At 37.3% G+C, this 144,179-nt stretch overlaps 2 pseudogenes; both read left to right on the forward strand.

Moving 5' to 3' along the window:
- The first annotated feature begins 27,909 nt into the window (after nucleotides 1-27,909).
- Nucleotides 27,910-29,060, forward strand: LOC132017425 (annexin A2-like; annotated as a pseudogene).
- A 15,660-nt stretch (nucleotides 29,061-44,720) lies between these two features.
- LOC132018684 (glyceraldehyde-3-phosphate dehydrogenase-like) lies at nucleotides 44,721-95,169 on the forward strand (annotated as a pseudogene).
- Nucleotides 95,170-144,179: the final 49,010 nt, after the last annotated feature.

Genomic DNA, 144,179 nt, shown 5'->3' on the forward strand with positions numbered 1-144,179 from the left:
CGTCAGTTCCTCACAGTGGCAAGATGGCTGCTGGGAGCTTCAGGTTTATACCCTCCAGGTCTAAGACAATAGGAAATATCCAGTACCTCTTCCCCAATATTTCTAGAAAAAAAAAAAAAAAAAGTCTTGCTGCATCTCACTGTTGCATTGTCTTTGATTTCATCACATGCTTATTCTTACTCAAATCATTATAGCGAAAGAATTAGATGGGCAAATTGGATAAACTTGAACTCTTGAATTGCTCAACGCCTTACCTGAAGCATAAAGATGGGGCGGAGAAAATCAGGGTACTCTCAGCAGAAGATGGGAGACTTGTAAGGAGTTGCTACGACAACAGTTCTATCAAACTATGATTTTGACATATTATCAAGTTTTGACTTTTTATAAACCCTCTTATTTCAAACTTAATATGATTTTCTGCACTGCACTTATAGGCAAGTAGCAAAAGTTGACTGCTATATACTGTGTACCAACCTGCACTGATACCACAAGAGCGTTGTTTACAGATGTCAGTGTGATGGATCCACACAGTGCTTTTAGCACTAGGTAATCTTGTTCAACTAAAATCTTAAGTGAAATGCAATCTGATAAAAACTGAGCTTTTAAGGATAAAGTCAGGGTAGGTGGGGATCCTTTATGACAGCCTCCTTGTCAAATGATCTTATAGCTAACTGTAGAATACTTCAAATAAACCTCTGAGTTCTACACAGCAGCATTAAGAGAGGTAAACAGGTGGTCTTATTTGAGTTCCAAGATGCTATTTTTCCTTCTCTCTAAAGGCTAGCTAACAAACATTACAGGAGAATTATGTGCTAAATCTGAAGGAAAATATGGGTGACGATAATTTTGCAAGTGCCCTTTATCTAGAGAGTCCTGCTTTGAGATTATGGGGCACTTGCAAAATTAATAATCTTAAAGCAGGATGCTGGATGAAAAGTGGATTGGAGAACATGAGAGAGCTGAGGACAAAGCATGGCTCTTTTCACTTGCAATGAAGAGAAGACAGAAAGGTAAAGGCAAGTCTAAACTGATTTCTTCTTTATTCATCACAAAAGACAGAGGGGCCAGTCAAACAGGATGTAGTGAATAAAGGGGAAGATGGGAAGGTTGGAGAAGAGATGCCTCGACCAGAGGAAAACTTCCCAGGCTCCCTATTGATCCACATCAAGGATAAGAGGAAGCTTGAAGTCTGATTTCTGCCCTTGACACAGTAAATCCGGCCTTCCCAAACCTGACCAAATGGTTGTTCTAGATTCAGACAAATCAGATTGGTGGGCTCTGCTTCTGTGAGGAAGAATGAGGAAGAACATATCCCAATGTGGCAAAGGAAAGAGAGGAATCCTGCTCCTATTTCCCCATGTGGGGAAGGACCAAGAGTCCTCTTCTAGTGGAAAGAAGACAAAAATGAAGAGGGAGAAAATTTCCTCCAAGAGTTTGGCTCCAAGTAGCCTTAGGAAAAAATGGGGATGTGTTGGAAAGTAGGGGTGGATTCTGATTTTGTTTAGTATAGTCGACAGAATTATGGCCCCACATATGCCCTACTCCCACAACCTGTGAATATGTTACATGACATGGCAAAAGGGAATCAAGGTTGTAAGGGAAATTAGGTTGCTAACCAATTTACTTTAAGACAGGGAGATTATTTCAGGTTACCCAAATGGGCCCAACCTAATTATATGACCTCTTAAAAGCAGAAGATGGAGGCTGAACAGGGAGATGGAGACATGCAACATGAGAAGGACTCAACTATGCTAGTTTTGAAAATGAAGGAAGAGGGCTATTATGGGTTAAAGTATTCTCCTCCAAATTCATATACTGAAGTCTTAACCCCAGTGCCTCAGAATATGTCTGAATGGGAGATAGGGCTTTTCAAGAGGGGATTAAGTTAAAATTTGGTCATGTAATTTGGTCTTAATCTAGTATGACTGGGGGCCTCATAAGAAGAGCAGATTAGAACACAGACCCACATAGAGGGGAAACCATGTGAAGATACAGAAAGAAGACAGCCATCTGCAAGCCATGGAGGAGGCCTCAGAAGAAGACAAGTCTGCCAATACTATGAACTCTAGCCTCCAGAATGGTAAAAATAATAATAATAATAATAAGTTTCTGTTATTATTTATATATTATATATAATATTATATTATAATATTATAATTTATATTTATATATAATTTATATTATAATAATCTAATATTATAATATATTATATAATAATAATAATAATAATAATAATAAGTTTCTGTTATTAAAATACTCTGTGGTATTTTGTTATGGTAGCCCTAGAACATGAAAACAGAAACAATTAGTTAAGGAGTATATCAAGTCCAGGAGCTGGGGATAGCCCTTAGTTTACAGACAGTAAGAAAATGGTGATCTCAGTCACCAAACTGCAAGGAACTGAAATCTGCCAACAACTTGTGTGACCAACAACACATATTCTTTCCTAAAAGCTCCGGAAAGGAATCTCGTGGACTCCTCGGTTTTAGGTTCAGTGAAACCTGTATCAGACTTCTGACCTACAGAACTACACGAGAAAATTGACTGTTTTAAGTCCCTACATTTGTAGTAATTTGTTGTGATAGCATTGGAACGGACAGTGCATTCACTCACACAAAAGGCCTCTTTTTTTAATTTTTAATTTTTTATTAACATATAATGTATTATTAGCCCCAGGGGTACAGGTGTGTGAATCACCAGGTTTACACACTTCACAGCACTCACATACCTTCCCCAATGTAAAAGTCTTTTTTTGTAGAGTTCAAGTTCTGACTCACAGATGGCCTCAAAATAAAGAACCCTTGGTTACTTTTAAGGGCATCCTTCCTCAGCCATTTCAGCAAAAGCCAAAATTAGAGATGGGATTGACTAGAAAAAGTCTGTGAAAAAAAATCTCATATCTAATGGCATGAATTCCACAGACAGACATGGGGAAACCAGGTGCTTGAGAATTTTAAGTCAGCAAAAATACTGCCGGTTTGGATCACCCAGGACAGAGTTAGCATTAAGTGAAAGGAGGCTAGTGGACACTCCAAATTCCACAGGCAGGAAGCAAGCTGATAAATTGACTCAGCTGCAAACACATGCTATCCTTTGTGAAAAGGAAAAACGGCCCAAGGGGCGAAGGCATGCGCCCAGAGGGTAAAGCCAGGAACCAGAGAGGATTCCTCCCAGCTCTTGAAACCTGAGGTTTGGCTGTGTTTAGAAGTTGCTTGGGACTGGTGACTCTTGTTTTGCTCTTCCATTTTCTCCCCTTACCAACCATAAAGTCTGTATTACTTTACGCCTGTCCCACCATTGTACTTTGGGAGCAGATAACTGGTTTTCCAGTTTCATAGGACTACAGATGGAGATAAATTCTGTCCCAGGGTGGATTATACCCAGAGCCTCACCCACAGCTGATTTAGATGATTTCGGTAGTAAGATAGAGGACTTCAAAGCGGATGAGATTTAGATGATATTCTGGATCTGAAGCTGGAGGTGTAATGGGAAGAGACCTCTTGGGAGCTTGGGATGGGGTGAATGTGTTTTGTACGAAGACAGATCTGGAGGGTAGACTGTGGGCAGAAGAATGACTCCATTGAAGTCTAACCTAACCTGCTACACTGGCAATAGAAAACCAATAGTCAGTGATCTACTTCTCTGCGAATCAGTGCTAGAATCCTAGGGCCTAAGGGCAGGAAGCACTTCAGCATCCAACTCATGTCCATTATTATCCAGATTCTGATCCTGTGGAAAAGGGCTGATGAGAGCTTACTCCATGTCACATGGCTCATTTCTGCCCCCAAAAATGAGAACATTTATTTCCCTACAGAGTAATTACTGTCTGATTATCCTGTTTTCAGAATCTTCTTGTATGTGTGTGGGTCTGTTCTCTTTGACGGAGCTCGACGCCGGCTGCCATCAGTCTAGTGCCTACGAAGACTCTGCACTGCCTCAGGGTCCCATTTCCAACATAAATACCTATTAGCAGGCTATGCATTTCTTTTGACAAAGGGATCCCTGTCAAGTCAGTAATGTGTTACTCCAGAGAATTATACTTCTCATTTTTTTAATTTGTTTTAAGATTTTATTTATTCATTTGAGAAAGCACACAAATAGGTGGAGGGACAGAGAGAGAGGGAGCAGCAGGCTTCCCACTAAGCAAGGAGCCAGACTCAGGACTCGATCCCAGGAACCTGGAATCATGACCTGAACTGAAAGCAGACGTTTAACCGACTGAGCCATTCAGGCAACCCTGAATTTTAGTTTTTAACCAGCACTTAACAACCCCCTCCAAAATGAGATTTTTCTGGGAGAATTTCAAAAACAGCAATAGTCTTTCATCTCATCCCCCAGAGAAAACTACAGTTAGGTCCTCCTGAAATTTTTTTTTAAACTAATTAGATAATTTGATGCCCTTGTTTTTGTATCCACTGTCATCACTTGGTTTTCTTAGACTCCTTCTTAAAATAGGGTTTGAGCCTTGCAATTATTTTAGCTACACTCCACTCTCCTAACATGGGAGCCCCACCGATGGGGTGGTGGCATGTGGAGGAAGGGAAAGTGTTCGATAACCTTAGGATTAGGTCTGAGTATTTCTGCTCCCCACCTGTCAACTTCGGAAATGCTCCTCAGTGTTCTTCCCTTCCTTCTGTGAGAGAAGGCTACAGGTGACTGAAACTGGGCATTTCTCTTCACCTCAAAGGCTATAGAGGGATGGTGATGGGTATCTCCCTTTTCCCAGATCATACAGCTGCTGCTAAAATAGTTTCCCTGGAGTCCAGGCCTAGTCACGGAGAATATAGCTCTTGGGGCCTATCTCAAAATAGTGGCTTTTCCACTCCCCCTGCTAGAAGCATGAAGGGAATTTTGTCTGATCTTCATTAGGAGAGCCTAGTAGGGCTGGGAGGTAAAATTCATGAAATCTGGAAAGGTCCCCAAGGACTGGGCCCCAGGGATTTTTGACTTTCAAGCTGTCCATACTGAACCTTGTTAATTTGTTTGTGTTCCCAATACTGGCTCCAAAGACTGGTTTCCTCCTAGTAAGCTGTGATTCTTGGTCTCTTTTCCTCTCTCCAGTATTTGGAGGAGCAGTTTCCTCTGTGACCTCAATCCTCTGGCAGATCTAAGAAAGGTTGTTGATTTTCGGCTTGCTAAGCATTTTTGTTGTTGTTGTTATGAACGGGGAAGTGATGACTTTAAAGCTCTTTGTGTGTCAGAATGGAAACTGGAACACTCTGTATTAAAATGGGGTCAACTTGAACATACTGTTTTTTGTAAATATTTTCACGTTGCCAAATATATTCACAACCTGTATGTTAATATTTGCATAATATCCTCTTCTATAGATACACCCTAATTTGCTAAGTCAACTCTCAATGTTAGACACATGGTTTGTTACCTATTTTGAACCATTTTATACGATCTGGAAGTGGAGCAAGCTTGTGATGCATCTCTGCGTCTACCTACAATGAGTTCCTTAGAATATTTTCAAATATTTCCATAAAGAAATCAGATTTAGTGCAGGAAGATTTGGTGAAAAAACAAGCAAAGCAGGTGGATCCCTATATCCACCTTTGGGTACTGCCCACCTCCTCCTAAGTTTCCTTTTGTTCATCCTGTTGTCTTTTCCCTCACTTCCTCATGTGCCCACTGCCTTCTGGTTACCTCATAGCCTGGGGTGGAGTTCAGAGGACTTGTGCCATTTAATGTGCCCTATATGGGATGAGAATTTCTGGGAATACTCTGGAGGATGGTTACTACTTCCCCATTCCTCATCTTTCAACTTGGCCTCAGTAGCAGAAGAAGGAATGTGTCCAGAAAGCACCTGAACACATTCTTTTTAAGGTTTTATTTTTTATTTAAATTGAATAAACCATGTCTACATGTTCTCAAAACTCTTTTTGCTAAGTTTTGGGAGGTAGGCACTTCCTCCTTAGCATTTCCCACTGACCCCTAAAGATAGGAGAGCTGCCCCCCACAACATACACCCAGTTCTGCTGCTGTCAGGCCCCAAGGAACCTGTTTGCCCAACTCCCTCAAGCACGCCCCCCACCTCACCCCAGATTTACTGTTAAAGGAAGGAAAAGAGGAAGAAAAGCCAACATGCCAAACTGTCTTTTTCCCTACTCCTTGTGGGGAACAGCTCACAGAGTATCAAAATTCGCACCAGAGCTCACATAAACACACGGAATCTTGAAATCAGCTTAGTTAGAAGTTATGGACGGGAGAGACAACTGACATTGTTTTTCTTCAATGCCTCAGTACACGATGTGTCTGGAATAAAACACTGGCATGTTCATCTTTTGATTAATATTAAGAAAAAGTTGAGCTATACATACCTCAAAAGGGGGGATAGTATCATGACAATTCTACTCTGAAATCGATTTCTTTTTTCCGTTTTTTAATGTACACTCAGAGTGCTTATATATTTAAATAACAACTATTTAAAATGACCCAAGCTGAATGTCATTTTCATATTTAAGTAAAAATAGGGAACTAAAAATACAACACTGACTCCAGTCACAAGGAAGATGCTTGAGGTTTTGTTATGTGTCAAGAATATAAAATACTTCTACCTGTATAATTAAATACACAACAGAGAGTAAAGCATTTTCTCTGGATATTAACAGCAGACAAATGACCTTGAATGCTTTCAGATGTTGTAAGTTAGAAGTCTGGCTATAAAAATAAATATAATTGGGTTATAAAATAATATTTAATAATTTTAAATTTTAGAGGAAAAGTTTGGTGAGAGAGACCTGCAAAGAAGACAATGTACTCCTGAGAAGCAGTAGAGCTGAGCTTCAAGGAGGAAAGTGGTCTTTCCCAGGCCTCTCTCTTTTTTTTTTTTTAATTGTGTAAGAACACTTAACATGAAATCTACCATCTTCACAAAATTTTAAGTGTACAGCTTTGCATACACGATTTGGGAAACCAGAGGTTTATGTGAGAAGCCACACTTCCTGGCTTCCCTGTTATTTCTTTGTGTGGAACTGAGGCTTCACCAGAACCAAGCAGTCGGATAAGTGACTCTATAAGTGAAAACTCCAAGTCTCACTGCATGTAGAAATGTACCTTTTCTTGCTTCTCGGTATATCATTGAGCATTACGGTGTCAGAGTTTGGAAAGTAAATGTGGAAGCATTCTGTCTCCACTGAGGTACCCCTTTTCCTTCCAGCAGAAACTACTTCATCCTCATAAACATGCATGAGAGCGATGTACAGAAATGTGCGTCTAGGAGTCAACATCATTCTGGGTATAATCTTCCCGTTCCATGTTAGAACACTTACATTAATATTTTGACCAGCTTACATATTTTATTTTAGTGACAAATCACCTTTATATGCCGCCCTTCAATGCCTAGATTTTTTTGATCCAGCAACCTTTTCATACTCACTCAGCTTTAAAACTAAGAACAAAAAAGTTAGTCATCAGTTCCTCCCCTCCCTACCAGCAAATGTTGAAAACCCTGTCTTTTAAGTGCTCTCTAGGAGAGACCAAGTCAGTCTTCTCTTTGATTCTTCTCAAAGAGCTTCAACAGGGAATCTTACCTAATTTCTGGTGTTATATAAGACGATAAAGTTTTTGTGTATGTTTTATAACCATCACAACCATCTTGGGTAGACGCTATTCTCATTCTAAACTTACAGGCTTGAGAGAGCTAAGTGTTAGTTATTTCTCTTTATTCAAACAAATGAATACTGTAAGATTTGGGACCTTCAGTGACAACGCTCAAACTCTTCCCCAAAAGAAAAGAGGTGACAGATGAATTCTCAAGGTGACAGATGAATTCAACTATCACAATCCAAATAGCACTTAGTGTATTTAATATGGCATTTTTACTTCTGTTCATTGACGTGTAGACTGCAGTTCAGCTTGGTCCAAGATAGCAGTTTGTACTTCTGGCCCCACAGACAGAAAGCCTCTCCCCCTTCCTCCCCCACCCATCTCATTTTCTCCTATATACCTGTGAATGGATTTCACCCTCCTGGTCTCAGTCTGGAGTGTGAGATGATTCTTTCCCATCTTACCTCTCTTGGGATGCTACGATTTTCTTCTCATGGGTAATTATAATGAAAATTAGCATTTCTGAATTCCTTCTTAGAAGCTGGTGCTGTTCTAAGTGCTCTACACATCTTAATACCGCTAAATCTTCACAATAAGTAATCCCCTAGCCCCGTTTTACAACACGAGGAAGCTTCAGGAGCCTGGAGTCAAACAGTTACCAGCAGAAGATTCAAAACTGGGCTGTGTAATTTCAGAGTTTCCGTTCTTAACTCTGTCACTGCTGATCTGTCATACCCTCCTCTCTACTCTGTCCCTAAGACCTCTGTTCTTTTCTACCTGAAGCGTCCATATTCTCTCTTTCTGAGGGGCTATCCCTCTTCTTCCCACTTGAGGAAGTGGCTTTAAACAGTAATTGAGATATCTCATTATCTGAAGCAGAATCTGACGTTGTTGAGGATGGGAGGTAGCAGTTTGGTCAAGAGCTAGCATCTCTATCCCTCATTCTCAACCTGGTGCTCTTGGTTGGGCAGGGTCTTTACAGCAGCGTGGTCCATTCCACCCCCCACCCCTCCATTCCAACATCTTGTAGTGTATGTGAGGTATCTGGATCCTGGAATCATTCTCCACCTTCCTTTCCAAGACCTCATTCTCCCAAGAAGTAGCTGGGCAAGAGAATAGCAGAAGCGAGCATCTGTAACCAGACACTTAGCAGTGGTAGACCGCATTCTCTGACCCCTCCTGGCTCGGCTGGTTCTCTCTGCTGCTGTGGTGGAGTTTTGCATAGACATTATTGTGCTTTAGCTTCATAATAACTTTCTGTCACTAATGACCCCTCTCAGACAGGGGCAGCATGAACTTCCTTTAGCCCTAATAAAACAAACTCTCAGCCCCCTATCTGGTGGCCTCATAGTGTTTGGCCCCTTGGAAAATCCTAACACAAAGTGAAAAATGCCTTCACTTTTTCACTGCACATGTGAATATTTAATAGTCGTTTTGCACAAAAGAGAATCTACCTGTTCTTTACTTGGGGCTATACTATGCTTTAGCACTAAATTCTATTTTGTCAATTCTTAAAACTATAGAAGCTGCTGGTATTCAATGAATGATAAACATAGCATAAAATCTATTATTCAGAGAGACACAGTGCTGCATTTAGGCTTGCTATAAGTCCAACCACTGTAGCATATGCAATGAAAAGCATCTGTAGTTTATGCTGGGGCACTGTTCTCTTGTAACTAAAGTTGAGATCTCATTATTTGCAGACTTACATTCAATTAACCTTTCATTTCAAGGGTGAGAGAAATAAGATATAAAGATGCTCTACCTGCGAGTGCATATCAACACGATCGCATATGGGTAAACATGCTTGAATAAGTATGAAGTCTCTAAAATGCCTTCTGTATCAAGTAAAGATTCCTAAGCTTGTTTCTAGAGAAAATTCTGCTCTGCTGAGCTCACTATGCCATCTGGAGTTGGCAATATGCCCTAGTGGGCCTTGGTTGCAGCTTCTCTCTCCCCCATGCCTGCTGCGGATTCAGCACACACTGGCGGGCTAGTCTAGTTCCTTGACCTGTCACTGATAAGCTTCCTTCCCTTCTCTCAGTCCTTCCCGTGCTTAATTGTGAGGCTGTGCTTCTCTTGTTTTCCTGTGTTCTTCGAACACAAATAAAACCTTGATTTAAGGCAATTAGGAATATGCAGCTTTTGTTAAGAACTCATGTCTTTGTTGGAAATGGCCTGAAGGAAATAATCAGCAATAGTATACGATGTTACTGAGTGAAATAAAGTCGAAATCGAAGCCAGAAACTCATCGACAAGACTCAAATGAAAAATTGATTTGCTCAGTGTGAAGAGATAGAATTCATCTGAATGTACACCATGCTCAGAGCTAACATACAAGGTACTGTGGATATTCCACACAAATCAATCTGGAAACAGAAACCATTTTGTTTTGTTTTGTACTCTGCCCAGGATTTTGCCAACAATTCCAAGTATCAGATTGAAGCTAGAATCGTGGCAGCGTTTAAAGCATGCTTGTCCATTATCTGGCCTTCTTCCCTGCTCTTACGGAAGGGGAGAATGAGGCAGAAATGCTGAAGGTTTTCTGGCCAAGTTCGTATTAGAAGTCTCAGAGCTGGGGCGCCTGGCTCAGTAGGTTAAAGCCTCTGCCTTCAGCTTGGGTCATGATCCCAGGGTCCTGGGATGGAGCCCCGCATTGAGATCTCTGCTTGGCAGAGAGCCTGCTTCCCGCCACCCCACATCCACCTCTGCCTGCCTCTCTGCCTGCTTGTGATCTTTGTCTGTCAAATAAATAAATAAATAAAAACTTAAAAAAAAAAAAAAAGGAAGAAGCAGCAGCAGCGGAAGAAGTCTCAGAGCTATCCCTACACTTCATCTCTCTTCTCAGACTGTGTTTTGTAATATCCCATACCGACGGGCAGTGCTCAGTTCTCCACCTTTTCTGAAGCCTTTCTTATTCTCTACCTTACCTTTTGAAAAATAGCAGGACGGGAGGCCATGATCCATAACTCCTATTAGATGTTTTTTCAAATGCCGCGGGGGTTCCTGATGGCAACTGGAAGCCTGCCAGTGCAGAAAACATACACTGTGTTGGCGAGGTATCCAGATTCCGTGTGAAATCTGCTACCATTTAAAAGACATTTCCTCAACTATGCATTCCTTTCCATCAATTCCCAGGTCTCTGACTTCAAAAATGTTCTCTCAAATGCCTGCCTTAGAAAACACTGTACTATTCACAACATTTCCATTGCAGCTTCTGAACTCTGCCTCTTCAGAGGTATGCTGCCCTAGGTATGACCTTGAAGTATAACTGCCTTGTTCAATCAATAATAAGTTTCTGACCACTTGCTGTGTGTACATCTTGGTGCCAAGCACGGCAGGAGGATCTGAAGAACAAGGAAAGCTTTCAGAGCTTTCTATTTATCTTGGGCAGATAAAATTAAAACTTACAAACTAGTCAGAGAACAATTAAGAATTGAACTGTGAGAATGAACACAGCAGAATATGACTGAGAAATGTAAAAAAGACCTAAGTTTGCTTGGGTTCCTTCGAGAATATTCACAGGAAGTAAGACATAGATTGAGGCCTGAAGGAAGAATAGAATTTGGTGAGAGAGAAAAGAAGCAGGGGCATTGCCAAGGGGAGGCAAGCGTGGGCAAAGGCTCAGAGGCGGGACTAGTCACTGAGTCTAATGAGAGCCTGTAGTTCACACTGGTGAACAGGAAGGTAAGCAGGTAAAGTACGCTTGGTCATGAGGGGTATATGGACTAGGTGGTGGCATTTAAATTTGGAATAAAAAATGACCCAATAGGGACGCCTGGGTGGCTCAGTCAGTTAAGCAAGGATCTGCCTTCAGCTACCCTATTATGGTTATCCCCACCCCCACACTCCCATACACGTGTCAAAATTCACAGAACTGTACATCAGAAAGTCCATTTTACTTGATATTAATTTGTAACAGTAAGTAAGGTCAAGATTGTCTTTACCTATAAAAAAAATGGCATATCTCTTGGCTCTACATCATACAGACTAAAATCCGAACCTTTGGCATTGACTCCAGACAACTACACTTCTAAAAACAGTGGTTGCAGTGATAGAAGGGGAGCTAGCCTGTATAACCCCCTCCATCTTCCCTGCCCTGCATTCTTTAAGTGTATGCTTTGAAAGTCTTCTTCCTCCAGGTGAGGCTGGGCTGGTGGATCTGTGGCTCTGCCAGGCTGTAGCTGAGCTGGAGTCCAGGGACAGCCTGTGTTTTCTGGGTTTGTGCCACTGTCCCGGAACTTCTATTTCTTGGTTTACTGTTCCTTTTTTCCTTGGGCTTTCTAAGAAAATGCACATGAGAATAGTTGTAAGAGCTCCTGTCAGTCTGAGAAGCTTTATGTGCCACCATATTTGATTGATAATTTGGCCTTTGTACAAAATTCACAGGTAAAAATTATTTCCCTCAAAACTGAGTGTATTTCTCCATTGTCCTTCAACATTGAGTGTTGCTTTTCCTTGCCAACCCTATTCTTTCTACTTTCTAAAGGTCACTTGCTTTCTTTTCTAACATGTTCAGCATCATTTCTCATTTCTGAAATTACTCAAATACGTCACAGTAATATATCGAGTGGTAGGATTCCCATTCATTCATTCACTGTGTTAGGCAATTGCTGGATCCTTTTGATCTGAAGACTTGAGTCCTCATTCAATCCTGAAAATCTTTCTTACATTATTCCTTTGATAGCTTCTGTCTTTTGTTTCCTATCTTCTCTTTTTTGGACTTCATGCAGTCTGGTATCGGGACATGTTATTGATCCTCTAAAACTTAATCTCTTCTCCTTTTCTTTCCTCTTTGCCCATTGTCCCATGCTGGCAATTGCTGATTGTAGCCTTCCTTGTCTTGCTTGATCAACCAGTATCCCTCTGATAGTTATATATTCATTTTTTATTGGGGGTATAACAAATTACCCAAACATTGTAGCCTAAAACAACAGAAATTTATTATTTTACGGTTCTGGAGATCAGAAATCTGACATCTGTCTCACAGGACTAAAAGCAAGGTGTCAGTTCCTTCCTTTCTGGAGGCTCTGGAGGAGAATATATTTCCTTGTTTTTTTCTAACTTTCAGAGACTGCTGACATTCATTGGCTCATGACCCTTTCCTGCATCTTCAAAACCAGCAATGCTGTATCTTTCCCTCTCTCTCTCTTCCTCTCTCCTCTATTTCTTTCTCTCTCTCTCTGTATGTGTCCAAAGCCAGGGAGATTCTTTGTTTTTAAGGACTTATCTTATTGGATGAGGCCCACCTGAATGGTCCAGAATAGTTTTCCCATCTCAAGATCTGTAACCTCAATGACATTAGCAGAGTACATTTTGCCATGTAAGGTAACATAAGATTCTTGGGGATTGTGGTATGGACAGCATTGTGGGTCCTAATTCTGCCTATGACAAAATATCTACTAGAAATTAATTGGAATATGTCTGCTGATATTCTCTTCTACACTCTTTATTTCTGTTGGCATGTATACCACTCCATATTACTTCATGATTATTTCACTGTAGTTTTGGGAAGGAGAGGTAAATGGATGAACTTAATTTGACATCTTGAATCAGAAGTCTTTCCCCAGGATTTTTAAATGTTCATTATTATTTTAAAATCACTGTTGGGTTGCCTGGGTAGCTCAGTTGGTTAGGCACCTAACTTGGTTTTCAGCTCAGGTTATGATCTCAGGGTCATGAAATTGAGCCCCACGGCCTTATGTCAGGCTCACACGGGGTGTGAAGCCTACTTCAGATTCTCTTTCTCCCTTTGCCCTTCTCACTGCTCTCTCCTGGCCCATGCTCACTTTCTCTTAAAAACAAAAACAAAAACACACAAAAAAACACTGTCATATGGGCTCTTGCATATAAGGACAATAAAATGAAATATTTAAAAAATTTTCGGAATGTATTTCGTATTTTCAAAAGTACCGATCATTTGCATTATCCTTATGATTCTTCTCTGAATTTAAACTTTAGTATAAATGGAATTACTTTACTTAAGCTATTTAATTATGATTAATACTGTCCCTTCAGCCTGAGTCTTATCAAGTCTTCTTGTATATCTTTAGCATTGTAAAGTATTCTGTACATCTCTGAATGCTGACACACTGTGTGTGTGTGTGTGTGTGTATGCATGCGTGTGTTAAGTCTGTGTATATTTCTAGGGGAAGTCATATTAAAGTGGTCCCAATTATTTTGTTAGAGATATAAAAATTTCTTACAAAATAACTTTTGCATTTAGGATGAAACAGATTTTGTCATAAAATATTTAGCCCAGCCATATAGTTTAACATTTACATTTTTAAGTTCTTATTACACTTTAAATTTCTTTTTAGAGGGAGGAGTCAAGATGGCGAGAAGTAGCAGGCTGAGACTACTTCAGCTAGCCGGAGATCAGCTAGATAGCTTATCTAAAGATTGCAAACACCTGAAAATCCATCGGCAGATCGAAGACAAGAAGAACAGCAATTCTGGAAACAGAAAAACAATCACTTTCTGAAAGGTAGGACCGGCGGAGAAGTGAATCCAAAGCGACGGGAAGATAGACCCCGGGGGGAGGGGCCGGCTCCCGGCAAGCGGCGGAGCAACCGCGCACAAAATCAGGACTTTTAAAAGTCTGTTCCGCTGAGGGACATCGCTCCAGAGGCTAAACCGGAGCGAAGCCCACACGGGGTCAGTGTGGCCTCAGGTCCCGCAGGGTCACAGAAGGATCGGGGGTGTCTGAGTGTCGCAGAGCTTGCGGGTATTGGAACGGGAAAGCCGGCTACAGAGACAGAGCCGACAGTAAGCTCGCAGCTCCGTGTTACCTTGAACCGGTCGCAGGCTCGGTGAGCTCGGAGCGCGGCCGGAGGTCAGGCAGACGGGAGTAACTGGGCGCTGTTCTCTGAGGGCGCACTGAGGAGTGCGGCCCTGGGCTCTAGGCTCCTCCGGGCTGGAGACCAGGAGGCCGCCATTTGTATTCCCGTCCTCCGGAAGTCTACGGAAAGCGCTCAGGGAACAAAAGCTCCTGAAAGCAAACCCGAGCAGATTACTCACACCGGCCCCTGGTAAGGGCGGTGTAATTCCGCCTGGGGCAAAGACACTTGAGAATCACTACACCAGGCCCCTCCTCCAGAAGATCAACAAGAAATCCAGCTGAGACTAAGTTCACATACCAAGGAGTGCGGTTTCAATACCAAGGAGAGCAGCAGAATTCCAGAGGAGGAGAAAGCCAAGCACGGAGCTCATGGCTTTTTCCCTGTGATTTTTTTTAGTATTGCAGTTAATTTAATTTTTTTCTTTTTCATTTTTTTTTTCTCGCCTTCTGGTAAAATTTTTTTAACTGTTACCTTTTTCTTTTTTAACGATTTTTTACTAGTTTATCTAATATATATATTTTTTCTTTTCTACATTTTTCTTAGGTGTTTTCTTTTTTTTTAATTTTTTCTTTTCTTTGTTTTTCTTTTTTCTTTTTTTTTCTTTCTTCCTTTTTGAACCTCTTTTTATCCCCTTTCTCCCCCCTCACGATTTAGGATATGTTCTAATTTGGTTAAAGCATATTTTCCTGGGGTTGTTGCCACACTTTTAGTATTTTACTTGCCCCTTCAATACTCTTATCTGGACAAAATGACAAGATGGAAAAATTCAACACAAAAAAAAGAACAAGAGGCAGTACTGAAGGCTAGGGACCTAATCAATACAGACATTGGTAATATATCAGATCTAGAGTTCAGAATGGTAATTCTCAAGGTTCTAGCCGGGCTCGAAAAAGGCATGGAAGATATTAGAGAAACCCTCTCGAGAGATATAAAAGCCCTTTCTGGAGAAATAAAAGAACTAAAATCTAACCAAGTTGAAATCAAAAAAACTATTAATGAGGTGCAATCAAAAATGGAGGCTCTCACTGCTAGGATAAATGAGGCAGAAGAAAGAATTAGTGATATAGAAGACCAAATGACAGAGAATAAAGAAGCTGAGGAAAAGAGGGACAAACAGCTACTGGACCAGGAGGGGAGAATTCGAGAGATAAGTGACACCATAAGACGAAAAAACATTAGAATAATTGGGATTCCAGAAGAAGAAGAAGGAGAGAGGGGAGCAGAAGGTATACTGGAGAGAATTATTGGGGAGAATTTCCCCAATATGGCAAAGGGAACGAGCATCAAAATTCAGGAGGTTTAGAGACTGCCCCTCAAAATCAATAAGAATAGGCCCACACCCCGTCACCTAATAGTAAAATTTACAAGTCTCAGTGACAAAGAGAAAATCCTGAAAGCAGCCCGGGAAAAGAAGTCTGTAATATACAATGGTAAAAATATTAGATTGGCAGCTGACTTATCCACAGAGACCTGGCACGCCAGAAAGAGCTGGCATGATATTTTCAGAGCACTAAACGAGAAAAACATGCAGCCAAGAATACTATATCCAGCTAGGCTATCATTGAAAATAGAAGGAGAGATTAAAAGCTTCCAGGACAAACAAAAACTGAAAGAATTTTCAAATACCAAACCAGCTCTACAGGAAATATTGAAAGGGGTCCTCTAAGCAAAGAGAGAGCCTACAAGTTGTAGATCAGAAAGGAACAGAGACCATATACAGTAACAGTCACCTGACAGGCAATACAATGGCACTAAATTCATATCTCTCAATAGTTACCCTGAATGTTAATGGGCTAAATGCCCCTGTCAAAAGACACAGGGTATCAGAATGGATAAAAAAACAAAACCCATCTATATGTTGCCTCCAAGAAACTCATTTTAAGCCCGAAGACACCTCCAGATTTAAAGTGAGGGTGTGGAAAAGAATTTACCATGCTAATGGACATCAGAAGAAAGCAGGAGTGGCAATCCTTATATCAGATCAATTTGATTTTAAGCCAAAGACTATAATAAGAGATGAGGAAGGACACTATATCATACTCAAAGGGTCTGTCCAACAAGAAGATTTAACAATTTTAAATATCTATGCCCCCAATGTGGGAGCAGCCAACTATATAAACCAATTAATAACAAAATCAAAGAAACACATCAACAATAATACAATAATAGTAGGGGACTTTAACACTCCCCTCACTGAAATGGACAGATCATCCAAGCAAAAGATCAGCAAGGAAATAAAGGCCTTAAACGACACACTGGACCAGATGGACATCACAGATATATTCAGAACATTTCATCCCAAAGCAACAGAATACACATTCTTCTCTAGTGCACATGGAACATTCTCCAGAATAGATCACATCCTCGGTCCTAAATCAGGACTCAACCGGTATCAAAAGATTGGGATCATTCCCTGCATATTTTCAGACCACAATGCTCTAAAGCTAGAACTCAACCACAAAAGGAAGTTTGGAAAGAACCCAAATACATGGAGACTGAACAGCATCCTTCTAAAGAATGAATGGGTCAACCGGGAAATTAAAGAAGAATTGAAAAAAATCATGGAAACAAATGATAATAAAAATACAACGGTTCAAAATCTCTGGGACACAACAAAGGCAGTCCTGAGAGGAAAATATATAGCAGTACAAGCCTTTCTCAAGAAACAAGAAAGGTCTCAGGTACACAACCTAACCCTACACCTAAAGGAGCTGGAGAAAGAACAAGAAAGAAACCCAAGCCCAGCAGGAGGAGAGAAATCATAAAGATCAGAGCAGAAATCAATGAAATAGAAACCAAAAAAACAATAGAACAAATCAACGAAACTAGGAGCTGGTTCTTTGAAAGAATTAATAAAATTGATAACCCCCTGGCCCGACTTAACAAAAAGAAAAGAGAAAGGACCCAAATAAATAAAATCATGAATGAAAGAGGAGAGATCACAACTAACACCAAAGAAATACAAACTATTATAAGAACATACTATGAGCAACTCTACGGCAATAAATTTGACAATCTGGAAGAAATGGATGCATTCCTAGAAACATATAAACTACCACACCTGAACCAGGAAGAAATAGAAAGCCTGAACAGACCCATAACCAGTAAGGAGATTGAAACAGTCATTAAAAATCTCCAAACAAACAAAAGCCCAGGGCCAGACGGCTTCCCGGGGGAATTCTACCAAACATTTAAAGAAGAACTAATTCCTATTCTCCTGAAACTGTTCCAAAAAATAGAAATGGAAGGAAAACTTCCAAACTCATTTTATGAGGCCAGCATCACCTTGATCCCAAAACCAGACAAGGATCCCACCAAAAAAGAGAGCTATAGACCAATATCCTTGATGTACTCAACAAAATACTAGCCAATAGGATTCAACAGTAGATTAAAAGGATTATTCACCACGACCAAGTGGGATTTATTCCAGGGCTGCAAGGTTGGTTCAACATCCGCAAATCAGTCAATGTGATACAACACATCAATAAAAGAAAGAACAAGAACCATATGATACTCTCAATAGATGCTGAAAAAACATTTGACAAAGTACAGCATCCCTTCGTGATCAAAACTCTTCAAAGTGTAGGGATAGAGGGCACATACCTCAATATCATCAAAGCCATCTATGAAAAACCCACCGCAAATATCATTCTCAATGGAGAAAAACTGAAAGCTTTTCCGCTAAGGTCAGGAACACGGCAGGGATGTCCATTATCACCACTGCTATTCAACATAGTACTAGAGGTCCTAGCCTCAGCAATCAGACAACAAAAGGAAATTAAAGGCATCCAAATCAGCAAAGAAGTAGTCAAATTATCACTCTTCGCAGATGATATGATACTATATGTGGAAAACCCAAAAAACTCCACTCCAAAACTGCTAGAACTTATACAGGAATTCAGTAAAGTGTCAGGATATAAAATCAATGCACAGAAATCAGTTGCATTTCTCTACACCAATAGCAAGACAGAAGAAAGAGAAATTAAGGAGTCAATCCCATTTACAATTGCATCCAAAACCATAAGATACCTAGGAATAAACCTAACCAAAGAGACACAGAATCTATACTCAGAAAACTATAAAGTACTCATGAAAGAAATTGAGGAAGACACAAAGAAATGGAAAAATGTTCCATGCTCCTGGATTGGAAGAATAAATATTGTGAAAATGTCTATGCTACCTAAAGCAATCTACACATTTAATGCAATTCCTATCAGAGTACCATCCATCTTTTTCAAAGAAATGGAACAAATAATGCTAAAATTTATATGGAACCAGAAAAGACCTCGAATAGCCAAAGGGATATTGAAAAAGAAAGCCAACGTTGGTGGCATCACAATTCCGGACTTCAAGCTCTATTACAAAGCTGTCATCATCAAGACAGCATGGTACTGGCACAAAAACAGACACATAGATCAATGGAACAGAATAGAGAGCCCAGAAATAGACCCTCAACTCTATGGTCAACTAATCTTCAACAAAGCAGGAAAGAATGTCCAATGGAAAAAAGACAGCCTCTTCAATAAATGGTGCTGGGAAAATTGGACAGCCACATGCAGAAAAATGAAATTGGACCATTTCCTTACACCACACACAAAAATAGACTCAAAATGGATGAAGGACCTCAATGTGTGAAAGGAATCCATCAAAATCCTTGAGGAGAACACAGGCAGCAACCTCTTCAACCTCTGCCGCAGCAACATCTTCCTAGGAACAACGCAAAAGGCAAGGGAAGCAAGGGCAAAAATGAACTATTGGGATTTCATCAAGATCAAAAGCTTTTGCACAGCAAAGGAAACAGTTCACAAAATCAAAAGACAACTGACAGAATGGGAGAAGATATTTGCAAACAACATATCAGATAAAGGACTAGTGTCCAGAATCTATAAACAACTTAGCAAACTCAACACCCAGAGAACAAATAATCCAATCAAGAAATGGGCAGAGGACATGAGCAGACATTTCTGCAAAGAAGACATCCAGATGGCCTACAGACACATGAAAAAGTGCTCCATATCACTCGGCATCAGGGAAATACAAATCAAAACCACAATGAGATATCACCTCACACCAGTCAGAATGGCTAAAATCAACAAGTCAGGAAATGACAGATGCTGGCGAGAATGCGGAGAAAGGGGAACCCTCCTACACTGTTGGTGGGAATGCAAGCTGGTGCAGCCACTCTGGAAAACAGCATGGAGGTTCCTCAAAATGTTGAAAATAGAACTGCCCTATGACCCAGCAATCGCACTATTGGGTATTTACCTTAAAGATACAAATGTAGTGATCCAACGGGGCACGTGCACCCGAATGTTTATAGCAGCAATGTCCACAATAGCCAAACTATGGAAAGAACCTGGATGTCCATCAACAGATGAATGGATCAAGAAGAAGTGGTATATATACACAATGGAATACTATGCAGCCATCAAAATAAATGAAATCTTGCCATTTGCAACAACATGGATGGAACTACTGCGTATCATGCTTAGCGAAATAAGTCAAGCAGAGAAAGACAACTATCATATGATCTCCCTGATATGAGGAAGTGGTGATGCAACATGGGGGCTTAAGTGGGTAGGAGAAGAATCAATGAAACAAGATGGGATTGGGAGGGAGACAAACCATAAGTGACTCTTAATCTCACAGAACAAACTGAGGGTTGCTGGGGGGAGGGGGTTTGGGAGAAGGGGGTAGGATTATGGACATTGGGGAGGGTATGTGCTTGGGTGAATGCTGTTAAGTGTGTAAACCTGGTGATTCACAGACCTGTACCCCTGGGGATAAAAATATATGTTTATAAAAAATAAAAAATTAATAAAAAAGAATTTCTTTTTAGAAATGATGCATTTTCTCTAGTTCACTAAAACTTCAAAGTACCCTACTATTCTCACCAGAAACAATTACTTTCACAACTGTATTCCATAGAATCCTATACTCCTGTGAGATACTGAGCTCTTAGGAAAAAGTGTTCTGTGGGCAAATAATTTGGGAAAATGACTTACTCTACTATACTGTCGCCCCTCCATATTTACAAAGTATATTAAGAGAAATTATACATCAAAGCAAACATTTTAAAAAAAGTTTAATCAGCCAAACATACTTTAAATATATTTGATCATATTTTTTAATTTTAATTTTTTTTTAAGATTTTACTTATTTTATTTGACAGAGATCACAAGTAGGCAGAGAGGCAGGCAGAGAGAGAGGGAGGAGGAAGCAGTCTCCCTGCTGAGCAGAAAGCCCAACGCGGGGCCTAATCCCAGGACCCTGGGATCATGACCCGAGCCGAAGGCAGAGGCTTTAACCCACTGAGCCACCCAGGCGCCCCTTAATTTTAATTTTTTAAATTTCTATTTTTTATTTTTTAATTTTTTAAAATTTTTTTAAGATTTTATTTATTTATTTGACAGATAGAGATTACAAGTAGGCAGAGCGGCAGGCAGAGAGAGAGGAAGAAGCAGGTTCCCTGCCAAGCAGAGAGCCCCATGTGGGGCTTGATCCCAGGACTCCGAGATCATGACCTGAGTTGAAGGCAGAGGCTTTAACCCACTGAACCACCCAGGCGCCCCTTAAATTTACATTTTTTTAAATTTAATTTAAAATTTTTTAAAATTTTAATCCTCTAACAACTCTGGTGAGACTATATATCTCAGAAACATAGTTTTTTTTTCTTTTTTTTACAATTTTTTAAAATTTTAATTTCAGTGCAGTTTAATACAGTGTAACATTAGTTTCAGGTGTATATAATACAGTGATTCAACAATTTCCATATATTAGTTAGTGCTCATCAAAGTAAGCGTATGCTTAATCCCCTTTATCTAATTTCACTCATCCTTCCCTGCTGACCTCCCCTCTGGTAACCATGCTTATTCTCTATAGTTAAGAGTTTTTCTAGGTTTGTTTCCTTGTTTTCCTTTGTTTTGTTTCTTAAATTCCACTTATGAGTAAACTCATTATGTATTTGCCTTTCTCTGACCAACTTATTTTACTTAGTATGATACTCTTTAGATCTATCCATATTGTAAATGGCAAGATTTTATGATTTTATTCTTTTTTAAGGCTGAATAATATTTCGTTGTGTGTGGATATGTGTGTACACATATATATTGTATCTACTTTATCCATTCATCTGTCAGCTCACATGGCTGCTTCCATAATTTAGCTATGTAAATAATGCGCAGTACATATGTCCTTTTGAATTAGTGTTTTTTAATTCTTTGGGTAAATACCCAATGGTGATTACTGGATCATGAGGTGGTTCTGTTTTTTAATTCTCTGAGGAACTTGCATACTGTTTTCTATAGTGGCTGCACCAGTTTGCATTCCCATCAACAGAGCAAAGTGTTCTGTTTTCTTCACACCCTCACCAACTTTTGTTATTTCTTTGTTTTTATTTTAGCTATTCTGACAGGTAAAAAGTAATATCACATTATGGTTTGATTTGTATTTCCCTGATGGTAAGTAATGCTGAGCATCTTTTCATGCATCTGTTGGCCACCTGTATGCCTTCTTTGGAGAAATAAACTGTTCATCCCTTCTGCCCATCTTTTAATGGGAGTGTGTGTGTGTGTATGTGTGTGTGTGTGTTGCATTATATTTATCAGATATGTCTTTTATAAATGATATTTAATATCTTCTCCATTTCAGTAGGTTGTCTTTTAGTTTTGTTAATCCTTCCTTTGCTATACGGAAGTCTTTTGTTTTGATGTAATCCCAATAATTTATTTCTGCTTTTGTTTCCTTTGCCTCAGGAGACATAACTAGAAAGGTGTGCTATGGCCAATGTTAAAGAGGTTACTGCCTATGTTGTTCTCCAGGATTTTTATGGTTTCAGGTCTCACATTTGAGTCCTTCATCCATTTTGTATATGGTATAAGAAAGTGGTGCCGTCCAGTTTTCCCAACACCAACACAAGTTTTGTGCTAAATAATTTGACTTTATCACGTATGAACAAAATTTGGAGAATGATAACTGGGACACGGTTTTATAATTGGAAAGGAACTAGAACCTGTGCCTTGAGGCATGGGATTAGGTCCTTTGTTGTTTTATCCCTGGTTCTTCCACTAGCAGATACTCATGAAATGACATCTATTTCCAGAGCTACCACCTGAAAGGCCTGCATGGACAGATTTTCCAGAATTACTCTGTGGCCAACAGCACATTTTTCCCTCTCGATCGTACTTTTCTCTTCAAAGGAATGTTGGTGCAGCACTGACATGTAAGAAAAAGTAGAAGAATGTGATAGGACACAAAATACTTTCTTTAGTTTGACTCTCATCTGTAGACACCACTTCATTTAGCTCAGTGAGAGCACCAGCCATCCATCTACCAGGCAGTATTTTGAATTTATTAGGTATTTATTTGTACCTTGTTTTTTCAGAAAATTCTTCAGAATATTTTTTAAAAATACATGAATTATAAGATGTTAATATGAATATTATATTGTGACCTACATTTTTACTATAATTGGGCCACAGTTTAGTGTGCTCAGAAACCTACTGCAAACAAGGAATTCTTGTCACTTAATAATCACAATATCCACTGGATAAAAATAAATCAGTTGCTTAAGAGAATTACATTTTATTCATTAAACCAGAGTCAGGCAGAATTTTATGTTGGGGGGCTTAGTAAGGAGAACATTTTCTGATTTAGTAAACAGCATTGTCACAGTTCAACAAATTTCTTATGGAGCTTTCTTTTAACAGTATCAATAAAATCTGATATTATCATACCTAAATATAATTTAGTAATGGCAATTCTTGTGTATGTGTGTAGGGAGAGGTATAGTTGTAATTCAGTGCTAATTAGATGTCTAGCTTTTGGCTGACCTTGAAAAGGGTTGAATTCCCAGCATCCAACCCATTGCCCTAAATGTAGCAGGTGCCAACAACTCTTTGTTGAAGGTGATAACTACGTATTAATGAATGTACAGAACAGTTCTGCTTTTATAGAGCTCAGGTTAGTATCTACATCAAATCTGCTGCCTTCCTCCTTTACCCATGGGAATGGGATGGAATGATGTTTACTAGCCAAGGCACAGTGTGAAAGATTGTTCAATTCCGGCCAGTCTATAATTTCATAATCTCAATCCCAAAAGCACAAAGTTGATTTTACAAATATTTCTTTAAAATGACTATAGATTTATCCAATATATGTAATATTCCAGTAGGGTAGGAATGTAATTACCAATGAAGAAACTGAGATTCATGATGGTTGAGCATACTGACCCAGTTCATTGAGCTAGCAAGTAGCAGAGCTGGGACTTGAACCCAGATCTGTCTGACTTCACATTTTGTGCTCTTAATGTGCTCAGTAATGTGCTAAGAGAGATCCTGTAGGGATTGAACTATATACTTTTTCTCTCAAAGAAAGAGAAGAAAAGGGCACTGCAGACAGAAGGAGCCTTAACAACTTCACAGACAATAATCTTGGAGATTCAAATATTTTAAATCTGCTTTGATGCCCCAGGGTCTTAAACCTTATCTCTGCTGTCTTGTGAGCTGCCCTTTCTCAATGCCAGACTTTGTGTCATGCTTCAAGGACAGCATGTCTGATGTACCTTTTGAATTTCAGGGACACTGACTTTCACAGGAGGACCTACATCCTTTCATTTATTTTGTGTGCTCTCAGGTGGTATTTAAGTTGACAGCCAGGTCCTCAGTCTTCTTCTCAAGGGATTATAGGTGTTGAACTACTTTCATCTTTCTCTGTCGGTGTATTTTTTTTTAAGTGATAAAGGATCAAGATGGCTCTCCATCCTTCTCTCTATCCTGTAGTCCCCTGGCATTCTCAGAAAAATGCTAGTTGGAAAATCACACTTCTACAGTGGTGAGCAGATAATTGAAATTCAAAGCAGAGGGGAGAAAAATCAGTTCTGAAGGCCTATTTTGCTGCAAATTCTTTATTAGGATTTTGGCTCTAGATCTGCACTAATCAAGATGGGGAGAATTCAAAAAGAGGAACAGGATTCCCTATAAAGTTCTGAATTGAAATAATTACATCCTGAATCTGTATATCTGAGATGGCCTGCTTACCTTGCACCTTGTACACATCCCTCTGGTTTCCTGTTCTTTAGATGGTCTTTTTTGATGTCAAGCCCTCCTGAGAAGCATCTTTAGCAAACACCCTTTGAGGATTAGATATACAATGTTAACATTAATTTGAAAGCTTATAAAATGTCCTTTTTTTAAAAAAAATTATTCCAAGCAGGCTGAGAACCCATCATCCCTGTCATAGCTGTTTCGTATGAGATTTCCTCAGGCATACATATTAACAGGTTGTATTTGACAATGAAGACAAACTACCCTTTTTGTGTGTTGGAAATCTGGCTTTAAATATATATGTATTTAAATATATATATACATATATATATATACACATAAATATATATATATATACATAAATATATATATACATATATATTTAAAGCCGCATATATATATGTGTGTGTGTGTGTGTTCTTTCTGACAAGCATAAGACTGGCATTAGCCGGAAAAAAAAGGTCTAATTTTCTGAGTCACTGAATACAGTAGACATACAATGGAGCCCAAACTCACAATGTTATAAGACTTTGAAGAATATGAAAGGTAAAAAAAACTGCTAATTTTCTTTGTATCTGTTTATGATGACCCTGGGACAGTAAAAGAATCTTTAGAGGAAAGAGAATGGAAAAAAGAGGTCTACAGTATAAATTGGTAAGTTTGTGAAGCCTATGAGGTATAAGTCAATTATTGGTTCCTACTTTCTGAGTTTTAATTTTTGTTTGGGGTTTGGTTTGGTTTGGGTTTTTTGGCTACAATTAAACTTAATAAAGATAATGATAAATGACAGGTAATAGAAGCAGCTTTCAATAGAAGGAAAAAATGTTGTGTCATCCAGCTCAGAAAAAAAAAGCTAATATGGAATAATAATGCATTGGTACATGTAAAGCAATATATAATGGAAAGGCATGAATATACAAAAAGGCTGCCATTTGTGTTACTTTATAAGCTACATTTCTGAAGTTAGGAGTCAAGAATCTGATGGTGAGATTGCTAAAATTCGTTGAAGTCACTCAGAAGGTGCTGAGGCAGTAAGGACATTTTAATTGCACAATGTGTAACATTCAATCTAAAAAATTATTGGTAATACCAAAGAACAGTACAAAGGGAAAGACCAGATAATAGAAACAGAAATAAATTCAGATAATGTAGTTATTAAAGTTACTAGACACAGACTTTGAGAATAACTGTGGTTAACATGTTAAAATAAAATAGTAAGTTGAAATAATTCACCAGAAAACTAGAATATAGAGAGCACAATAAATTAGAAAATCTAAAAACTTAAAAATAAATTGGCTGGATTTTAAGAATCAATGCATGCACTTATCACAGTTAAAAAAAAAGAATTAGTGAGCTTGAAGGCAGAAAACATTTGGACTGACACAAAGAAAGTAAAATAATGGAAAATATATAAAAGAGAATAAAAGATATATGGAACACTGTGAAAAGGTCTTTAGAAAAAGGTTATACAGGTAGTTGGAGTTTCAGAAGCGAGGTAGAAAGAGTTTTAGGGAAGAAGCTTTGAAGACACAGTGGATCAGATTTCTTCAAAATAGACAGAAGTCTAGTAGTTAAATTGTTAAACTCCCTTCGAGTTAGGCCAATGAGTCAGAAAGAGTTAGGAACACTAAGCAAAATAAATAAAAAGAAAATCCTACTTAGGATTAGATACATTATGGTAAAAATGTTTTAAAAAATTTTAAAAGATAAAATCTTATAAACCACCAGATAAAAACAAACAAGATCAAAAACAGGACTGCTGATAACAGAAGAAATGGAAGCCAGTAGACAACAGAATGTCACCCTCAACATGCTGAAAGATCAATGTCAACCTAAAGGGCTACACTCTGTGAAACTATCCTTTTAAAAAATAAGGCAATCAAAATACGAGAAAAATTAAAGAAACACCAAAGGAGATTTTTTTTTTCAGTAGAAAGAAGAAAATCTTACATCGAAAAGTAGAATTACAGGGAAAAAGAAAATACTAGATAGTATAAATATGTAGATAAGTATAATAAATCATTTACTTTCTAAAGAGTAATGATAAGCCTCACAGAGTGAAAACTATATGCAGAATGAAAACACATGGCAACAATAACATAAAGATTAGAGGGAAATAAATGCAGCTTAAAGGTTGAAGTTTCAATCATTACCATCTAATTTATATTCCAGGCTAATAAATTAAGGATGACTGTTATAAGCTCCAGGATAACCTGAGAAAATCACCAGAGAACATACAAACTAAAAAAATAAAAATAAAAGTAAAATTGGATCAAATAGAATAACAAAAAATATTTGAAAACCACCGGTTGCAGCCACAGTGGAGTAACTGGTATCAGACGCATCCTTCTACCATAAACTACCATTATATCTATACAATAATATATAACTATTTCAGGCAAAGGATGGCAACCAACATGGGGCTAAGAATTATGAAAGTTAGAAAGCACAGTATTAGCTCATATTCACCCAAGATTTCTTCCCCAAAATATTTTTGAATATGGACAAAAAAAAAAATAGAGGCCAAGCAGAATGGTGGTATCACTGGGTAGAAGAAAAATAAATCTAATTTGGGGATGTTGAAGTAGGTGGTGTTTGGGGGACAGAGTAATACAGAGGAAGGGTCCATTGAGAAGAAGCCCCAAAATTTTCCATAAAAATATTCCTAGGGCCCTATTCTCTTCTAAGCTATGGATTTGCAAGGTCAACAATCGAACTGGCACTTCACAAAACAGTTTATCCAAACAGCCAATATGCATATTATATATTCTCAATCTCATTTGTCATCTGAAAAATGTAAATTAAAATCAGAGCAAAATATACACATCCATACCAGGCTGTCTATAATTAAAAAGACTGATAAGATGAAGTATTGGCGAGGAATTAGAGAACCTGTTACTCTTAGGCACTGCTGGTAGATGCATAAATTGGCTCAACCATTTAGAAAACTTAAATGACATTATAATCCCCATAAGAAATGTCAAAGAATGTTCATACAAGTATTTTCTGTAATAACCCAAACTGGAAACAACCCAAAACATCCATCAATAATGGTATGGATACATAAGTTATAGTTTAATCATGCTAAGGGATAACATTCAACAGTATATGGTTATAGAAGTCAGATTCCAAGTCTGCTTGGAATTTTATTTAAATGGAAGCATGGAACATGTGTTCTCTATGCCCAGCATCAGTAACATGAAGATGCATCCATATTGTTGCATATAGAAATACTACATTTTTTCCTCATTCCTGACAAATGCATATTTTTATTTCTATTAAATATTCTATTTTTATTTACTTCCATTTGTTCTACATTTCTATATGTGTGTGCGTATCTATGTATAAAGTATATAAATGATGTATATGTACTTACATATAAAAATATACAACTATAGATTTTGTGCTGTGTTGTTGTATGTATATAATGGGCATATAACAAAATGTGTGCATGGCTGCACAACTAGGGACGCTCACGGCTCTCAACAAGTGGCCCATTTTCTTTCAAAATGTCTGCTGTTCACAGAATTCTCTGCGAGCTCAGCTTGAAGGATGATCACGCCCCCAAGTACACACAGGTCAAAGTATACACTAATTTGGACGCTGAGTGTGATGCTCTGACACTGAAACAGCCATCAAGAGCAAAGATGTGGATGAGCTCATTATTTTCAATATCTGACCAACCAGAGAAATGAACTGAGACAGGATATTGCCTTCACCTACCAGAGAAGGACCAACAAGGAGCTTTATCAGTACTGAAGTCAGCCTTGTCTGGCCACCTGGAGACAGTGAGTTGGGGCTTACTGAAAACATCTGTTCAGTATAATGCTTATCAATGCAAAGCCTCCATGAGGCTGGGGACTGATGAGGACTCCCTCACTGAAACCATATGCTCAAAGACCAACCAAGAGCTTCAGGAAATTAACAGAGTCTACAATGAAATATACAAGACTAATATGGAGAAGGACATCATTTCTGACATATCTGATGACTTCTGCTAGCTGATGGTTGTCCTCGCAAAGCATAAAAGAGCAGAAGATGGCTCTGTCATTGATTATGAACTGATTGACCAAGATGCCTGGGATCTCCACGATGCTGGGGTGAAGAGGAAAAGAACTGATGTACCCAAGTGGATCAGCATTGTGACCGAGCAGACTGTCACCTCCAGAAAGAATTTGGCAGGTGTTTAAGTTTTTAACAGCTACAGCCCTTATGACATGCTGGAAAGCCTCAAGAAGGAGGTCAAAGGAGACCTGGAAGATGCTTTCCTGAACCAGTCCAGTGCATTCAGAACAAGCCCCTGTATTTTGCTGATAATTCCATGAAAGGCAAGGAGACCTGCAATAAAGTCTTGATTAGAATCATGGTCTCTTGCAGGGAAGTGGACATGTTAAAAATTAGGTGTCGATTCAAGAGTGAGTATGACAAGTCCCTGAACTACCATACCCAGCAAGACACTAAGGGCGACTACTAGAAAGTGCTGCTTATACCTGCCTGGTGGGGATGACTGAGGCCCACAATGGCATGAGCATCCAGGAGGGGTGCTCCTTTGTTTTCAGCTAACAGTTCTAGAAAATAGCCTGTGACTAACATCCCCTTGTGCCCATCCCTGTGGGGATGATGTTCTTACTACCCCCCTCCCCATCTTTATTTCAGTTGTCTAAGCATTGCCTGCTTCTCACATTTAGTGTTTCCTTTGAGCCAAAGAAAGGAATAGCCCAAGGAGTTGGAAATGCATTCTGTGATGTGAAACACTTGGCCTCTTGTGTACCGTGTCATAAACAGATGGATAAACCGAATTTTTACTTTATAAGAAAATAAAAGTAAAATATGCATGCATGTATGTATATATGTCGCTCTCGCCAGCAAGAATGACCAGGAGACATCAGCGAAGCAAGCTTTATTTCTGTGTAGCTGTTGGGATCTCTCTCTCCCCCGCCGTGCATGTCTATATATACCAAGGTTGCACAACCAATCACTCGCAGCCACATAGATACAAAATCCTAAGTTCCACCTACTGGCTCGCATCCAGCCGCCATCTTAATGGCGTGTTTACTTTCGGGCACCGAAAAAGTCGGGCGGTGCCCGCACCACCCCCCCCCCCCCCCCCCCGCGGGCCCAGCTGGAGCAGCTCTGCACTATCGCCACCCGGGGGCGGCGATGGCTTGAGGCAGGGCGGCCGAGGCAACGAGCCGGCACAGCGGAGCCCAGAAGCATCACCGCGCATGCGCTACAAGCCGCTCGGGCACCGACATATATATATGATATATAATAAAATGCATACAGATATAAGATGTATGTAATAAACAGTTATTTTAAAATGTTATTATGTTAATATCCTGAGGTTCACATTAAATAAAATACTAGATTAGAAGAGTATGACTGGGGGCGCCTGGGTGGCTCAGTGGGTTAAAGTCTCTGCCTTCGGCTCAGGTCATGACCCCAGGGTCCTGGGATGGAGCCCCACATTGGGCTATCTGCTCAGCAGGGAGCCTGCTTCCTCCTCCCTCTCTGCCTGCCTCCCAGCCTACTTGTGATCTCTCTGTCAGATAAATAAATAAATTAATTAATTAAAAAAAAGAGAAGAGTATGACTGACCAGCTAAGAGTTAATTACATGGCATGAAAAGGCAAATGAATCAATGAATCTGTCTGGGCTTGTTTTCAGGCAAACAATGCAGGGACCAAGGGCAGGCAGCCCCAAGATGGGCCATTCTGGCATGAACATTACATCGAGTGAGCACTGGGTGTTATATGCAACTAATGAATCATTGAACACTATAACAAAACATGATGTACTATATGCTGGCTAACTGAACATAATAAAAAAAAATAATCAAAACCCAGCAGATGCAGGAAAAGCTCTCCTCCTGATCCACTGCCTAAATTTACATTGTTAAGGAGAGCTATTACAAATTCTGCTTTACCTAAGAAACTTATCTGCATAATAGGGCAAACTTTGTTTTTGTAAAACATCTTTTCACCTTCCTGCTAATGGCTTCCTCCCCTTTGTGTCTTCAGAATCTCTCCCTCCCCTTAGCTCACACAAGTTTCATGCTGCTGCCTCATTTTCTTTGGAATTTCATGTCTATGTGGATTCCTCCTATGTATGCTATTAAATTTTATTTTCTCTTATTAATCTGTCTCATGTCAATTTGATTCTAAGTGTAAGGGCCTATTCAGCCAGAGCGGCCCCAACCCGGTAGAAGTGCAATTTTGTTGTTTATGCAGTAAAACTTAAATTGACCTTGCCCCCTCCAGGGGAACATACTTACAAGCAAGTCCGAGAAACCAGTTCTAGGTAACCACTCAAATACAAGGGTAGGTTAGGTCAAGTGGAGATAAAGGCCTAAATACAAGGGTGGGTCAGGTCAGGTGGAGACATTCAATCAAGTGGGGGTGCATACTGTCTCCTAGCTACCAAGGTGATAGGCTAGTTTACATAGCTACTGTGGGGTGAATTGTAATTCAATTAGCCACCTGTGTGTGGCCAGGGCCAACCACAAGGCTTTTGCTATATAAAAGTTAGTCTGGAAAGCAGGGAGGCATGCACTCTCTTTAAGAGGTGTGGCCCCAGCCATTCGGTTTGATTCTTGATGCTTGGCACCAAATAAAGCTTTGCTTGACCTTCACTTTGTATTAGCCTTGCTCCTTTAATCACGGACCCATTATTGGGGGCCACAACATGGGGACCCAACACTAAGTCCAGCTAGAATGACCATAGGACAGAGGAAGATCTTTCTCCCCAACAACATTTCACTGATTGCTAAAAACCATCATGATTCCCTTCTTTTGCAGTAATAATAATGATATTCTAATAGACATTTCCTTTTTGTTGTATCCATGGTCAAAGGAACGAGACTGATATAAAGTGAAGGTCAAGCAAAGCTTTATTTCGCACCAAGCATAGAGAATCAAACTGACCGGCCAGGGCCATCTCTTACAAAGAGGCGACCCCTCCCTGCCTTACTGATTAACTTTTAAAGCTCAAGGGCCATATGGTAGGGTCTGGCCACACACTGGAGACCAATGAGATTGTAACACACAGAGAAAGCTGCACAGTCATGCTAGGTCACAAATGGTTAGCCAACTGAATTACAATTTACCCTAGTAGATATTTGAGCTAGCCTATCACCTTGGTCAGAATTGGTGTCCAAAAGGCACCCAAAGGGCGGGGTCCATACTCCTTGGTAGCTAGGGAGACAGTATGCACCCCCACTGATTGGATACCTCCACCAGGCCTGACCCACCCTTATATTTGGGCTTTGTTACCTGGGACTAGTTTCCCCGGACTTGTTTTTAAGTAAGTTTTGGTGGGGGGGGTGCAGGGTCAGTTTAAGTTTTAGTGCATAAACAATAAAATCACTGTTTAACTGGATGGAGCTGCTCTGGCTAAATTTACACTTTTGTCCTATTTTCTAACTTCTCATTGCCTCTGTTTCATACATACATATCCAAGTCATCAGATATTTTGCCAACTTTACTTTCAAAACATGTCTGGAATATGACTTCTCACTAGGTCAATGACTATAACCCTAGTCCAAGCCATTGACCAAGAAGTTGGAAGAATGTAGGGAAACACAAGGGATTGAGCACTACCCAGGAGATGGTAAACACGGGGCTCAATCCCACTCCTCAACCTGAAGAGGGAAGGGAAGAGGGCTGTTGTTATAGGACTGAGAGGGTTGCTTGACAGGATTTCAATCTTGACTTAGGAATTCAGCCAGCTGGAGGCAATCGCTCTTGGGAAGGAAGACTGAGGAATAAATATCCTGAATTTACTCAGTTTTCTGCCATTTGTCAATAGAGCATTTTGATGTGATCCATAGGGCCACATAGGCATAGAATAAGGTAGAAAAGGGTAGAGAGTAAATCTGGTATAGGAGAATGTGTCTTTTAGTGTAACCTTTCAATTCGACTGTTGTTTCCTTTTGTTCTATTTTCCACAAAACAGCCAGAGTGATTTCCCTAAAGCCTAAGGCAGAACATGCCATTGATTTCCTGAAGACCTTCTGATGGTCTCAAGTTTCAACTAAAGTAAAATATAAAGTCCTTCTACTGGGCTACAAGGCTCTAAGGAACCTGGCCACATGACTACTTCTTTGGCTTTATTTCTAGTCAATCTCCCTCTCCAATAAGATCCCTCAGTAGCGTGACCTCTTTTCCCCCTCCCCAAACACATCAGGCTCACTCCCAAACCAGCATATCTGTCATTAATAGTCTCCCCGGAATCTTCCCCCTTGCCTTCCACATATATGCATGGTCCTTTACTTCTTTCAGTTCTCTGCTCAAACATAAAATTGCTTCTCGACATCACTCTCTAACTGTGCTTTATTATTATTGCTAGAACTTAACTGCATCTGGTGCGTGTTTTATATTTGTTTCTTTGTCCACTATCTTCCTCTTTATTTCAGACGGCTAGTTTTATAAAAGGAGGGTCATATTTTTTTTTTTTCTCTGATCTATCCCTAGGTCCTAGATCAATGACTCACACATAATAGGCACATGTATTAGTGTGAAAAGGTTAATTTGTATAATGAACAACCACAAATAATTACTATAATAAAACTTGTTTCTCAATCGTGTCACAATACAGTGTAGGTCATTGGGGTATATGTACTAAGACACCCTGACCACTAAACGGCAAACAAACTCTATAGGTAGACTAAAAAAATGGCTCATATCATTGTTTCCGAGAAACTTTGAGTACTTAAATAATAATGAAGCTCTGAATACCTTCCACCTTATTTCTAAAGGGCCAATACCTTCCCTAATCCCAGAACACCACCTTAATTAACAGAGGGAAGAAGGGAGAGAGAGAGAGCAAGGTATTTATGTACAAGCTTAAATTAATATATTCATTCTTTCTTCTTCTAATTGCCTACAATGACACCAGGGAACAGAAAAGGAAGTTATTCTCCCTTCTTTCTGAACAAAATAACTGTATCTTAAAATTTTCATATCTTTGAAATCCCTTTGGAAACCACCAGGTCACTCCTTTTGTCAAGGTACCTACTTGTATGTGCTACTGAAGGAGAATCTGGAGTTCATTTTTCATATAATATATATTCTAATCAGTATGACATCTAACTGTGAGTCTTACATTTTGATTTCTTTTATTGAACTAGAGGTTTTTTCTTTATTGTCATTTGTCAATCAATACCTATTTCTAGGATTCCTTAAGGGAACTCATTTAATTTTCATTGCACAAGCAATGTTTCAATAAGAATAATCAATTTTCTGCTGTGCATAATAGTACAAATAAGTTGATTTATTTAAAGGAAAACTGTCCTTAAAGGAAAAGAACAATCAAGACTACTTCCATTTGAGTTAAGAGGAGTAATGGTGAAATGGTGTCATAAAGTCTCAAATCAGAAAGTGCTTAAGTGGGATGCCTTGGTGGCTCAGTGGGTTAAGCCGCTGCCTTCGGCTCAGGTCATGATTCCAGGGTCCTGGAATCGAGTCCCACATCGGCCTCTCTGCTCAGCAGGGGGCCTGCTTCCCTTCCTCTCTCTCTGCCTGTCTCTCTGCCTACATGTGATTTCTCTCTGTCAAATAAATAAATAAAATCTTTAAAAAAAAAAAAAGTGCTTAAGTACACATATAACAAGTACAGACCTAAGTATAAGGGAGGTTATAAGAACATGCAAGACAAAATCCTTGCTCAAGAGGAACTACCTTTATAAGCACTTAACTCTATGAAGAGTGACTAGTTCTTAAACAAATACGAAATGGATCCAAGTTTTGTGTTTTTGAACAGAACAAGTATGGGGTAGACTTATTCCTGCCACAATCCCTAAAGAATTTTTTTTTTCCTTTTTAGGTCAACTCTCTAAATGAATGTCTCTGGGAGTCCCTAATCCCCTATCCACCCATAGGAGCTTTTTCTAGATCTCTTGTCAAGCAGAATTGTTTTCCTAAACAGTAATGTAATTTTCAATTGTCTTACCACAGTATGATTTAACTGATCATACTGATTTTTATGTTCGTGATTTTTGTTGTGTGCCTTCAAGATATATATTTGCATTCTCAAGGAGCAAAAGCATTATATCTACATTGTATCTGATGTTTTCAAAACAAGGGAATTTGTGCTTGCTTCAGCAGTACATATGCTAAGATAAAAAGAAAAGAATTCTGAAATCTGTGAGCATTTTACCCAAGCACCGTAATAGAGTCCTCAAATGCAAATAACATTAAAGTTGAGCATTTCCCAAAGAAAAAGTAGCAAACAGGTTGTAGACCCTTAGTCATTTTCCAAACATAACACTAAATGTATGAAATTTTTTAAAAGTTTTGTTCTTAGAATAAAAGCTAATATTCATAGCATTTGGTGATAACATTAAATATTCCTAATATACAATGGAACTCAGCTGTTGTCATTTTACCAGAGGATTTTTGTGTATGAGATAGAAGACAGCAGTATAGCCATACCAAGCAATGGATGCTAAACAATTCTCTAACTTCTCACTGTACAGCTTTCCAATACACCCTACTAGCTGGGAAAATTAGTCTAAATGTTTCCTGCAATCCTTTGCTCCTAAGCTCAACCTCATATCTCCCAGGAGAAATGAGCTTGAATATATATTTTTTTAGCTCACCATTATACAGTTTTTATTAAAATAGAGTTATAGCTGAACCGTCAAGTTTTCAGATAACAGGCTTACCTTTTGTGTCTTTGGGGACTTTTCAGTAGAACAGAGAAAAAATGAGGATTGATTTAAATCATTTTCTAAGACAACTTCTTAAACTGAACAAATTAAGGCATCTCTTAATAGCAAAGTCATGAAGAATTTGGCATTGCTGTATACCATAATGGTTCTTATCTCAGACTTATCAAATATTTCTTTGATCCCAATGTAGGACCATGAGAGTTCATAAATAACATTCAACTGTTTTCTGAGAAATGCATATTATTATTAGAGATTTTATTGAAGGGCAGTCACAGGAAGCAGGCATTGAGTTCTATACTGAAGACACTTGCAAACACTACTTACCATAGGGATGAGCCAGAAGGTCTGGATTTAAGTTTCTCAGAAGACTGATGCCCTAAACAACTGTTCATTGGGTTTCTCACATCCTGAGCTCCTGATCTAAAGATTTGACCATTAGTTCTCCAGGAAAGAAATGTACAAATATCTCAGTGGCAGTGCTTCAGTTTCAACAAAGCACTTAATTTTTTTCTGGTTCCTTGAAAAGACTCTTGATCTTGTCTTTTCTTTTCCTAATTATCTTCAAGTTGGGGAATCATCCATCAACTTTGCTAGATCTTTGCTAGATCCACATTCTTCTGCCTCCTTCCCCACTGCATTTGATACTAGAAAACAGAGTTCTCTGATATTTCCACTTTGGGACTGAGTCAAACCTACCCAAAATTGCAAAGTGAGTGAAATTTATCTCCAAAGCTCTTGAGTCCTGTTTCAGTCTTTCTGCCTTCCTTGTGGTTAGGAGCCATGAGAGAGGTGATTTCTCATACTGTCTGTATTCTGTATTCACAACAGAACCCTACAAGCTGCTATAATTATTATCCCCGTTTTGTTTTACCTATTAGGAACCAAGTAGGAAATAGGCCAAAGTGCATTTCTTGAATCCAAGATTTGAACCCCACTGTGGTCTGTCCATAGTGCTTTGCTGAGCTGACCTCTCTTTTCTGTCTGGAGTCTTTCACTCTGATGTTCCCCCACACTGCCATCCCTTGCCCCTGTCCTGTCCTTTCACATGCCAGCGATGTCCTGAATGCCATTTTTTTCACCTTGGTATCTGAGGTGACATCCAAATTTACCTAATTGTGCTACGCCACGCAACTGGCAACATGCCAAGTAATCTGAGAAACAATTTCAAGTAAAGGAACTAGTCACTGATACTAAATCACTTGCTGAATTTTATTTGGTGGGGGGAGGAGTTGGGAACTCTAACGTAACTCAGGATTTGGGATTTATGGTATGAAGATATCAGTCTATGGATTTTACTGTGCAAATTTGATACTGGATTATGATGAATTAACTCTATCTGCACCAAAGAAAACTCATTCCTTTTAAATTTGTCTCCTTCCTCTATCACAATTCCCTCATATGCATAAGCTACTGAAATTTAAAAAATGTTTTCTAATGAATTATAGATGCCTCAGCAATAATTTCCAGGCACTGAACTTTTGCTAACACTACTTTATCCATGCAGCATTTTCCTTTTAGTTGAGGCTTGAATGTTTTGGACCAAAGCTTTTCAAATTGTGCTCCCCTGTTGAGGACTGCCATCACACCTACCCTACAGCAGCACAATCAGGCTTTTAGATATTCATATTTTCACCATGACACGAAGAAGTCCAGGGTAAAAGATTCTGAAATCTTGAGCTAGATGACTGAAAATGTTAAAAATTTTCTTTAAAAAAAACCACAGGATTTTATTTTTATTTGAGAGAGAGAAAACGAGCAGGAGTAGGGGGAGAGGCAAAGGCAGAGGGAGAAGCAGATTCCCCGTTGAGCAGGAAGCCAGATATGGGGCTCGATTCCAGACCCTGGGAACATGACCTGAACTGAAGGCAGTCGTTTAACCAACTGAGCCACCCAGGCACCACCAAAATTTTCTTTTATGATACGATGACATTGTTTCACTAACACATTTTGACATTAAGTAATCATTGCTATTGATTTTTGAGGCATTATATTTGCAGTGAAAGAATTAGAATTATTCAAATACTATGCATAAAAATGTATGCTTTACAAAGTAGAGGAATCCCTGTATTACAAATTAAGATGATTTTTCTAATTTTTCTATAAAGAAAAAAGGACAGTTTTCCCAAACTGCTTTAACAATTTAGACTTTACGTGTTTGTGGTGGTGACTTATTTTGTTCTTGTTTGGGGGTGGGGAGGGTAAATAATATGGCATATCAAAAAAATTTAAGCTCTGTCAAATGTAAAATGTACACTGCTATCATACATATATGCAATTTTATTAGCTTATGACTAACAATTTAGGGATGCCCGGGTGGCTCAGTTGGTTAACCAGCTGCCTTCAGCTCAGGTCATGATCCCAGCGTCCTGGGATAGAGTCCCACATCAGGCTTCTTGCTCAGGGAGCCTGCTTCTCTCTCTACCTCTGCCTGCCATTCTGTCTGCCTGTGCTCTCTCTCTCTTCCTCTCTCTCTCTGACAAATAAATAAAATCTTTAAAAAAAAAAAAAAAGACTAACAATTTAAAATATAAAATTTACTAAAGCTAGAAAACAGAGATTTACAGTGGTTTCATTAGAAAGATCTGTACATTTATTAATATTTCCAAGGAGAGCAAGTATTTATGCAAATATGTGGGTAAAATGCCATAGCAGCATGCTACATCTCCATAATCTGAACAATTCTTTACAATCTCATGAGAAGTGAATTAACAGTAGAAAATATGTTTCTTTCCTGAATAATCAAATAGAAAAATGAGAAAAAATTTCTCAGTTATCAAACACTATGTATGTTTGTATACTTGTATGTATCTGCAAGGTTTGTGAGCTCATTATAAGTAGAATATCATTATTGTTTACTCTATGTTCTAGACATTTTTGCCAAACAGAAGACTATGGGGACCTTTTACAATTTCTTGTAAGCATACCAGGTTGTCATTCCCAATGAAAGATGTATATATATATATATATATATATATATATATATATATATATATATTATCCTTCCCAAATCACATGCATTTATATCCATTCTCTGCATACTTTCTGAGCTAAATTATGAGTTTCTTAAACTCTGACACATTTTAAACTTAGAGAAATTACAGCCTTAAGGTTGTAAAAGAAATCTTCATCTATCATACTTTGATCCCCTTTCAACCATAATGGTACCAGGGGCACTGATATAGCATCCTCAGCCCAGCAATTCTTTTACCCTGCCCAATGAAGGAAAATCTCACGATCAGTATCTGAATTCTAGGTGTTCCATGACAAGAACTGATCATTTGGACATTTTCTAACCAAATCCTGGTTTGCTGTTTTTGTTCTTATTGTTGTGCTAGGGGTGGCTTGCTTTATTTTTAAAATTAAAAAGATCAAGTTGAACATACAATAGTAAGTCTATTCCATCTTGTAGGGTTCAGTTTTTTACCAGAAGTCAGATCCATTCATGTGACCAACCCCAATGACTGCCCTCTCTAGGACATGTCAAATTACTGACTCTACCTTATACACACAGAGGACACAGAGGACATGTTTAACAGATCATCCTGTTTAACAGTCTGCCCCGCCTGAAGTCATTACATAAAAATCTCTTATAAAAAATAAAGTCAAATCTATGGAGAGGTTCAAAATTTCATCATAGTTACGCTAAACTTGTGTCCTAAATTCTGAAAAGAAACACTGGGAACCATTATATTGAAAGATCCATATGGCTATGATTTGGAAAAGCCAGGATGGCCACCTGGTAGTATCTGATAAAACCTGAACAGCTGTCAAAATCCTCCAGAAGATGATCCATCACAGTAAAGACAAAATGACTATGATATTAAACACCGGTAGTGAAAATATATAAGGATAACAAAATATAGCCTTATCTGTACCTAACATAATCCTGGAGAAAGTGTAAAGGCAAGACAAGACTGGAACGTTCTCTGAGAAAATATTTAAGCATTTTTTAAATGTTTAATTTTTTTTAAAGATTTTACTTATTTATTTTACAGAGAGACAGAGATCACAAGTGGTTAGAGAGGCAGGCAGAGAGAGAAGGGGAAGCAGGCTCCCTGCCGAGCAGAGAGCCTGATACAGGGCTTGATCCCAGGACCCTGAGATCATGACCTGAGCCAAAGGCAGAGGCTTAACCTACTGAGCCACCCAGGTACCCCCATTTAAGCATTTTTTTAAAAGATTATATTTATTTATTTGAGAAAGGGAGCATATAAGAACAGGGGAGGAGGGGCTTAGGGAGAAGGAAGTTCCCTGCTGAGCAGAGAGCCAGAGGTGGGGCTCCATTTCAGGACTCTGGGATGATGATCTGATCTGAAAGCAGATGCTTAACCCACTGAACCATGCAAGCACCCATATTCAAGCATTTTCAGATGAATTTTATATAATGACTTCCCTCTGGGTGATGTATATTTGCAAATAACAGCATGATTATTTTCTGGAAAGTTGGAACATTCCCTTGTTAAAAGAGCCACAGAACAGATCATGGCTAAAAGATACTGAATATCCCATTTGCTATGTACGACATTCTAACTATTCTATCCAGTAAAAAGGGACCATTCTATCAGCATGGTATTCATGAATCTGTAAGGATTTGTCCCTTGTTTAAAAATATTCACTGTCAGGGCACCTGGGTGGCTCAGTGGTTTAAGCCTCTGCCTTTGGCTCAGGTCATGATCCCAGGGTCCTGGGATCCAGCCCCTCATCAGGCTCTCTGCTCAGCAGGGAGCCTGCTTCCTCTTCTCTCTCTGCCGGTCTCTCTGCCTACTTGTGATCTGTCTGTCAAATAAATAAATTTTAAAAAATAAATATTCACTGTCTTCATTATTGTGAAAACTCTAGAAAAGCACAAAGATCTTAAGAGAATGTGTAAGTTATACCAACCAAGTTCTAATAGCAGGAGATCTTCATAAAACACCACACACATGTACTGCTGACCCAAGATCCTCAGAATAAGCAATGACTATACAGAGTACAGAGATCACAGTCAAAACCATCAGAAGCAAATTCTCTAAAATACCTGAAACCACCCATTATTCTACTCTCCTTTGCATATTTTTGTTCATTAACCTTGTATTTGTATTTCTTTCAAGTTTAATTTTATACTATTGTAATTAACAATACAAACGTCTATATTTAAGATTTCCTATAGTTAATCACCACCATAACTCTTTAATAGCTACTCTTAGGTATTGCCGGTCACCCAACTTGAAAAACTACATATATAAAGGTATGTTACACAAACTTTGTTAATAATGAATTTCTTGTAGATAATACACAGTGAAAGCATGAGAAGGGGATATAGTTAGGATGCCAAATTGACTGTTCGTCTTAACAAAATCCTAAAGACAATATATTTATAGCTTCATAAAAATTGTTTTCTCAAGAAGCTCCTGTGTTCTTTGTTCAAGGAGAAGATAAAGGCTCTTCAATGTTTACACAGAGCCAAGTATTTTGTCCTCTAAGAAGACTATCAGTTAGGTTACTCCAGTAGATGATTCCTTAGGATCTTCTGTTGAATTTTGGACTTACAAAGAGCCTAAAGGTATGAAATCCTTTGTGGAGAAATAACAACTAATGGAACAGATCATAGAAGAATTAGGTAACGTGGGCAAAAAAGTTTGGTGCATAACTTGAATGTTGGCAATAAGTAACATCACACAAAAGTAAGTTCAAATTCCTTATAAAAATAATTGAATAGCATAGGATTTTCTTTTAGCTACCCAGAGAAAATCTATGCCTTTGTTAGCATACCTTATTGTATCTGAATAACAGGAGCCATGAAATGAATCAACCTGTATCTAGGTTAAAAAGAAAGTCTACTTGGCTATCTCAATAAAGTAGACTTAGAGAGTCACTGGGATCTGCTTTTATAATCAAGCCTGAAAAACCATGGATTGATTCTACAGTTCCTTTCTGCCCACAGTTAGTTTTGTTTTTCTTACAGTTATTTAATACATGTTTTCCATAAATGTTAAGTGCCTGTATATAGTCTCTGCTCTGGTAGATGATTCAACAAAAAGCACAAAGACAAAAGCAGCATATGATCATGCTGACCAATAATCAAACCAGAAATCACACCTTCACAAATAAACCTCACCTTGAAAAAGATTTGCAAACAAATCTCATCTTCAAGAAGAATCAACACCAGTGGTAAAGATGTGAGCAATTTATGATGGTCTTCACTCTACTTGGGTGTGAAAGAACCAAAAGGGTGTACTATGAGTAAAAACTTGCCTACCCTCTAAAAAAACACTGATCTTCTGTTGCCAAGGTAATAGAGTAATAAGAAATTATTTTTAAGAAAATGTTATTATTGAAATATATTTGAATCACAACTCATTTTTAACTTGCTTAATAAAGAAGTGACAGCTTTCTAGTCATCGAAAAATTAACCACTGGAGCCAGTTTTAAATTTGTTTACTCAACCAATGACAACTCACTTCAGTAAATATGGTTATGCAAGCCAAACAACCAGCAGAAGGCTTTTACTTCTGAAAGGTAGCCCATGAGAAAGAGATTCATTCCAGGGAACATGATTATAAGTGCTAGGCAATCAACAACAGGCTTACCCAAATAATCATTTATGTACAATAATGTTAAATCACTCCTGTCTCCAAATTTCAGTGATCACTGAGCTTCATGCTTCCCAGACTTGCTATATAAGACTGATATTCCTCTCTGCTTAGAAAGTAGCTGACCAGCAGAGCTGCCCCACCTTAAAAAAGCAGTAAGTTCATTTGTGTGTGTGTCTGTGTATGTCTGTGTGTGTGTGTGTATCTGTTTCAGATATTGAATGGTGACTTTATCTTTTACATGGTAGTGGTTAAGTGGGTATATACACATTTGTCAAAACTCTATACAAAAATCTGTGATTTTTATTATATATGTTAGTTATACCTAAATTAAAAAAAAAAAAAAGAGCATAGGAATAAAACACATAGGCAAAAAGAGGCAGACCTTTAGAGTTGAGATGGAAACCTGGAACATTGCCAATGTGACCTCTCTCATACCCACAACAGTAGCCTCCAAGATACCTCTATGATTTCAGTGGGATCCACAGAACATAGTTTGAAAATTGCTGCTATATACGTGATAATGACAACTCAAGTAGACACAGGACAATACAGTGTAAAATTCTTCATTAATGATATTTTGGCTAATTTGGAAAGGTTTAAAAAGCATGAACTAAAATACAAGACAGAAATGACATGAAAGTAGGGAAAAGGGATCAGAATTAAAGTAACCAAAGACTGCTTATTCAGTAGGAAGACAGACATATTGATTAGTTTGTTAAATCAATCTGCGCGTTAAAAAATTCAAGGGTAATCACTAAGTTAACAACATAAAATATATAACTTGCATGCCAGGAAAGGGAAAAGAAGAGCATAAGAAAATCTGGTTAATCCAATTAAAAGAAGGAAACAAGAAAAGACAAGCAAAATAAGTAAAATAAATCAGACTGAGCGAGATAAATACCATATGACTTCACTCATGTGCAATTAAAAAAATGAATAAACAAACAATAAGCAGAATCAGACGTGTAAATACAGAGAATAGGTGGATGGTTGCCTGGGGAAGTAGTGGGGGGATGGGCAAAATGGGTGGAAAGGACAGAGAGACAGGCGTCCAGCTATGGAAAAAGTAAGACAGGAATGAAAGGCACAGCACAGGGAATATCTATGGATACTGTAACAGAGTTATATCTTGACAGATGGTAACTACACTTATGGTAAGCATAGCATAATGTTCAAACCAGTCCAATCTCTGTATGATATACCTGAAAGTAATGCAACATTGTGTGTCAACTGTACTCAATAAAAAAAAAAAAGGAAGCAAAGAAAATGCACTATTAATGATATGCTATAGCTAGCTCACAGTCTCACTAGCTCTCAACAGAGGTCATGCACAACCCTTTATACTCCAAACTGCAGACCTTATGGTGGTGGCTTCAATTCTGCCATGTTGACAGTATTTACACCAGGGAAATAAGCAAATGCTACAGATCAGGATTTTTGCTTCAGAGGGCCAGATTTTAAACAATTATTAATATACTTCTGTGCATAGTAAGTAGAAAACACAACTATTAACACTAACAATAGCAGCAAGAAATTGGATCAGTAATATTCATATCTAATCAAACCAGCTCTATGCCCCAAATAGAGCATTTGTGAGGTAATTACTTAATACTAAATGGACGAATTCATGTTAGGATTATAACCTTAAACTTGTGTACACTTAACATATATAAAGCAAAAACAGGGGGCGCCTGGGTGGCTCAGTGGGTTAAGCCTCTGCCTTCGGCTCAGGTCTTGATCTCAGGGTCCTGGGATCAAGCCCCGCATCAGGCTCTCTCTCTTCTCAGTGGGGAGCCTGCTTCCTCCTCTCTCTCTGTCTGCCTCTCTGCCTACTTGTGATCTCTCTCTCTCTGTATCAAATAAATAAAAACCAAAAAAAGAAAAAAAAAAAAGCAAAAACCGAATCATAAGAAGAAATGGAAAAATTAGTACTCAGATTGGGGAATTTCAACATAGTCCTCTCAGAAGCAAATAGGTTAAGCTGGCAAAAAAAAAAAAAAAAAAAAAAAAAAAAAGTCACTAAATATATGAAAAGGCTGTACTGCACAGGCAAGAAGCATGACAGAATGGACACATGTAGAGCCTTGCAGCCAACAATCACAGAATACTAATTATTTGGAAGCACATTATTTGAAACTAATTATCATTAATGAAGTTTCAAATGACCAAGAATTGGTATATAAATCTTATTTTATAACCAGATTGTCATGAAAAAAAATTAAGAAAGTTGAAATCACACTTTGAAAACAAAATATCTATCTCATGTGTCAGAAACTAAATTTTAATTGAAATTTAGGAAATGTTTAAAACTGCACTACAACAAAAGTGCTATGTTACAAAAATCCATGGGATGTTGTTAATCAGGAAGTACTTAGTGAGAAATGTACAGTCTGGAATGTGAAATGTTAAAAAATAAAGACTAAAAATAAACAAACTATGTGCTAATCTCAAAAGCCAGAGAAAGAAAACTGAACAAATATGATATAGAAACAATGAGACTTTTTCTAGAAAAAATTAAGTGATTAAAATTGACTAACTACAAAATGGATACAAACATCTCTATAACCATTAAAAAAAAAATCAATGTCTAAAATGGTCATAAAATAAAGAAATATAGAACTTATAAACAAAAACAAAATTGCCATTATTTCCACATGGTATGATCAATTATATAGAAAATCCATGAAAGTATATAGCAAATTAAAGCTAATTATGTTTTTCACAAAATTATTGCATATAAATTCACTGTAAAAAGGTCAATAGCATGTGTAAAGACTTGCAGGCAAGGTAAAACACGACACCAGGCAAGGTGGGTGCAAGGCAAGAGTTATTAAAGGCACTCTCTGGCGACGTTTCAGGGTTCAGGAGCAGGGGAGCCAGGAAAGTCACGCAGGGAGGACTCTGGAAAGCAGAGTCGGGAAAGTCACACTGGGAGGGAGTTGGAGGGGGTCTTTTATCGGCTCAAGGTAGGGCACGAACTTGCGTCCATATATTGTAAGGTATGTGGTGATCAGAGAGTATGAGGTGGGGAGTGTCCATGATGGGCAGTTCCCATGATGGGCAGTTCCCAGCTGGGAAGTTCCTGGGTGGAAGGTTTCAGTTTTCTGGAAATGACATGGAGGCTGCAGTGAGGGTGGCCGGAAAGTCCGCCATCTTGGAGAGGGTTGGCGGGAAGATCCGCCATCTTGGAGCCCCCGTTTCCCAGCTGGCCCATCACTATGTATCAGCAACAGCCATTTAAACGTAAGTCTAGAAAATATTCCCTTCAAAAATAGCAAGAAAATCTGTAAGGTACTTAGGCATTAAGCTAATAAAGGTGTTCATTTACTCCAGATTAATCTATAACTTCAGGATAATTCCAATCAAAAATATCCAGAGTTTTTTTGTATGTGTGTGTGAAAATTGATAAGCTCTTGCTAAAATCTGTAATAAAAGAGGAAATAGTCAAGAATAACTAAAACACAAGGGGATGGATAAAAAGTCTGATGCTATTTATGTAAATTTTACAAATACACAAATTAATTATACATTTATATACATGCATATACGATTTAGGAATACATGCATATATACCGGGTCAAAAATAAACGTACAGTAAGGATAAGCATTGATATTTGAATAGGGGAAAAAGGAAAATGTAATCAGTAAGAAGTGTAAAGAGGATAATGACTTAATTTCTGGAAAAACAGCAAAAATGAACAATTGTTGTATTTCATTTTTGGTACATGGTGTTTGTTATATTAAAAATGCTTGCTGTTTGTTTAAAGATTATCCTGATAAAGATAAGAAAATTGAAAAAGTCTGAATTGCAGGTTGGGAATAGGTAACATTGAGAAGAGACGACTCTTCTAAGGAGTTCAGCGGCAATGAGAGCAGTAGTCAGAGGGTATCATGAGGTCAAGGAAAAGTCCTTTTGTAGTATGGGAAAGAGTGGAGTACGATTCCATGTAGATTAATAAAAATATTTTGCAACACTGGAGAAAAATAATAGAATTGATAGGGCCTTGAGCATTGAATACACTGAATCAAAAACATTCTATCTGAAGAAAATAGAATGGAATGCCTCTATTAAGCATCATGACCAGGTAGAGAAAGAATTAGTAGATGGGAAAAAAGGCTCTAAGGACTTTTATCTTGGATACTAACTAACATAAGAATAGATGTGAAATACTGTGTTTATCTCTCTACTAAATGGAAGGATAAGGGGAAGAAGGAAATTAAGATACACTGTTAGGATCCCAAGATCATTCTGGTAAAGTTGAAAATCTAAATTTTTTTGTTTTATTTATTTTAGAGAGAGAAAGGCAGTGGGAGTAGAAGCAGAGGGAGAGATCTTCAAGCAGACATCCCGCTGAGCAACAAGCCTGAGATGGGGCTCAATCTCAGGACCCTTGAGATCATGGCCCATGAGATCATGACCAAGCCAAAACCAGGAGTCCGGCACTTAACCAAATGAACCATCCAGGTGCTCCTTCATGGAGGTCTAAGGGTCATGGTTCCTAGTCCAGCGTTTCAGCCTCCTTTGCACATGGCAAACTTAAAGTTTTTCTTTGCACTCATGGAGAGAGTGGTTTTTTCCATACTACAAGTTTTTGACACACTGGGGATGTTCAATATAATTTAATGTAAGATCTTAATTTTCCTTCCCACCTGCTAAAGAGATAGGAATCTAATTATGGGATTTTTTTTTTCTTGATCCAAAGAGAAAAAGGCCAAATAGGTTGGGGTGATGACATTTATCGAGGGAAACCTTGCAACTATTCTTATTAGACAAAAATCATCACCCACACATCTCCTTTTTTAAATATGTTTTAATTTTTAATTTTTTTTATAAACATATAATGTATTATTAGCCCCAGGGGTACAGGTCTGTGAATGCCAGGTTTACGCACTTCACAGCACTCACCATAGCACATACCCTCCCCAATGTCCATAACTCCACCACTTTCTCCCTACCCCCCTCCCCCCGGCCCCCCTCAGTTTCTTTTGTGGCATTAAGAGTCTTTTATGGTTTGTCTCCCTCCTGATCCCATCTTGTTTCATTTGTTCTTTTCCTACCCCCAAAACCCCCACCTTGCATCTCCAATTCCTCATATGAGGGAGATCATATGATAGTTGTCTTTCTCCGATTGACTTATTTTGCTCAGCATAATATCCTCTAGTTCCATCCACATCATTGCAAATGGCAAGATTTCATTTCTTTTGATGGCTGCACAGTATTCCATTGTATATATTACCACATCTTCTTTATCCATTCATCTGTTGATGGACATCTAGGTTCTTTCCATAGATTGGCTATTGTGGACATTGCTGCTATAAACATTCAGGTGCACGTGCCCCTTCAGATCACTACATTTGTATCTTTAGGGTAAATAACCAGTAGTGCAATTGCTGGGTCGTAAGATAGCTCTATTTTCAACTTTTTGAGGAACCTCCATGCTATTTTCCAGAGTTGCTTGCATTCCTACCAACAATGTAGAAGGGTTCCCCTTTCTCTACATCCTCGCCAGCATCTGTCATTTCCTGACTTGTTAATTTTCGCCATTTGGACTGGTGTGAGGTGGTATCTCATTGTGGTTTTGATTTGTATTTCCCTGATGCCAAGTGACATACATCTCCTTTTAAAGTTAAGTGTTGCCTAGAAGTTAAGACTTAAGATCCTAAAAGAATCATGCAGACCACCTGCCAGTCTGGCCTTTATTTTCTACAACATCAGGACACTGGGTTAATGATCTCTAAAATAAAACCCTACAGTTCAGTTATTCTGCCTCTGCTGCTATTTGCCCCACTGTAATGGAAATGACCATCTATTACCTTCTTAAGAGAAAAACCTCATGAACATCCCTACTTGTTTTCCCCCAATGGTAGCTGCTGGCTAGATACTAGAAGACTTTAATTCATTGAAGCTTAGAGCTAGAGTAGACCATTGCAAGCCTAGAACTTTCTTCTTACAGGTGAGAATATTAGAGACCAAGATCAAGTTAATGGCTTGCTTAAGGGAAGACACTGACTAGTGGTCACTCAACTGTTCCCTCATAGGCTACCACATTTAAAATGTTACTTCTGATATACATATCTGTTGAATTAAACTGCTTTCTGAAGTGTGTATACTTTCGATATAACTTTACATTTCACAGAGGTTTAAATAGAAAAAGGGGTGCCTGGATGGTATATTGGGTTAAGTGTCCAACTCAGTTTTGGCTCAGGTCATGGTCTCATGGTTGTGAGAATGAGCCCTGCTCCATCAGTTGGGCTCCGTGCTCAGCAGAGAGTCTAGTCTGCCTGAGATGTTCTCTCATCCTCTGCTCCTCCCACTCCTGCACTCTCTCTCTGAAATAAATAAATGTTTAAAAAAAATAAAAATAAATATATAAATAGGAAATTTACATGATTTTTAGCATTAAGACTTGAAGAGGTTTGAGCCCAGTGGTAGTACATTTTGCATGCATTTAATACCTCAGTGGTTTTTGCCAGTTTATTTCCTATCACACATAAGAGATCATTGGTTTTATGAGAATATATCTATTAAAGTTCACTATCTTTCTCTGTTTCAAATGGACTATAGAAGAAGGTATCTCAGTGGGATAGAACTTCAGGCCAATTCCATGCTCTGCTCAGTCAAACCAAGTATGTGCAAGGGCCCTTCAAATTTATATCTGGGTTTATGAATTATAGGTCGTTTCTGTGGTTTCTGATAGGGATCTTTACAACTGTTGATGGATTTAAAAGCCCTGATAATTTTGGAATACACAATAGAATAGCATAATAACAATTATTGCTCCTTTTTAACCTGAAAATAGTGACTAAAGGGCTATTCTTAGTTTTTAACTCTCCAAAATATTCAGATATTTTAGGCAACTGTGAAAAGCTTTTTAATATATTTATTGAAATATAAAGTATGCAAAGCAAAGAAACGGTCTCTTAAAACATGATCACATCCAGGAAGAACCATCTGGATCTCTTCCTTTAAGATTTCTTGTGTTTGTTTCAAGTAAAATTTTACAGACTGCTCTATCTAGGACACTACTTGGAATGCTGGGAATTCAGAATTTTAATTTTGTTTGTGACCAAAAAAGGCATTTGACTGCTAACCTTTGATAATCAGGGTGGAAAAATGGCCAATTGGAAAAATAAAACACAAATTGCCTCACGTAAGAAAACATCTTAAAACAAAGCTATAGCAAGGTAGAAAGTGAGTACAAATCATTCAAATACTGTGAGAAGTTTGGCTTTAAGGGAGTAGAAAATCAGTAACTCCAGCTGTCTATGGTTGTACAGATTCTACAGTCCTCAGTTATAGTAAGCACTTAGACTGTGTGTACAAAGTACATATCGTAGATGTGTAATTTTATTGCAATTTTCCTAAGAGATAGGGAGGTAACTATCTTTGAGGAAGGACATCTTTTTAAATCCAAAGATACCACACAGATTAACATTAGTTTGGGAATCTCAAACCATTATTGCAATAATTGATTTCAAACTCCCTGTTTGTGCATATGTATATGTGTGTGGTTCTTTTTTTTTTTTTTTAAGATTTTATTTATTTATTAGAGAGAGTGCACATGAGCAGGGGGGCAGGGGCAGAAGGGGAGGGAGAAGCAGACTTCCCCCTGAGCAGGGAGCCCACGGCAGGGTTCAATCCCAGGACCCTGGGACCATAACCTGAGCAGAAGGCAGACACTCAACCTTAACCAAATGGGCCATTCAGGCACCTCTGTGTGTGTTTCTTATAATCTTAAAGTCTACATATTACCTAAAAAGAATTTTGAAAATAAGTTAAATAATGTAAAATTTGAGCTAGTTAATGTATCATTAACTATGAGGACACAGCAAATATTTACCCCAAATCATATTTTAAATAGAACTTTAAAACAGCTCCCTGAAGAAAGCAATACAGAATGAAATTTAATCTACATATCTCAAGTGCTAAAACATTACATATCTGTAACTTTCATCTTATATAAACCATGGTATACAAGGAAGTTTCATTCAAGAAAGAATATTGTTCATTTTTCAGATGGAAAAAGAAAGGAAGGATGAATCTGAAACTCTCATTTTGACACCCCCCCAAAAAAAATTGTTTTTAAGAATTTCCTACTGAAGTCCACAGCAAGTTGAAGAAGTAATCATTTATGGTTAATATTAAAATTTTATTTGAAAAATACGACTTTCTCAGTACTAGAAACATATCTAACTCTAAAATTCATTTTGTATCATTTGCGATAATTTAATGAAGCCTAATGATATATTAGAGAGGTGGAAAAACAAAGATATCCTCTGTTGTATTTTACTTTGCCTTTAAGGTTATCAGTATCCTATAAGCTAGTCAAAGCTAAATTGGATCTCTAAAAGGCATTTTCTCTTGTTAACAAAAGCAATTGTCTAGTGTTTCCATTTAAATGTGAAACCAATCAATAATGCAATATAAGCAAGGAAGAAGAATATACTCACGAAGACAACAGACTTTTAAATAATGAAAACACAGTCTTTTTTTTTTTTTTAAGATTTTATTTATTTATCAGAGAGAGAGAGAGAGGGAGAGAACAAGCACAGGCAGACAGAATGGCAGGCAGAGGCAGAGGGAGAAGCAGGCTCCCTGCCGAGCAAGGAGCCCGATGTGGGACTCGATCCCAGGATGCCAGGATCATGACCTGAGCTGAACGCAGCTGCTTAACCAACTGAGCCACCCAGGCGTCCCTGAAAACACAGTCTTAAGAGTCACATGCACCAGTAGCTAGGATGCCAAGAGATGTGTCTCTGGTAATACTCTTTCAGATTGAGATCCTGTACTGCATTTTGTCCTGGATCTGTATCTGAGACTTCTGACTCCAAAGGCATCATGGGTACCTGGATCCACAGCTGTACCCATCACTCACTACTCACTTAATATCAGGCAAGCTACCTCTCAGAGGTTCTCTATGGATACCAGTAGTTTACGATGATAAAAAATTACACAAAGGATTTTCCCAAAGTGTGTTCTATAGAATATCTGGACAATGACAGAAGTAAAATTCCTAAGACTTGTAGAGCTCTTTCTCTTCATCTCTCTGCTTCCCATGGCCTGACATGCCAATTTCAGCAACCGTTAGAAGCCTTGACTTTCTACCCCTCAGATTCTATTTCTTTCATCCACTGAGATCAACACTCTTTGTTTGGGCTTCACTTCTCCACATGGTTACAGCATGAAACCACCTGCAGGAAGAATACTTGTGTGCTTCCCCTACCTTAAGTTTCTGAGCCATTTATTGAGTTTATTTAATCCCTTTAATTAGTTTTTTTCTTATATACTGAATAATTTTATAGATATTAATAGCACGAGAGCAATTCTGATTCTAACCATTCTATTATGACTCCCCCCCATATGTCCCTATAAGAGGACTTTTTATGAGCTCACTCTTTCTACCAAATTGATAATAGATTGGTTTGAATCTACTAAACAGAGATAAAGTTATGCAGCAATTGTTCAAGCTACTGATAATGATAGCTTTATTGAGCATAATGGTGATAGTAGGAGAAAATAGAAGGAGAAGGAGAAAAAGAAGCATTTGTGAAATGTGTAGGAGATAATATTGGTATCATTTGGTATTTGATAGTATATGACACTAAAATAAGTGGGGGGAGGTTATAGAACAGCACAGTTTTCTGGCTTGGACTACATGATGGATGGTAATAGCTTTCATCAATGATCACAATGAATTTGAGATCCCTGTGAGATACCCAAGTCAGCATGGATGGTAGTTTATAAATGTAGAGGATATAAACCAATTAAAAATTTAAACAGAGTTCTGTGTGGAACCTGGAGGAACACTGTTATTTAAGGTATTAAGTTTGGTTGAGCTTTTTGAAAGCATTGAAAGAGCTTGAGAATGAGTAGCTAGAAAGGGAACATAGGAAGCAGAGGAATGGCATATTTCATTGATTCAAAATTTTACAGTGTACAATTTCCTCTTTTTATTCATCACTGCTTTCAGAGTAGTAAGTTTTGGGGCTACATCTTTGAAGAGAGTGAAAATTTAAGCCAAATACTCCTTTCATTTATCTTGTTTTTTTTTTAATACTTTAAATACAATATTTTTAATAACATTTAAAAATTCATATTATTTCTGCATCACTCAAAAAGGAAAACTGTTTTAGTGGAAATTTAGGAAAAAACGTTTATATGGCTCTATTATTGCATTTTTGAGTATTTATGTTATGGGTACAGTTCTTTTGCTTGTCTCCTAAAACTGCAAAGTGCAGCTTTTCATATTATACATTTGATATTGTTCCCATTGCCACTGAAATTAATAGTTCTATATTTAGCCCAGTCATTACTGAATTTCTCAAAATACTCTTCTTGAAACATGGGCTTTTGTAGACTACTTCTTTCAAAGGGCTCCTTTTTTACTTAAAACAAAGCCCTCCATGATCTCCCACTCTGAACTCATTCATATTCTATTTCTTTGAGCCCAATAACACACATGCACAGAGACACTTCTTGTATATGTACTTGCACCCCATTGTTTCACTATGGACTAGAGGCCAGGCAGCAATTTTTAAGTCATGAGATAAATTCTACAGTTCTTTACTCCATGGTCCATTTGCTTCAATAGTCATTGTTTCCTCACTAAGAAAGTTCCACTTCTTTCAACTCCCATGATTGGCCAGATGGTAAGTACCAGGGCTATAAGTGATCAGTACAAAAGTTCTGGAAAAACACAGAGAAAGGATGACACTAAGGAGATTTCTGTGTTGATGTTCTTGAAATTACAGTCTAACTGGAAACTACAGTCTAAATAGAACAGTCTAATTAGACTGTTCAAACTTCACTGAATTAAGAGTAACTCTTTGGTCCTCTTCTTTTTTCTTTTAAGATTGTATTTATTTATTTACTTGAGAGAGAGAGGGAGAGAGAGAGAGAGCAGGAGGAGGAGCACAGGGAGAGCGACAATCAGATTCCGTGCTGAGCATGGAGCCTGACACAGGGCTTGATCTCACAACCCTGAGATCATGACCTGAGCTGAAATCAAGAGTTAGATGCTTAACGGACTGAGCCTTCCAGGCACCTTGGTCCTCCTCCTTTATATTTTACACTTTTATATTTAGTTACTACATTCAGTGAACAAAGTCAGATTTTACAATTGATGGTTTCTATTGTGATATTTTCTGCTCCTCTTCCTCGGGTATTTACCTTCTAATCCCTCTGATCTTAGGATGTGGCTTTCAATGTCTGACTTTGCCAAGTAAGGATTTCCTAGTTAAGATTTTAATAATATTTATGTATTTTTATAAACATACTTTGTTTAGACCAGAATACTGGTCTAAGCATATGAGAGTTCTTAGAAATAAACAGTGAACTGGTAAATTTAGCACCTAATGTTTCTTCCAATAATGAGAAACATCTTTGAAAAACATTTGGGCTGGAAATTTCTTGATTCACCATGAGAAACTGAAATAGCAAGCCAATTATGTGGGTTGGTAAGGAGTTTTCACACAGGACATGCCAAGAAGTGAACAGCATCAAAGCCCTAAAATCAGTTTCAGGTATGTTCATCTTTTTGGTGTGCCTTAGGTTGCATGAATTGTTTTAAGAGGAAGATGCTGGACATGTGAGGCATATTGATCAATCTTACTGATGCTAACTGGTCACACAGAGAAGTCACCTAAATGGCTGAAGGAATATGAAAGAGAACATCAATTTGGAAAAGTGTACCTTTACTTTATTGAACTCACTCTTGTTCTCTATTCTGTTTAACTATAAGGAATGACTTTTTCAAAATAATTTTTAACTTTGATCAATTTCTCTTTGATTCTTTGGATAACATGCTATTTCAATATATCCTTCCACAGACCATTCATTGAGTTATACCTGTGACAAAATAAAAGAAGTTTCCCATTGCTCTGGCATGTTGCCTGTCCCTGCTAACTGAATAGCCATTCATATTCAAAGAAGCAATCTATAGAGTAATCTTGGGTAGGGAGAAAAAAGACTATTTTCTCCTGCCCCCCAGGTGTTCAATGAAATGATACATTTTGATGTGCCTACTATTAAGCACAGTTCTTACACAAATCTTGCCTTTTTGCATAGCTTTCAATCTGGATCTGACCAAGTTTGTTTGCTCAAGAGAAGAGCTAGGATCATGGGTATTTAATCTCATACTGTAACACTTAAATATTGTTGGAGATGCCATCCAGCTAGAAACCTCTCTACTCCCATCTGTCTTCAAATACAATTCTAATACAAGCTATTTTATTTCTAAAAAGACTCGGAGGATTTCCGTGCCACACTATCATATATATGTACTGGTAAATGGAGGGAGAGTGTCTTTTTTATATGAATATACATTACATGTGAGGAATGTTAATTAAGACTATTAAAATTGCCGCCTAATCCTTTCTCAGCTTCACTGGAGACTTTTTTGAACGTCTCATCAATGTTAGCCCTCTATATAATTGTTTCAGACGGATTGCTAAAATTTGACATTTATGACCCTTTGTATTCCAACCCATCCTAAATTCCACCTTTACTTCCAACTGTATTTCTTAGAGGTCTCCCTTCAGGGCTTAGTGCTCTCAGCATTGTCTGAACATACTCTGATGCTCTTCTGTCTGTTGGAAAACATTCATTTTGCCTTGAATGTCCTCTACTAAAAATTGCCTAATAGATATAGCCTACCTAGCTCTCAGTAGGCAGAACTGAGATTTTTTTATACTGTCTAATTATGAAGCACATTTTGTAAGGGCCTATTCAGCCAGAGCAGCCCCACCCTGGTTGAACTGCCATTTTGTTGTAAAACTTAAATTGACCTAAATTGACTTAAAAGCAAGTCTGGGAAACCAGTCCCAGGTAACAAAGTCCAAATACAAGGGTGGGTCAGACCAGGTGGAGGTATTCAATCAGTGGGGGTGCATACTGCCTCCTAGCTACCAAGGAGTATGGGCCCTGCCCTTTGGGCACATTTTGGGCACCAATTCTGAACTAGGTAATAGGGTGGTTCAAATGTCTGCTAGGGTAAATTGTAATTCAATTGGTCACCTAGCATCACTGTGGAGTTTCCTGTATGTGTACTGGCCACCTGTTTGTGGCCAGGCCCAACCACATGGCCTTTGCTCTATAAAAGTTAATCTGGGAAGCAGGGAGATGTCGTCCTCCCTGTAGGGGTGGCCCCGACCGGTTTGTTTGACGGTTGGTCTGATTCCTGATGTTTGGCATGAAATAAAGCTTTGCTTGACCTTCACTTTGTATCAGTCTCGCTCCTTTAATCACGGACCCATTATTGGGGTACCCAATTTTGGGGGACCCAACAGTTTAATTCTCTGTAAGCATTGACCCCTATGCAATGTTTTTGTGTTTATGTCTATCTCCTGGTCTAAACTGTAACCCAGAGAAGGAAGGGCCAATTTTCAATTATCTATTTATTTCCCAAGCGTCTTACTCAACGCCAATCACCTAGTTGGTTTTTAGGAAGTATTTGTAGGATTATTTTAAGTGGAATCAATAGATAATATCAATAACTTAGTCTTAGTAATAAAAAATAAGAACTATGTCTTACTAGTTATTTGCTTCTAAAATAAAACCCCTATATGCATTTGCTATGAATTTATATTGCTATTTATAGCTCTTCCAGTGCCTCTAGCTTTAGAAATAAGGTAACATTAGAAAAGATTTCATGGACATTCAGGGTCATTTTCCTGGAAAAATGATCTTGTGATGACCTTAGGAGGTATTATTTGAGAACTCTCTAGTTATGTGTTTTTATATCTCAATTATTTTATTTTATCTTAACTCACATGGAAATCCCTCAGGGAAGTAACTGAGTCATATTTTGTGAGTTATGAGGCACAAAAGGCACCCCTGGAAATTCACACATAAATATGTCATCATTATCATAGTTGTCCCTGACGAGTCTGTTACATTTCAGTAACAACATAAAAATTCATGTTATTTACAACAAGGGCTTTATGAAGTTCCCCTTTAGCCTAGTTTTATCTTTCATGGAGCTTCTTACAAATCTGAGAATTCTCTCCCTTGAAGGTCCACAGTAAAGTAGAGTAGACATGTGGCTCCCTTAGGCGTTATTGACAATAAATTCTCTAAGGTTATAAGTCTCCGGCGTTGTTCAGATGGAAAATAAAATACCAGTGGGACATATTTTGTAAAAATTTCTTTGTTTTTAAAGATTTTATTTATTTTAGAGAGGGAGTGTATCTGAGTGGAGGGAGGGTCAGAGGGAGAGAATCTCAAGCAGATTCCCTACTGAGCCCGTAACAGATGACTTGGGACTTGATCTCAGAACCCATGAGATTATAACCTGAGCTGAAACCAAGAGTCTGTACTCAGCTGACTGAGCCACTCAGGCACCCCACTTAGTACAAATTTCTATAATACCTCTTTTTAGCAATTAATGAGCTGGTGTTCTCAATCTCTCAGTAACTTTACATTTTTATAGATGATATAAAACTTTATAATTTGCATTATAGTTTCACATTATCAATAAATTCTCATTTTAGATGTAACCCTTTACATTTCACACTGTTATCTAACTTTTAAGTGAATACCATTGTAGTTTATGTAATACTCATACAAACTTAAACATAGACAGTACACAAAATATTTCTGTTATCCACGGTGATGATGAAGATGGCAACAGTAATGGTGATGACCTGGTGGCAATGATACCAGCTAATACATTTTCACATGTTAATTGCTATACAATGAATTAAATCCTTTCATAAATTAGCTTATTTAATCTCCTCAGTCAGTCCAGGCAGTAACTAATAGCATACCACATTCTAAAATTAAGAAACTAAGCTTTAGAGATGTTAACAGATTTGTCCAAAACAGCTTGTAGCAGACAGAGCTTTGATGTTAATTGAGACTGACTCCAAAGTCAAAGAGGCTAATGACAGCATATTTGAGTTTTTATTTTCCTCAAATGTCAAGATACATGTTTAATTAATTTGAGTTAATAAAGCAGAATTCCCTGTGGAATTCTCCCATGCAAACATTAGGTTTTTAGGTCACTGGTTTGAACACATTTAAAAATTATCCTTTATAAGATCAAGATATATTTTGTGTTAAACACTTTGTTTTTAAAGAACTGCTTCTTATGGGCACCTCGGTGGCTCAGTCAGATAAGCGGCTGTCCTCGATTCAGATCATGATGCCAGGGTCCTGGGATCCAGCCCTGCATTAGGCTCCCTGCTCAGTGCAGAGCCTGCTTCTCCTTTTACCTCTGTCCCTCCCCCGTGCTTGCGTAGTCTCTCTCTCTAAAAAAAAAAAAAAACTTAAAAAGAAAATAATGAAGGACTGCTTCTTAATACACATAAAATAACAACCAGGCTACACTATTAGTTTCTTTTTTTTTGCTATTTAGTTTAATGGCCTTAACCCTCACATTCTTTTCTGAATCTAAAATCTACTTTGGTTAATAATATGTATAATTGAAAAATAATTTTTCAGACTAGCTGTTGTACTTACAGATAAAGTTGACAAAAGGAAGATAAAACTAAGCATTAGTGGAAATAAAATACATGTTTTTTGAAAATGTAATTATAAGAATTATTCATTAGTGAGTTTTTTCTTACTATCTCAAAGCCCCTGTTTCCTCATCTGTGAAATGATTATAATAATATTCATCTCATTTTAATAGTAAAAGAAGTAACAGTTTTATAATAATTATTATTGACTGAATTATCACCCTTCAGAGTTCTTTGTTGAAGGCCCAATCCTCAGTATCTCAGAAGGTGACTATATTTGGAGATAGGTTCTTTAAAAGATGTAATTAAATTAAAATGAGTATGTTAGGGTGGTCCTAATCCAATCTGATTGGTGTACTTATCAGAAGAGGAAATTTAGACACAAGGAGAGATACAGAGGCCTGAGTGCCCAGAGGGACAACAAGGAGAAGAGGTAGCAAGCCAAGGAGAGAGTGCTAGAACAAATCCTTCATTTTAAGCAACTTGATCTTGGACTTCCACTCTCCAGAACTGTGAGAAAATAATTTCTGTCGTCTATGCCACCCGGTCTGTGGTATTTTGTATAGCAACCCTAGCAAATGACTGATATATACATACATATAAATATATATACACATGTATATGTATGTCTATAACTAGTAAGAACTGGTGGTTATTATTCGTATTGATTTTAATAAGCCACCACCTAAAACAGTGCTAGGATATAAAAGGTATCTATTAATGAATGTATTAATTATTTAAGGTATATTATAAAACTTGCAGGGTAGAAATCCTTACTAGATTACTACAGAATCTGGCATAGAATTGAACAGAGAATGGACACTAATTGTATTACAGAATTCTTGTTTCTCTAGTGGGAATCTATCTAGTTTGAAAATTACTTTAAATCAAGTATTATTGAGGTATAATTTAAGACAATAAAAGGGTTAGTATATGAGGTGACAGATATGTTATTTAACTGAATTGTGGGAATCATTTTACAATGTATACATATATCAAATCATCAGATTTTGCACTTTAAATATCTTATAATTTTGTCAATTATACCTCAGTAAAGTGGAGGAAAAAACAACTGAATGCATATATAGTTTTAGTTTCACCCTAAAAATTTTTTCTGTCTATATTAATTCAAATATATTATAACTTCCCTTTAATTTTTAAAAAAGATTTATATATTTATTTGAGGGAGAGAGAGCGTGCATGGGGGGGTGCAGAGGGAGTAGAGAAGCAGCAGGGAGCCTAACACAGGCCCTGATCCCATAACCCTGAGATCATGACCTGAGCCAAAACCAAGAGTTGAATGCTTAAGCAACTGAGCCATCCAGGTGCTCCCCTTTTAAAATTTTGTATGTGAATATAGTTGTCATGCAATTTTACCTTAGTTTCAGGTGTACAACATAGTGATTCAACAACTCGTACATTATTTTATGCTCACCACAAGTGTAGCTACCATCTGTCACCATACAATGCTATTACTGTTATCTTTTATATTCTACAAGTATTGGTGAGGATATGAAGAAAAATAAACTCTCATTCACTATTGCTGGGAATGTAAATTGGTGCAGTCACTATGGCAAACAGTATGAAGGTTCCTCAAAAAATTACAAATAGAAATATCATATGATTCAATAATTTCACCAAAGGGCATTTACTGAAAGAAAACAAAACACTAATTCAAAAATACTTATATACCCTATGTATATTGCAGCATTATTTACAATAGCCAAGATAAGAAAGCTACCCAGTGTCTATTTATAGATAAATGGATAAGGAAGATGTTATATATATTATACACACACACACACACACACACACACACACACAGAAATATTACACAGTCATAAAGAAGGTGAGATCTAATTTTTCTTTTGATTACTTGAAAATATATTTTTTTAATTTCCAAAAATTTTGGATATTTCCAGATATCTTTCTGCTACTGATTCTCATTTAATTTTATTGCACTCACAGAATATTTAAATATTTTTAATTTATTGAGACTGTTTTTATGGTGTAGTACATGATCCATATTGGTTATTCTCTATACATACTTTTAAAAGAATGTATATTCTGGATTCAGTTACACATAAATATTATTTAGTTCAAGTTGGTTTATAATGTTATTCAGGTATTCTATATCATTACTTCCTTGAGCTTACTAATTTCATCAGTAACGGAGAGATGTGTTGAAGTCTCAGTTTATAATTGTTAATTTTGTTTTGACTTTCAATTCTCTCAATTTTTGGTTTCAGTAAGATGAAGCTGTGTTGTTTGATACAGACAAATTTCAGATTGTTATGTATTCTTGAATTGACACACTAATCATTATAAAATGCCCCCCCCATCGCTTCCTTGTTCTGAGGTCTAACTGCCTGATATTAATGTGGCATCTCCAGCTTTGGTTTTGTCAGATTCCTTAGGTCATATTTTTTGTCCTTTTGCTTTACACCCACTGTGTCTTTATGCGTGATGTAGGGTTTTTATAGGCGGCATGTCTTTGGATCTTGCTTGTAAATCTGACAAACTATCTTTTAACTCGTTCATTTGGATCATTTGCTTCCAATATAATTATTGATATTGTTGGATTTAAGAATACAATTTTTTCTCTATATTTTTTTCTATATTTTTCTCCTCCTACCCCTTTCCTGAATTTTTTGAGTATTTTTTAAAATCTAATTTCTAATTATTGGCTTTGTAGCTCTACATCCTTAAAAAGTTCTCAGCTTCTCTAAAATTTTAAAGACTTGTCATTAACTTGTTACATCCTCCTTTAAAAATAATATACCATAAAACATATGTAAAAAATTACACCAGGTTATCCATGTGTTATTCTTCACACATTACTTATTTAAATGCTATAAATCCAACAACTTATTTTATTGCTTGGATTTTAGACAGTCAATTATTTTTAAAAGAGGTTAAATATAAGAAGAAATGCCTTTACTTGTACCATCTCTGGCACTCATTATTTATATGCTAGGTCTTAAGTTCCCCTCAATTCTCATACCTCTGACCGAAAGGATGTTTTCAAACACTTTTTTCTGGTAAGTCTATTGGTAAGATTTCCCTTAGCTCCTTCCTCTTTTCCCAAAAAACTCTTCATTTTAGCTTAATTTTTTGAAATAATTTTTACTCAATAAAAAGTTTCTGGTTGACAGAATTTTAAATTCTTTTCTGACTTTGAAAGATGTGACTCCATTGAATTCTTACATAGCTTAAGCCAAGAAGTGTGTTGCAATTCTTATCTTTATTTCTGTGTATATTTCTTTCTTTTATTCTTCTGTCATAATTTCCTTTTCATCTTTTTTTTTTTTAAGCAGTTTTACCAAGAAGTATCTAGGAGTGTGTGTGTACATATATTTGATTGGATTCTCTGAGTTTCTTGCATCTGAGGCTTGTTATCTTTCATTAATTTTGTAAATGCTATATTTTCCTATCAAATACATTTTTTCCTTCCTTACTATTTCTTTGTTTCCTTTCCTTATTATTTCTCCATCTGAGATTCCACTGACACTTCTATTAAACCGTATAATATTGTCCCCCATGTTGTAGAAATTCTGGTGTTTGTTTTGATTTGGTTTTTAGCACTTTTTTTTTTTTTGAAGATTTTACTTATTTACTTGAAAGAGAGTGAGAGAGAAAGAGCACAAGAAGGGGGAAAGTCAGAGAGAGAAGCAGACTCCCAGCCAAGCAGGTAGCACAAATTGGGGCTTGATTTCAGGACCCTGAGATCATGACCCAACCCAAAGACAGACATTTAACCAACCGAACCACCCAGGCACCCCTGGTTTTTAGCACTTTTTGTTCTTCTGGTTTCTGTTTGAATTATTTCTATTAATCTTTCTTTTAAGTTTAGAAGTTCTTTATTCTTTTATAGCTAGTATACTGATAAGTCTGTAAAAAGAACTGTTCACCTCTGATACCATTTTTTTTAATTTGTAGCATTTCTATTGGACTTTTTCTTATAGTTCTATTTGCTGAAATCTATATGCATATTTTACATCCTTTCTACTATTATCTTTCTGCTTATTAGTCATAGTCATTTTAAATTCACAGATCTCTGTATCTAGTTCTGTTGCCTCTTTATCTGCTAACAATGGGGTACTTATTCTTGCTCTTTTGTGTATCTAATTATGTCAGCCATTAGTATGGGGATGGAGTCAACATAATCATTAGTTAAATTGGTTTCAAGACTTAATGTTGCTAGAACTTGCTTCGGAACACCACAAGCTCCCAGTTTTCCCAGCACCTGGCTGCTGGTGTCCTGTGCTTAGTGCTACACCTATTGCCAAAGATGTCTCTCATAGCTCTTGTTCCGCCCTCAGTTTTCATTGGGACCTGCATACCTGAAACACAGAGATTCGCTCCACAACTTTTTCGCTTCCTCATTGGTTGACTACTGTGACATCTCATCTGGTAAACTTCTGGTGGGAGCAGAGGATGACAGTTCTTTGTTCTCCTGGCCCAGTCTTGGTCTTGGTCACATGCTGTGTACTGGGTCGTAAAAACCTTGTTGTTTTCCTTACTTCATCCAAATGCTTCCTTGTCTGGTTTTGAGACAAAATTTTCTATCTCTTTCTCAGTCATAGAAGAACTGGTTATTATCAGTGCAACATTCTTGGTCCAAACTCTGTCCTTTGGGTGAGATAGCTTTTGCTGTTCCGTTGGTGGCAATGAACCTTTGCCTGAGACCCTGCTCAGAAGGATTTCTTAGTCTTTCCACAACTGTTGATTACTGTTTCTTCCTATTCACTGGATGGCTTGAGGTGGGTCATAGGACTTTCTTTACATCTCTCAAGAGGAAACAGGTTTTGTTTCTATTCCTCCTGCAAAACAGATGACTTGCTTCTAACTTTCCCCTATGAATAACAGATATTTCCTGGGTTCAGGTCTCAAGTTGCTTGAAGCTTTAGCTTCATATAATGGAAAGGCTCAAGACATGGGCAAGATTTTGTGCCCAGGTACTACTGAGGGTAGCTCTTTCCTGCCCTGCCCCTAATCTTTCTCAAGTATCCAGTGGAAGCCTATGAAAAAGCGATGAAAATGAATGCACACCCCCATTGTGTCTGGAGTTCCCAGAGGTTCTAAACTTTCATGTCAGCCTCAACCTAGCCTTTAACAGTATATTAAACTGTGACTGTTTTCTCTTTAGTTGATTTCACAGTGGCTGTCTCTTCATCTCATGTCCTGCCAAAGAGGAAATAATTTATTTGTGTCATCATTCCTCAGAAGGGCCTACCACTCTGGAATTTAGTCTGCCAGCTTACCATAAGACCTCAGCTCTGATAATTTTTAATAACTGTTTTAATTTTGAAGATTAGCCTTTTCTTCTTATTAAGGTGGGAGTAACTTTCCTTGCAGATTTTTACATCCTGAGTAGAAGTACAAATTCCTACTGAAGATCTTTTGAGGAGTTTCCAAATATAGTATGAGTACCTGGTATACTGAGATAGTTAAATGTAAAAGTAGAAAAAAAAAAAAGGTAGTTTTTATGGATAAATTCCATAAATCTATTTAATGTAGGTTATATCTTATACTTGAAATTTATAATTCTTTATGTTATATCTCTCAATGATTATGTTAAAAGTCCTTTTAAAATATAGAAAAAATTAAGTTTTAAAACTATTTTTACTTGATCTAAAATCGTTTATTTCATTGTCATACTTCTGGTACAAACTCATCATATTACAAACTAAGTTTGCATTATAAGGAGACACCAGAGAATCAAGACTTAAGTTTTTTAATGTAAGAATATGTAAGAATAAGATTTCTAATCCCAAGAGTATCTCCAATACACTCTGAAATTTACCAGATAGCCAGAAGGAAGATATAGCATCACACTTCTAAAATTACAAACAGAAAATAGAATAAATTCAATTGCACAATTAGATGTATAACCCTAGAGAATACATTTTTAAAAAACTATAGTGTTAAAGGAATAGAATTTAGCACCCTGAATGTTAGATCTATAAACCTATTGTATCCCTCCTCTAGAGAAATACATAATGAGGAAATCAAACAGCACATGTAACAATGTCTCAAGCAAGAGCAAGTCTGAGGAAAGGAGGAAATCCTGCATAACCATAACAAGGAGTTACTAGTAGTTTGAGAAATTTCAGGAAGCCAATGTAGAGAATGTTCTTTTACCAAAGTTTGCACTGAAAATGTTCCTATGGGAAGATCAAGGACAGGTGATTACTGCATATTCTAAAATCCAATGCAAGGCCTGACCATTGGCTCTCCCAGGCAGTCCTTTTTGGTTCATTAGGGGTTGGCATGATTGCAATAAAGTATTATGTTAATTACTAAAAAAAGAAGATCTGAGATACAGGTGGATAGAAAATGTCAGATTGTTCAGAAGGCACTAATTTCCTGGAATTTTTGTGAAAACTTCCAAATATCTTCACAACAACTTTTTAATATAACTTTTCAGTAACATGTGTCTAACCACAAATCAACAAACTTGTTAGTATTATCATGTTGCTAAATATTCCTAACTCAGTTTTTCTTAAAATGTGGATAGGAGAATAAGAAATTTATATTCCTCCAACTTCTTTGCCACCTCATGAATTTCAGTCAGATAGAAATCAGACTTTTTTGGACACATTTTAGGGAAAACTAATCTTTCTTCTATAGTCCATTCTGACAACATGAAAAAAAAAAAAAAAGAAAATGAAAAACACCTACTTTCTCTCTTACTCTAATGATACTACCAAAGGTCAATTTACTTACAAGAACATAATACTAATGGTAAACTGCAAAAGGAAATTAGACGCCTAATATAAGCAACTATTACATAGCTCATTGCTCTGCTATTGTGTGTCTGAGTGCATAATCTTCTCTGTTCAGTTCCATTTTGTGATCTCCCCAGTCAGCTGCTAGTGATGTCATAGAGTTGTTTCATTATAAAAATGCAGATAGAGGATTTCAACCATATAATCATATTGACACTTAACAATCCTTTTTCATAAATACAATACAGTCTCTAGCCTGGATTGATTCCAAACCTTAAGTGTTTGAGAGGAGAATGTGTTTGGAAAGAATGGATTTTCTTTAATAGTCTTAACAGCCACAGTTCTATCTCTCAAGCCCTAGACACTGTGGTTGTGTGTGCCTCTAAGGACTTCCCTCACCAGGTACAGTGTTTAAATAGATACTATAGAACATTTCATGTAAAATAAAATTATCCCTGAGAAGGATAAATCCAATATTATTCAATCCTATTTGGAACATTTTTAGAAGACTCCTATATGACCATAAGTTTTGTCCATTAGGCACTGGTTGCAAGCTATTTTGATACATCACTGAAGAGAAAATTTGATTCTATATTAAAATATCTGTTCAGTTTTTTGTTTTGTTTTGTTTTGGGAAAGAGAGTATGTGTGCACATGGTATACATGAGTATTCAAGCAGTCGGGGGAGCAGGGTGGGTGCATGGGCAGAAAGGAGCAGAGGGAGAAAGAATCTCAAGCAGGCTCCATGCCCAGTACAAAGCCCTATACAGGTCTTGACCTCACAGTCCTGAGATCATGACCTGAGCCAAAAATCAAGAGTCAGGCACTCAACTGACTGAGCAACCCAGGTGCCCAGCTCAGGATTTAAATAATAGTTTACAATTGTGCAACATGTATTTTCTTTTTTCTAAATTTGGGGAGGTATTAAGAACGAATGGAGCAAAATTGGTGCAGTATATCCACACTTTTTTGGTATCCTTTTAATTATATATGCATAGTAGCAATGAATAAAACATGAAAGGGAAAAGCAAAAGAACAAACTATACTCTAGTAAAAGGTAAACTTTTTTGTAAATTGGAAATGAATTATAAGTACAAAGCAGTGAGGAGAATGAAGCCAAAGTGTTGCTGAATCTCAAGTTGAGGTGAAAGTAGTAGAAGACTGAAATGTACTTACAGGGCCTTAACAGGGACCAGAAGAGCCTTTCCTATTCCTGAGGTCTCATTTAAGAAAGAAGCTAAGATTAACTGCTGCTGATGGCCACCCATGGCTAGGGCTCAAAGAAACATATAGGCTGAAGCAATAGGAGGATACAAACTCCATTTCATAAATAAGAAATAAACCAGGTCTGGCTCTGTAACAAGCTGGATTCACAATATCAATAAGATAAAAAAAAATGATAAACCTGATTCTAGATGCTGATTCTTATGAAACATGGCATTAGAGGAAAATCACATAGTAGGACGAAGGGAGGGAGAAAAGTAGAGAGAGAGAGAGAGAGAAAATCCTTTCCAATCAAAATGAACCTACAGGGGCACCTGGGTGGCTCAGTCAGTTAAATGGCTGCCTTCAGCTTAGGTCATGATCCCAGGGTCCTGGGATGAAGCCCCACATCCGGGTCCCTGCTCCATGAAAAGCCTTTTCTCCCTCTCCCACTCCCCCTACCTGTGTTCCCTCTCTCCCTGTGAATCTCTCTGTCAAATAAATAAATAAAATCTTTAAAACAAACAAAATGAACCTATAGACCAAAATTTTAAATTGTTGGAAGAAAGATGCACACATCAGTAAAAAAGCAAATGAAAATCCACAGCTGGAACATAAATTCAATGTACATAAAGTCAAATTATAGGTGTTGATGGTGGCTCTAATACAGTGAAGGAACGATAAGTATTAAATAGAAAAACAATGAGTAACTATTCATTGAGTCTGGAAAGATGGGGATCAATGACTCACATCCAGTGGCAAAACATAAGCCTTCAATAACTGGGAAGATAGAAAGTGTCCCCAGTGAACTAACAGGTCTGGCCAAAGAAATATGCAGGCATAATGTTGAAATTGACAACTGGCTTTCTGTGTCCATCTATGATAAATATGGGATAAGAGTGAGCTAAAGAGAGAACAATTCATCTGGCAAGCAGAATTTAAAGGAAATATAAAGAGTTTAGACATGCTGGATTACAAATAAAACCATTTCATATTTCTATACTTTCCAGCTCTGGTCTTAGAGTAAAGATCAAATCAAGTGTGTGGCTGTTCAGATCTTTAGTTAAGAGCACAGAGAGATTTACGGGAGTGCCCAGTAAACCTTTATAGGAAGACAAGGACTTTCTAAGAATCTTAAGAGTACTGTCTAAAAACAACCTCCCTTATAGCTCAAAGTAAACAGAGGTCTGCCTCTAAAGAATTATGGTGGCTTTTGGCACATTGAGGACATCTCAATTAGATTTCTAAACAGTCCAAAATATTTTTAAGGAAGTTGTAACAGGACCAACTATGGGGAATAGAGAGAGTTCAAAATAAAAAGAAGCCTCTGGGATCTCAAATTTCTATAGTCAGGAAATAGGCCAAGAATGCCTTTCAGAGAATAACTGGAGCCTTACTAGGGTTCATGGCCTTACTCTGGAAAAGGAGACTCTGACAACACATGTTTGGCTGGATTTCAGGATTGTTGTTGACTAGTGATTGCTATATACCCCATCCCATTTTTCCCTTTTTTGATTCGGTATGGCTATTGTAATTACTCTGTCCTTGTCTTAATATTTTATGTTCAGTGTATAGTGTATGAGGAACTAGTCTTTTTTCTTTAGAAGTCTCTGGATCATAAGTGGCTCTACCTGAAGAGCTGTATATGAGGAATCTCAGTTATCACCTAACTTGTTGCAGATAAAAATGTCATGATCAGAGTGAGAGAGGGAGAGACTAAGCATATTTTGCATGTGGGAAAATATGAGCTATTTGGTCTAATTGATAGGTACTACAAGAGACTGTTTCCAAATGACACTTTTCTCTCTCTCCACACTCTTCTGAAATATCTTTGTAACTTCTCCCATTTACAGGTGGAATCTAATTTCCCACCACCCTGATTCTGGGCTGGCCCTGTTCTTTCTGAACTAATAAATTGTGGGGGAAATTGTATAAATTTGAAGTCTAGGCCTTAAGAGACCTTGCAACTTCTGCTTTCAACCTTTTAGACTGATTCTTACATATAAGGGAAAGCCAAACATAACCTAGTAGAGGATGAGAAGCTACATAGCTTAAGAACAGGGCACCCAACCACAGTCCTCAACTACCAGAAAGATCAATGAGACCACTGAAGCCCACTTCCCAGCTGGGCCAACTGAACCTGCAAGAATGAGTCCAGGTAAGATTAGTGGAAGAATCACCCCGTGAAGTACAGGCCAAACTGAAGGATCATGAAGAAGTAAGTGATGGTTTTCATCATGAAGTTTATTTGGGGGACAAAGAAATGGACAAATCCTTCCTAAAATTATTAGATAAACTAAAATCTAGCCAACACCCAAAGAGAATTAGTGAATGGAAACACAACACAGGACACTCACTCAGTACAAATCACAAAGAGAGAGGTAATTGCTTTTAATATGAGAGAAGTGTAAGACGTGTAAATCAGTTGGAGAGAGGCATCCAATTGACTAACAGGGGTTCCAGAAGAAGATAATGAAAGGAATGGCACAGCAGAAATATACAAAGAGATAACTTTTGGTATACACTCTGTATACCAGGGAGATATATAAACAAACCCAAACTTTGAGCTCATTACAGTGAGACTATGGCACATAAGTTTTAAAGAGAATGCATTTTTAAATGTTAGAAAGAAAAGACATTACCTATAGAAGAACATCAAAACAACAAAAAAACTCTTTTAACTACCACAATAGGTACCAAAAAATAATGAAGTAGTATCATCAAAATATTCACTGAAAAATAATTTCAGTGTAGGATTTTATATCCACCTAAATTATCTTCTAAAAATTAAAGCAAAATCAAGAAATGCTTCAGAAACACAAATGTTAAAAGAGTTTACAACTCATAGAATATCACCAAACAAGTAAAGCATATATTTAATTTTTATGTAAAGTTAATGTGGAGGAAAGACATAAAATATAAGACTATCATGGTGTAAATTAAATAAATAATTTAATTTAAATAACTACTAAGTAAAAATAAGATAGCTGAACTTTGCCATTTCTATGAGAATGCAAGTCCTATGATGATTTTGTTTATCTCTGGGATGTAAGCTTTAGTGTTTGTAACATAGTAAGGTTCAATAAGTATTTATTAAATAAGGACTATAGGTCTTTAGTCATGGAAATGAAAGGTACAGCATAGGGAATATAGTCAATGGTATTATAATAGCATTGTATGGTGATGGTGGCTCTATCAGTGGTGAGCAAAATGTATGAACTTATCAAATCACTATGTTGTACATTTGAAACTAATACAGCATATGTGTTAACTAAACTTCAATAGAAAAGAGGATATCCTTGAAGAGGATAAAACTATTGAAAATCTAGATTTAACAGAGAAAACAGCTATGCATTTAAATAATTAAAAATTCTACTAAAAATAGAAATAAAACCTACAGAGTTCAATAAAAGGCAGAAAAGGAAGGGGAAATGCAAAAAAAAAATGATAGTAAAGAGAAACATTAAATTCAAGGAGTAGAATTAAAATATATCAATTACCATAATTAATGAAAATATTTGAAACTCATCTACTATATGATCAAGATTATAAAATTAGAGGAAATGAACAACAGTCTGATGTTTGTTACAAGAAAAATAACTAAAACAAGTATATATGAAAGTTGAAAATAAAAAAAAAAAACATAGAAAGTATGACATCAATAGGTAACCAAAACAAAAATTAATAAAATAGCATTTAAAAATTCATTAGTATCAGTAAAGTAGTAGAATATGTAGCAGCCATTCATTTTCAACCTCTTTGTGCTTTGCTGCAAATCAGTCACATCTACCTTCCTTAGTGGCTTGCCTTTGAGCACTGTAGCAATTAACTTTTACAAAGAATCAGAAGTGGTTGGTGGTATATGTTCTACCCCAAGGAAGCCTTCAACTAGTGCTCAACTGTTATTGGACTATTAAAAACTCAGATCTTTTGCCATAAGTCAGTATGCCCACTGAACTACAATTTATGCTACAGAGTTCACCAAATGATTAAGCTGAGATGTCACCAAAATTGTGTCCTTTCTGGGCTTCTTCCTTTTACTGTTTCCTCTATATTCCTACTTATTCTTCCCGGGGGTACTTAGTAAATCACCTGTATCTGAATCTTTGGCTCATTTTCCACATCTGCAGGAACCTAACCTAGGACAACTATATAGTATTTAAGAAGTAACTAGAGATTCACTTATGCCTATGATGTGGAAAGTTGGACAAAGTATTGTTACCACACTAATAAGATGAAAATGCTAGATAAACTATAAAATTATGACTTTTCTTGAACCTGTCAGAGATCTCAGAGCAACCAATTATCTTGGAACCCCAGGAAAGATGTCTCCACGCAGACAGGGCATAGGGACTGAAACACACATGGCAGAGAGATATGAGAAAAAGAGACACCCAGTGCCATACAAGTGGCTAAAAATAACTGATCTATTTTTTAAATGAATTTATAAAATCTGAGTATGGGCTAGCATAAAAGTATAGAACCCCTGGGAGGCACAGACACAGGGGCATTCATACTACTTACAGGCTGTCTTCCACAGAACTCTGCTCAAAGGGCTCAAAGAAGAAATAGGGCAGGTTGGGAATAAGAGATACTCTCTCATGATTGTGCAGGTTTAGGTAAGGAGAGTATCCAACACTAGCAGAAAGGCATAAATTCCTATTTAAAACCTTCTTCTCTACAGAACAAAAGACTTAAGTTGCTGGAAAGTTGTAGCACAAATCATTACTCCAAGCACTCTTAAAGATGAAGCTGAGGGGCACCTGGGTGGCTCAGTGGGTTAAGCCTCTACCTTCGGCTCAGGTCAGGATCCCAGGGGCCTGGGAACAAGCCCCACATCGGGCTCTCTGCTCGACAGGGAGCCTGTTTCCCCCTCTCTCTCTGCCTGTCTCTCTGCCTACTTGTGATCTCTGTCTGTCAAATAAATAAATAAAATCTTAAAAAAAAAAAAAAAAGATGATGCTGGGGAAATGTTCTGGAGTAGAAATAGGAAACTGTCTTGAGACCAGACCATTAAAGGTCTCCTACTACTAGAGGAGGGGCAGGAAACTCTCATACAAGACCTACTAATGATCCATAGCAGAGTTTGGTTTACATGGGTAGCAAAGCAGGTTTACTAAGGAAATCCTAAACTCAAGACCAAGCTCACCGAAGTTTTAGACTGGACCAAAACAAGAGAAAATTCCCCTGCCCCATAAATCAGGATAACAACACAAAGTAATAAATACTGGCAATCTACCACTGGAGAGAACAAGAACATGGGAAGACCCCGTATCAGGTGCAAGAGCAAAAGAAGGCTAAAGCCTGAGGATGGATAAGGAGAATTAAGAAAAACACTTTGGTTCACCAGAGTGTTTTTTTTCTTAATTCTCCTTATCCACTAAAATTTTATGGAATCACAGAAGATTCCAAACAGCCAAAGTAGTCCTGAGAAAGAACAAAGCTGGAGGTATCATAATCCCAGATTTCAAGATAGACTACAAAGCTGTAGTAAACAGAACAGTATGGTGCTGGCACAAAAAGAGAGACATAGATCAATGGAATAGAATAAAGAGCCCAGAAATAAAACCACAATTATATGGCCAATTAATCTGTGACAAAAGAGGCAAGAATATACAATGGAGAAAAGACAGTCTCTTCAATAAATGGTGCTGGGAAAACTGGACAGCTACATGCAAAAGAACAAAACTGAGCCACTTTCTAATGCCATACACAAAAATAAACTCAAAATGGATTAAAGACCTAAAACTGTGAGACCTGGAACCACGAAAATCCTAAAAGAGGAGACAAGGAGTGATTTCTCTGAGATTGGCTGTTGCAGCATTTTTCTAGATATGTCTCCTAAGGCAAAGGAAAAAAAGCAAACTTAAACTATTGGAGCTACATCAAAACAAAAAGCTTCTGCACAGCAAAGAAACCATCAACAAAACAAAAAGGCAACCTACCGAATGGGAGAAAGTATTTGTAAATAATATACCCAATTAGAGGTTGATATTCAAAATATATAAAGAACTTATTCAATTCAACATCAAAAAACCCACAAATAATCCAATTTAATTTGGGCAGAGGAACTGAACAAACGTTTTTTCCAAAATGACATGTAGATAGCCGACAGACACGTGAAAAGAGCTCAACATCACTAATTATCAGGAAAATGCAAATCAAAACTACAATAAGATCAATTTACACCCGCTAGATAGCTAAAATCAAAATGCTAATAAATAACAAGTGTTGGCAAGGATCTGAGCAAAAGGAACCCTGGTGCACTGTTGGTGGGAATACAAATTGGTACAGCCACTGTGGAAAATAATATGGAGGTTCCTCAAAAAATTAAAAATAGAAATACCATATGATTCAATAACTCTACTACTGGGTATTTACGCAAAGAAAACAAAAACAATTTACACACACACACACACACGTACATATATGTATACACACACACAAACACACACACACATTATGGACACTGGGCAAAATGGATGAAGCAGTGTAGAAGAAACAGATTTCCACTTATGGGATGAGTAAGTCATGGGAATAAAAGCCACTGCATAAAGAATATAGTCAATAATATTGTAACAGCAATGTAACAGGACAAGATGGTAGCTCCGCTTGCAGTAAACACAGCATAATGTACAAACTTGTCAAATCACTAAGTTGTACACCTAAAACTAATGTAGCATTGTGTGTCAAATACACTCAAATTAAAAAAAAAAAAAAATTTAAGGAAAAACACTATGACATCCAGGTTACCCTAAGGTATTTCTAGAAGAATGTGGAAGTGGTGATACACTGATGATAACCATAGCAACAACATAATCCCATCTAAACCCATGACAGATTGACACAAGTCTCCGCATTAACAGTCTGACAGAAGAGATACACACACTTCTATGCAAAAATAGCTATTTACCTCAATCTGTATTGTGCTGCCTTGATGTCCAGAATCAATAAAAATACAATTTTAAGGCACAGAGAAAAATAAGGAAAGAAGAATTCACGAAGATAAAGCAATCAAATCAAATCCAACTCAGAAAGACCCCAACATTGGAATTATCAGGCAATAAACTTAAAACAGCTATGATTAATAGTTTTTAAATTCTAAGTGTAGTTTCCTCATCTTCAAAATGGAGACTTTTTTGTTTTTGTTTTTGGTTTCTGTTTTCTGTTTTTTTAATGAACACATACCACTACCTCTATAATCCATTGGTTAGACCATCACAAGGCTCCTCCCCTCAACTGAAGGTGGTGTGTGTGGAGGGGGGAGGAGGTGTCTGGAAACGAAGGGAGACTGAAAAGGGTGAGCACTAGCAGTTTTTGCCATAAATGGTGATAAAAAAAAAATGTCCTTTGAAAATATATCTCTTAAAGGAAAAATGGAATCATTTAAAGAAAACATGACTTTAAAGAGCGGCATAGAGGGCTTATGCTTTTGGAAAAAATAGAGAAGGTGGCACAAGAGCAGATTCCCCAGCCTGCAAATCTGTCATCCTGTGCTATGAATTGTCAGATTTGGTGACAAAGGCTACAGGTCTCTTCCTGCAGAGATGTGTAGAAGTCATAGGGGTTTTGTGCAGATTTAAGGAGATAATGGTATTAGGTGCATATTTAAAAACTTCCCAACATAGAGCAAGGATTTAGTCAAAAGAGAGTAGTTGTCATCACTACTACCTTAGACACTTAATTAAAAGTTTGTTAGGTTTGTTCCAAAGAGTCCTAAGAATATGTGTAAGCCTTACCTTTCCCACTCCAAGCTGATGACCACCACGCTCTTGCTTCATTTGCTACAGGTTTTTCATCAGGAAGGGGAGATCAAATTGCAGCTATTGGTTACTCTCCCACTTCTCTACTCAGAAACACTGAGAAGGCTTTCCCTCACAAAAAAGTCAGAAACCCCACTGTAGTCTATATCTGTGTTTTCATCATAGAACTCAAAATTCAATTTTCCACTTTTTATCTTATTTCTATGTGTCCCTACCGTAAAACCAAATAGGCTAGATAGCATCACATACCAATTTAAAATACTATTTGCAATACACATTGAATCTTTCCCTTGAAATCTATATTGCTTTTACAAGTGAATTTCAATTAAAAGTCTGTTTTCATACACTAATCAGAGATACCCACTTGCAATGATGAATATGTGCCTAAAAATTCAAGACTGTTATTCAACAGGCAGAATCCCCATATTATAGAATCAACTTTCTTCCACCAATATTTTCAGAATTTATAGCTCTCTTTTATTTTTATACTGCTTGAGTTCTCTTGATAGATAGTATGCCCTGAATATAGTCTTCAATTAGTAAAATATATAGGATGAAAGCAAGAGAATGTGTTCATTTGCACTAACCCTAGATTCTCGCTTTTGTAAGCAGGCAGCATGCATTGTGTGATGTCATTCACCAGCCATTGGTAACAGCAGAGATGCTGAGTATTTCTAATATATGGTACCTTCATGGTTGCTGTGGTTCTTTCAAAGATGATTTATCAAAATTTAAGTTATGCACATATACTCAATTTTCCCTAGCTACTTTACTCTGGTCTCCTCTTTAAATTAGGATTACTTTTTGAAAGAATAATTATTTCAAGAAAGCTAAACCCAGAACTGTTGATATCATACAGTTCACTGCCCTCATTTAAAGTGAGTAAGTGACCTCTCCACATCAATGGCAAAGGTAGGATTGCAAACCCAGGTCATGGGGCTTGAGTCTCGACAATTCTGCCATGCTGCCTTCTCAATATTCTCCAGGTAGACTAATTCTGCCACTAATTGGATGACCTTGGAAAGCCACTTAATTTCTCCAACACATAGCTTCCTCACATGGAAAATGGGGCTAATAATAGTGGCTCTCTCACAGTGTCATTGCAAGAATTAAATGAGTTGCTCTTTCAAAGCACATATAACAGTGCTTGACACACTGTAAGCACCATAAATGTGCTGGCTAAAATAAATTATGTTACTCTGAAAACCACCCTTGAGTTATCTTACTGATATCACTTAACATTTTGATAAGGTAGCTTTAAAATTGCTAGTGCAAACTGTAGTTAAATAAAAGAATAGTCAGTCTTGGGGCACCTGGATGGCTCAGTGGGTTAAAGCCTCTGCCTTCGGCTCAGGTCATGATCTCAGGGTCCTGGGATCGAGCCCCGCGTCAGGCTCTCTGCTCTGCGGGGGAATCTGCTTCCCCCTCTCTCTCCACCTGCCTCTCTGGCTTCTTGTGATCTCTGTCAAATAAATAAATAAAGTCTTTTTTAAAAAAAAAAAAAGAATAGTTAGTCTGGGACTGAAGTATATTAGAACACTGCCATGAAATCCCCTTGCAGTTGTGTGATCACTTGCCTGAAAATACCAAAGAAGCACACAGCTACTCAAATCCTTGTGGAAGAAAACATACTCATTATTCAGTGACATTAATTATGATAGCTAGTATTTACTGGACATATACTAGGCACCATTTTAAATATTAATTATTAATTCTAGTTGCCAGAATAACCCTATGGAAGAGATACCACTGGTATGTCCATTTTACAGAACAGGTGCAGAAAAGTAGTTTGTGCAAGTTCACACAGCTAAAAACTGGTAAAGCTGAGATAGAAGAAATGGTCTTGCCCTGAGCACTTCCCAGTTTAGCCAGTCCTCCATTCTTCCCTTACCCGAGAGTGGCAGAATTCCGCTGAGAAATATAAATAAAGAATATATAAAGGAAATATATATATAGTTTCTAAAATGTAGTCTCCTCACTGCCTGGTGGTAAGACATTATAAATGGACAGTTCTATTGAAAGTAATCAAGTTCAGAAAGTGACTGAACCTTAGTTCCTCCCTCAACCTCCGTGAAAAGCCAGAGATTGTCTATGGTACTAAGGTTTTCCTGGGTATGAGAGAGCTGAGGGTTTTGAACAGAGCAAAGATAAAGAAGTGAGTGTGTAATCTGCAAAAAGGATGATACCTTATGAAAACATTAGCCAATCTTTTAAGTTAAAAGCATTAACCAATCTTAACAACCAATTTTAACGTGTGGTTAAAAGTTACCACCCTCTTTGCCACCCAACCACTTCTAAATTTTTCTGCTTCTAGAGGAAAAGAGTTGAATATTCTGAGAGTAAAAAAAACAAAAAACAAAAAAAGGTTCCTAAGAAAGTATCTAGAAGTATCTAGAATCTAGAAAATAATTTTCTGGATCAATGATGTGTACATGATTGCAAACCATGGTGACTCTGAATGTATTTGTATACATGAGTTGAACAGACTTGTCCAACAACCCAGGCTTTGTCTACCCAGAGAGGGTGTGTGGTCCACATGTGCTTTGCAGTTGGGAAGAACTGATCATGGAGGCATAGTCAGCTCCTTTCCACTTTTAAGAGTCAGAAATGGAGGCAATGGAGAGAATTCTGACCACTAGCTCCATGTTGTTTTTCCCAGTATTTTGTATTCCCCAACATTTTCTACTATACTGGCAATATGATTTTTTAAGAATCCTCACACATTTTTCTCTAAACAGGCAAACCGACACTGGCAATGTGTTTTTGAGGGTATGGATGGGGTTATAAATGGGCAGACAGCAGCATTCTTCCCCAGAAAAATGAGGCCTTGGCATGAACTTTAGGGAGAAATGGTAAGATGAAAGATGCCAGGATAGGCAGACTTGGATAAATTGCTGGTGAGCAGGCTTTAGGAAGCCCTCTCCATAGTGAGAATAGAAGCATTATTGGGTTTGAGACCCATCTACTTATCCCAGGTGATAAAAAGAGGAATCTCTCCAGTTGGTGGAAGAAATTATGTAAGGGGGGACGCCTGGGTGGCTCAGTTGGTCAGACGACTGCCTTCAGCTCAGGTCATGAACCCAGAGTCCTGGGATCAAGTCCCACATCAGGCTCCCAGCTCCATGCTTCTCCCTCTGACCTTCTCCTCACTCATGCTCTCACTGTCTTTCTCTAACTTTTAAAACCTTAAAAAAAAAAAAAAGAAATGATGTAGGGGGTAGAGATGTTAGTGGAATACATTCCCTTATACTACCAGGATACCATCTATAATCCTTGCATGGACCAATGGAAAAACAGAGGCCTTGACACTGTTTTGACACTGTCAAGCTCAATAAATACCTATAGCAAACTCATAATATGTTAGGCATGGCTCATACACTGGTCACCTAGAAAGATTGTTTCCTGTCCCCAAGGAGCTGATAGAGTAGAGGGGAATAATTGCCAATTAATTATCACTGTAATGAGCATAAAAAGAAGTATAGATCATTATAGGAACATAATAGGAAACCTAACCTTAGTCAAACAAAACATAAGAGACATTTAAGCCGAGGCCTCAATAATGGGTAAGCTTCAGCTTTTCTATGGGGGGATGATGGGGAGAAGCTGATGAGGAGATTTTAGACAGGGGGAAAAGAAGCATAACTCTGATGGCTCAGTCACAAGGCTGAATTTATGCTTTAAAATATTTATCTTTTTCCATCCAGAACCAGGTAAGGATGGGCCTCCGAAATGCTAAGTCCTTCCTGTTTGATACCTTATTTCCTCCAAGCAGCAGCCCTATGAGGAAAGTGCTATCATTCTTTCCATTTTATATAGGACAGAATGAAAGATCAAAGAGTTTATACTGAATATAAATTTAAATCCAGGAATTTAAATACAGGTCTCCCTGACACACGCCCTAAACTCTTTCCACAACATCTCTGCACATTTGTTAGAGGGAAACAGAAACAAAGAAGTCATACTCAGCTCAAGCAGAAAATATCCTGAGGAAGAAGAATGAAGGGAGGAATGCTCCTGTCTGCCTATTTGTAATCTATCTATATTCTCAAAAACACAATGCCAGAGTCTGTTTGCCTGTTTAGAGAAAAATGCTTGGAGATTCTTAAAGAATCAGTACCAGGAGGCACAACTTGGCAGCCTGTTACAGATAACCAAGATTTACTACAGAGTCCAACTCTTCTGTTCTCTTGTATGTTGTCTGTCTACTCAAAGTGCAATGTACTTCATTTCCAACATAAAGGACATTTTTCCAAGGTGAGGTTGAAGGTGATCCTTCTCAAAATACATGTCATACAGGAGACATCTATCTCTCTCTTGAGTCATGTTGTATCACTGCTTCCAATACTCATATTGTACAAGACAGTTCTCTTAAAGTCCAAAGTTGTTTTTATGTTGGAAAGGAAAGAGAGAGAGAAAGAGAGAGAGAGAGAGAGAGGAAAGGAAGGGGAAAAAAGGACTATTAAAGAGGAAAAAGTTTCATAAAGTTCAAAACACAACACACAATATTATCAGTAAATTTCAGTGAAAAGAAAGCTTCAAAATTCACACAAAAACATCAAATGATCATCCTGTCAGAACACTTAACTTCTATTATATCACTCAAGGAGACAGGACTGATGATTCTCGGAATGTACTATTCACAGAAAAGCCCACGAATTCACTCATCTTAAGAGATGTCAACTTTGTGTTTTAAAACTCATTTCAAACACACAAGAATAAGGCATTTTCTGCATCTTTTAGTAAGTCAAAAGAAAGATAAACAAATCAATACATGTTTTTCAAACCAAAAAATGTGTTTTCATTACTGAGAAAAGTAAAAAAAATAAAAAATCTTCTAACAGTAGTAGTGACATTAAACTGTAACACCTCTCTTTTTCATTTATTGGTAAAATATTTTTTCTTATATAGCATATAAAATGTTTAGAGGAGTTTTTTCCATTTTTACTAAGTCTTCATAATAATCTCCCTGGGACTGAGTTCTAAACTCTTTGGAAACTACTGATATATTAATTAGCTTTTAAAATTCTCTTAAAATTATAAATTTCACTTAATTGCCACATATGGCCTTTCCTTTAAATATTAATGACTCTTCAATAGTAATATCTATAAATAAAACCAGACTTCAGAAGCTATCTCTCAAGGGAGAGAAAATCTGGTAGATTTTGCTTACCTGCCACAGCTGAAAAACCAGTGCAGAGTTGAGGAAATGTCATTTTGTTCTAGAGAGTATAAATAAACAGAACAAAGTGGATGTGTGCTTCGGCAGTCACTGCTAAGAAACAGCACAGAGGAGAGAAACAAGGTCAAATAATCTTGTCTCCAATTCAGAAGCTAGGAAAAGACCAATGGTTGTCATTAGAAGGAGAAACTGTTCTAAGAGTTGAGGGAGAGGGAAGAACAAAAACTAGCCTAGTCCTCTCACTTAAGTGATACAGAAGCAGAAGAATGGAAGGCCACATTATACAAGGCAGATAAACATAAATATTTAGCATTCTGCTCTTCTCAAAGCCTTTTCTGTTTTATCCCATAGATAGCATCATCCCAAATTTATAGATAAAACAAAAACAGGGACACTAAATGACTTCACTGAGACCTCAAAAGCAAATGAATAGAATGGCACTAAAACGTGGGACCAGTGTTTTCAGTAAGCCTCCTGGATGAGGTCTTGAGTTGTATAGTACACATTTATGGAACTTATCTTCTTCCATCCATCTGTCCATCCGTCCATCCATCCATCCATCCATCCATTTATATTGTGCTAGGTTTCAGATTGAAAACTCCCAGGTGTGTTCCTTCAGGGTATTTGCATCATAAAGAGGACTTTGATCTTCAATTACCAGTATGTCCAAAGTTATTTACAGGAGTCAATGAGTCATTGATTATTCAATAACTAACTGGGAGGGAAAGCCACAACTTAAATTCCCTAAATATAACATTTTCTGAATATAAATTGGAAACGTTGTTACTCTAGCAAGAATAATTCAGTCAAAGCAAGTAGATAAATTATAAACTTTGTCCAAATATGAATCTGAGACTGATTAATCTATTAAGTGGCTTTCCAGTAACACAGTAGGTTAAATTCTATCATCCTGGATAAGCAAGTGTTAAGAAAGTCAGATTTGGTGTTTTCTGTTCTATTCTGGCCAGTCCTGACTCCATCATAAATTTCTAATCATTTCAATGATCTCTCACCTCCCACAAAAACATGAGGTGTCATCCCAGGCCACAACATATCTCAGGTTCATTTACACCCATCACAAACTCTCAATAAACATGAGTGTGCCTTTTCTCTGCTATATCCTTCACTTAACAGATTTGTTATCTTTCAACTCCATTAGTTCCATGTGTAGTCATAAATCACAGCTAAAAATGTTTATTTTTTTCTTGCCTTCATATTTCTCTCATACTCTATTACTTTTGTTACCCTGCTATTAAATGGTAGATTAGGGATGGACAAAATATGGTGAAAATACATAAAAAGGGTTTTGTACAGATCTTTATGAAAATACTCTAAAACTGGATTTTCAGTGAGTAAGGTTACATCTTATTATAACTTCCAGCTAAAGTAACTAAAATAAAGATTTAAGAAACAGAGCTTTTGAAAATTTCAGAAATATTAAGATTTTTAAAGTACTATAGACCAAATTGGGCTTTAAATAAAAAAGGCTTAACAAACTAAAAATTATCTTATTTAACAAAAACATTTCAAATGTAAGCTAATTTCTCCTTTTTCTTCCATGTTATCATTCTCCCCCCATTCTGATTCCTAGTTTTAATTCTAGTTTTATAAATTTACCCCATTCATGATTTATAAATGGAAATGAACCTCATTGAACACTATGCGCTTTTGTGTTCCTGCTGCATTCTTTATACCCCATTCAGGTGTTCATATTCACCAGCTCCTCTTTCTCACCTGTCATGCACCCATCCCTTTAATCAACCTTTTATCCCCACCATTCCACAGATGCAAGTGAATTTACTTGTTTATCAGATAGAAAGAGAAGAGACAGAGCACAAGCAGGGGGAGAGGCAGGCAGAGGGAGAAGCAGGCTCCCTACTGAGCAAGGAACCCAAAGTGGGACTTGATCCCATGACCCTGGGATCATGACCTGAGCAAAAAAGACAGATGCTTAACCAACTTAGCCACCCAGGCATCCTTAGGCTTTACTTTTTTTAGACAATGTTAGGTTCATAGCAAAATTGAGGGGAACATGCAGACATTTCCCGTATACATCCTATTCCCTCAAGTGTATAACCTCCTCTGTTGTCAACATGTTCCCACCAGAAGTATATTTATGATTGGTGAACCTACACTGACACATCATAATCACTGAAAGGCCATAGTTTACATTATGATTCACTCTTGATGTTGTATATTCTATGGGTCTGGACAAATGTATAATGACGCATTTACCCTTAGAGTAACACGAAATGCATTTTTCACTGGGCTAAAAATCTTCTGAGGTATCTCTAGTCATCCCTCTCCTCCCAACCCCTGGCATCACTAATCTCTTTATTGTCTCCATAGTTTTGCCTTTTCCAGAATATCAAAAACTGTATGTTGAAATCATACAATATGTAGACTTTTCAAATTGGCTCCTTTCACTAAATAATATGCATTTAAGATTCTCAGTGTGCATTCATGGCTGGATAATTCTTTTCTTTTTAGCACCAGCATTTCCCCTGTTGTCCTCATTCCAGGTCTGGCCATTCTAATATGTTTGAGTGGCATCTCATTGTTGTTTAACTTCCATTTCCTTCATGAGAAATGACATTGAACATCTTTTCATGTGCTTATTTGCCATCTTTATCTCTTCTTTGGTGAGATGTCTGTTAAGGTCTTTGGACCATTTTTTAAAAAATCAGATTGTTTTCTTATTGCTGGGTTTTAAAAGCTTTTTATGCATTTTGTATGATGATCTTTTTTTTTTCTTTTCAAGATTTATTTAAATTCTAGTTCGTGGGGCACCTGGGTGACTCAGTCAGTTGACTCTGACTCTTTATTTCAGCTCAGGTATAATCTCAGGGTCCTGAGATGGAGTTCCAGGGAGGCTGCTTCCTCTCTGCACCACTACCTCCCATTCATACATACTCTATCTCTTTCAAATAAATAAATCTTATAAAAAATTCTAGTTGATTACTATATAGGGAGTATTAGTTTCAGAGGTAGAATTTAGTGATCCACCCCTTGCATATAACACCCCATGCTCATCCCAGTAAGTGCCCTCCTTAATGCCTCCCCCTTTACCCCATCCTTCTGCTCACCTCCTCTCCAGCAACCCTGTTTTTTACCCTGTTGTTAAGGGTCTCTTATGGTTTGCCTCCGTCTCTGTTTTTAACCTTGTTTTTTCCTTCCCTTCCCCTCTGTTCATCTGTTTTGAAGCCTCCTCACAGATGAGTGATGGCTAAGTAATATTCCATTATATATACATGTTTGAAGATGTGGTATATTTTGAATAATAGTTCTTTATCAGATGGCTTTTGCAAATATTTTCTCCCAGGCTGCAGCTTGCCATTTTATCCTCTTGACCATTTCTCAAAGAGCAAAAGTTTATTTTAATTAAATCCAGCTTATCAGTTCTTTCTTTCGTGATCTTGCTTTTTGGCATTTTTTTTTTTTTAAGATTTTATTATTTGACAGAGAGAGATCACAAGTAGGCAGAGAGGCAGGCAGAGAGAGAGAGGGAAGCAAGCTCCCCGCTGAGCAGAGAGCCGGACGTGGGGCTCGATCCCAGGACCCCGAGATCATGACCCGAGCCAAAGGCAGAGGCCTCAACCCACTGAGCCACCCAGGCGCCCCGCTTTTTGGCATATTATTTAAAAAGGTAACACCAGTCCCAAGGCATCTAGTTCTACACTTTTCTTAGCCCATCTCATAACAGCTTGCAACATAGTTGACCAGTTTCTCATGCCCTCTTTATTGAAACACTCCCACTTTTGCTTCTTTGTCCTACTCACTGCTTACTGTAGTCACTTTGCTCACTGTGTCTCCTTTGTTTGAGCTTCAAATGTTAGAGTGTATCTCCATTCACCTCTAACTTTCCTCTCATCTGGTCCCATAGCCTTACATTTCATATTTATTCCTGCTATTCTACATGTGTATCGTGACCCCCTTGTTGAGCTCCAGACTACTAAAACCAGTTGCATACTTGACCTCTCCACACAGATATTCAATAGTCATGGAAAACATGGTCACATTAGAATTATTGATCTCCTAGTTTCATTCCTGTCCAGTCAGCTGTATCTTAGTAAATGGAAAACCACTCATTGGTGGTTTAAACCAAGAACTAAAAGGTTCTCCCTGACGTGCCTAAGTGGCTCAGTTGGTTAAGCATCTAACTCTTGATTTCAGCTCAGGTCATGATCTCCAGGTCATGGGATCAAGCCCCACATAGGACTACACACTCAGTACACAGTCTGCTTATCCCTCCCCCCTGCTCCCCTCCATTCACATGCTCACTCTTTCTCCAAAGAAAAGTCCTTGATTTTTAGGTTTTCCTCATATCATTCATCCAATCTACAGAATTCTATAGTTCTACATCTAAAATCTCTCTTGAATCCGTCTACTTTTTTTCATTTTCAGTGCTAATATCCTAGTTTTGCCATCAGAATCTCTTTATTGAACTACTCTGATCATCTTGAAACTTCCTCCTGTTTCCCTCCCTATAATCCATTATCCACAGAATAACCTAAATGATTTCATAAAACATAAACCATATCAAGCTTAAACCTCCAACGGTTTCCTTTTGTATATAGTAAAAGATCCAAATCCTTTAATTTGTCTCACAAGGCCTTTTATCATTTAAATCCTGACTCTTCCCTGGATGTCCCTCCTTGCCACCATACTTCTTACTCACCTGATAGTTATCTTTATTGTCTTTTATTTCTATCTTTATTGTCTTTTATTTCCTTAGACATGCCCAACCTCAATCCTGTTTTAGTTTCTTAATTCTTGTTCTTCCTTCTACCAAAAATGCTCTGAAGATTTACTCACAGCTGTTCCTTTGTTATTAAACTCTGATTTCAGATGTAATCTACTCAGACAGCTCTCTCCCATCACCCACCCCACCCAGAAGCACAGTCATTCTTTTTTTGTATAACCTTTGTTTTCTTCATAGCTCTTACAATGATCTGAAATGATCTTAATTAGTGCTATTGTTATTGTTTATTGTCTGTCTCTGTGCCTCTACTAGAATGTGAGTTCCACGGGGACAAGTACTTCATCTGACTTGTCTTATTATGGTTGTTTGTCCAGCTTCGGGAATAGTGTTTGGCACATTATGGGGACTCAACATTATTAGTTTTTCAATGAATAAATGAACTCACTGAATAGGCAAATTGTTAAGGGGCCACAAACTCTATGATCCTTGTTTTTGTAGTGAATCAGGATCTAGTTGAGTTGCATAGGGTCATAAATCAAAGCATCTGAAAGATCTTTATGTCTGTTTGCACATAGAATTGACTTTTTATAGAATTTACAGCCTTAATTAAACTGTGAGACAACAGATACTAGGAAATTGTATTTACTTGATTTTGCAAATGAGCACATTGACATCTATAGAGAGAATAGAGAACTCTTTAATGAAGTCAGATTTCTGAAGTGCTAACAATGTTGTGCTACTATGCTTTTTCTAGAAATGTGGCCATATCCACTGAAATGGCACCCATCCCAGTGCAATATCCAGGAACTATAATCAAGAGCTAAGTTACTGATACATAAGATAGTCCAGGGATACAGGCTAAATTAAAAGAAGATATATCATTATTTCTAAAACACTGCTTTGATTTTATTATTCCCTCCTCCTCAACCCACAGCAGAATCTCTTGACCTCCCTGACTTTGTCAACTAGCATATGCTGGAATTAAGGTTTATAAAAAGTAGTTATTTAATGATATTTGTAAAAGATTTGTAAAAGATTATGACAACATTTGTAACTCTATCCTATCTTCAGTTCCAAACACAAGGTGAAAATTAAAGTAAAAACATTGAACAAATTAATTTCGGCTTGGCAATGCTTTTCATTGACTGAAACAATTCTGAACTATAAATAAGTGTTTTTACATGTCTTACAATTTTTTTTTTTCTAACTAGAACACATTTCAAAAAAATTATTCGTATTCTTCACACATTCCTAGAGCATACTTTATAGAGTTGATCATCTCAGAAACAACCCAGTGAATACTAGCATCTGGAAATCCCATTATCTGCCCTGAGACTTATTATTAATCATAGTGACACAGGTGCTTGCTAAACATTTGGGGGGGAGAGGTAGGTCTAGAGAATTAGTTGTATCACAGGGAGAAAAGAGTGTGCTTTAGTGTTTTCCCTTGAAAACGTTGAGGGAATGACATCTGGTGCTTACCACCAGGAACAACAGTCCCAGGATGTCAATCCACTGCATGGTTTGCTAGTGTTAGGGTCACCAAGAAGACATGACTCACACAGGCAATGGGTGGAACACCACTTTTCTCATACAGAAGAGAGGCAGAGCAAGATCAACTTTAATAGTAAGCATCAGGACCCCACGGTCAGTAGATCTCATCCCACAGCTGATATGGGGAGAAGGTCTGCATGCATCTTTCTTGTCCTGCAGGTGAAGGGCCTTTTCCCTCCCCTACAAAACCGAAAGGACAACCGTATCAACACACACTTAAGCTGAACAGAAAACTATACAACAGACCTGAACAGGGAAAGATAAATTCCAACCAAAGACAAATTTACAGCTTGTGCTATAAGGGCTTTTTATCTTTCTGCAAGGAAATGTTCCAGGCCCAAGGCCACTCTTCTGCAGCTATGTTAGGGATTGAACGACTACTCGCTCATGAGTCCCCAACAGAAAATGTATTGGCCTAACTCAATGTTATTTTATGATACCTGAGGACAAGAAGGCTAACTGAAGCTTCTTTCTCAAACTCTACCCCCATATATCTTCTCCCCTACTATTTTTCTCCTTTACCATTTAGGAAGCAATAGTGCCTTTCCATACATCTGTTTCTTAGGAAGATTGACAGAGTTACAGAAAAAATACATTGGATTAATGTTCTAAAATATGCTTTTTAGAGTTACAGCAAACAGTTTTGAATGACAAACTGTGTTTAGTCTGTACAAGCCAGATACGTAAGACAGAAAAGTAATTTTGTTTGTTACATTTCTGAAACTTGATTTTAAATATGAAGAGAAAAATACCAAAAACAGTAGAACTTAGGTAGAACTCTCTAAAAATAAATGTACTAGTTTCAGTAATACTAGCTGGTATAACAAACGAACTTCAAGTTTATATGGCTTAAGACCACAGAAGTTTATTTCTTGAATGTACAAAAGAACAATGAGGGCGTTTCTGATTGGTAGCCGAAGGTGACACGAGGTGGAACTATGCTCCCTGTAGTCACTCATGGATACTGGGCTGGACAAACAACCATAATAAGACAAGGCATAGTCTTGTCTTTTAATATCACCATAGGTGTTGATGTCTGACCAGTAGGAGGGAGAAGAAAGTGTTAAGATTGTACACTTGCTCCTTAACTGCCTTAAGGGCCTGGGAAAAAAAAAAAATAATGTCTTCCATTTTCTTTTCTGCAAGAATTAGTCACATGGCCCTCGTTAGACAAAAAGGGTGCTAGTGAATGACCATTTTTCCAGGGGACAGTTCTATTCCCTAGAAGAATTTTGAAATAAGAGGTCCACAAAATGAGTCAGTGGTGGTTGTTTCCTAGAAAAGCAAAACACTTGACTCTGTTAATTATTTTATTTTTATATTTTTAGGATTTTATTTGAGAGAGAGAGCATGAGAGAGAGGGCATGAGTAGGGGAGGGGGTAGGAACAGAGAGAGAGGGAGAAACAGACTCCCCACTGAGCAAAGAGTCTGATCCCAGGATCTGGGACTATGACTTGAGCTGAAGGCAGATGTTTAACCTACTGGACCCCTCAGGTGCCCATCCCATGTTAATTCTTAATATTGAAACTTCGATAGGAATGGCCAAGAGAAACTGATAGATTTAGGGTTCAGAGAGCAGAGAGTGTTTGTGCCCAACTTCCTGTATGGAACTCAGAGGTAATATAACATTATTGAACACTCAGTACTAAAATGGGTAGCATCAGTGGAGCTGAAATTGTGGTAAAATACTTCTAATCAGACACACAGTTTGAAATAACACTCATCTCCAAACTACCAAAGGTCTATAAAGGTGTAGGAGAGCATCTAAGGTAGCTTATCCTACTCCACATTGATGTAAGGTAGGCTAAAGATGCCTTTCAATTATGAAAAGAATAATACAGAATAAACAGCAGGGGTCTAATGACTGGAGAATGGGGTCCAGCAGACCTTGGCAGCAGGTTTCAGCAGGGCTGGATGCTGACAACCAAAGGAATGGTTGCACTGGTAGAGTTGGGTTTCCCTTCTCTGAGAAAAGAGCTGAGTTAAATAAAGGTACAGAAAAATTAATAATGTCATTTGACTGCACAGAAGTTTGGTGGTTCAAAATACATGCCTCATACATCTAAATACTGAACACTGCAGCATTAGTAACCATCTCAACAATTAGAAAAGTATACGTTTTTTTTTTTTAAGATTTTATTTATTTATTTGACAGAGAGAGAGACAGAGATCACATGTAGGCAGAGAGGCAGGCAGAGAGGAAGGGAAGCAGGCTCCCTGCTGAGCAGAGAGCACCATGTGGGGCTTGATCCCAGGACCCTGAGATCATGACCTGAGCCGAAGGCAGAGGCTTTAACCCACTGAGCCACCCAGGTGCCCCAGAAAAGTATACAGTTTTAAAGTCATCTTTCCATTTCAGAATTTTATTTAATAAGATATTTTAATCATTAAACCAATACTAGATTCTGTATAATGATCAAGTTGAGGCTTACATATTTGAGATCACTGTTCTTTTTTTTCTTCCTCTTCCATAACATCTTACTACATTTGGTGTTTTTCTTCCAATTAGGAGCCAAGTATTCTTCCCACTCGACAATCCTTTTAGCTGATTATGAAAGAGCATTTCTCTCATGGCTGGTAACCATGTGGGCCTCTCACTCAACAGCAGTGTCAGTGGCTCTCAAAGACATCTATGGGTCTTGAGGTGTCCAAGCCTTTCTCAGTTGCTTTTGAAAGAGCTCACCTTTCCCTTTTTACCTCCATACGGAGAACCTTTGAATCTGTCCAGGATGTTGCCTTTCTCTCTTTTTCTTTTGGAGTTGGCTCCAAACGGTTGTTTCTGCCATATTCCCACAGCACTTCCAAAGGGTGTACTTTAAAGAGGTTTTATTTTAAATCAGACCCTCATATATAGACCCTACAAAGTTAGTAGAAATATGTTTGGACATTTTCTCATGGTGGCAAGAGAGATAGAGAGAGTTATTCTTCAACAGATTCACTCAAGTTAATATCCACACAGCCTGCCTCATACAATAGCCCATTCCATTTGTATACCTTGAAAACTTCGGGTATTTTACTCATCAGTGACTTTACAACGTGAAGACAGAATAGTTAAGAAATGTAGCCATCACACTGTATAGATTTGAGGTGATCTTTCATTCCTGGTTCCTTGAATTACCTAATTATAAAACTGTGCTACTCAATAATTAAGTGATACACTTTTAGAGTACAAAACCAAAGCAAAACTACCATTTTATCCTTTATGTCAATATATAAATGACATTTATTGCTGGTTGCAAGTTTTTGTTAAGATCTAACAGTGACCCTCTATTACTTTTCATGTCAAATAAAGCTCATGCACCCCTATTCCAAGTCTAATGTGTTTGTGAGGGGTGCTGTCATTAACCTACTACCACCGTCCCAGTCATCCTTTGGTCAGCAACAAGTGAGTATTTAATCTATGGAATGTCAGTAAGAGGACTTCATTAGAATTTTTCACCTTGGTACCAAAGTGTGCTTCAGCCATATTCTTGTGATAGCAGAGAGAGTGAAGGCAACATAATAGCAAGGAGCAGAGAAGATAATTAAATTAAATTAAATTAAATTAATACCAGTAAATTCTTCCACCTAAGGAATTTGAAATGAGTTTTGATACAACTGACCAATCCCTAACTCTGCCAGGATTCTAATTATATTCCCTAACAATGTATATCTCAGTGAAGAGAAGAGTGTTTACAGGGATTGGTTAAGTCTTTTAAATCAAAACATTGGTGGCTGAGTTGGTGCCAAGCTAACTGTCCTTGAAGAGGGGCTATTCCTTTGAAGTAACCACTGGCAAAATTTGTTGGGAAGTGATGATGATAAACATAGGAGCTATTTCATAAAATATCTGTGAGAAATAGTAAGTCTTAGTGAGATTTACTGTGAAATTTGGAACTCAGTAGAAACCAAAGAGAAATGTCCCCCTTTACAAGAGGTGTGATCATCTGTACAAGTGCTACAAAGTTACTGTCAATGGCCTAAATGTAAAAACTAAGTTGTGGCTGAAAATATCCTTTGTACAATAAGAAACTATGAAATTTCAAGTTCTACTCACTGCAGAGAGGGAATAAAGGCATGATATTGCATTGATCTGTTTGTTACACTAGACTTACTAGAAAGTGAAAAATCATAAAATTTGAGACCATACTTTTTTTCTCATCAAAGAAGGCATTTAATTAGATATTAAAGACTATTTCATTTCATGGTTAGCAGGACCATTCTTCTGCACAGAAGCCTGAAATGTCATAATTGTATTGATGAGTTTTATGTTCCTACTTTAGAGATCTGTCCTTATTCCTCAAAAAGAGCCACAGTAACATACTGACCTAGTCACACTCAGTTTCACTTTTTTGTGTGACTTGATTAGTCACACAGATGATATAAACTTAGCACTATACTAACTGTTTTGAAGATTTAAAATAGACATGTAAAATGCTTTTGCCTTCAAGGATATTTAGTAAGGATTTATAAAATTAATTCCCAGAGAAATGATAACGTCTGTTAAATGGTGTTTCTTACGAATATATTTTCTGTACAAGACAGGTCAGTTTGAGAATGAAACCTATCACTGGGGATAAGAAGGCTCAATGTTGAGGAAAGTGAGGTTTGGAAGGGATAATAAAGATCACTGTGGTCAGTGATATAATATAATATATTATATTATATATATATTATATATATATATATAATTATAATTTTTTCTATTAAAAAAATATTGAGGGGCGCCTCTGTGGCTCAGTGGGTTAAAGCCTCTGCTTAGGGTTAGGTCATGATCCCAGGGTCCTGGGATTGAGCCCGCATCGAGCTCTCTGCTCGGCAGGGAGCCTGCTTCCCTCTCTCTCTCTGTCTGCCTCTCTGCCTACCTGTGATCTCCGTCTGTCAAATAAATAAATAAAATCTTAAAAAAAAAAAAAGCTATTGAGCTTAATAAGGAATTGATATCCTTTGATGGAAAGGTAATGCTAAGTTAAAATGGGCTCTCATAGCTATTTAGGAGAGCAATAAAACAATGATCCAATGTAAGTAAAAAGCCAGCAAAAAACCAATATTCATATAATAATTTTCATTGATGCTTAATTTACCTCAAAATTATTTTTCTGTTAAGGTCAATATATCCTTTCATTCTGGACAACTAGAAATTATTATCTTAAAATATTAATATAATGAATCACTGAACAATATCTAATAATGATCACTATTATAAGAGAGTATTTATCTATACAACACTATAATATTTTTCTCCTTCACCTAACCAGAAAGAGATTTATTTCTCTTGAAAAATGAGAATTTTTATCAGCGTTTCCAGGTTGTCCTCTCACCAAACACCACATTATTCACTATTGCTGATTACGCATATTTGCAAACATTTAATTTTAGAATATAGTAGATACTTAATGAACATCTTCTTTATTCATCAAGAAATATCGCTGAGTTATTAATCCCGGAAGGCTTGTCCCAACTGGAGGTAGAGGGATGAATATGAAATAATCAATAAAGACAAGCAGTGTTCAGAGAAATAGGCTTGCCAAATTTACTCTGCCTAAAAATTGAGGAACTCCCCCTTAGCAGTTAGCCCTTGCTGTGACTCATACTTAGTGGGGGCCACCAGACAGCAGCCAGCAAAGGCCCTGCTGTGGTTGCTCTAGTCTACTGCCTTGAGAGGTCTATGAATAGCTCAGTGATATGCTTAATAAAAAGTGTGGATGATGAGGCTTATCTGTCTGCACCATCAAATAAACAATTACAAATTTCTCCTGTGCATGGTGCAAAACTCACATATTACCCCAGGACAGGGAAACCAATTACAATAAGAAACTACAATCTGGGGTACCCCCACCTCAATTTTGCTGGAGCTCGGGAGTTCCTCTAGACGCGAGTCCTCAGCTTCCCCACATTCTTTTTGAGAACTTTTGATGTGAAGGACAGCAGAGAAATGGAGGAGGACCTTGTGGGAATATTGAACCTAGATTCACATATTTGCCTTTTTTTCTTTTCTATTTCAGAGAAGAGATACTGCAGCATGTTTGCAGGATTGGTGGGAATTATCCAGAGAAAGAGATGGTGCTGGTGAAGAAAGGGAAAACTGCAGAGCAAATCTCTGACAAGGTAAGAAAGCACTGGTGAAAGGTGAGGGTGCAGAGAAGGAAGGGGCCTCTTCCACCGGAGCAGGGGAAGGCAGCGGCAGGGCAGGTGCTGGTAAGATCCCCAACGTGGTAATAAGAGGGAGACAGAGCTCCCTTCCAATAGCTTCTATGTTCCTTTACACTGAAGTAGAAGACAGTTCTATATTCTGCAAGATAAGGAAGGTAAAGAGAGGTTCCAGAAGAGAGGAGACGGTATGAAATAATCACCCAAGATAGTGTTTCTCAAATAATCCAAGGTAATAGACCATTTATTTTTATTTGCAATCCACCATGAACAAATACTTTTATAAAATAAAAATGAAATACTGGAATATTAAATTTTTAAAAAATCAGATAAAACTGAAACAAGACTTGTCTAACATTAGATTCAGGAGCATTAAACTTATCCCTTGAAATTGCTCTAAAAGTTTGCAAATTCACTCTTCATGGACCACTAATAAATAGCTTATAAAAGAGTACCAGTTTCTGGAAACTTTAAGAAGCACAGATCTGGAAGAGAGAGGCTTCAAAGCTTGCTAGGAATGCATTGTAAAATTTCCTGCCAGTGTTACCCAAGTGTCTAAACTAGCTACCCTGAATTATGTTATTTTTCTGTGCAAAATTCAGCTGTTTAGGGTACAGACAAGAAAAAGCTGGATGGGAGCGCCTGGGTGGCTCAGTGGGTTAAAGCCTCTGCCTTCAGCTCGGGTCATGGTCCCAGGGTTCTGGGATCGAGCCCCACGTTGGGCTCTCTGTTCGGCGGGGAGCCTGCTTCCTTCCCTCTCTCTCTCTGCCCGCCTCTCTGCCTACTTGTGATCTCTGTCTGTCAAATAAATAAATAAAATATTTAAAAAAAAAAAAAGAAAAAGCTGGATGACTGGATTCCATAGGACTTAAACTACTGCTGGTGGAGAACATCAGAGCTCAAAGATGGCAGTGCTTTTGCAAAGGCCAAATAGACCATGAGATATAAACTGAGCAAAGAGTAGAACGAGGTATGAGGAGGAATGATGGTTAGTAAGAAAATTATGGGGTTAGTGGACTAGCAGCTTCAATATCGAGGAATCCTATCAGTGGAACTGGATGACACAGGGGTGTTGAGACGGAAAGTGAGAGGTCTGAAGTCACACTTTCAGAGTTTTTAGGAAAAGCAGTGGCTGAGAGGTCATTTCAACAAGTAGCAGAAGAGAACTGGGATAAAATATCATTGGAGGGACTCACTGACAGTAAGAATGGAATGGAGAAAAGGATTTTGAGTCAAAAACTAAAGACCTTACTGAATGAAGGAAAATTCAGAAAAAGGGGGCCGATTTAATAGTCAAATATCATGAATATCAAAAGAATAGCGAAGTTTTGGCAAGATAGAGTAGAATAAATTATAAAAATTATAAAAATTAGCAATGTGAAGAAAAAAAAAAAAAGAAAGAAAGAAACTTCACTTTCTGGTCACAGGTACCTGGAGAGTGAAACCAAAACAAAACAGAACAAGTCTTCATTCTGCAGACACAGCTCAGTCCTCAGAACCTTTTAAATAACAGAGTTAGAATTCCAGAGGGTACCATGGAGAGTTTATATGTGCTTAGTTCCACAATCATGGCCAGTTAGATCCAAACACCCCTCCCTCTTTTTTGGCAATAGAATCAGAGATAAAGCAAAACATACTGCTGATATATATCTTTAAAAAACCAATGTCATGATATATGAGACTATTCCCCTATAATGAAACATGTCAATAAAATGTTGGGATGCTAATAGACTAACAATACTTTATATAAATTGAATTTCAATAACAAAGTAACTGAAAAAGATTAATCAAATAAATTATGGTCAAAGGTTGACATAGGAATTTCATATGCACTCAAATTAGAGAGTTTCAGCTAAATAAAGTGTGCTTATTCTGACAAAATGGTAAGAGGAACCTTAACTATATTAAGTTTTTCTGTTTATTATTTTACACATTTTTTAACAATAAAACATGATAAATATGACATACTTTGTTTTATTATTTTAATCATTTCTCCATCAAACTATAAAAATAAAATACATATATATGTAAATATATGTATAACTGGAGCTTTATAAATGTACCTATAAAACAACAATGATGAATCTCAAGTCCAATATAAAAAGTTAAAACAACTTTTCAAATATGTGTTGGAAAAGAGTAGTTTCCTGATTTGAAAAGTGGGATAATAAAAGCATCAAACCTGTAAGTTACACAGATTGAAATGAGACAATTATTGTTATGTATTGAATATTCACATTCCTAAATCCCTCAAATTCATATTCATATATCTCCAATGTAGTATTTTCAGAGGGATGGACCTTTGGATGGTAATTAGGTCTAGATGAGGTCCTGAGAGTGGGGCCCCCAATGATGGGACTAGTATTCTTTTAAGAAGACAAAAAGAGTTCTGGCCAAAAGAGCTTTGACCCTCTGGCCAAAAAGAGCCCAGAGCTCTCCTGCTCTCTCTCTTCCATGTGATGAAAATACAAAAAAAAAAAAAAAAAAAAAAAAGCCATCTAAGGTCAGGAAGATGTCCCTTGCCAGCAAATGAATCTCCCAGCACCTTGATCTTGGACTTTCCAGACTCCAAAAGTATAAGAACTAAATGTCTGTTGCTTAAGCCACTAAGTCTATGGAATTTTGTTATGGCACCTCAAGCAGATTAAGACAACCATGTAAAGAATGCGATGGCATGACTAACATCCATTGGCCTATAAAATGTTTCCATTGCATAAAAATTCAAAACTTTACAAAACACACCATAAACCCAATTATTTGCACTATAGAGTTAATAGCAAGGAATTATTGTACACTGGACATTATTGGAATAATAATAAAGTAAAAATATTAATAGCACTTGTAGTTACATAGCAGTGACCACATGCCTAGCACCATTCAGATCACTTTGCATATATAAAAGTGTTTAGTCTCGTGATAGTGTTACAAAATGGAATGATTATCCTTCTTTAATGCAAGAGGAAATTTAGGAACAAAGTTTCTAAATGTTTTACATGTATTAAGCCTTTAACTTTGCTAGCAATAATAAGATATGGGTAGTATTACTGTCCTCATTTTATAGATGAGAAAAGTGAGGAAGTGTTAGCTGACTTATTGATCCATGTTTTTCAACAAATAGATGATGGAGTTGGAATCTGAGCTTACACCATCAGGCTCAGACCTATGTACCTAGTTATTACATATTATCAAGGGGATGATGGTCTGTTCAGATATTTTACAAACCAATAAGAGGACGTTAATACTTCTGAAAAATGGGCAATGAATTTGAACATATAATTCACAAGGGCACACAATCTCTTCTCTTCTTTGAAATGCTCATCATGCCTATGGTTGATTGCCTGGATAGCTTTTTGTGCAGAAGCCTGACCCACTAAATACAGAACAAAAAAATACATTACAGTAAAAACTTGGTTAAAAATAGTAACCTCCCAGATGGGAAAAAGTATTAAAGGGAGTGTTAAAATCTCAGATTGCTTGTCAAACTGAATGGAAATTTTAATTTATTAGAAATGCATACCATGTGTAAGATTTTTATTCTTTTAAAATTACTGTTTCTTGTACAAACTCATTTCAATCACTTGAAAATGACTGTGTAGATCACTCTGGACATCACTGGTTAAAAATGACTGAAATGGAGAAGTTGAAATCTCCCTTTTCTACCTTTTTACCCAGACCATTGATCTTCCAATATGCTGGCATAATAAATGATTAATACACCATGAAATCATCAAATAGTTTACTTAGAGTAAAAGACAAAATTTAAATGTTATCTCTTTTACTATCAATCCTTTGAATTTTTATTTCATAATTACTAAAGTGGATATTCACTATATTCTTCCATTACTTTCAAATTATCTCTTACTGATAGGAAAACTCAAACTCTTGTCATCAATATAAAAATATTTTAAAATATGATTCTCTGCTCCTGTCCTTTTGACAGACAGCTGCATCTTCTGGTGCGTGTCCCTGAGATGTGGAGGTGAGGGCTGGAGTCAATGAATTTGGCCATATTGAGTGTCTGGTCACCAGGGCTATTTGAACTCTGGCAAACTGGATACTGTCACCATCAATGACCCAACCCATGGCAAAGTCGACAGCACAGGGAAGGGTGAGAACGGAAAACCTGTCATCAATGGAAAGCCCATCTCCTACTTCCAGGAGGGAGATCCTGCCAACATCAAATGGGGTGATACTGGTGCTGAGTATTTTGTGGAGTCCACTAAGATCTCCAGCATGGAGAAGCCTGGTGCTCACTTGAAGGGTGGGGCCAAGAGGGTCAACATCTCAGCCCTTTCTGTTGATGCACCCATGTCTATGATGGGTGTGAGCCATGAGATGTATGACAACTCCCTCAAGATCATCAGCAATGCCTCCTGCACCACCAACTGCTTGGCCCCTTGGGCCAAGGTCATCCATGACAACTCTGATATCACAGAGGGATTCATGAACATAGTTCATGCCATCAATGTCACTCAGAAGACCATGGACAATTCTTCTAGGAAGCTATGGTGTGATGGCTGAGAGGCTGTCCAGAACATCATCCCTGCTTCTATTGGCACCACCAAGGCTGTATGTAAGGTCATCCCTCAGCTGAATGGGAAGCTCACTGGCATGGACGTCTGTGTCCTCACGCCCAATTTTAATTTATTAGAAACACAGACCATTTATATTATTCTTTTAAAATTATTGTTTATTGTCCAAACACTACAGGTCAGTTGTGGATCTAACCTGCTACCTGGAGAAACTTGCCAAATACAATGACATCTAGAAGGTGATGAAGCAGGCACCAGAGGGCTGCTTCAAGGGCATTTCAGGCTACACTGAATACCAAGTTGTCTCCTGAACCTTAACAATAACACTCACTCTTCCACTTTAAATGCTGAGGCTGGCATTGCTCTCATTGACTACTTTGTCAAGTTTGTTACCTAATATGATGATGAATTTGGCTACAGCAAACCGTTTCCTTGTATATAGGGGTGCTAGTAGAATATTTTCTTCTACAATTCAGTCTTTTACTCCAATTCCTGATACAGAGATCCTTAATCCTTTGGAACTTCTTGGGTAATCATAGCAGTGTCTTTGTTCTAAAGAGGTAGATCCTGGATAGGGGCTGGTCACCAGAAAGACCAAGCCATGACTGGAAGCTTGCAATTTTCAGTTCCACATCCCATTCTTCAAAGATGAGAGAAGGACTAGGAGTGGATTTAATAACTGATCATGCCTGTGTGATTGAGCCTCCATAAAAATCACACTATATCTTTCATCCTTACCAGCCAATAAAATTGTTTTATCAATGTAACCAGTTGTCTTCATCTTTTTAGATGTAATGGTCAATGCATTGCCTTTTTCTAAATGGAACTCTTCTAAGATTTGAAATGAGATGTAATTTTTCTTTTAAAAAATCTTTATTAAAATATAATATACATATCAAAAACCTGACCATTTAAAGCATACAATTCAATTATGTTAGCATATTCACAATGTTAGCATATTCACAATGTTATATAACCATTACCACAGTCAATATAAGAATATTTTTATTATTCCTGAAAGAAATCCCCTAGCTATTAGTACCACCCCTGGCCCCATGTAAGCACTAATCATTAATCTCCTTTTTGTTAGTATAAATTTGTTTATTCTTAACATTTAATATAATAGGGAATCAGGGATGCCTGCATGGCTCAGCTGGTTAAGCATTTGCCTTCTGCTCAGGTGGGATCAGGCCCCATGTCCAGCTCCCTGCTCAGTGGGGAGCCTGCTTCTCCCTTTCCCTTTACCTCTCCCTCCCCCAACTCATTCTCTCTCATAAATAAATAAAATATTTTAAAAATATATAAAGAGAATCACACAATATGGGCAGTTTGCAACTTGTATTTTAACTTAGCACTTAGCATAAAGTTTTCCAGAATTATTGATGTTGTAGTACATATCACTATGACATTCCTTTCTTGGTCTAGTAATATTCCATTGAACCAGTTAGCTTTTTACACATAATCAACTAATTTTGCCTCCAAAGTCATTTGTCTCTCCTTCTTGCTAACAATGGAAAAGAAAAGACAAATGTTAAGGAAAAAGCACATGGAAATAGATTAATGGGATAATCAGCTTCTGAATAATTGATTCTAATCGACATCTTTAGGCTCTAGGTGAACTCACATCTGGAATAGATCACTGAAATATTTTGGAAATCCCCCTCTTTTTTTCTATCTTTGTACATACTCACAACTATAAGGAAATAACATTTATTTGATGCTTTACTCACAAGTGGTAACTTCAGGTTGTTGAATACTTAAATATATTTCTCTACCACTAAAAAAAAATTAGAGTTTTCAATCTTGTTTACTTACCCAACATGTAAAAATTCCTTCCCCTTTACCATTTTATGCATAGAAATTCAGCTTTTCTGATAAGAGTTCTGGTTTTGTCTTTTCACAGAAGTATCTATTTTCTAATTCATACCATAACTACTTCATTTTCTCACTCTATATTTGGTTATAATTAGCTCATATTTCAACAGTGATAAATACCTCTCCTCCAATTTCCTTTCTAACTTTCCAATTTACTTTTACCTTAGATTTTGTGTTTTTTGATGATTATGAATTAAAAAAAGAATCACTGAACACTGAACTGAATTTGGTATTATAACACAGTTAGCAATATTCACTGGAACATTCCCTAAAGTGTATTATTCAATATAAGATATATAGACATTTATGAAGACATTATTTCCTGAGAAAAAACAATTAAGTTGGTACTGAGAATTTCACATAAAGTTACCTCATTTGGGAACCCAAAATGAAAATTCTATTGTGAGAATTATTTGAATAATATGTTTACCATCTACTTCACAATTAACAGCTAATTCTTAATACCAGTGATTGACTAATAACCCATTATACTTATATTCATGTTCCTTTCAAAATCAATAGAAAAAATGCTGGTACTTTAATAATTAACTGTCAACGAAAAGGTGACTTTTTTTCTATAAAGAGTCTATAAAGTTCTGAGTTACATTAAAAACCTCAAGGAAACTATCTTTTCTATTGACTAATTCCATTTTTAAAAATTGAGAACTATTATTTAACACACTAAAGTGAAGATTTTCTTCTCATTTTTCCTCACACTTGGAGAAAAGCTAACTATATTCTTTTGTTCTTAATTTAAAATGTATTTAGGGGCACCTGGGTGGCTCAGTCAGTTAAGTAGCTGCCTTTGGCTCTGCTCATCATTTTGGAACTCGAGCCCCAAGGCTGGCTCCCTGCCCAACGGGGGGCCTACTTCTCCCTCTCTCTCTCTCTTTCTGCCCACCCCCCCCCCAACTCATGCTCTCTCTCTCTTGCTCTCGCTTGCAGTCTCAAATAAATAAATAAACATTTTTTTCTTTTTTCTTTTTATTTATTTTTTAAAATATTTTATTTATTTGATTTTTTGACCCTGGGATCATGACCTGAGTTTAACCAACTGAGCCGACCAGGTGCCCCACAAAGAAGATCTTCCAGAAAAATGTATATGTTTTCCTTTTGGTAGGAAAACTTTATAGCTACCTTCTTTTAAAAATATTATAAAGATTTTATCTCATTTGAGTTATGTTATATTCTGTATTTTTAAAACAGAGTATTTCTAAAATGTTTTTAACTCTTTCAACTAATTTTCTTTGTTCTAATGCAATAAGAACCTAATTCTAAGCACCTGATAATATGTGTTGCTGTAAATTCACTTAGTGCCTTGTGTTTATCTGTTTCAACTGCCTTCTTCAGTCATGAATCCTATAACATAAATACCAATCTTTCTTTCAGAAGCTGCCTGCAAACTACCAAATATATCTATGAATTGCACAGATTGACCCTACTGACTGTATCCACAAAGCTGGATATTTGAAAATTATATTATCAATTATATTACATTACCTGATGTTTATTATCATAGCTAGCAAGAATTAGCACTGCCAGAAATGAAATGTTACTATTCTACAAATTATTTAATAATTGTTAGCCATCTATTTGGGAACCTCCATATATTTGGAATTGGGTATCTATGTTTAAATGTGACGGCTATAAAATTCCCTTTTAATTATCCTATATGTACCTTGAATTCACTTATGTAGAATCAAGCATGTGGAGAAAAAAACATTCAAATATCTCCATTTACTATCTAAGAGATGATAGTCAGTAAGAATTATTGGGGGGGGGGGTAGAGATTAGCAAATTAGAACCACAAGTCTCTGTTCCAGGGCCACCTTTGCCTTTCAAGAGTGGATTAGTCTTGGGAAAGCTACATGATTCTGAGATTTTTATTTCTGCCTCCACACAACAAGGATAGTGAACAACAAAGTCTTTGAGGGGGTACCTGGGTGGCTCAGTGGGTTAAGCCTCTGCCTTCAGCTCAGGTCATAATCTCAAAGTCCTGGGACCAAGTCCCACATCAGGCTCTCTGCCCAGCAGGGAGCCTGCTTCTCTCTCGCTCTCTGCCTGCCTCTCTGCCTACTTGTGATCTCTTTCTTGCTATCAAATAAATAAATAAAATCTTAAAAAAAAAGAAAAGAAAAAAAGTCTTTGAGGTCGCTTTAACTTATCTTTAGCTATACTGTGAAATTGGATAAAGGAAAACTCATGGGTTATGGACACTGGGGAAGGTATGTGCTATGGTGAGTGCTGTGAAGTGTGTATAACTGGTGATTCGCAGACCTGTACCCCTGGGTCTAATAATATATTATATGTTAATAAAAAATAAAAAATTTAAAAAAAAAATAAAATAAGAGTTAGAAGACCAGAAGTGGGAGCTCTCACACACTATATTCATTATCAGTCCCAGACCCTAAAGGAAGAGAGGTGCCTTGCATTCCCAACAAGAAGCCTAAACTTTACTGCTCCAGCAAGGAGTTAGAAAAATTTCTTCCTCACCCAGCAACAGCCCATCCGATGACACACTGTCACAACTCAGCCAATGAAAAGCCACTATACATTTTGAATTCTCAATTTACTCCAATGAATTTGTTTGTAACAGCCCCTCCGAACTCCTCCTTTTCCTCTATAAAAGAACATTCTTTTTCTTTGTTCTCCAGACTTGTACAGTTTTGCCAGTTTGCATTTCCTGAATTGCATTCTTTTTTGTTATTTCCAAATAATCCATTTTGCTGATAAAATAACTGGCTATTTTATTTTTAAGGTTAACAATACACTATTAAGTTAATTAAATAAGGAGGCCATTAGACTGATGTGTCTCTAACACCACGGTGGCCTACATAAGCAAACCAAAATCTAATCCTGTAACTGCCTCAGGGTTATGAAACCAAAGTGCTGTAAGGACAACCAATCATACACAGCTAACTAGACTTTAAGGTTGAGCCAACTAATAATCTCCTTACTTTGCATCCATCTTCTCTCTATAAATGTCTCTGTGAAGGAATGCTCCTAACCACTTCTAGTTTGGTGTTGTCCAATTCAAATTAATTTTTTCTCAGATAAACCCTTACATTTTTTAATTTCTTTTTTTAATTGATTTTATTTTTTTTCAGCATTCCAAAATTCATTGTTTATGCACCACACCCAGTGCTCCATGCAATACGTGCCCTCCATAATACCCACCACCAGGCTCACCCAACCCCCACCCCTCCCCTCCAAAATCCTCAGTTTGTTTCTCAGAGTCCACAGTCTCCATGGTTCATCTCCCCCTCCGATTTCCCCCAACTCCCTTCTCCTCTCCTTCATTCAGTGTCTTCCATGTTATTCCTTATGCTCCACAAGTGAACCCACATGAAATTTGACTCTCTTTGCTTGACTTATTTCACTCAGCATAATCTCCTCCAGTCCCCTCCATGCTGATACAAAAGTTGGGTATTCATCCTTGCTGATGGAGGCATAATATTCCATTGTATATATGGACCATATCTTCTTTATCCATTCATCTGTTGAAGGACATCTTGGCTCTTTCCACAGTTTGGTGACTGTGGTCATTGCTGCTATGAACACTGAGGTACAGATGGCCCTTCTTTTCACTACATCTGTTTGGGGTAAATACCCAGTAGTGCAATTGCAGAAACCCTTGCATTTTTAATATGCCTCAGTTTATCTTTAAACAACACCCAGGTATCTGAGCAAGAAAGTCTTAAATGGCAAAAATTTGTCTCAACAGAGAACATCAATGTAACAGAAAATGAATACAAAGTAATGTTTTGTTGAATAGTGGGTGAAGACTAAGAAGAGTTCCAGAAGTCTTTCCATTCATCAAATAATTTTAATAAATCCTCTCACTGACATGATCATAAGGGAGAAGAACCTATAGAAGGATACACTAGCAACTTTTGCAGCAATTTGAAAAACATACCATCATAGTGAAGTTTCTGCTTCTTTAGCAGAATCTGTTTATCTTAATCTGTTTAATGTTAATCTTAATCTAAAAATCTGTGTTTTTAATCTGTGTAAACAAACATTACACAGTCTGTGTCACAGCTAATAGAAAATGAAACAGAGACTATAGAAAAATAATGAATGAAGACTCATTCTGAATCAGGGGGGTTGGTCATATGCAGAAAGAGCAAATAAGAATTATCTGCTTTTAGGATACAAAAACTAAGACAAGCAATTCTAGTGTTTCTTTCTGCGCTGTGGTCTTTATGCAATGTGGTCGATCTAGGTGGGTTTCTGCAGGGAGCCTATGTGCTATGTAGATTCTAGTCTTATAATGAATTCACACATAGGTAATTTAATCTTAAGGGAGCATGAGAATTGACAGGACCACACTCAGCGTGTATATTTACATAAATAGTACTCATGGTCTACAATATATATATACATTTAATCTTATTCATCTATAAATAATAATAATTCATGCCATTAACCTTCTCAACTGAACTTTTTTAAAAAGATTTTATTTATTTATTTATTTGTCAGAAAGAAAGAGCAGAAGAAGAGGGAGAAGCAAGCTCCCCACTAAGCAAGGAGCCTGCTGTAGGATTTGATTCCAGGACCCTGGGATCATGACCTCAGCGGAAGGCAGACTCTTAACTGACTAAGCCACCCAGGTGTCCCTCAACTAAACTTTTTTTTTTTTTTTAAGATTTTATTCATTTATTCAGGGGAAGGAACAGAGGGAGAGGGACAAGCAGACTCCATACATAGCCAGACCTGGGGCTCAATCTCAACCCTGAGATCATGACCTGAGCCAAAGTTAAGAATCAGATGCTTAACCCAGGTGCCCCTCAACTAACTATTTTTCATTGCACTTAAACAAGGAAGCCATCAGACTGAGGTGGCTCTAATACCAGACAGCCTATGTAAGTGTAAGCAAACCAAAATCTAAGCCTATAAATGCCTCAAGTTTACAAAATCAAGACAGTAGGGGCAACCAATCACAAACAGCTAATTGGGCTTTAAGTTGAAGCCAATCAAATAATTTCCTTTCCTTGCTTTTGAACATTCTCCATATGTCTTTCCCTCTAGCTCCTGGGAGCAAACACTCCTAAAACAGTTCTGGTTTGTCGTTGCCCAATTTGGATCGATGTTTGCTCAAATAAACTTAAATTTTTAATATGCCTTGGTTTATCTTTTAATGCTTCAATGTCTCCCAAAGTTAAACTGGAACCTTTCGGTTATTTTCAAAACAATGCACATAAAGAGGTGGGACCTATCTTAGAACTACAATAAGGTTATGTTTTCCAGAATGAGAAGACTGATCTAACCCCCACCCCCCCCACAAAAAGAGTGCAGTCTGAGTGGACTACACCCAAGAGAGAAGTTTCTCTCCAAAGACCTGAGTATGTCAAAAATATGTAAGTCTGTATTTTTGCTTATATGGAAAAATAAATGGCCTATTAAGAGACTTAAAATTTTAAATAGGACAATAATATTCACAACTGATATAAAAGCCTTTTTTACGCGGTGGCTTAGAAACATTTTTCTTCTTTAAAGGACCAAACAAAAATAGCTTGCTTCACAGACATATCTCCCATGGCTCTCAGATAAAGGTTTTAGAGAGAAATGGTTGTTTGCATAAAGAGAATTCATTTATTTCTGTTCTAGTATAATGATAAAAATTAATCATTTATATTTATTCGTACATTTGGATCTTTTAAACAAAAACCATCAGTTTGAAGCTGGCTTTCTCAGTTCAGATTAAAAGCTATGGAGTGTTGGAGGAATTCATGTAGTTTGTAAATATTTGCTTTTGGAGACAAATGATAGTAATTAAATAAAATGCTGTGTGTTTTACTGAATGAGCAATGCAAGAACATTTACACACATAGATTCAGAGGATAAATCTCTTCATTTTAAAGGTTTTTTATTATTTTACATTTCTAATGAAAGTCTTCTGGGTGATGTACTGTCACCAATTTATACTCAGGTTAAATTAGTTAACCAGATTTTCTTAACTAATCAAATTAGTAACAACACTGAAGCATACTATGCCTGATACATCTCTCATAAAGAAAAACTGCCAGAAGAATAATGAAGTTCTGAATATAAAGTCAAACATCATTTGGCTTCAGGGGGTATAACCCTCTATTGGATATTAATGGGTGTGGGTGTATGTGTGTATCTTCCTTCAAGTGGAAAGAGCATGACATTCTTTTTGGACATCTTTGGATCTGAATTTAAGAATGAGCATTCTTGGTTGTGTGAAATTAGGTAAGTTATCAGGCTCTTGAAACCTCAGTTTTGGTTTTGTTTTAATCTATAAAGAAAGGAAATACAGACATAGAGTACATATAGTTCATAATCCTAAAGATGAAATGACAAATTCTCATTCCAAAGTTCTCTTTCCCTTTATGTCTTCTATTCATCCATCAACATCTTTTCTTCCTCCTCATTGTTCTTCCACACTCTCCTTTACTATTGCTTGTCATTTCTCTTTGATATGGCAGAGCCTAAAAGATCTTCTACCAGAAAACAAAACTCTTTCCCATTTCCTGTTGAGCTCACAACTCAACTACACCTCCCAGCCCCCCTGGGAGTTAGGTGCAGCCATGGAAGGTATGCAGAGGTGAAAGGCACTCCTTCCAGGTCTGACCCCAAGATGCCCTGATGACATCGTCTGCTCTCTTTTTCCACTCACTGGCTGAACGTACAGGACCCAGAGGACAAGGAGGAGGGCAAACTCAGAACCATAGACGAGAGGCGCCTGAGTCCTCCAACACTCTGTGATACCAGCATTGAACTGTATGTAATCAAAATAGAGATCGTTTATATCAAGCCGCCGAGAATAGGAATTACTTTTACATAAACTCGCGTTACTTTAATTTGTGCACAAATCGGTACCTTGAACCGAGACGCTATGGTTGTACCACCTTAGTGATCATGTGGCTGTGGAAGTGGGAAACCCGGAGAGCCACACTATGCTGTGATAAACATGGGGCAAAAATGCCACCTGCATTAACATGATAGAAAACTCTAGGCCTGGAACTCTAGAGAAAAGAGGCTGGAAAACAAACTGCTAGGTTTTCTACTGGCTAGTGTTAGCAATACAGAAGGAAGAGATAACCCCGGACAAACAGGGAGCAATCTACAAGTTAAAAAAGAAAAAAAAAAAAAAAAAGAAAGAAAGAAAGAATCCAGAAATCTGAGATCTCACAGAGTTAAACAAACAAACACACAAACAGTTTTTATACCTCAGACAGCATAAAATAAGACCAAGAAAGGTTTTAGCCACAAAACCACATAAAGAATCAGCCATGTAGCAAAATTCAGATTAATGCTTTTCTACCTAAACACACTGAATCAGATAGAGCCCTGAAGTAGCCACCATTAACTAGAGAGAAAGAAACGTATGTGAAATGTTAAAAAAAAAAAAGTAACCAGTTGGGTGCCCATTCTGACTAAGGCGATAGGCTAGTTCAAATAGCTACTATGGGGTGAATTGTAGTTCAATTGGCCACCCGTGTGAGACCTAGCATGACTGTGCAGCTTTCTCTGCCTGTTGCAATCTCATTGGCCACCTGTGTATGTGGCCAGGCTCAACCACATGGCCTTGGCTCTATAAAAGTTAGTCTGTGAGGCAGGGAGGGGTCACGCTCTCTGTAAGAGGCATGGCCCCAGCGGGTCGGTTTGATTCTCGATGCCTGGCGTGAAATAAAGCTTTGCTTGACCTTTGCAGTGTATCAGTCTTGCTCCTTCAATCATGGACCCATTACTGGGGGACCCAACATTGGGGTTCCAACAATTTCTACTCTTTTTTCCTTTGACCTATCCTCCTTATAAAGATTCTCAGTTGAATAATTAAAATGTATGTCTCAAAGTAAAAATTTCCAAGAATCTGGGATTTTATTTTAAATATCCTTCTTAAAAGAAAATTATCACCAGCTACTTAAAGCTGGTATGTACTCTTTTTGGTGCTCTATTTCTTATTAGATATGTCACCAGATGCAAGAAAAATAAAAGCAAAAATGAACTAGCAAAACTTCATCAAGAGAAAAAGCTTCTGCACAGTGAAGGAAATAACCAATGAAACTAAGGCAGCTTACAGAATGGGAGAAGATATTTGCAAACGACATATCTGATAAAAGGTTAGTATCCAAAATCTGTCATGAATTTATCAAACTCAACACCCCCAAACCCCCAAATAATCCAGTTAAGAAATGGGCAGAAGACATCCAAAGAAGATATACAGATGGCCAACAGGCACATGAAAAGATGCTCAACATCACTCATCATCAGGGAAATGCAAATCAAAACCAGGATGAGATACCATCTCACACCTGTCAGAATGGCTAAAATTAACAACACAAGAAACAATATGTGTTGGCGAGGATGCAGAGAAAGGGGAACAGTTTTGCCCTGTTGGTGGGAATGCAAACTGGAGCAGTCACTCTGGAGAACAGTACAGGGGTTCCTCAAAAAGTTAAAAATAGGGGCGCCTGGGTGGCGCCCAGTGGGTTAAGCCTCTGCCTTCGGCTCAGGTCATGATCCCAGGGTCCTGGGATCGAGCCCCACATCTCTGCTGAGCAGAGAGCCTGTTTCCCTTCCTCTCTCTCTGCCTACTTGTGATCTCTGTCTGTCAAATAAATAAATAAAATATTTTTAAAAAAGTCAAAAATAGAACTACCCTATGACCCAGTAATTGCATTACTAGGTATTTACCCAAAAGATACAAAAATACAGATTCAAAGGTATCCATGCACCCCAATAGTTACAGCAGCATTATCAACAATATCCAAAGTATGGAGAGAACCCAAGTATCCAGCAACTGATGACTGGATAAAGAAGACGTGGTATATATACACACACAGTGCAATATCACTCAGTCCTCAAGAAAGGAAATCTTCCCATTTGCAACAAGCAACGTGGAGAGAGCTAGAGTATATTATGCTACATTAAACAAGTCAGTCAGAGTAAGACAAATACCATATGACCTCATTCATATGTGAAATTTAAGAAAGAAAACAGATAAACATATGGGAAGAGAAAAAGAAAAAAGGAGAGAGGGAAAGAATCCATCAGACTCTTAATGATTGAGAATAAACAGGGTTGATGGAGGGAGGTGGGTGGGGGATGGGATAGACGGGTACTAACAAGGGCACTTGTGATGAGCGCTGGGTGTTATATGTGAGTGATGAGTCACCGAATTCTACTCCAGAAACCAGTATTGCACTGTATGTTAACTAACTGGAATTTAAATTTTAAAAAATAATAAAAAATAAAGTGCTGTTCTGGGGCGCCTGGGTGGCTCAGTGGTTAAGCCGCTGCCTTCGGCTCGGGTCATGATCTCAAGGTCCTGGGATCCAGTCCTGCATCGGGCTCTCTGCTCAGCAGGGAGCCTGCTTCCTCCTCTCTCTCTCTGCCTGCCTCTCTGCCTACTTGTGATTTCTCTCTGTCAAATAAATAAATAAAATCTTTAAAAAAAAAAAAAGTGCTGTTCTGTATACAGCTAACGTTCAAAGATGACTCTTTAATGAATCACCTCTTTCTTTACTAATCAAACTCCAAGAACTTTCAGTTTTCTTGGAGGGAGCTAGCATGAACTCACAAATGAAATAAACATTAAATGATTTTTCCTACAAAATGATAGTTGCTTGTACTATTCTCTCTTGAAAATGATAGTGAGGAGGAAAACAACGGCAAGAGAAATGTAGCTTAAATTAAATCTTACAGCTTGCAGCCCACTGACAGATACCTGAAACATTCAGAGTGTTACGTTCCTTAGGGAACTCATGGCTACCCTAGTGCCTTAATGTTTATGTTTTATTTTTTAAAGATTTATTCATTTATTTGACAGGGAAAGCACAAGCAGCGGGGAGAAGGGGAGTGGCAAGGAGAGGGAGAAGCAGGCTCTCCACTGAGCGGGGAGCTCTATGCAGGGCTCAGTCCCAGGACCCCGGGATCATGACCTGAGCCAAAGGCAGACGTTTAACTGACTGAGTCACCCAGGTGCCCCAGTGTTTATGTTTTATTAAAGATTAAAAGTAACCTGGGGCAGCTGGACAGTATAGTTGGTTGGGTGTCCGACTTTTGGTTCAAGTCATGATCTCAGGGTGGTGAGATCGAGACCCACATCTGGCTCCATGCTCAGTGCAGACTCTGCTTGAGTTTTACTCTCCCTCTCCCTCTGCCCGTCCTGCTTCCTCCGGTGCACGCACGAAATAAATTTATTTATTTCAATAAAATAAATGAATAAATATTCAAAGAATGAAAGGAGCCTTAACATAAGCAGCTAGCCTCTCAAGGTCCTGAGAGCTTTGCTTCCAAGATCCTTAGAGACTTGGGCTCTTCCCTAACCCCCACTAACTAAAAAATATATGACCTGTCACTTCTCTCAATCCCAGTGCAGCTCTTTCTGCCCACAGGTCCTGTCCCCCTGTTATAATAAAATCACCATTTTGCACCTTAAAGCGTCTCAAGAATTCTTTCTTGACTGTTGGGCTCGATGACCCAGTATCAATAGGAGTAGCATTTTTAACTATACATTGGAACATTTATATTGATTTTTAAAAACTTCCTCTTTGAGAGTCCAAGTAAATGTATTTATCAATCTCTAACGTGTATAAGAGCTTTTCTTGTATCCATCCCAAAGCTCTTGTTTCAGTAATCAACCTTAAAAAATAAAATAACCAGTTATTATGTTAGCAAAATGAGTTTATTCAAGAATGGCAGAGTAACTGCAGTTCAGGATGTTATGTAGAGGCTAGACAGGAGCAGCAGGAGGAACGCCCAAAGGCAGAGTCCCAAGTCCTTGAAGGGGAATGGGAAAGACATGAGCTGGAGGCAAGGACAGTGATAAAAACAAAACAAAACTACATTTTGGAAACCCAGGAGCTTAGCATCCTTACCTCGGGGCCTCTAAGATCTTGGTCCTGACAGACCAAGAGCCCCAGGTGCAGAGCAGGCATTCTCCTTTTCCACCTCTGCCCCCAAGGTAATCCCTACATTCACTGTAGTGCATTTGTATTGCAGGAACAGCCACCTGATGGAGAAAGGCTGCCATAAGGGTTCTGACAGAAACCTTGCAAGGTCAAAATTTCCCAACCCACCTGTGGGAGGAGTCCCACAAATGATTGGAAACAGCCTCCATTACAGATTACCCCGCTGTACATCACAGATCCTTCCAGCCCACAAAGACCCAGTCATATCCAATCCCAAAACAACCGAGGGGCACCTACCCTCTCTCCCACCGTAAGAGTGTACTTTCGCTGTAATCAACTGCTTTGGGCTTACTACTTTCCCTCGGGCTGTCTTTATTCTGAGGCCAGAACCTCATATAAATCTTTTGGTGGGGAATCCAAGGTTCTAGACCTCCACTCACACAAAGCAGACTGTCTCTCACTCTTCACAACCATGAGCAAACTATGGTGAACTATAAGCAAGTTTAGAAAACAAAGGAAAAAAAAAAAAGAAAAAGGGGAGTTGGGACAGGTTTCTCAGAAGTCCAGTGGAGGAAAAATGAGAGTTCCGAGTGGGGCAGCTTCTCACTGGCTACAGGCAGGGACACCTTGCTGTTGCTGGGCTGGGAGGAAATCTTCCTTCTTTGTGCTGAACTATGCAAGCTGTAACAAGTGTGTGACAGCTCCTCTATTAGGGCCTGCTAACTGCATTTTAAGTGAGGTTTCTTTTATTCATTTTCACAGAGGGGAAGCACATTTCTTTTCATTCTCTTTTCACTGAAGATATAGATTAGGAGGTTATCATCCTCTTCAGATAGCTTTCAAATATATAAAGACAACACACTTTTTTAAAAGTATGCTCCACACCCAGCATGGAGCCCCATGCAGGGCTTGAACTCAGGACCTTGAGATCAAGACCTGAGCTGAGATCAAGAGTTGGATGCTTAACTGACTGAACCACCCAGGTGCCTCTAAAGAGAACTCTTCTGATGTATATCTTAAAATTTTCTCATGTTCAAAATATAGCAATCTCACAAAGTTCTAGACTGTGATAACTTTTGAAGCTTTTAAACAAAACTATTAAAGGCCAAAGTTATTCATGCTGGCATGGGCATTTATCTAATATTTTAAGGACTAAAATTTCTAGGCTCTGAAAGGTTCTGTCTTCATTAGAGATTGTCAAAGATGTTTTAATGCATTTCCAAATTTTCACTATAATTTAAAGCTTCTTGTTTTATATTTCTATATAACCCAGATGTTTAAAAAATGTTCATTACATATCTTACTTGTAAATCATCTATTATATTATTGCTGTATGTCAATCTTTTTTTAGAAGTTTTTATTTAAATTCTAGTTAGTTAACATATAGTGTAATATTGGTTTCAGGAGTAGAATTTAATGATTCATCACTTGTATATAACACCCAGTGCTCATCCCAAGTGCCTTCCTTAATACCCTTCACCCATTTGGCCTCTCCCACACCCATGCTGTACGTCAATGTACTAGGATAACGTAACTCCTACTTAGGAAAAGCTTAATCATTCAAGTCTTCATTTCCCCAAATCCCTTTCCGTGACTCAGATTTCATTTACAATCCTCAGACCTCCTATTTTGTACTTACCCCTCAGATTACCTTTATTCCAGCCAAGCTACTCGATCATTTTTTTTCTGAAATAAGTCTTTCTGCATTCCCTCCTATGCTATGTATCTCTTTTGAAAGGTCAATCAATTTCCTTCTACTAGATTCATGGAAATTTCATTTCAATAATAAATTCCAGTCTTCTGTAACTCTGTTATTTGTAGAGTAGGATTGTATTGAAATTTGGGGTTCTCCCAAGTATTTTCTTAAAAGGTGATAATAACAAATGGGGTAGTTAAATAAGATTTATGGAGAAAAGAAGAAAAAGGAACTAAACTAGAGTTCTAGGATGAAAGGCATTTTATCATGTTCACCATGTTATCACCAATGTCTGGCATAGAGTAAATATTTAACAAAGAGTAAAACTTTTTTTTCTTAATCTGACACAAATACATTTAATCTATACTATACATTGTTTCTTTATGAATTTCTATTCAACAAATAATTATTGTATATTTGCTATATGTTAAACACTGTACTAGCCAGCTGGCTGAAAAGGACAAAAACAGATAGTATCTGTGTTCAAGGACTTTGAGTTTCCATGGGAGTCTGAACAGATAAATTGGAAATAACAATCCAATTCTATTAGGGTTATGATAAAAGAGGTACAGTTTTTTATGGGAGCATTTAAGAGAGATAACCTTAGTTCTTAGACTGGGGCCCTAGAAGAAAAGGAGAAATTTACAAGAAAAGTGAAAGGGATATTATTTCCAGGAAAGAAGCAGCAGGTACAAAAGCCTACAGGCAAGAGAAGGTGTAAAGTGTGGGTAACAACAAATAGTTTAAAAAGGCAGCCTTCAGCACATGAGGAGAGTAATGATTAGAGATAAATCCAGAGAGCAAAGCAACACCACATCACAAATTTCATGAGTCAGTATTAGAGGGTGTCGACTTTAAGAATATTGAGGGCATACTGAAAGCTTTTAAGCTGAGAATGCGGATGACATCATCAGATTTCAACCCTGGGCATTCAGTCTCTTATGGAGGGCAGAATAAGTATGTTCCATAAGAACATGGAGAAAGGAGGCAGGATAGTGTACTGACTGATCCACAGATGGGTTACGTGCATGTGGACAGAGTCATCACTTTACCTGTGTTTACCCATATGTGACAATTCGCTCACCAACACATTTTGCTTTAAGTGTTCAAAGTAAGATGAAGAGTGGAGGGAACTTCTCTCAGTGAGAGTGGATTGGAGGGAGATATACAAACCCCAGCCAGCAGAACAAGTGAGAACACTATTGGAATGATACTAAACTTGTATCTGTGGGCGTGAGAAATTAAAATATGAGAATTTACGATTAATTGGATGTTAAGTGAGAAAAAGCAATGAGTCAAGGCTTAGTTTAAAATTTAGTCTTGGTAAATGGTTGCTTCTTAAAGCGTATTTTATCCTCACAAACGAATGTGTAAGATCCTGGAGGTCAGAGACTCTTTCCTTCCCACTGCCTGTATCCAGTACACAACTCCCCAAGAGGAGATTCTAGTGAATGGCTGTGGACTGGCCATCTCAAACTAAAGAATGGAGATGCATTTGAAATTCTGCGTATGTTGCCTTCTTCTGTCAGAATTTGTGCAGTTCAACGAGTTGATCCTTGAAGCAAAACTTTCAAAGATGAATATGAACAGAAAATAAGTTGAAAGAGACTAGAAGCCAGTGTGTCAGAAACGAGTAGCCCAAGATTCTGTAGCCTATGATTGGAACTGAAGCGATGCAGAATGATGTTTTGGTTACTCTATTAATATATACGGCCATACCTCCCTGAACATGCCCAATCTCATCTGGTTACTTTATTAATAGTATGGTATAATCTATTTTGATGCCCTCAAAAATGACTAAACATATGCAAATTTTGGGTTCCACTTAATCATCTTATCTTGTATACACAAACACTATCTTTGATAGAACAGTGAAAAAGTAGCAGTGACTCGCCAATGCAAGCAATATTCATTTGAAAAAAATACTAGCATCCGTGAGAAATGTGAATGATTTTATCACTGTAATATTACTAGATTATAGCTTTGAGTGGATATTTGGTGAGATGGCATTCAGAGCAAAACAGCAAGTGCCACAGAGAAAGTGGTACAAAAGAGATTATGTTAAATGACTTCTTTAGCAACCTACAAGATAAGTTCTGCTCCCTATCCTGCATGTGGATGATAGTCACTAAAGCCGATGACGAGGTGAATGCTTGTGACCAGCCCCCAAATTTGTAATACACCCACACCCTTCTGTTTCTATAAATGAGATGTTGGCTTACTCAGTCAATTATTTCCCAGACCTGTTGATGTTGATCTTATTAACCATTTTGTGTAGTTGAAATTTTTTATTTGTTTACATTACAGATTATTGTGTTCACTAACATTTTGAAGAGACTCAATAAATGAACACTTTGTAGAGCAATTTTGAAAAAGAGCTTAAGATTCATAAAAACAAAGTATATAATCTCTGTGGTCAAGAATAAAACACACCAAATTTTAATTCCTGGTTCTTTGCACCATAAAATTGCTGAAACCGTGGGCTCAAAAGGAAGAATAATTACCATTTGATGGAAAATACTCAGATAGAAGGATGGTATCTAAGGTCCTTTTTTTTTTTTTCCTTAAGATTTTATTTATTTATTTGACAGAGAGAGAGAGGTTACAAGTAGGCAGAGAGGCAGGCAGAGAGAGAGGGGGAAGCAGGCTCCCTGCTGAGCAGAGAGCCTGACACAGGCTTCCATCCCAGGACCCTGAGATCATGCTCTGAGCCTAAGGCAGAGGCTTAACCCACTGAGCCACCAAGGCTCCCTCTAAGGTCCTTTCATCCCTTAAATTCTATGGTTTTTTGCATCAATATCAGTTACTACAACTTTTCCCGATTTGATAATCTTGGATAGAAATTTTTCTTTTTTTAAATTTATTCATTTAAGAGAGAGCATGAGAGAGAGCACAAGTAGAGGAAGGGCACAAGCAGAAGGAGAAAAAGAGGAAGGGACAGAAGCAGAGGGAGAAGCAGGCTTCCTGCTGAGCAAGAAGCCCTATGAAGGATTCAATTCCAGGAACCTGGCATCATGACCTGAGCCCAAGGCAGACGCTTAACTGCTTAACCTTAACAGACTAACCCACTGAGGTTAGCCCCGCAGCTACCCATTTCTTTAAAAAGACTATTTTTTTGGATCAGTTTTGGGTTTGCCACAAAAATGAGAGGAAAGTACAGAGATTACCCAAATAGTCCCTGCCGAAGTATGCATAGCCTTCTCCATTATCAAGAGCCCCCACCAGAGTGATACATTTGTTACCACTGATGAATCTACACTGACACATCATCATCACCCAAGGTCCCTATTTTAACATTACCATTCCCTCTTTTTTTTTTATTATGTTATGTTAGTCACTATGTAGTACATCATTAGTTTTTGATGTAGCGTTCCATGATCATGCCCTCCTTAGTACCTATCACTGGGCTAACACATCCCCCTACTGCCCTCCCCTCTAAAACCCTCTGTTTGTTTCTCAGAGTCCATAGGAGAAGGAAGGGAAAAATGAAGGGGGGTAGAATTGGAGGGGGAAATGAACCATGAGAGACTATGGACTCTGAGAAACCATTTCCTCTTGGTGTGGTATATTCTACGGGTTTGGACAAATGTAAAATGATGTGTATCCATCATTCTAATATCACATAGAATATTTCCACTGCTCTAAAAACTGTCTGTGCTTCTCTTATTCATTTCTCTCTTCCTCTGATTCCTAGAAATCACTGACTTTTTAACCATCTTCACAGTGTTGCCTTTTCCAGAACATCGTATAGTTGGAATCATACAGTAAGTGGCCCTTCAGATTGGGCATATCTTACTTAGTCAGGCACATTCAATTTTCTTCTATATTTTCATGGCTTGATAGCTCATTTCTTTTTAATGCTGAATGATATTCCAAGGTCTGGATGCTGGATGCTCCACACTTCATTTATCTGTTCCCCTACTGAAGGGCATCTTGGTTGCTTCACGCTGTAACAATTATGAGTAAAGCAGCTATAAACAATTGTGTGAGGGGTTTTGTGAGAATGTAAGTTTTCAACTTCTAAGAGTCATCTCATTTCCTCTTTATTCTTTTTTCCTATCCCCATTATGATTTCGGAACAAAGCATGAAAACTTTACATTTTTGTCTTTATGGATATTCATTTACTTTTTGTTGTTGTTCTTGTTACATTAGACCTGCAAAATAATCAAAAGCTCTGTTTAGCTTCTTAGCTTCCATGGGGGGGAAAAAAAAGGTGGTTTTCTGCTCCCCTGAAATTAACAGACAATATAGGGTGAAAGCAGACCCAAATGCCAAGTTTCCTTCTCTCTCTTTCTTTCTTCTAAAGGATCTTAGCCATATAATTCCACTGCATTATCGATTCTCCAATGCTTTAAAGCAGAATGTTTTAAATATAATTTTTTTTCAGAGTTTCTCTCTGTCCCAATTAGGATGATGGGCCTGAAAATTCTGATCTGCCTTTGCTGGACACTGAAGTTAAGGAATGCATACTTTTTATCGGAGAATTCAAGTCTGTATTCTTTTATCTTAATATTAAAGTCCTTTGGAAATATCCAATTATATTTACAATAGAAGCAAAGTTCTATACTTTAAAAGCTTGTAAGGTTGAGCAATGTTCCCACCTGTCTAGTGACTTAAAAATTTCAAGGTCCTTCTTATATGTAGCACTGCTGTGATCCTCACAACAGCAGATCAGATATTTCTTCAGTTTTTACAAGAGGGACTGGCGATACAGGAGTATTAAGTGACTTGCTCAACGTCACACAGCTTAACAAAACTTTGAAGTACCACATAGGATATTCAGTTTTATAACCCCCACCTGAAGTCTTGCTCTACATTGCCAACTCACCCATGAACACACAGAAAAGACTCACTGAGAATTAAACAACAAATTGCTAGAAAAAACATAGTGACAAACACTTCTCATATGGGTTTTTTAACAAACATTTCTTCTCTACAATTATAAGATCAATTATATCTACCCATAAATATTTTGACCATATCTTATTCAATAAATGTACCCTTTTCATACTTGCATTTTAATCAGCTAAGAGCAATATTGTTACTCACAAAAGAATAGTTCAAATGTTTCTCCCAGATTGAAATTATAAAAGGTTAATGCCTACTAATTTACTTAAACACTTACAACCTACTTTAGTAATCTATTCTCTAAACATAGGTGGAATTCATAGTAGAACTCTACAGCACACAATTCATGGTGGACATTTTATAAAGTACATGTAAAAGTATAAAATTAGGATCTACTTCTTAATTTTGCGATGCATAAAAATAACATTAACATATAGTCTTTACTATTAGAAGGTCCTACAAATAATATGATAATAGTTAACACTTATTGAACACTCAGTGCTATAGCGGCACAGTTCTGAATACTTTAATCATATAATCATAAATAATTGTCCTAAATGCATTATGAAAGGTATATGATTAATATAACCATTTGAAAGAAAATGCAGGTACATACTAGTTTAGCAACTTGTGCAGGGTAACAGAGCCAATACATGTAGGGATGTAAGCCCAAGCAGTATGACTTTAGAGTCTACACTTTCCACTGTTATACTAAGTCACTTAGATATGGGTGTTAAAAAAAAAGTATTATACATATGTTTCATAACTTTAGCCTGTCATGTAACAGTATATTATGATCACATTTCCACAGCACTTAAAGACTCTTGTCATTAGGACTTTAAAAGTTTTTCCCAAAAGTACCTCAGAACTTCTTGCTGCAAGGCTTTGCACAAGAGATTCTCTGTCAGGAATGCTGTTTTATATTCAACTATAAAATTCTAATTGTCTGACAAAGAGATGATTGAAGAATCATTTAGATCCCAAACTCAAAGTTCTTTAATTCAATGACTGAATCAAATAAGCTACTTCTTTAGAAATATGAAGTTAAAATGTACTCAATGGTTTTAGTGTATAGATTTAGCTGTATAATTTTATTAATCTAATTTCAAATAATCTATGTGAATGCATGTTCTAGAAACGTCATAATCCCTCCATCCTCAGCCATTCTTTCCATAATATGTAAAATAAATTCATTTTTTCTTTTATCTTTTTACACTTGCAGCATCATAAACTAAAAAATAACTTGGTGTAAATGTTCTGATTTTGAACTAAAGAGAAAAGTCATATAATGCTAAATGTTTAAATAGTTTACACTTTTTAAATGTAGTATAGCATAAGAAACTAAATTATTTTGTGTAATTATTATATGATTTCATGTATCCTTGTGAGAATTTTGTCCTTTTAAAGAAAACATGATTTCAATATTAAAAGTAATATAAAATGTATTAAAATATATTAATGACACTGAAGTATTATATTACAAAATTAAGTACATTAATTTAGAGCACAATATAACCCTCATAGTCTTGTAAAAGATAAAATAGATTTGGAAAAATAGCTAAATGTGCCTTTTCAGCACTAAGCCAAATTTAATGAACTCACTTTGCATATACTGCTAGATGAACTGATGATGTCATGAGCTCTTTAGAACTACAAAGAATTGTTCAAAGATATGGCATAATTATATGTTCAGAGTATAATTCAAGATTTGGTATCTTGATGTAGCAGTTGTCTTTTATTAATAACTTCTACATAAATGGTCTGTTATTAAAACAAAAAAAAACTTGTTAGCATATATCTTAACTCCAGACCAAGATGATAACATAGGAGGCCCCTGAATTTCCCTCCTCCTATGGAGTCCCAGGAGGAAGTGTTAAAATGTAAAAATGTAGAATTTTCATATGCATTTGGAGTTGTTTTCAATTTAAATCATTTTTTTTAAAAAGATTTTATTTGACAGAGAGAGAGATCACAAGTAGTCAGAGAGGTAGAGAGAGAGTGGGAAGTAGGCTCCCTGCTGAGCAGAGAGCCAGGTGTGGGGCTAGATCCTGGAATTGTTTTCAGTTTAAAATGGCCTGTTTACAGCTATAAGATTTGTTTACATAAACCTCATGATAATCACAAAACAAAAACCTATACTAGATACACAAAAGATGAGCATAGTACCAGGCAAAATCATCAAATCTCAAAGAAAGAGAGCAAGAAAGGAAGAAAGGAACAAAGGGACAATAAAACAACCAGAAAACAATGAACAAAATGGCAATAATAAGTCCATAGGTATCACTAGTTACTTTAAATGTAAATGAACTAAATTCTACAATCAAAAGACAGACTGATTGAATGGATAAAAACAAGACCCAACTATATGCTGCCTACAAGAAACTCACTTCAGCTTTAAGAACACAGAGTGAAAATGAAGGGTGAGAAAAAGATATCCCATGTAAATGTAAACCAAAAGAAAGCTGGGTAGGTATACTCACATGAGACAAAACAGACCAGAAACCAAAAATTATGAGGCAAAAATGTCATCATATAAAGATAAGGGGGTCAATTCATCAAAGATATAACAATTACAAATATTTATGCACCCAACACTGGAGCACCTAAATATATTAAGCAAATAAAAACAGATATAAAGGAAGAAATAAACCACAATACAATAATAGTGAGGAACTTCAAAACCAGATGTTCATCAATGGCTAGATATCCACAGAAAAATCAATAAGCAAATGATGGACTTACACTTCACATTAGACCAGATAGACCTAACAGACACATACAGAACATTCCATCAAATAGCAGCAGAATACACATTCTTTTCAAGAGCACATGGAACATTCTCCAGTATAGATCATATGTTAGGCAACAAAACAAGTCTTAAGAAACTTAAGAAATTGAAACCATATCAAGCATCTTTTTCAACTACAATGGTATGAAAGTATAAATCAATTACAAAAGGCACTTGGGTGGCTCAGTGGGTTAAAGCCTCTGCCTTCGGCTCAGGTCATGGTCTCACTGTCCTGGGATCGAGCCCCGCGTCGGGCTCTCTGCTCAGTGGGCAGTCTGCTTCCTCCTCTCTCTCTGCCTGCTTCTCTGCCTACTTGTGATCTCTGTCTGTCAAATTAATAAATAAAATCTTTAAAAAAAATAAATTAAATAAATCAATTACAAGAAAAATAGAAAATTCACAAATATGTGGAGCTTAAATAAAGTGCTCCTGAAGAATCAGTGAGTCAAAGAAGAAATCAAAAGAAAAACCCCAAAACATCTTGAGACAAATTAAATGATAATACACTACATCAAACTTACAGGTAAAGCAAAAGCAGTTCTAAGAAGGAAGTTTATAGGAATAAATACCCACATTAAGACAAAAGATCTGAAGTAAGCAATCTATTACTCCTCAAGGAACTAGAAAAAGAGGAACAAAATAAGCCCAGAGTCAGTAGAAGGAACGAAATAAGAAAGATCAGAATAGAAATAAAGGAAATGGAGACTAAGTGATAATATAAAAGATTGAAAAAAAAAAAAAAGAGCTTGCTTTTTGAAAAGATAAATTGACAAACTTTGGCTACATTGAGAAAAAAAAGGGAGAAGACTCAAAATCATAATGAAAGAAGAGCATTACTCCTTTTAGACAGCAATACTAAGGAACATAAAACTATTCTGAACAATTATATACCAACAATCTGGATAACCTTGAAGAAACGGATAAATTCCAAGAAACATACACCCTACCAGGACTAAAACATGGAGAAATAGAAAATCTAAACAAATTACTAGAAAACTGAATCAGTTATCAAAACCTTTCCAACAAACAAAAGTCTAGGGCCAGACGGCTCCATTGGTAAATTCTAGCAAATGTTAAAAAAAAAAAAAAAAACAATTAACACTAATCCTTTTCAAACTCTTCTTAAAAATAGAAGATGAGGGAATACTTCCCAATTCATTTTAGGAGGCCAGCAATACCCTGATACCAAAACCAGATAAGGACACTAGGATAAAAGAAAATTACAGGCTCATATCTCTGACAAATATAGATGGAGAAACCCTTCAAAAAATATTAGCAAACCAGGGGCACCTGGGTGGCTCAGTGGGTTAAACCTCTGCCTTCGGCTCAGGTCATGATATCAGGGACCTGGGATCGAGCCCCACATCGGGCTCTCTGCTCAGCAGGGAGCCTGCTACACACACCCCCCACTGCTGCCTGCCTCTTTGCCTACTTGTGATCTCTCTGTCAAATAAATAAATAAAAACTTTAAAAAATTATTAGCAAACCAAATTCAACACTACATTAATAGCATCATACACCATTATCAAGTGGGATTTATTTTAGGGAGGCAAGGATAGTTCAATATATGCAAATCTATAATTGTGATACACCACATAAACAAAATGAAGGATAAAAATCATATGATCATCTCAATAGATGCAGAAAAATCATCTAAGAAAATTCAGCATCCATTCATGATAAAAACTCAACACAGTAGACATAGAGGCCCTCAACATAACAAAGGCGACATAGGACAAGTTCACAGCTAAAATCATACTTAATGGTAAAAAGCTGAAAGTATTTCCTCTAAGATCAGTAAAAAGACATCGCTTCTCGGCCTTTTGGCAAAGATCAAGTGTAGTAAAAAGACAGATGCCCATTCTCCATTTTCATTTAACATAGTAAGGAAGTCCTTGCCTGAAAAACTGAGCAAAAAAAGAGGGAAAAGTCATCCAAACTGGAAAGGAGGAAGTAAAATTGTCTGTTTACAGATGCCATGATCTATAAAGAAAACTCAGACTCCATCAAAAATTGTTAGAACTAATAAATGAAATCAGAAAAGTTGCAAGATATAAAATCAACACATAAAAATCAGTTTTATTTCTATTCACTAACAGAACTTGACAGAACTATCAGAAAGAGGAATTAAGAAAACAATCCCATTTACAACTGCATCAAAAAATACTTAGGAATCAACTTAAATAGGTAAGCAGCCTGCACTGAAAATTTTAAGGCAGTGATAAAATAACCTGAAGAAGAAACAAATAAAGGGAAAGTTATTCCATATTTATAGACTGGAAAAATTAATATTATTAAAATATCCATACAACTCAAAGCAATCTACAGATTCAATACAATCCCTATCAAATTGCAATGCAATTGCAATGCAATCAATGCAATCCCATACCAAATGCCAAAAAATTGGCATTTTTTCCATAGCAATAGAAAAATCAACCTTAAAATTTGTATGAAACCAAACAGATCCTGAATAGCCAATGAAACCTTGAGAAAGAACAATGCTGGAGGCACCATGCCTTCTGATTTCAAACTACATTACAAAGTCATAGTAACCAAACAGTATGGTATTGGCATAAATACTGAAATCACATAGATCAACAGAACAGAAAAAAGAGCTTAGATTTACCAATGCATACAAAGTCAATTAATTACCAACCATAGGAGCCAGTAATATACTATGAAGAAAGAACAGTCTTTTCAATAGATGGTGTAGGAAAAACTGGACACTAACATACAAAACAATGAAATGAGGTCCCTATCTTACCCTATACACAAAAATCAATTCCAAATGGACTTAAGACCTGAAACTATAAAACTCCAAGAAGAAAAGAGAGGCAGTAAGCTCCTTGAATTTGACCTTGGCAATTAATTTTTGGATTTGACACCAAAAGCAAATGTAGCCAAAGCAAAATAATAAGTGAGACTACATCACACTAAGAAGCTTCTGCACAGCAAAACAAACCAGCAACAAAACTAAAAGGCAACCTGTGGAATGGGAGAAAATATTTGCAATGCACATACTCAATAGGGTTAATTTCAATAATACACAAGGGACCATACAACTCAATAGCAAAAATCCAAATAACCAATTTTAAAAATGAACAAGAAACCTGAATAGACATTTTTCCTGAGTAGACATATAAAAGGCCAGCAGGTCTGGACATCACTAAAAACTAGGGAAATGCAAATCAAAACCACAATAAGATACCATCTCACACCTGTTAGAATGGCTATTCTCAAAAACGCTAGAAATAACAAGTGTTGGTGAGAATGTGGGGAAAGGAAAAGCCTTGTGCACTGCAGATGGGAATGTAAATCAGTGCAACCACTGTGGAAACATATGGAAAGTTCTCAAAAGAATAAACAGAACTAAAAAAAATGAAAAGAAACAAACTCCCAAATTGGTATCATTGACATTAATTGTCTCTGATTGTTCCCTGAAATTTACAACTTATATATCCAAATGACCACGAACAGGCCAGTAATCTTAAACTGTACATGTTCAAAGGGGTGTCTGATACCCCTTCCACTTCTTTTTATAGCTTTCTTCATTTTGGCTAAAGAAAGCTCCTTGTTTTCAGTTACTCAGGTCTCAGGCCTTTGAGTTTCCCTTGCTCCTCTTTTTCTCCTGATGGTCAAGCTTTTAATACATTCAATAGGTTCTCTCTTAAGAATCTTTCCGGAAGACGCGTACGCTGTGCAGCAGCTGACCGACAGCACCCAGATCAAAATGGACATTTTGGCACAGGTGCTGCAGATTTTATTGAAGTCGAAACTACTGGTCCTGGAAGACGAAAATGCCAACGTCGACGAGGTGGAGCTGAAGCCAGACACCTTAATAAAGTTGTACCTCGGTTATAAAAATAAGAAGTTAAGGGTGAACATCAACGTGCCCATGAAGACCGAGCAGAAGCAGGAACAAGAAACCACACACAAAAACATCGAGGAGGACCGCAAACTGCTGATTCAGGCGGCCGTCGTGCGGATCATGAAGATGCGGAAGGTGCTGAAGCACCAGCAGCTGCTGGGCGAGGTCCTCACGCAGCTGTCCTCCAGGTTCAAGCCGCGCGTCCCCGTGATCTAGAAATGCATTGACATTCTGATCGAGAAAGAGTATTTGGAGCGAGTTGACGGTGAAAAGGACACCTACAGTTACTTGGCTTAACCCTTCTCGAAGGGTCTGACTGTGCGACCCGCAGCGAATCGTTTCCTGGTGGAGAGAAGAGCTCGGGTCCTCGCAGCCAGCCTGCCGCCACGTGGACCTCCCTTTTTAAACCTGAGACCGACTCCCATCGGCTGGTCTCAGATGCACATCGGAACTGCTCAGGATTGACACATTTCACGTCTGTAAATATGGACACCAACGCCATTTAACCTAATTTAAGAACGGGGGGCTCGCCCCTCCCCGCGGAGGGCTGCATGCTACTGCGTTTAGATCAATACATGGGCTCCGGGGCTCACCGCTGCCTCCTGGGCGGGGTCCGTGTTGGCGGCACTTGGAGAGCAAGTCTAATGGACCCACGTGTAATCTGCTATGAAAAACCATTTGTATAGTGTGTTTCATTTTTTAATGTGTGAAAATAAAGAAAATTAAAGGATTTCTGTAAAAAAAAAAAAAAAAAAAAAAGAATCTTTCCGGAATCCACATGCTCTCACTGCTGCATTGCTGTTTCTCTTAAGATACAAGTTCCCTCATTCCTTGGTGGTGAAGAAATAGGAGATTGTTTTTAGGGTTTGATCATCCAACCCTGAGAAAAAGTCATTCTTTGTAAGGACCTCTGCAATCCGCCTGTTCTTCATGCTCCTCTAGGACTCCCACTGCTCCCCTCTATGACTCCTTGACTCCTTTCCCTCCTGGCCACTCCACTCCTAGCCCAAAAATATCCCACATGAAACCCACTCCCACGCAGAGTCTTCAGGCTTGCTCTTCCCTCTGCCTGAATGTTCTTTCTGTATGTCTACACATCATGCTTCAATTTTGTACTCTTGTGTCTCCTTTGCATTCAGGACTCTTCTGACCACATAAAATTGCTGTCTTACCAGTTCCTATTTTCCTCTTCTTTTTAGCATAAACCACCAACACATATTTTTAACTTGTTTATTAAACTTATAAGGATTTCTGACTGCTGTAACCACTGATATGTCCCTAAGACTGTTTGGCGTATTGTAGGCATGCAATAAATATGGTTACTAAAATGCCATATTCGAAGTCCTGAGGAAGAGCTAGGAGACCTGGGTAAAGTATAGGATCATTTCTTGTTGAAAACAGGAAAGGCTTCAAAGGACAAGTTGCGTGTCAACCGAGATTAGATGATGAGTGTGGACACAGGGGTAGTAGCTGCAGGGGGAGTTTTGCAATTCAAAACTCCTGGGAAATAATGGAGGCAACAAGATAGTTATTCAATTTGACTGGAGTGCAGAATACATGAAAAGGACAGTGAGGTAACTTAGGGCATATAAGGTAAGGAAAAAACCTACCTAAGTCTTTGAAGTGAGCAATGTTGCTCTTCCTTCCCTAGATCTTTGCCATGTTGCATTTAGATATGAAACCTGCACTAAAAAGTTAGGTAGAGTTGCAATATCTTCCTCTTCCAGAATTCTGCTGGTGACAGTCTTTCTGCTCAGCAGGCTGGCTGAGGGAAAACTGAACCAATAAACCTCATTTCTTATTGAGGTGGACCAAATATTTTTTCATGGTTACTTAAGGGAATATGAGTTTCAGTACTGAAATGAGTACTCAGTATTCAGATAATAATTATAAGCACATAGAAATAAAATATTTTACTCCAAAAGATTTACATAGAAGTGTTTCACTAGAATTGTTCTTCTATACTTGGGACCTGAATTTGAGTTTGGGGAAAGCAATCCATCAACTTATATAATGAGGTTTAAGAGCAAACAGTGAACCTCTCATGGGCAACAATCTCTCTACTTTCCAATCTTCACTTCTTTATTTCTGCTTAGCTAGAAGCAGAAAAATTCTAGCCTTAATTCTCCAGGACCCCTCAAGGCATTCTTTTCTAACAAGATTACTTTTTCCTTTGTATTCATCTTTCTTAGCTGTTATAAAATCAGCAACTACTCCTTCCATCACTTCCTGAATTTAACCTCTCTCACCATTTTTTTTAAACCAGTGATAAATAGTGAATCCTAAAAGCATAAGTAAGAAAAACAAAAAACAAAAAACAACCAACCAACCAACCAACCAACAAAAACCAGTGGTAACATTGTCAAGTAAAATGAGAATACCAAATGGAGGTGCTTCAAAATAACATTCTGGGCCTATATATCTGATTAGATGAAGTTTTTTTATTTGAGAATAATCTGTTTATCAAAACATAATTCACCTGGCGTGTGTTGACCAGTCATAGATATCATCAGATTAATAACCCTATACCAAAGATATGAATAGTAATTATGATTATAAAATATTACATATTTATTGAGCACAGCAGACATTTTGTATGAATTATATGATGTACTATCCCCTCAACAGCCCTCTGAAATAGGATACAGTACAACACCCAAATCACAGATGAAAGAAGTGAGGCAAAGCAAGATTAAGTTACTTAACTCAAGACCACAAAGCAAATGAGGTGGCAGAGCCAGAATTCAAAAGCCATCTGATCAATACAGAGTACACACTTTTAACTATTCCACAATTCTGCTTGCTTTCTGTAATATACAGTTTCTTCAGTTATTAAAAAGTAGAAGTGACAGCTAGCATTAATTAAGCATCTATATGTGAGATATTTCACATTATTCCCTCTAAACTTTACAACAATCACACAAATCGGACATTTTACAGGCTAAGGAAGGAAGGCTGAGGTCGGTTTACCTCTCATTCCCGAGACTGGAGTCCTACTTTGCTTAAAAAATATTGGAAGACTAGACCAATAATATTCAGCAGGCATAATTCTGCAAAATCACAAAGTTCATTGTATTTTCTTGGTGAAAACTATGACCAAATTAAGAAAGAGATAATAAAAACATATTCTATTATCTCCCCCACTTTCCAGGTCCAGCTCAAATGCCAATCCCTTCATTAAGCTTTCTTTAGTTTCTTGATCCCCAAACCTAACTAATCTTATATTTCAGTTCAATTAAGGATAAGCAATTCTAACAGAGTGGGAACAGATGTGCAAACTTTTAAGCCACTGTTGCTTACAGTGGGAGTCAGACCTGTTACACTGTCATTTGTAAAACCCCTGCCCCTTAAAATCTGACTCCTGACACAGATTCTGCTTAAGAGTAGCACTATCATTGTGTTTGCCTTAACCTCTCTTCCAGATTTTAAGCAATTAAGAGCAAAGGCTATTTTATCCTCATCCATTTTTTATCATCTACAATATTCAATACAGTGTCTGGCATATTGTATTTGTTTGATAGTGGTTGTAATCTTGGTTATGATGAAGAATTCAATCACCTTATCTTTGATTATCAATTATTTAATAGTCTTTCAATGCTTAGAATGAATAGCTCCACTCTTAGCTTGTATAACTCAATCATTTCTGGACACTTTCAATGACTTTCCCATGATCTCATGAAAGGAAAAAAAAGTTTTGCAGAAGAAGTAACAGATTTGCAAAATATTAAATATGCCATTGTCTGATAAGAGCATGAGATAAGCCCCTGCTCTTATCTCTAGCTTGCTCTAGAATTATCTGTGTAAGACCATAAAGATTAGCTTAGCCTATTGTGTGACTAAAGTGTATGAAGAGGATGGAAGACTGGATCAGAACTTTAGAGCCAGAATAAAGAGTGTGGAATTTATTCTAATTATAACAGGAAGTGAGTGTAGCTTTTAAGCAGTCAGACTTATGATTTTAAAAGATTTCAGCCTTAAAAAAGAAAGAAAACCTTTAACTCATGACCACATGGATGTATCTGTAGGATGTTAAATGAAATAAGCCAAACACAGGTAGATGAATACTGTATGATCTTACTTATATGTGGAATCTAACATAGTCAAATTCACAGAAGCAGAGTGTAGAATGATGGTTGTTAGGGACAGCAGGGAGGGGTAAATGAAGAGAAGCATCAAAGGATATAAATTTTCAATTATGCAAGATGAATAAATTCTGGAGATCTAATAATGTTCAGCATGGTGACTACAGTTAACAATAGTAGTTTATATATTTGAAATTTGGTTAGTGGGTAGATCTTAAGGGTTCTTCCCACAGGAAAGAAAGAAAAAAAAGTAAAGAAAAGAAAAAAGAGAAAGAAAGAGGGAGAGACAGAGGAAGGAAAAAAAAAGAAAAGAAGGAAAGAGAAAGAAACTCAGGAACTGTGAGATGATGGATATGTTAATTAGCTTAATTGTGATGATCACTTCACTATGTATAAAATACACCAAATCATCAAGTTGTACTCCTTAAGTATGTGTAATTACTATTTGTTATACCTCAATATAGCTGAAAAAACCACCAAAATGATTTGATTCGACTACTGCATAGAGAAGGTTTAAGGAACGAAACAATGAAAGGATTTCCACTCTGTGGTGGAAGACGGCCTAGAGCTGTTGAAAGAATTCTGGTGGTTGATGTTGTTGCAGAGATGGGGAGGCATGGTCTCACTCAGACTTGTCAATGCACAGGCTGTGGGTGTGAGTAAAAGACACAAGATTCAAACTTTGTTTATCTTCCTCTAAACTTCACAGCATTTCCACACCTTCGTATTATCTCCCTTGGTAGCTTGTCATTAACTTTATTTTTTTTTAATTTAAATTCAATTAGTCAACATAGAGTTACATCATTAATTTGAGAGGTAGAGTTTAATAATTCATCAGTTCTGTATAACATCCAGTGCTCATCACATCATGTGCTCAAAAAAAGACAATATAAAACTTTTAAGCCTAATTTTTCTTCTGAGTACTTCAATGCTTTATGATTTACCATTCTTATCTTCCTAGAATCTAAAAGCTGTTTTAAAGTTTGATTATTCACTCAAAAAAAAAAAAAATCCAACAACAACAAAAGAATGCATGGATGTATGGAAATTAGTAGGTACCTTAAGAGATTATCTATTCTCAAATTTGACCTTGGCAATGCAAGTAGGTATATAGAGTGGATGAGCCAACCACTTAAACAAGACAGAAAGCATGTATTCTTTTTTTTTCTTTGTATAAATAACTTACAGCATTCAAGACTTCTCTATCATCACAAGTTTCATATAACCACAAAAGAATTCTGAATATCATTTCAAGGAACATTTGTTTGCCACCATGCTTTTTCAAGAAAATTATAATAAAGAAAATGGTTAGAATAAATGCCTCAAGATATTCTTTTATCTTTGAGAAAGTATGCAAATTTTTAAAATTTACGGTTGAAGCAATATGATAGCAAGATGTTCCAGCAAGTTGTGAGAGACAGAGAATCAGAAATCAGACTCACCAGTAGGGAAGTACATAGTCCATTAATAAGAGGAATTTATTAAACAGGAATTGTGATATTTAAAAAGCACTAGTACCTATGCTTTGTAAGATTATGATTCAATTGGATTGAAATGAAGCCCATCAGTTGGCATTCAAAAGAAAATTTTTTTCTGATAGTTTTAATGTGAAAACAGTGTTGAGAACAGGGTCTGGGAAAATCAAAGTATTATTTATTCTTTTTCTATAATATCTGTAAAACAGAAACCTCTTGCTCTTTTCCAAGTTATAAGAACTCTCTTTTAAATCTGGCAAAAATCAGGAGGGAAGGGCCAGATGTGAAAATACCAAGTTTTCACGTATGTGCATAAGCAAGAGCACACAGGCCTACACACATGTAATACTGGGTTAAAAGAGGACTTTTAGAACTCTTCAGCCAGTGGAGGCATACATGGAACAGAAGTAAAGCATGGTTTCTGGCATAAGAGGGGGAAAGATGCAATTCAGAGACAGCACAGGTCTTTAAAAAGCAATACCATGGTTTAAAAACAGGACGTTTATGGACATGGTGATTGCGTACTTAGATTACATTTATATTTCTATTTAGCTCCATATCCCATTTTAAAATATTGACGAAAGATGGAGCTTTTCATCACATTAAGATAACCTTCTCCCAAGTCCTTCACTAACTCTTTCTAGTCCCATCTCCAGCATTTCTGCCCTGTTAGCTAATGAACGAAATTCATTAGTGCACTGAATTCAGTTTAACCAAGAATTTGACTCAGCTCAAACAGAAACCATACGAGGTAGTTTCCTTTAAACGTGAGGGCTAGCTTCACGAACAATTAATTTGTACCAAGTTATCTATCAAAGCCTAGTGCAAAGAAGAACACAGCACCTGGAAAGGAGGAAACTCTGAAGGAGCGCTTCTGGGTACAAAAGAGATCCTTCTTAAAAGTGCTCGAAGAACTAAAAAAAGGTGCTTGAAGAACTGTTTCTTCTGCCTTGTAAGGCAGATGCACAGTAGATAATTTTGTGGATCTAGAAGCCCCTTTCATATTCTGCCAGAAATACCTGGGAAAGCGCACAATCCAGAAAACATGGAAGTTCTAGAACCAAGAATAAGTCGGGCTCTGTGAAGCAAAGGCGAATGCAAATAAGCAGTGAAATTAACTTTTTTTATTGCTATTTATAGCAATAGGATGATTCTTAGTTAAGAAATTTTATTTTTATAGTGAAAACCTTAAGACTGAATCTCTCAGAAAATGAAATGAGGGCACCTGGGTGGTTCAGTTGGTTAAGCCTCTCTCACTTGGGCTCGGATCATAATCTCATGTTCCTGGGAAGGAACCCAGCTTCACGCTCACCAGGAAGTCTGCTTTTCCCTCTCCCTCTGCCTCTCCCTCAGCCACTGCTCCTGCCCTCTCTCTCAAATAAATATGAAATGAATGTGCCGTCATTTATGAATCTGTTCCTTCTACATTAACTGAGCACCTACTAATTTTAGGAAGTAGGTTGTTTACTTATTTATTTATGCAGCTTTATTTAAGTGAGAGGATACAAGCAAAACAAAACAAAACAGCTAAATAAGTAAGTGCACCACATCATTACAGGACGATAAATGCTATGAGAAAAAACAGGTACAGAATAAATGTGATGAATGATGGGAGTAAGTGGCAACTTTAAACAGTGTGATAAAGAAAAGCCTCTCCGAGAAGGTGATAGATAGTCCAGCAAATGCTTGAAGCTGATGAGAAAATTAGGTTATACAAAGGTTTAAGGAAGTGGGCATAAGGGAAGGCAAATTTTTGAGAGGAAAGAAATAGTAATATATTTGTACTTAACGAGAAAGATCTAGCAGAAAAATAAAAAATATAATAATGAGAGAGGAAGGAATTACTGAAACATCAAGCAGTGAAAAGTGAATCAGTGAACACATGGAGGGTTGCTTTAGAGAGGAGGGACCCTGCTTGTACAACAGATGAAAAAGCAGAGCATCACGGCATTTTTGCATCAGATTGGAACTGCATACACTGGAGGGCAGATGCCTCAGAGGGTATACAATAGCAGTGTCAAATTTCCATCTCTTACACTTTTCTCCTCTAAAAGTGGACATTTTAGTTCACGACTTCTTGTGGCCACTGATTATTTTGGTGAAGAGTGAAAAAACACTGAATGGTGGTAAGACAGGTTTGTGCGCAGAAGACACACTGAGCCAGAATAGGGTAAATGTCCAAACATCATTTGTCTCTATATCCCAAGCTTTCATGTTTCTTACAAACTGTGCTTGGAGGTGGAATGGTTCACTGTAACCTATACTATTAGGGTTGTGTGTAGGAGCCAGTGAATATCCATGCTATTTCAGAGAGGCACTGCTCTAGGGATCTGCTTTGTTGCTGAGAGGCAGATGCTCAGAATCTCTGGCTGGAAAAATAAATTCAGTCTACTGGTTTATCGGAGCTTCGTGGGCTGACAAGTCTGAATAAACGAACGCGCATCGTAAAGCCCCTTCCCCACACCGCCCCTGGCTCACTGCAGAGGCCAGCCCAAGACGTCTCTCGCTGCCAAACCATGTCCTTAGAGAAAGACAACTATCATATGATCTCCCTGATATGAGGAAGTGGTGATGCAACATGGGGGCTTAAGTGGGTAGGAGAAGAATAAATGAAACAAGATGGGATTGGGAGGGAGACAAACCATAAGTGACTCTTAATCTCACAAAACAAACTGAGGGTTGCTGGGGGGAGGGGGTTTGGGAGAAGGGGGTGGGATTATGGACATTGGGGAGGGTATGTGCTTTGGTGAGTGCTGTGAAGTGTGTAAACCTGGTGATTCACAGACCTGTATCCCTGGAGATAAAAATATATGTTTATAAAAAAGAAAAAAAAATTTGGCTTTCCTATCAAATTTTGTTTTGTTTTGTTTTTGCCTTTGGCACAAGAAATCTGAAAAACAAATTCACATGTATTCACCAGAGTATCCAAATAAGCTAATCTTCTCAAAAAGCATTTGCTTTATCAACAGAGGTTCAATTAATCAATAAAAAAGAGCAGCTGATGGGGTGCCTGGGTGTCTCAGTGGGTTAAGCCACTGCTTTCGCCTTGGGTCGTGATCTCAGGGTCCTGGGATCGAGTCCCACATCAGGCTCTCTGCTCGGCGGGGAGCCTGCTTCCTCCTCTCTCTGCCTGCCTCTCTGCCTACTTGTGATCTCTCTCTGTCAAATAAATAAATAAAACCTTAAAAAAAAAAAGAGCAGCTGATGGGAAGCAGTGGGAGCAGTTCTCAGGGACAGATATTCTTGAAAACTCTCTGGGATTCTTATATCTAGCAAGTGATTTGCCTTGCTCACTGCATGTTACTTTTTTTTTTTTTTCTTCTTACAACCTATTTAGTTATATACAAATAATGTTATTCAATTCATCTGATCAGCAAACAGTTACTGACTGGGTGTCAAGAACTATGCTTAGTTCATAGCACATGCTAATGAGATGACAGGTTGCCTTATTCTCAACGGAATGTAGCCTAATTGGAGAGACGAGTCACAAACAGCTGCTATTCCTACAATAGGACAAGCACCATGACAAACGTATGCCCAAGATGCTGCTGACACACAGAGTAAAGTACTTAGCAGAGTCTGTGGGCTCAAGGAATACTAGAGATTCTTGAAAGTTCAAGGGTAAGCAGAAGTGAGCCAGGCCAACAAGGGGAAGAAGGGCATTCCTGATAAACCACCAGAAGGTAGAGTAGGTCATGATAGAGAGATAGGTAGATAGATAGACAAACAGACTGGTTTCTGTATTGTTTAAAATGGGTGACCTAAAATTTAACATTCAGGAATACCTAGCTCACTGGAACCACTCCTTCTGAGCTAGATAAATACTGCCTGCATGTAACATATCTACAGGACTATTCTATTCTCTAACATACTGTCCTTGAAGAAATAGGCCTGCAATTTAGAGGACAAAAAGTTATGGCTGGAATACACTATTTTCCAGTCCAATTTGTTTGTAACAGAGGTAGAAAGCTATGGCAAAAGCCATTCCCTACAAAAACAAATTGAAAAGTTCTACGGAGTTCAAATGTTGACTATATAGTGAACTGACTATGGAATTTTCAGACATCTTTTTGCTTTGAAGACATATTGACATAATGTCTCTTGAAAGAATATAATCATCCTCTTGAAATCATTTTTAATATACTCTATTTGATACAGATTGTTATTTATCTAAGACTGCTTATTCTCTCTGAAGCTTCCAGTGAAAGTCAACCGTAGTCAGAAGCTGTGTCAAGTTGTAAAAATAAATATATCTGACAGTTCTGAGAATGCTCGAATTTAAAAAAAAAGTATAAAAATTGGATAATTCTGCTTCATAAAAGCAAAACTTATATTTTAGGATCTCCAAATTTTCACTCCAATCATAGCAATTAGGCTTAATTATCAATTGAATGTGCTACAGAAAAAAAATTGACCTACTGAATGAACACATTTGTCACTCAGGATTTAATATTTTAAGGTTATTATGAAAAGGTTTTGAAAAAGAATATCCCTTTTTTTACCTGAAGGTAAGACTCTACTGCTATCATAAATGTAGAACCTAAAAGTAGTTTCAACAGTGCAATTATAAAATACAGAACCTCTGACCCTATTCTTGTGTTGTGCCAGTTGTATAGCACTGATGTTTAGTTGCTTCTGTCCAAACACACTGAAAGACAACCAAGCAAAAACAAACAAACAAATAAACAAAAAAGGAAACAACAAAACAACAAAAAACTTTTAATAACATATTGAACTACATGAAGATGGTGACTGATGCTTAGACCTACTTAAGTATGGGTCTTTGTCAGTGCCTATACTTTTCAGACACTGGCAGAATGAGCTCTGAGGGTTCTCTGAGTGTTGCTCTACAAAGCACATTCCTGGGGTTTCATCTTTTAACAGAAGATGACACTATTCTGTATTCATTTACTACAATATAAACAACTGAGATTTTCTTGGTCATCTCTCCCTTTGTGTGACCTCATCTTTCTGGTGTTGACACATAGCTCCTTGAAGATCACATTTTTGTAGAATAATAACAGAAAGATTAAGTTATGACATGTACTTCTGATATGTACTTCCCCTAATCATTAAGTGCATTCCCACATTTTGGTATAAAGACTGGAAGCATGCAAAGATACTATCTGTGTTCTACAGATAAGGCCACTGTGTCCTCCACAGTTTCTGGACACTTTCAATTACCTTGTGTTTCACTTTTCAAGTTCTCAGAATTTGCCAACTCAGTGACAGTCCTTTCACTGATTCTCACAAATGTGATTTATATTTGATAAATACTTTGTATATGATTTATATAAGCAATGCCATACTATATCCGATTCCTGATATATAACATGATGATTAAAAATAGAGACCACTACACTAGAGGAGAGTATACATTGATTCAAAACCGGGTTACTGATCTTGCCTTGTTTCTCTGTCAGTGAGGGGCACTATTGTTTTGCCCAGTGTCTGAAGCCAAACTTGTTTGTTTTACCTTAAACATCTCCCTTCCCTCAACTTCCTCATTCATCTCCCCAATTCTACCCTTACATTTCTCTCAAATACATCTACTTCTCTTGATAACCCCACCATTATTTGATTACAATGAGCTCTAAGCTAAAATATTCTAAATGTTTTCCAACCTATGGTAGCACAAGATTGACTGTGGTGCTTTTTGTTGAAGGACTTTCTCATCTTCATTGTATTAGCTATCTATTGATGCATAACAAATTCTCATCTATTTCACAGCTTAAAGCAACACACATTTGTTATCTCATAGGGTCTATGAGTCAAAATCAGGTATGATGTAGCTGACTTCTAGGCTTCAGAGTCTTTCACGGCACTGAAATAAAAATTTTTCGTCTGAAAAGTTCGATGAGGGAAAGATCGATTTCCAAGCTCATGCAGTTGTTGGCAGGATTTCTTTTGAGTTGTTGGATGGAGAGCCTTAGATCCTTGCTAGCTGCCAGCCAGTGGCTGCTCTCCATACCTTGCTTGGGATTCACTCTGTAAGGCAGCATGCAACATGGCAGCTTGTTGGAACAGAACCAACAAAGGATAGAGTCTGATAAAAGATGAAGGCCAGAATCTCATGTAACAGAATCACAAAGTGGTAACCCATTATCTTTGAGATATTCTACTGGCTAGAAGCAAGCCATGGGTCCTCCCCACACTTAAGGGAAAGGGATTACACAAGATCATAAACGAAGTGGCAGGGATCATCAAAGGCGATCATAGAGTCACTTGGCCACATTAATCATTTCCTTCAGTTTCTTAAACTTCCCATTATTTCAGGTAAGAACTTCTGCAGTCCATACAAATGTAGCATCAAAGGAAATCTCTGAGGATACATGTGTTGACAAGGGGACCTTCTTATGTGCTTCCTTACCACACTTTAGTTCTCCTTTCTACTGACTTACATTTTATTTCTCTTTACTAGTCACATTTTATTACTATATTATTGTTGTCTCCTTTATATACTAAATAAAGACCTTGGCTGCCTTATTCATTACCAATGCCTAGCACAGACTCTGCTATACAGTATGTGCTGAAAAAGTATTTCTTACATAAATAAAGAAATGACTTCATTAAATGCTCTGTGGGATGACATGTTGTTCTCTGTTATTTACCTTCATAAGTTGAAAAATTCCTATAGCTTGATTACCTTAATACATCAATTCTGTCATTATCATCAATGAATGGATCAAAACCCCTCTAGAATTTATTTATTGTTTCTGCTTTTACCATCTCTCTGATTAATGGGCACCATTATTTAATAACTGCATGCACTATCATAAACTTACTTCTTTCTTGATTCAAGAAGACACTTTTATTTATATCATTCCAATATCCAATAATCAGTCTGATGCTCATAGCTTCTACAACCCTCAGAAAGCTAAAGACTGCAGTCTAAACACTTTACCACCTTCCCCTTACCTCATTGAAGAATTCCAGCCTTATTTTTCTGTCTTCATATGAAAAATATCTAATATTTTTGATTAGCTGGACTTGTCTAGATCTTCTCCAACTATATTATATCTTCTTTAGGGTAAATGAACAAAATTTTACATATGTACACAATGTTTTGTTCAAGAGAGCACAAGTTTCTTACTGAAAATTTAATGTATAAAAATAAAGATGGTGCATTTTCTGTAAGATATTTTATAATGGCCTTGGTTCTAGGGTAAATTGGTATCTGAGAAGGCTTTGAAGTTGAAATGTTGGCTTGAGTAAATTAAATGCTATGGTTAAAAATTGCACTATGCTAGGTCTGCAGATAAAGTTTGTCTTCTATAAACTCCATAATAATTTTCTTATTCTCTATCTTTACTAAGACTATTCCTCCCTGAGTTTATAAGCAGTATTAATTTTTTTAAGTAGCTTATGCTTACCAGAAAAATGATAGAAAATTAAGTTGGAAAATTAGACTAGAATCAGTCACAATGGACCATAGATCCCTCCTATGGCAGTTTGACTTAATGCTACAGAAGTGAGGAGACACTGAAAATTTCTGTGCAGAGGAATATCATGATGAGAACTGAGCTTCCAAAAGGATGAAAAGAACATTTTGAGATTGTCACCATAATTGCAGGAAGTGGAGAGGATGAAGAAAAATGATGCTGGTGATAACAATTAAGATAAAGATAAAAAGCATAAATATGATACACTTCATATGTAGTGGAAGAGAGGGCATTTATATTAACTTTTAGATTTTGAGCGTAGATGACTAGAAATGTAGTAATGCCATTAGAAGGAAAAGGGAACACAAGAGGGAAGAAAGCAGATTACAAAGGGCAGGGAATAGGATTCAGTTTGTAATATCCTAAGCCTGAGGGGCTGCCAGATATTCAAGGTAAAAATGATCACAGGCTGTCAAAATAAATATGTGCTTATAAAGTTGGTGTAAGGATTAAATGACTTGTTGCATTTACTGGAGTCTCTGGCACACAGTAATACTAGATAAATAGTATTAAACAAAATTTCCAAAACTCATTATCAGGATTCAATGAAGAACAAGCATTTTGATACATAAATTTTCATCAAGTTGTGAAAAAACTGCAGCTCAGGATATTTAAATAACTTTCATAAGCCCTCAAAGCCAATAAGTACTGAATTGGACATTTTCTGAGCAATCACAAAATTACTACATAAGCAAGAAATAGCAGTATTATAAAATTTAAATTATCTTGATATTATGGGAAGTATCACTCAACTAAATAGTAAATGTCTGGTTTGATACTGAAAAAATTCATCAAGGTGAAATCCTAAATTTCAGAGAGATAAAATAGCTATCAATGATATTTTAATCATCTAAATTTTCCCCCTAAGACCAGAATGGTAGTATTTTATGAAACTAATAAGATCATTATACATTTTTAATTATTTATTTATAAATTCAAAACATGTCTAAAAATTCATGAAAAAAGTAAGGACTCCTTTAAAAAAAAATAAATTTTGAAGTAGAGTCAAGATGGCAGAGGAGTACCAGACTGAGATGATATCAGGTCGCAGGAGTTCAGCTAGATAGTTATCAAGCCTACAAACCCAACAGGAGATCAAAGAGAAGAAGAGGAGTAATTCTAGAAACAGAAAATCGACCACTTTCTGAAAGGAAGGACCGGATGAGAAGTGAATCCAAAGTGACAGGAAGATAGACCGCAGCAGGGAGGGGCCAGCTCCTGGCAAGTGATGGAGCAACAGAGCACAAAATTTGAACTTTGAGAAGTCTGTTCCACTGAGGGACATCACTCCAGAGGCTAAACGGGGGTGGAGCCCTCACGAGAACAGTGTGGTCGCAGGCCTTGTGGGGTCACAGAAGGATTGGAAGTGTCTGCGTATAGCAGAGCTCACAGGTATCAGAGCAGGGTAGCCGGCTATAGAGACAGAGCCGAGGAATGAACTCTCAGCTTGGGGTTACCTTAACCTGTGATCTGTGGCACAGTCGGGCCACTGCTCTTTGAGCAGATCTGGGGAGACCCAACTTCATCCACCAGAATAACAGAGCAGCAGGAATCTGCTGGGTTTGGAGACTCCAAATTGGGCTGTTTGCCAGAGACAGAGACGGTCGGTCACAGGCTGGGTGATCTTGGAGCGCAGCCAGAGACCAGGGAGACAGGAGTGATTGACTGCTTTTCTCTGAGGGAGGACTGAAGACTGGGGACCCAAGCTCTTGGCTCCTCCAGGCCAGAGATTGGGAGGCTGCCATTTTTATTCCCATCCTCCAGAGCTCTACGGAAAGCATTCAGGGAATGAAAGCTCCCAAGTGCAAACCCAAGCAGATAACTTAGCCTGGCCCCTGGCAAGGGCAGCACAATTCTGCCTTGAGCAAAGACATTTGAGAATCATACAAAAGACCCATCCCCCAGAAGATCAGCAAGAACATCCAGCCAAGACCAAGCTCACTGATCAAGGACAACAGCGGAATTCCAGAGCGGGGGAAAGCAAAGCAAGGAATTCATGGCTTTCCCCCCATGATCTTTAGGTCTTGCAAAGTTAATTAAGCTTATTTTATTTATTTTTTTCTTATTCTAATTTTTTAACTTCTTCTCTCTCCTCATTTAACTTTTTTAAAGTAGTTATCTTAACAATAACTTTCTTTAAAAAATCTTTTTAAACCTTCAATATTATAGTCATATTTTATCCTTCACTGTATCTAACTTTATTTTTTGTATATATATATATATATATATATATATATATATATATAGGGTTTTTTTCTTCTAAAAAAATTTTGGAATACTATTTCTTCTAATAGATCAAAATATACCCTAAATCTAGCACAGAGCTTTGTTCTAGTCTCCAGCCTGAACAAATTCTCTCCACTTTCTTTTTTTAACCAACTGATCTTACCAATTCCTTTCTTAGAATATTCAAAAAATTTTCATCTTTACAGTCATATTCCATCCCTTCATCGTGCTTACTGTATTTTGTATATATATATAAGCTTATCTTTAAAATTTTGGGAGGTAGTTTCTTCTAAGAGACCAAAATGCACCCAAAATCAAGTGGGTGGCTCTGTTCTATTCACCAGTCTAATATATATATATATATATATATATTTATATATTTTTTAATTTTTAAAAATTTTTCTACACTTCTTTTTACACTCTTTCTCCTCCCCCTGATTTGGGGTCTCTTCTGATTTGGTTAGCACACATTTACATCTACATTTCTCTGGGTTCTTTGCCAGCTTTTTAGTATTTTATTCTCTGGTATGTATATTCTTATCTGGATAAAATGACAAAGCAGAAAAACTCACCACACACACACACACACACACACACACAAGAACAAGGGGCAGTACCAAAGACTAGGGACCTAATCAATATAGACATCGGTAATATGTCAGATCAAGAGTTCAGAATGACAATTCTCAAGGTGCTAGCTAGGCTCGAAAAAGGGATGGGAGATATTAGAGAAACTCTGTCTGGAGAAATAAAGACCTTTCTGCAGAAATAAAAGAACTAAAATCTAACCCAGCTGAAATCAAAAAAAGCTATTAATGAGGTGCAATAAAAAATGGAGGTTCTTACTGCTAGGATAAATGAGGCAGAAGAGAAAATTAGTGATATAGAAGACCAAATGACAGAGATTAAAGAAGCTGAGCAAAAGAGAGACAAACAACTACTGGACCATGAGGGGAGAATTCGAGAGATAAGTGATACCATAAGATGAAAAAATATTAGAATAACTGGGATTCCAGAAGAAGAAGAAAGGGGGGGGGGGCAGAAGTTATACTGGAGTGAATTATTGTAGAGAATTTCCCGAATATGGCAAAGGGAACAAGCATCAAAGTCCAGGAGGTACAGAGACCCCCCCCCTTCAAAACCAATAAGAATAGTTCCACACCCTGTCACCTAATAGTAAAATTTACAAATCTTAGTGACAAAGAGAAAATCCTGAAAGCAGCCTGGGACAAGAAGTCTGTAACATACAATGGTAAAAATATTAAATTGGCAGCATACTTATCCACAGAGACCTGGCAGGCCAGAAAAAACTGGCATGATATATTCAGAGCACTAAATGAGAAAGACATGCAGCCAAGGATACTATATCCAGCAAGGCTATGACTGAAAATAGAAGAAGCGATAAAAAGCTTCCAGAAGAAACAAAAACTAAAACAATTTGTGAACACCAAACCAGTCCTAGAGGAAATATTGAAAGGGGTCCTCTAAGCAAAGAGAGAGCAAAGTAGAGAGAGCCTAAAAGTAGTAGACCAGAAAGGAACAGAGAAAATATACAGTAATGGTCAGCTTATAGGCAATACAATGGCACTAAATTCATATCTTTCAATAGTTACCTTGAATGTAAATGGACTAAATGCCCCAATCAAAATACAGTCACAGGGTATCAGACTGGATAAAAAAAAACAAAACCCATCAATATACGGTCTAAAGAAACTCATTTTAGACCCAAAACACCTCCAGATTTACAGTGAGTGGGTGGAAAACAATTTACCATGCTAATGATATCAAAAGAAAGCTGGGTGTCAATCCTTAGATCAGATAAATTAGATTTTAAGCCAAAGACTATAATAACAGATGAGGGAGGACAATATATTGTACTCAAAATGTCTATCCAACAAGAAGATCTAACAATTTTAAATATCTATGCCCCTATATAAACCAATTAATAACAAAACCAAAGAAACACATTGGCAATAATACAATAATAGTAGGGGACTTTAACACTCCCCTCACAGAAATGGACAGATCATTCAAGCAAAAGATCAACAAGGAAATAAAGGCCTTAAATGACACACTTGACCACATGGACATCACAGATATATTCAAACATTCCATCCCAAAGCAACACAATACACATTCTTCTCTAGTGCACATGGAACATTCTCCAGAATAGATCACATCCTGGGTCACAAATCAGGTCTCAACTGGTACCAAAAGATTGGGATCATTCCCTGCATATTTTCAGACCACAACACTCTGAAGCTAGAACTCAATCACAAGAGGAAAGTTGGAGATACATGGAGGCTAAAGAGCATCCTACTAAAGAATGAATGGGTCAACCAGGAAATTAAAAAATACTTGAAAAAATTCATGGAAACAAGTGATAATGACAACACAACTGTTCAAAATCTTTGGGATACAGCGAAGGTGGACCTGAGAGGAAAATACACAGTGATACAAGCCTTTCTCAAGAAACAAGAAAGGTCTCAAATATACAACCTAACCCTACACCTAAAGGAGCTTGAGAAAGAACAACATAGAAAGCCTAAATCCAATAGAGAAGAAATAATAAATATCAGAGCAGAAATTAATGAAATAAAAACCAAAAACAAAACAAAACAACAACAAAAACAGCAGAACAAATCAACAAAAAACTAAGAACTGGTTCTTTGAAAGAATTATTAAGATTGATAAACCCCTGGCCAGACTTATCAAAAAGAAAAGAGAATGGACCCAAATTAATAAAATCATGAATGAAAGAGGAGAGATCACAACTAACACCAAAGAAATACAAACAATTATAAGAACATATTATGAGCAACTATACACCAGCAAATCTGACAACCTGGAAGAAATGGGTGCATTCCTAGAGAGGTAGAAAGTACCAAAATTGAATGAGAAAGACATAGAGAACCTGAACAGACCCATAACCAGTAAGGAGATTGCAGCAATCATCAAAAATCTCCCAAGAAACAAGAGCCCAGGGCCAGATGGCTTCCCAAAGGAATTCTACCAAACATTTAAAGAAGAGTTAATACCTATTCTTCTGAAACTGTTGCAAAAAATAGAAATGGAAGGAAAACTTCTAAACTCATTTTATAAGGCCAGCATTACCTTGATCACCAGGCAAAGACCCCATCAAAAACAAGAATTACAGACCAATATCCTTGATTAATACAGATGTAAAAATTCTCACCAAAATACTAGCCAATAGGATCCAACTGTATATTAAAAGGATTATTCACCACAACTAAGTGGGATTTATTCCAGGGCTACAAGGTTGGTTCAACATCTGCAAATCAATCAATGTAATGCAATACATTAATAAAAGAAAGAATAAGAACCATATGATATTCTCAATAGATGCTGAAAAAGCATTTGACAAAGTACAGCATCCTTTCTTCATCAAAACTCTTCAAAGTGTAGGGATAGAGGGTACATACCTCAATATCTTCAAAGCTATCTATGAAAAACCCACCACAAATATCATTCTCAATGGAGAAAAACTGAGAGCTTTTCTGCTAAGGTAAGGAACATGGCAGGTATGTCCATTACCACACTGCTATTTAACACAGTACTAGAAGTCCTAGCCTCAGCAATCAGACAACAAAAAGAAATTAAAGGCATCCAAATCGGCAAAGAAGAAGTCAAACTATCACTCTTTGCAGATGGTATGATACTTTATGTGGAAAACCCAAAAGACTTCACTCCAAATCTGCTAGAACTTGTACAGGAATTCAGTAAAGTGTCAGGATATAAAATCAATGCACAGAAATAAGTTGCATTTCTCTACACCAGCAACAAGACAGAAGAAAGAAAAATTAAGGAGTCAATCCCATTTACAAATGCACACAAAATCGTAAGATACCTAGGAATAAACCTAACCAAAGAGGCAAAGAATCTGTTCTCAGAAATCTATAAAGTTGGGGCACCTGGGTGACTGAGTGGGTTAAAGTCTCTGCCTTCGACACAGGTCATGATCCCAGGTCCCATGGGGCTCAGCAGGGAGCCTGCTTCCTCCCCTCTCTCTGCCTGTCTCTCTGCCTACCTGTGATCTCTGTCTGTCAAATAAATAAATTAAAATCTTAAAAAAAAATCTATAAAGTACCCATGAAAGAAATCGAGAAAGACACAAAGAAATGGAAAAATGTTCCATGCTCATGGATTGGAAGAACAAATATTATGAAAATGTCTAGGCTACCTAAAGCAATCTACACATTTAATGCAATCCCTATCAAAATACCATCCATTTTTTTCAAATAAATGGAACAAATAATCCTAGAATTTATATGGAACTAGAAAAGGCCTCAAATAGCCAAAGAAACATTGAAAAAGAAAGCCAAAGTTGGTGGCATCAACAGACTTCAAGCTCTATTATGAAGCGGTCATCAAGACAGTATGGTACTGGCACAAAAACAGACACATAGATCAATGGAACAGAATAGAGAGCCCATAAATAGACACTCACCTCTATGGTCAACTAATCTTCAGCAAAGCAGGAAAAAATGTCCAGTGGAAAAAAGTCTTTTCAACAAATGGTGTTGGGAAAATTGGACAGCCACATGCAAAAAAATGAAACTGGGCCATTTCCTTACATCACACATAAAAGTAGACTCCAAATGGATGAAAGACCTCAATGGGAGAAATGAATCCATCAAAATCCTTGAGAAGAACACAGGCAGCAACCTCTTTGACCTCAGCTATAGCAACTTTTTCCTAGAAACATCATCAAAGGCAAGGAAAACAAGGGCAAAAATGAACTATTGGGATTTCATCAAGATCAAAAGCTTTTTCATAGCAAAAGAAACAGTTAACCAAAAGACAACTGACAGAATGGGAGAAGATATTTGCAAATGACATATCAGATAAAGGGCTAGTATCCAAAATCTATAAAGAGCTTATCAAACTCAACACACAAAGAACAAATAATCCAATCAAGAAATGAGCAAAAGACATGAACAGACATTTCTGCAAAGAAGACATCCAGATGGCCAGCAGACACATGAAAAAGTGCCCTACATCACTTGGCATCAGGGAAATACAAAGCAAAACCACAATGAGATACCACCTCAAACCAATCAGAATGGCTAAAATAACAAGCCAGGAAACAACAGGTGTTAGCGAGGATGTGGAGAAAGGGGAACCCTTCTACACTGTTGGTAGGAACGTAAGCTGGGGCAGCCACTCTGGAAAATGTCATGGAGGTTCCTCAAAAAGTTGAAAATACAGCAATCACACTACTGGATATTTACCCTAAAATACAAATGTAGTGATCTGAAGGGGTATGTGCACCCAAATGTTTATAGCTTCAATGTCCACAATAGCCAAACTATGGAAAGAACCTAGGTGTCCATCAACAGAGGAATGGGTAAAGAAGATGTGGTATATATATACAATGGAACACTATGTGGCCATCAAAAGAAATGAAATCTTGCTATATTCAGCGACGTGGATGGAACTAGAGGGTATTATGTTGAGCAAAATAAGTCAATCAGAGAAAGACAATTATCATATGATCTCCCTGATATGAAGAATTTGAGAGGCAAAGTGGGAGGTTTGGGCGGTAGGGAAGGAAAAAAATGAAACAAGATTGGATCAGGAGAGAGACAAACTGTAAGAAACTATTAATCTCACAAAACAAACTGAGGGTTGTTGGGGGAGGGGGTTATGGAGAGGGTGGTTGGGTTATGGACATTTGGGAGGGTATGTGCTATGGTAAGTGCTGTGAAGTGTGTAAGCCTGACAATTCACAGACCTGTTCCCCTGGGGCTAATAATACATTATATATTAATAATAAATAAATAAATAAATTTTGAAAATTTTATTTAACAGAAATATTGGTAAGTGATGTTTCTAAAATAGTGAAAGAAAACTACTTGGAACTAAGAGGATCCAAAGACAAAAATATTAACATTTACATATCAAAGAGTGACTTCCAGGTTTAAAGCGTCAGTGAAAAATTTCACTGCTCCCTTTTCCTAAGGTAAATCATACCAAAAGAATTAGAATAGTAAGAAACAGATAGACAAGACATTTTGGCAAAATTAGGAGATAAAATAATAAGTAAAATAAAAGAGTGACAAACTTCATCTTTGTGGAATCCAGCAGACACATATACTCCTTTAAAAGAGAATTTGAGAAAAGGATATCAGTTACAGTGAGGAATGCACAGGGGTATAAGATCATCCAGAGATTATACTCTGGCCATTGCAGATCTCAAATAGCAGATTTTCAAAGTGTAGACCACTCTAAGAGCAAAAATCAACAGAAAAAGGATTTAAGTAAGGCTGAAGCACATATTAATAAATTAGAAAAAAAGTGAAACTAAGAAATAAGTTAAAATGTATCAATTGACTAGAAATAAAAGACAAAATACTCTTAATTACTCATAGAAGTAATTGAATAATATGGGTACACAGAATAAGAAACAACAATAGGTAAACAATGACAGAAAATTAGAAGAATTATTTGAGATCACATTGCTCAAATCTATACAAATGAAACTTAAAACATACCTGAAAATGATTTCCAGGAAAAAATATAAAATACCAAAATCATTCCCAGAAGATATAAGAAACTCTAAATTATTTTATTAACATGAAAAAAAGAGAACTTTGTCATGAAGCTACCCTATAAAAGGCTTGCATGTGGGTTATTTTACAATGTAATTCTGGAAAAAAATAATTGAGAATTTGAGCTCAGATGATCTCTGAATTGCTCTAGTGGAGAGAAATGAGTAAAAACACCCATTAGAGTGAATCATTCCTATTCAAATAAAAAGCTAGGCAATGATGGCCACTATCACCAAAATGTTTGAACACTGTTCTGGAGGAACTAGCAAACAAAATTTGACAAAGGGGGAAAAAAGAATTATAAAATTTAGAGAGAAAATAAAACCATTGTTCATACTTGATAACAGTAGATATGCAAAAGGTTCAAGAGAATCTACTGGAAACTATTACCAAGATTATGTAAGAGGATCAGTCACAAAATGATTGTACATAACATAGACTTCCTACAGTCATCAACAGCAAGATAAAAGTATATTATGGAAGAAAATATCCCAAAACAATAATAATAAAACAACCACAAAAGGGAAGATTCCTAGAAATAAACATGTAGAATGTGTACAAAGTTTAAAACAAGAAACCCAAACAAGTCTTAAATAAATAGATACACTCCATTTCTCTATATGAATTTTTAAACATCCTATAAATATCAGTTATCCCTAAATTAATCTATAAATTTAATATGAATACAATAATATAATGAGAGCATATTTTTAGAAGTAAACAAGCTGACAGCGAATTTCATTGGAAAAACAGGTTGGGAAAAAATCAGGCAAATTCAACTTGAAGAAAAATAATGAGGAATTTGTCTTCTGAGATAGAAAAAATATCTAATAGAATTGCCACAAAAAAAGTGTAGCTCTGACACTTAGATGGGTAGACAATTAATGAAGCAAACAGACTGCATGTTGGTGAACTGAGTCTTTGTTCTGATATCCCCAAATCCCCACACTTGTTTTTCTCTTATGTGAATGGCACAGAACTATATTTCCCAGACTCCTCTTTATACACCGTCTTCTGTGCCCCATGCCCTCAGTCTTCTGGCTGGGTTCATGCAAAGAAAGGCATTGGCAGGGGCTGGCAGGAAGGAAGGGGGAAAATCCACGTTATATCTCAGGTACTCTCTCTCCATGACTCCTGATCCTGTAGGACAGCTACTCCGCCCATGATCTCATTTCCCAGTGAACATCCCTTGAAATGGCTGTCTTTCAATGGGAGCGTTGACTTTCTGGCTCTGATCACTAACTTCTTGTCTTATCACTACAACAGCTGGATTGGTATCAACTTCCTGCTGTTGTTAATCTCTGCCCTCTATTTGGTACCACTATTCCCTCCACCTGTGTAACACATTCCCTATGTAAATGCTTTGTAATACCTACAGTGACTTCTGTGTCCCCACCTAGACCCCAGCTGTTCCTGCTGGCAACGTGTATTAGCAGAGAAAAAGGTACCAGTCCACTCTTGCATTGAGAAAATTGGAGAGATATTTGGGG

This window comes from Mustela nigripes, chromosome 5 (genome assembly GCF_022355385.1).
Source record: "Mustela nigripes isolate SB6536 chromosome 5, MUSNIG.SB6536, whole genome shotgun sequence".
In the NCBI taxonomy this organism is placed as follows: domain Eukaryota; kingdom Metazoa; phylum Chordata; class Mammalia; order Carnivora; family Mustelidae; genus Mustela; species Mustela nigripes.